The 142,471-nt window shown below is 48.2% G+C and overlaps 2 protein-coding genes across 5 annotated transcripts; one reads left to right on the forward strand and one right to left on the reverse strand.

Moving 5' to 3' along the window:
* The first annotated feature begins 3,477 nt into the window (after positions 1 to 3,477).
* Positions 3,478 to 82,122, forward strand: SLC44A3 (solute carrier family 44 member 3). Of its 4 annotated transcripts, none has more exons than XM_062191779.1 (15): positions 3,478 to 3,579; positions 4,024 to 4,131; positions 7,918 to 8,060; positions 10,130 to 10,266; positions 11,111 to 11,204; positions 22,292 to 22,452; positions 24,296 to 24,385; positions 25,507 to 25,631; positions 28,816 to 29,002; positions 41,459 to 41,624; positions 50,241 to 50,397; positions 53,005 to 53,091; positions 77,517 to 77,654; positions 80,589 to 80,825; positions 81,771 to 82,122. In XM_062191779.1, exons 1-15 carry the CDS (start codon positions 3,553 to 3,555, stop codon positions 81,873 to 81,875), a joined length of 1,962 nt encoding a protein of 653 aa, XP_062047763.1. In that variant the 5' UTR covers positions 3,478 to 3,552; the 3' UTR covers positions 81,876 to 82,122. The 4 variants fall into 4 exon arrangements, with proteins under 4 accessions (XP_062047763.1, XP_062047764.1, XP_062047767.1 ...); XM_062191780.1 differs by having other exon boundaries at positions 53,008 to 53,091; XM_062191782.1 differs by having other exon boundaries at positions 3,492 to 3,579; positions 10,161 to 10,266.
* Positions 82,123 to 84,234: 2,112 nt separating this feature from the next.
* CNN3 (calponin 3) lies at positions 84,235 to 117,615 on the reverse strand. The gene is made up of 7 exons (XM_062191784.1): positions 117,327 to 117,615; positions 91,356 to 91,477; positions 91,071 to 91,137; positions 89,485 to 89,622; positions 89,039 to 89,155; positions 87,321 to 87,467; positions 84,235 to 85,101 (listed from the first exon to the last, which is right to left on the reverse strand). Exons 1-7 carry the CDS (start codon positions 117,381 to 117,383, stop codon positions 84,760 to 84,762), a joined length of 990 nt encoding a protein of 329 aa, XP_062047768.1. The 5' UTR covers positions 117,384 to 117,615; the 3' UTR covers positions 84,235 to 84,759.
* Positions 117,616 to 142,471: the final 24,856 nt, after the last annotated feature.

Consider the following 142,471-nt stretch of genomic DNA (forward strand, 5'->3'; position numbering starts at 1 on the left):
ACGTCACATAATAATACATCTTTCTTTTCTCATTTTATGATCATTGTCATGAATCCCATATAGTGAGATATTAGTATCTCTGTTTTTTTAAATAGCATGTTCATATATAAAATATATGCATAAAGTGATGATGGCAAAATGTTAAAAATTATTAAACCTTTAAAAATAAATATAATTTTAAAATCAAAATTACTTGGGGCCGGTGCTGTGGCGCAGCGGGTTAAAGCCTTGGCCTGAAGCCCGGCATCCCATATGGGCACCAGTTTGAGACCCGGCTGCTCCACTTCCAATCCAGCTCTCTGCTATGGCCTGGGAAAGCAGTAGAAGATGGCCCAAGTCCTTGGGCCCCTGCCCTACATGGGAGACCTGGAAGAAGCTCCTGGTTCCTGGCTTTGGATTGGCCTAGCTCCAGCCATTGTGGCCAATTGGGGAGTGAACCAGTGAATGGAAGACCTCTCTCTTTATCTCTCTCTCTCTCTCTCTCTCTCTCTCTCTCTCTCTCTCTGCCTCGCCTCTCCCTGTGTAACTCTGACTTTCAAATAAGTAAATAAATCTTTAATAAAAAAATCAAAATTACTGTTGTTAAATATTCGTATATGTAAGTATAAGAATTTTGCTAGAGATAAAGGCTTTTTCAATCTAAGGTTTCTTTCTTTTGACTTTGAAATTTATTTCCATTGCACCTTCAAATATTTTCTCCACTGCATTTTTATACCACTCCCTCCTGTGCCAGCTCTATCCTCGATATACATTAGGAAAGTTAGAACTAAGCTATCTCCGCTTTTAAAACCAGCCCCCGTGCCTCTGAAGCGTGGCTGAATCTGCTCTCCCATCATGGTTCCCCTCCAGTGCACCTGCTCCACTGCTTTTCCCACATCCCTAACAAGTGGTGTCATACAGTTTCCCACGGTTTCACTGTCCATGGGTCCAGTTACTCATAGACAACTACAGTCCAAAATTATTGCACAGAAGATTCCAGAAAGAAACAATCCGTCACTTCTAAATCACTCTGTGCTCTGAGCAGCATGATGAGCGGTCGCACGGTCAGGCCATGTCCCACCTGAGGTGTGAATCTTCCCTCTACCCAGCACGTCCAGGCGGAGCCACACTTAGCAGTCTTCGCAGTGACCAGACCCACTGCCTTGCTATCCCAGGGCTGGTCCAGTAACCCTCATTTTACTTAACAGTGGCCCCAAAGCACAAGTGGTGACGCTGGCAAAGGGAAGCCATAAAGTGCTTCCCTTAAGTGGAAAAAAAATGAATGCTGTCAACTTAAGAGGAAAAAAATCCTATACTTAAAGCTGCTATGCTGTGCTGTATGGAAGCGTCTGAAGTTACGAAAGAGGAAGAAGAAGTTCTCCGCAGGTTGCTGTCAGGTCTCAAGCTGCAGAAGCGACAGGCACAGTGTGGGGTGAGTGCTGAGCCAGAAGGTAAAGGCATTCAGTCTGTGGACGGCAGGCATGGACAGAAGGTGTGCGGATGTTAGCCATGTCCTATTTTGTTACTAGTCATTGTTAGCATTTTACTGTTCCTAATTTATAAATTGAACTTTATCATAGGCATGTATATACGGGGGAAAAACATAGCATAGAGTTCAGGCATCCATGGGAATGGTGGACTGTATCTCCTGCAGAGACTAATATATTCATGTTATTTTTATGCCTAATATTTCCATTTGTTTTAGCTCCACATTTTGCCCTGATCCCATATTGCTAATATCATATTTCATCTTAAATATACAAATATTGGCCGGGGCCGCGACTCACTTGGCTAATCCTCTGCCTGCAGCACCAGCACACCGGGTTCTAGTCCCAGTCGGGGCGCTGGATTCTGTCCCGGTTGCTCCTCTTCCAGTCCAGCTCTCTGCTGTGGCCCGGGAAGGCAGTGGAGGATGGCCCAAGTCCTTGGGCCCTGCACCCACATGGGAGACCAGGAGAAGCACCTGGCTCCTGGCTTCGGATTGGCACAGCACGCTGGCCGTAGTGGCCATTTGGGGGGGTGAACCAACGGAAAAGGAAGACCTTTCTCTCTGCCTCTCTCTCACTGTCTAACTCTGCCTGTCAAAAAATATATACAAATATTTATCATACCTGTTTAAAAGTCTTGATCCATCTTCTCTCACAATTCCATTTCTAAGATGTGGCCTTTAAAAAAAAAACGATTTATTTATGTATTTGAAAGGCAGAGTTACAGAGAGGCATAGGCAGAGAAAGAGGAGAGGTCTTCCATCCACTGGTTCACTCTCCAAATGGCCACAACGGCCACAGAGCTGGGCCGATCTGAAGCCAGGAGCTTCTTCCGATCTCCCACACGGGTGCAGGGGCCCAAGGACTTGGGCCATCTTCCACTGCCTTCCCAGGCCATAGCAGAGAGCTGGATTGGAAGTGGAGAAGCCGGGACGCCAACGGGCGCCCATATGGGATGCTGGCACTGCACCAGCGGTGGCTTTACCCACGACGCCGCAGCGCCAGCCCCAGCTGTGGTCTTATAGTCGTTGCACCTGTTAGGCGCTCAGTTATTGGACCACCCTCTCGGATAAGCGCGCATCCGGGACCGCCGGGAGTTTGGGTGTGGGAGTGGAGGGGTGGCGATGAACCCGGAGTCCCTGGCTCCCGATAGCCACGTCTGTGCCTCGCGCTGTCTGAACTCTCACGGAAGCAGTAGCCCAGCAGCCCCGAGGGTGTGGGTGCGGGTGGGGAGCAGGCCCAGGTGCCCTCATTCCCACTAATTCCCCAGCCTGCAGCGCCCTGGGGCTGCTCCGATTGTTCCCGAAGACTGCCCCACGGCGGGAGCGTGCAGGGAGAGGTGACAGCACTCCAAAACGCTGTCTTGCCACCGCGTCCTACCCCAGTCTCCGGGCTGGGGGCTGCGGTTCCCAGACCACGCGGGAGGGAGGCAGCGGCCCCCATACAGCCGCCTCAGCGGACAGGGCAGCTCCGTGCCAGGCGCCGAAGAGCTTCGGAGAAGCCACTTGGGCCACACCCGGGCTAATTCCTGCTGTCCCGTGCCTCAGTTTCCCTCCTCCCTAGATGACGAGTCACAGCAGTTTCTGCCTTGCTGATTATTTAGGAACGCCCGAGACGCGGTGGGCACACGCTCAGGGCCACCTGTCAGCTGTGTGGAATGCACCTGTCTGAGTCCCCGCCCGCAGGAGCAATCCGCCGGGACTTTGTTCTTCCTGCTCCCGGTACAGGCGGATGACCCAGCCCGACTTAGCGAGGGCCCGCGCGGGGTCGTGGCGCGGCCGTCTCTGCCCGGGGCCTCGCCGTGCGGTCGCTGACATGGACGGTGGGTGAGGCTGGCGGCCAGGGAGGCGTCCGGCCACGCACTGCTGACCCCGCCTCCTGCAGGCCGGGTGGCCTCGGGCAAGACGCAGCGGCCTAGAGAGCTGCGTGCAGAGGCGGCCGCGGGGCGGCGCTGCGCCCGATCCGCCCCTCTCCCCGCCCGGCCCGGCCCGGCCCGGTCCAGCGTGCCGGCTGCGGGCGCTGAGTCTCCGCGCAGGGCAGGCGGTGCCGGCGGCTGCCAGTCCCCGGCCGAGCGGCCGCGCACGCCATGCAGTGCCTGGGTGCCGAGTACCGGGTAAGTGCCCGCAGCCGCGGCCCTCGGGGGGGACGGAAGCCGGGGGACAGGTCAGGTTCCCTCCCTCCTGCGCGCACCCCACCCAACCCCCGCTTCTGCTTCTCCCTCCGTCTTGCCCTGGAGACACCCGGCCGAAAACACCCGGGGTCCCACCCAGGGGCTGGGGCAGAGGAGAAGGGAGACGTTGGCCGCGGGACGTGAATTTAGGGCCGCCCTCAGGTGCACCTCCAGGTAAGGATTTGGTGGGTGGAGACTTGAAATCAGCGCTGCACGGAGGAGCAGGTGTTTCAAAGGGTCTGAAAGAGCTTCAGGTGGCCTCGTTAAAAAAAAATAATAATACATATAAAACTTTGAAAATGTTTCTAGCAGGTTTGGGCAGGTTCTCTTGTTGTGTCCACCTGGTTGTTTAACCTCTTTTTTCTCAACTCTTTCCTTTTCTGGAAGGTTTCTGCAGACAAAACTCCCAGGCAAAGAGAGTGGCGACCCCAGATTTATAGGAAATGCACGGATAAGACATGGCTATTCGTGTTCTTTCTGTTTTGGACTGGCTTGGTAAGTGTGAGGCTTTGCCGGGAAGAGGCATGCGCAGGAGGGGTCTCCGAGATAATTGCGCCCCACCTGTAAATCCCCGAGAGCGGTGCCTGCCATGAGCCCAGGAAAAAGCTAGCAAAGGTAGTTCTCCGGCATTCTTCCCAGGCATCTCCTCACCTCCTAGTCCCTGTGGAGAAGCTGCTGAGGGCGAGGCGCTAAAGGGTGGCCCATTGGGCAGTGGGAATCAGAGTTAGCAGTGGGATCGCTCTTGGTGAGGGGGTGTGCATGGAGCCTCCTCTTACAACCCGAGCTCACTTTACCTTCTACCGCACCTCTACATCAAATACTCGCCAAGCCTATGCTGTTCTCCCACGGAGGAAAAATCCAGGGCAAGCCAAGAAATGAATGGTTTTTACTTTAGCACTCTTCCTTTTTAAAGATTTATTTGAAAGGCAGAGTTAGAGAGAGTGTGTGTTAGTTTCCATCCTCTGGTTTACTCCCCAAATGGCTGCAATAGCCAGATCTGGAGCTAGGAGCTTCTTCCAGCTCTCCCACCTGGGTGCAGAGGCCCAAGGACTTGAGCCATCTTTTACTGCTTCCCCAGGTGCATTAGCAGGGAGCTGGATCAGAAGTGGAGCAGCTGGGACTCGAACCGGTGTCCACATGGGATGCTGGTGCTGCAGACGGCAGGTTAACGTGCTTTAGCACTCTTGGTTCACTGTGTTTAGCAGTTTGATTAAACCCCCTAGTTAAATAATGGCTGCTGTTTCCCACTCTGGCCTCCTGATAGGTGTGATTGTTGGTGGACCTCACCAGGCTGGGCCGCAACAGTCCTGGAGGAGTCTCTTAGAAGCTGAGCCTCGACCGTTTTGTATTTATTTTAGAGTTGGAGGCAATAGCAGGGAAAGGCTCATTAAACTTTTTCAAAGGCTGTGCGAATGAAATCAGCCCTGCCAGGTTGAGGCATGCTATTTGCTGCGTGGTAAATGATTAATTTCCAGAACCTGATAATAACCACCAGATTCTAATTACCTTTGTTGAAAAGAATTCCATTTGAATAGGCCCTAAAATACCGCATTTGTTCCTCTTCCCAAGTGAGAAAGGCATTTGTTCACATGTTGACTTTCCAGTCTGGTTTCACAGAGACAGACTTGGTTCCAGGCCCAGTGGAAGGTTGGATTCTAGAAGGGATACCCCATGTGTTTTTGTTGCTTAAGCTGTGGAACTTTCCTCTAGTAGTTGAAAATGACAGCGAGTACACCTGAAACACCTTCTGCTTCCGTTCCCCCACTGATGTCTGGTGTCTAACCTAGGTCTGCTGTTGTTTAACCACTAGGAGCCGGCTCCTGCCTTGAGCCTGATGGCTTGGACCTTGGGCTGTTAATGTTAGTGGGTGGTCTGCCCTAGCCACTCTACACTTCAAGCCTAGCACATCACCACTAAACTCTCAGCTCAGCAGCCAACTGGGGAAAGGATTTGTAGCTGGCCTATCACAAGCTGAAGAGTTACGAGCCAGCTGAGAGGTGGCACAGAGGTAGAAACAGCTTTAAAATCACATTTCCTTTGTAAAGTAAATCTGAAGGGTGCAGTAAGTCCAAGTTCTCTTTACTGCACTCAGTTTTAATCAGAGTCCTTCCTTAGCTGACTGGCTTCTAGAATATTCTGCAATACATTAGCCACAGATATGCATCTGAAACAGCAAGGAATGCTTTATCTGCATCTGCGGCTTAGCTTCCGGGTCATAGGCTGGACCTCCTGCCAGGGGATGTCCTGGACAGGATTACTGTTGACGGTATTCCCCTGAGTTAGGGCTGGACAAAGGAGGCTTGGGGGAAGGGTCCAGAATTAGCAAGCAGAGATGGTCTTGGCAAATCAAAAAAGTGCCAGTCTGTGTTTATATTTGCGCAAAAAGCAAAGTGTGTGTGTTGAAAAGCAAGTTTGAATGTCTCTGCCTCTGCTGCCTCTCCTGTGTCTTCTCCTACCCTGCCCTTTCCAGTTCCTCTTCCCAGACTCCACTTCCCTGACCGTCCCCTCCTTGGGGACCCCACCAGCCTGGCGTACACTCCTGTATCCCCTGTCATGTGGGGTTGCACATGCATGTTTGGAACTGGATCAAGGATGTGGTATAATATTCATGGCAGGGACTCAGGAATACCCAAATCTGACTCCAACACCACCCCTAGGAAACTTTTCATTTCTCCCCATAGGCTTTCCAAGGGATCTATCACATAAATACTGACAGTAAGTGGAAAACAGCACTTCATTGTTGGCTGGCTGGTGAGCTAGGCAGAAGTACAGGATCCCTCTCCCCACCTTAAGTCCAAGTGTAATCAGGACCTCACCACACTCCAACTTGGAGGGACAGCAGCCAAAAATGCCAAGGCTGGGTTGGCTTACCGTGCCAGCCTGTGGGGACATAGTGGGTCACACCCACAGCCTTACAGTAAACACTGAAGGTCCCTGTCCACCAGCCAAGGTGACCCGCTCATCCTGGAATCCAACCAGGTAGACTGAATTGGAGCTTAGGAAGTCAGGAGGAGCAGGGAGCTTCCTGCCCCATGAGGTTTGCTCACCCAGGCTGAGTTCCTAGGGGGTAGGCACTAGATCTTGTTCATCTTTGTGTCCCTGTGTTACTGGCACACACTGAGTACTTAAAGAAGCTTAGTAATGACTGCAGAGTATCTGGAACATATTTGACTTTGGGACAAAGTACCTTTGCAACATATGTGTCAGTACCATTGATTATTGAATGATGTAGTACATTGTCTTTCATGGAATAAGCTTGTCAGTATCAAGTGGTGTTGTATATATTGTAAATGGGGACACTTACAACACTAGAGTTGTGCAGTGGGGAGGTAGATTTTCAGTTTTGGTAGAGGGTTCACCAGTGCATAATAACAGAACAGTTTTTTGAAGTGAAATTTTACATATTCCACATTCACTATGAAATTGGATACAAATAATTATAGATTGCTAGATGTTCATGTCCAAAAAACTCTTGAAGTTTTTTATTGTGTTTTTAATCACTTATACCAAAGAACTGTGTTCAGTCTGGATGTGAACAGTATTTTGTGATATATCAACTGTTGCCTCTACAGAGTCCCCTAAAAGTAAGACAAAAGGGAAATCAGGGTGGACATTAAGACACCACTTAGGACAGCCCAGTCTCACGTTGGAGAGCCTGGGGGTGAGTCCGGGCTCCACTTCGATCCAGCTTCCTGCTGACGTGCACTCTGGCAGGCAGCAGGGGAGGGCTCAAGCGGTTGGCTCCTTACCAGCCATGTGGGAGACCTGGATGAGTTCCTGACTCTTAGCTTGGGTCTGACTCAGCACCAACTCTAGTGGGCACTTGGAAAGTGAGCCAGCAGATGGAAGATCTCTGTATCTCCCTTTCCCTCTCTGTCTCTCTGCCTTTCAAAACCTAATTTTTTAAAGACAGAAGGAAAATAGGGGGGGGGAAATATCAGCATACCCTTATGCAGTTAGATAAACCAAGAGCCCCAGGAAAAATAAATTGAGCTGTTTTGATGATGTTAGTTTAGAAAGGCAGGGTTTTGCAGAAGAGAGTAAGAGGCAGAGAGGTGAAGCTTTTCGCAAACTCTCCCTCCCTAGTCTGCTGGAACGCGGCCCTGCCATAGCAGGCCACAAGTGGTGCGAGCTGTGGATGGCGCTGGAGAGGGAGGGGCACTGGACCTGGAGAGACTCCTGTTTGCCTGGTTCCATCAGGCGGGTGGCAGCATCCACGGGCCCCTGGGGCTGTGTCCGCCCCGGTGGCCAGGCCCTCATGTGCCCCCTGGCTTTTGCTAGATGTTCCTCATGGGCTACTCGGTGGTGGCTGGCGCCGCTGGAAGGCTGCTCTTCGGCTACGACAGCTTTGGCAACGTGTGTGGCAAGAAAAACTCCCCAGTGGAAGGGGCTCCTCTCTCAGGGCGGGACATGACCCTGAAAAAGTAAGTGTGTGATCGCTCTGACCCTTCCAGGGGCAGCATGTCAGGACTGGGTGTAAATCAGTGGTTTAGGGGCTGGAAATGGTCTTGCCGTGCAAATCTCTGTCAGCCCATCTCATGAAAGGGGAGGCCGTGTGCAGTAGCAAAGAGGCAGGCCTTACCTTCAGATGGGTGTGGCCTCCGCTACTTTTCAGCTGTGTGACCCTGAGTAGAGGACTTAACCTCTCTGAGCCCAGTTTTCATCTTTTTAAACTGGTTGTTGTTACACCCAGCTCACAAGGTGGTCTTAAGGATCCAGGGAGACCCTGAATAGCAGGTGTTCACTGTCACCATGATTATCCAGTGTGCAGAACCCTGGCACCAGGGCATGTGTGAACCCTGCACCTTCCACAGCAGTGTTTCTGTGCGGATATACCCGACAGCCAACTGGGAATGCTGGCCGCCTGTGTCCCGTTGCTTCCTGGTTGCACCATCCATGGGGGCAGGCACTGTGCTGGCCTGTTCTTCCCCCACTGCAACTCCACAGAAACCCAGAGAGCAGAGGAGAGATGGGAATGCCTCGATGGGGAGCAACATCCCTGCCATCACTCCCGAGGGTGGGGACTGCCGTACAACAATGTTTGAGATGCTGTGATCGAAGCAGCCCCAAGGAGAGAAATCCCAAGGGTCTGAATAGGCTTGGAGTATAAAGCTGGAGACACCAGAAGCAATTCTCAGACCCTGCTGCTTATCCTCTTGACAGCGGCTTTGCCATATCTGGGCGTGGATTGTCGGGGGCTGCCTGGATGCACCTGTGCTCTATTTCCCGCTCCGTTCACAGTGCAGTGCTGACAAACAGCCATTCCTCTTTCATTAAGGGGGAAACACGTGGTCCAGTCATCTCAGTAGCCAAAAGGTAGAAGCCACCCAGGTGTCCATGGAGAGGCAAACAAGTGAACAAGATGTGGTGCGGCAAGACATTCTGCCACCTGTTACGACCTTGAAGGCCCTCTGCTGAGTGGAAGGCACCCGTCACCAACAGACAGATGTTGTGTAATTCCACTTACATGTGGTCTCCAAAGTCATCAAAGTCATAGGAACAGAAAGTAAAATGGTGGCCCCCGTGGCTGAAGGAAACAGGGACTTGGGGCTTAGGGTTCAATGGGTGCAGTTTCAGTTCTGCAAGACGGTTGAGTGGTCAGATGTGATGGTAGCACAGTGGGAATGTATTTAATGCTTGGAACTGGTCACTCAAATGATTAAAGATGATGAAGTTCATGTGTATCTTAACACAAGTTTAAACATCAAGTAAAGTGTGCATTTATCATACACGCAGGAAGTCTGTGCCCCCAGCTTCCACTGCCCTTTCTCCCATCTCGCGCCTGGGACCCCTCCTCAGGTCCCTCCATAGCGAGCAGCGTTCAGAGCTGCTCCTCCTGGGCCTTTTCCTGTGACCTCAGCAGCCTGCATGAGCACTGGGCAAGGGTCCAGGAGCCATCCCCACTCGCACACGACCCATCAGTGGCAACAACCAGCTGTGTTCTCGTGCCACGTTAGCCAGCGTGGCTGGGTGTCTACAGGGAGGGTCCCCTGAGTGACCTGGCTCTCGCACTGGGAGGAGGACCAGCCTTGGCCTTCTCAGCCTGGCCCCTGCTTGCTGATCACCGCTTCCAGTGTTCAGCTATTCTCTGATGTGGATTTGGACACCTTGGGCTCAGATATGCTTTGGAGGGATTCCGTTGAGTAGGACCTACACTGGGTTGGATCTAACGATCCATGGCAGTTTAATTAATCTCTACTGTTCCTCAGGGACTTCCGCAGGTGCATTCCTAGAGTTATCCTCCCAAAAATGCTGAATCTGGAGAAGGAAGTTCTGGTACCTGTGAGTGTGGTTTGTACACACAAGCTGTACGGTTCCCCAGATGAGCCCCTGTTGATATGAATGTTCAAGTTTGCTGCAGCACTTGGTTAGCAGAGTTCACCTTGATAATTCTGTCCTCTGATGGCGTGTGGGTATATTTTTAAGGCCCACAGTTAAACCCAATGAGAGGCAATGCTTTAAGATGCTCTCTGGGTTTCATCTGTCTCCTCAGACACGTGTTCTTTATGAATTCCTGCACCCAGGCAATCAGAGATGAAAGGCTCGGTCCCACTGCCCTCTGCGTATCCAGCTGTCCGGAGGAGCAGCTCGACACCCTGGAAGAAGTCCAGCTCTTCGCAAACACCAGTGGTAGGCACCAAGGGGCTGCCCACCCCCTCCCCCCTGAGCATAGGGGGACCTAGATGAGACACCCTACCCTGGCCCTGCTAATAACTCCTTGTTAAGGCACAAAAGGCTATAAACATTTTCTCTTGAGCTTGTTCTGTATCCTTCAGGTCCCTCAAGATTTATTCTGGGACCCAAGCTGCTCCAGATGAGCTCCCTGCCCATCACAAGGGACTGGCCTTCCACAGGCAGCCTGGAGTGCACAGCAGACATTTAGGGCCCAAAGTCAGGATTAGACAGAGGTCAGAGAGCTCTCTGCATTTGGCCACAACCGGTCCCCAAGAGGCCTGGTTGGATTGCTGGCAAGGGTGTTCTTTTATGAAACTATTGGGGCCACTGGCTACTTTTACTGACCAATGGGACAGTCCTATGTTGTATCAAAAACATTTATGTAACTCAGGTAGCTTACTCTGGGCCCAGTATTCAGATTTATGTTGTAAGAGTTAAATAAACAAAAGTGGGGGCGGGGGGAGAAGATGTTTGAGGAAGCCCACTGTGGATACCTGTCTGAGTAATGGTGTGCCAGAGTTTTAAAAATTATTTGCAAAGCTGGACTAAAAATGTCAAGTCTCTACAGCAAATAATCCTCACATCATTGTAGGATCAATTGTAGAACTTTTCATTTTGAATTTGGGGTTTTGGAGAGAAAGCAAGGGACGCCCTGACTCCACCTTGGTCCTGTCTCTCAATCTGGGGGCTATGTCTCCTTTCCCATTTGGTGAGATGGCTGAGGTTTCCTTTGCTGCTCCCCTGGAAAGGTGGGCGCCATACAGCAAGATGGTACAGTCTACGTGTCTTCCGTTTCCAGGCTCCTTCCTGTGCATCTACAGTCTGAATCCCTTCAATTATACCCAGAGTCCAAATGCAGACTCATTGTGCCCCACGCTGCCAGTTCCTCCAAGGTAACAGCCTCCATACTTTTTTCCTCGTTCATCAACAGAAGTTACTTGGTACTTGTTTTGCATCTGTTACTCTTCTAGGCGTTGTGGAAAGCATGAAGGAGATATTGGGTAGAGCGCCTGCCTGCAGGGAACATATAGCCTACAGGAAGCCAAGGATAAACAGAGAGAAACTACAATGTGCATAACAGACAATGGATGAGTAGGCAGGCTAAATAAGGAAAAAACGCAGCAATGGATAAAGATGAACATAGTCTTCAAATAATGATAAAGTTAGCAAAAAGTTACATATGGATTATCAGATGAGTGATTTTTTAAAGTAATTGATGTCTACTTTTTCGTCTCCAAGTATTTAATAAAAATAGATATTGTTTATTTTTTTGAAACCAGACACAGTTCATTTTTATGGCTCTGGATTTCTCTGTAAGAAACAGACCAAAGTGGGCAAGGCTGAGTGAGTACCACCCCTTTCTTCTCAAAGGAAACAAAGAGCACAGGTCCTTACCAAGAATTTACTTGGTAAACCTCTTGCAGGTTCTTGTGTATCTTTTTCAACTCTGTACAACTAGTGCATAGAAGGCACCTTATCCATACTTGTGGAGTGAAGTTGTGATGGTGAAGTAGTGATTGCCATGGCAAATGGCTCACGCTTGCGCCCTTGAGAAGGCTACGGGGAAGTACACAATAGATATTCATGGCCACCATTAGGATCTGAGCTGCAGTAAAGGAGGGCTTGGGTTGATTTCCCATTGTCATTCTTTTCAGAAATGTAAGACTGTTTACAAAAAGAAAGAGACATTTGTGAAAAGATCCCCTTATAGTAACAATAATTTAGGTAATGCAAAGTATTCTTTTTTTAAGATTTATTTATATATTTGAAAGTCAGAGTTACAGAGAGAAGGAGAGGCAGAGAGGAAGAGAGAGAGAGAGAGAGAGAGAGAGAGAGAGGTCTTCCATCCAGTGGTTCACTCCCTAATTGGCCACAATGGCCGGAGCAGCACCAATCTAAAGCCAGGAGCCAGGAGCTTCCTCTGGGTCCCCCACATGGATGCATGGGCCCAAGGACTTGGGCCATCCTCCACTGCTTTCCCAGGCCATAGCAGAGAGCTGGATTGAAAGTGGAGCATCTGAGACTCGAACCAGCGCCCATATGGGATGCTGGCACTGCCGGTGGTGGCTTTTCCTGCTTTGCCACAGCGCTGGCCCTGCAAGGTATTCTGCGAACCATCTAGTACAGTGTTGTGGAAAGCACAGTAAGAAGCTTATTACATCATAACCCCGGTACACGTGTACCTTCATACATACCTGCATCTATTAAACTGAAATGGAAACTCACAAAACAAGATTTCTCCTTAGTACGTGTGATGTGCACTAGTAGTTTATGTTGTTTCACTTTTTTTTTTTTTTTTAAAGATTTAGTTATTTATTTGAACAGCAGAGTTACAGAGAGAGAGGAGAGACAGAGTGAGATCTTCCATCCTCTGGTTCACTCCTCAAATGGCCACAATGGCTCGGGCTATGCCAGGCCAAACCTTGGAGCTAGGTGCTTCCTCCTGGTCTCCCACATGGCTATAGGAGTCCAAGCACTTGGGCCATCTTGTGTTGATTTCCAAGGTGGGTTAGCAGGAAACCGGATGGGAAGTGGAGCAGCCAGAACTCAAACCAGCACCCATATGGGATGCCAGTGCCTCAGGCAGAGGCTTTACCCGCCACGCCACAGTGCTTGCCCTCTGTTTCACTTTTTAAAAATAATTTGTTTCCTAATCATCTGGTTGCAAGTGCAGCTTGGAAAATGCCGATCAGGCAGATATTCAAAAAAGAACTTGAGTAGCTTTTAACTGCATAAGGGGCAGAATATAATTGGCCATCTTTGTGGAATTCTTTACTAAAATTCAATACTTGTGTTTCAGATAATTAAAGGAGAGAAGAATTGTTTGCAGGGAAGAGTACATTTTCTTTTTTTTATAATATTTTTAAAATTCTTATTGTCAGATATCACAGACATGTCTCAGTGACACATAGGGAGCCCAGGAAAAAGCTAGAACATTTTACAGGTTGAAGGAAAATTACTTAATGCTTGGAAGAGTTTCTTTTAAGAACCTTGTTTGTCACTACCTGCACATAGAGGTGAAAGGGAATGGAATTTTTAAGGTTGTCATTTAGCCAGAGTTGGATAAACTCTCCTCTTACTGTAATTAAGATGGCAACTGTAAGTCCATGGAAAGCTCCTGTCTCGCTACTGATGATGATAATAGCAAACGTTTACTGAGCCTTTGATCCTTGCCAGGTTCTTTTCCAAGCTCTTGGCATGTATTAACTCACTTGGGCCTCACAAGACCTCCTCTGTACTATAAGTATGTTTTCGTCTCTGTTTTACAACTGAGAAAACTGAATGAGAGAGAGGTTCAGGTCATACAACCAGCAAGTGGAAAAGCTGATACTGAAACCCAAGCACCATCCAGGTTATTTGTCCTAATCCAGTGTAAACAGTTTGAGGCTGGGTTGGTTTCATTGGGCCTGGCCAGCGGCCTCCCTTGGGCTCACGCTGCGTGGAGAACAGGGCTCTAAAGGCCCATCGCTGTGTGCTCAGGTCACCAGCTCTTCTACCTCCTAAGCCAGTGCTGGCCCTTCACGCCCTTCAAGGCAGAGCCTTCCAACACTAACTTGTCCAGTGGAGGCAAAGCTGCTGATTGACTGGCCTTTCTCAGACAAAAGGAGGAGCTATAAATAGCCGCGAGGGCTCCCTGTTTCCTTGGCCTACACAAGCAAGTGTTTGTTTAAGATGGAAATTATCATATTTATCATGGGCAAGCACTGCCAAGATTAAAAGACTGGAAAACATGAGAAGCGTGGCTACAGGGCCAAAGGACATTTTCTAAATACCTCTTTTTGACTGACCTGATTGTTTTCTTCTTCCTCCTGCTATCATGTGAGGTGTAACCTGCCCTTTGTGACCAATGGCTGACTACCAAGGACGTCTGTCCCTAGGTATGAGCTTTTAAGAGCAGTGCAAAAGCATTGCAGAAGATAACAGGCAAGCATATCTCTTTCCCTTTGATGGACAACATCATAATGCATTTTGAGTTCCTTTTTGACTTAAAATCAAAAGTCTTGAGTTTTTTCCCCCAGTAGACTCTAGGTCTGGCCTCCTGCATAGGTGCTCATGTGTATCACTGCCTTGTTTGCTCCCATGAATCCCATATACAGGGTCATCTAATATGCAGCCAGTTCTCCAGGCTACTCCCTGCACATTTGAATAGCTTTGCTAGTGGGAAGAAGAAAAGCAGAAGTAGGAGAGAAATCGCACACTGTGGCCTCAAGACGCACCTGTGTAGAGCTGGCGTTGTGGTAGAGCAGGTTAAGCCACTTACGACCCTGGCATCCCATATCAGAGTGCAGCTCTGAGTCCTGACTGCTCCGCTTCCAGTCCAGCTCCCTGCTAATGCATGGGCCTGGGAAAGCAGCAGAAGATGGCTCGAGCACTTGGGCCCCTGCCACCATGTGGGAGCCATGGATAGAATTCCTGGCTCCTGGCTTCAGCCTGGCCCAGCCCCAATCACTGTGGCCATTTGAGGAGTGAACCAGTGGATATAAGATTTTCTCTCTCTCCCTCTCTCTCTCCCCCCCTCCTCCCTCCCTCCCTTCTTCTCTCCCTTTCTCCCTCTCTTCCTCCCTCCCTGCATTTCAAATAAAAAAATAAATAAATAGCCAGCGCCGCGGCTCACTAGGCTAATCCTCCGCCTTGCGGCTCCAGCACACCGGGTTCTAGTCCCGGTCGGGGCACCGATCCTGTCCCAGTTGCCCCTCTTCCAGGCCAGCTCTCTGCTGTGGCCCGGGAGTGCAGTGGAGGATGGCCCAAGTGCTTGGGCCCTGCACCCCATGGGAGACCAGGAGAAGCACCTGGCTCCTGGCTTTGGATCAGCGTGGTGCGCCGGCCGCAGCGCGCTACCGCGGCGGCCATTGGAGGGTGAACCAATGGCAAAAGGAAGACCTTTCTCTCTGTCTCTCTTTCTCTCTCACTGTCCACTCTGCCTGTCAAAAATTAAAAAAAAAATAAGATAAATTAAATAAATAAATAAAAATGCTCCCATGCCCCAGTGAATGAAACACTCAGTGGGCAGGCAGGCAGCTACCTGACATGGGTGACCCAACCCTTACATGCTTTTCTGTGTCACCCTCCAGGATAAAAAGGGTCATTTTTCATCAGCACAGGGTTACTAAAAGCCTATAAAACACCATAGTTGACAACATGAAGGACTTATGGAGAATTGTGTTTGGGAAAAACAAATGAGTAAATCTCTATCTGATCTTATTTTTCATAAACACTGAAGAAAGTTCAAAAAACATTTGCTTTTAGGACAATTCAGATTTATTAGTATGAAGAAGCTGTTTAGTAGTAGAAAAGAAAAAACAGTAGAGGGTTTGGTAATTGGAAAGCAGGAGGGAGAATTCCTGCTCTGCTGATTCTCTCATTATAGAAGCTGAATGAACCGATGACAATAGGAATGAACTGAGAAACTCCCAGAACAGCGAGCTCAGGTGGCATGGAACAAGATTAGTACACTGGAATCTGTAGCATTTTTACATTTTTAAAAAGACTCCTTTTGCTGCTGCAAGAAAAAAAGAAATAAAAGTAACTAGAAATAAATTTAACAAGAATATATAAGAACCATCAGAAGAAAATCTTTATACTTGAAGTATAAGAAAATCAAGTTCAAAAGAAAGAAAAGGGCATACTGTGTTCTTAATAATAAAATTTAACTTTTTAAAGATGTCATTTCTCCCTTGGTTGATCTAAAATGTATCATGATTGCAATTAAGGAAGAAGAGAATCAAATCCAAATACTTACAGGAATTTAGTTCATAAACAGACAGCTCCAAATAAGTGACAAAAGCTGCATTCAACACATGACAACAGGACGACCAGAGCATCCAGAAAGGAGAGTTGGTTGCACACTTCATGCCCTGTGTGAATAAATTCCAAAGAGATTCAAGATTGGAATGTATGACATGAAAGCAAAGAGCGCTTAGAAGAAGCCATAGGGGAGTTCTCTTATAAACTATAAGCAAAGAACCCTTCTAGGCCGGCGCCGTGGCTCAGTAGGCTAATCTTCTGCCATGGCGCCGGCACAACGGGTTCTAGTCCCGGTCAGGTCGCTGGATTTTGTCCTGGTTGCCCCTCTTCCAGGCCAGCTCTCTGCTGTGGCCTGGGAGTGCAGTGGAGGATGGCCCAAGTCCTTGGGCCCTGCACCCGCATGGGAGACCAGGAGGAAGCACCTGGCTCCTGGCTTCAGATTAGTGCGGTGCACCGGCCATGGTGGCCATTGGAGGGTGAACTAACAGCAAAGGAAATATTTATTTTATTTATCTGAAGAGTTACAGAGATAGGTAGAGACGAGAGAGAGGTCTTCCATCCGCTGGTTCGCTCCCCAGATGGCCACAATAGCTGGAGCTGCGCCAATCCAAAGCCAGGATCCAGGAGCTTCCTCCAGGTCACCTTCTGCTATCCCAGATCATAGCAGAGAGTTGGATCGGAAGAGGAGCAGCTTGGATTCAAACCGGTGCCCATATGGGATGCCGGGCTTCAGGCCAGGGCTTTAACCCTCTGCGCCACAGCACCGGCCCCAAAAACAAACATTTCTGCGAGATGAAACTAAACTAAAAGCAAATGGGCACAATAAGTCACAATTCATATAAAAGATCAATTTCTCTACTTTTCAAAAGGTCTTACAAATCCACTTTTAAAATACTGACCTCTTAGTATAAAAATGGGATAAGAATATGAATAGATACCTCAAAGAAAAAGCATGATGTTTCTTGAGCATCCTAGCTGAGGCTGGACCTCCCTCACTACAGGGGAGATTCCATTTAAATCTCTGATGCCTTTGCCTGGTAGACGGCAACATGGGAAGGTTTGGCATCCTCTGTATTAGGGAGCGGGCAGAAAGCACGTGTGTGCACTGATGAGGCAGTGTCCTAAGGAAGACAGTTCCTCAGTGTCTGTCGGTTATTACTGTACATAGCTCTGAACAGCTGTCTCTAGAAATTTAATCCGCAGGTGTGCGTGTACAGTGTAAAGTGGCATCTCGGCAGTGTCATGCACTGCAGTATCTGTAATAGCAAAAGACTGGAAACAGGGGCCGGCGCTGTGGCACAGAGGATTAATGCCCTGGCCTGAAGCGCTGGCATCCCATATGGGTGCCAGTTTGAGTCCCAGCTGCTCCTCTTCTGATCCAGCTCTCTGCTGTGGCCTGGGAAAGCAGTAGAAGATGGCCCAAGCACTTGGACCACTGCACCCGTGTGGGAGCACCAAAGAAGCTCCTGGCTCCTGGCTCCTGGCTTCGGATCAGCACAGCTCTGGCCATTGCGGCCAATTGGGGAGTGAACCAGCGGATGGAAGACCTCTTTCTCTGCCTCTGCCTCTGCTCTCTCTGTGTAACTCTTTCAAATAAATAAATAAATCTTAAAAAAAAAAAAAAGACTGGAAACAACCTAAATGGCTGTCAAGAGAGCTACTTAAATAAATTACAGTCTGTCATTTCATATAATACTGTTTAGCTTTTTAAATTAACAAATTTATTTCCTCGAGAAGCAGAGTTAGAGAGGGAGAGACAGAGAAGTCTTCCATCAACTGGTTCATTCCCCAGATGGCCACAACGGCCAGAACTAGGCTGATCCAAAGCCAGGAGCCAGGAGCTTCTTCTGGGTCTCTGATATGGGTGCAGGGACCCAAGCACTTGGGCCATCTTCTGCTGCTTTCCTAGGACATAGCAGAGAGCTGGATCAGAAGTGGAACAGCCATGACTCCAACCGGTGCCCATATGGGATGCCAGCACTGCAGGTGGCGGTCTTACCTGCTATGCCACAGTGCTGGCCCCGGCCTCTTTTCTGTCTCACATGAAATAAAAATCCCTGAACAACCTTTCTAATGCAGTCAGGGGCTATGGGCTTATCTTTTTCTTAATTAAAAAAAAAAAAAAAACAGTACACTAGGTCTAGCTGAGAACTTCTTCAGTCTGCTAAGGGCATCTATGAAAAATCCACCATTAATATTATACCTTATGGTGAACTATTCAATGCTTTCCACCTAGGTTAGAAACAAGACAAGTGCTCTTACCACTTCTATTCAACTTCGTAGTAGAAGTCACAGTAGTTGCAATAAAGGAAAAGAAATAGAAAATAAGAAGTAAAACCATCTTTATTTACAGATGACCTGATTGTGTACATAGAAATATGCAAAGGATCCCTGTTAAATATAAGAGTGGGAAAAAGAGAGGGAGGAGATGTACAATTTGGGACATGCTCAATCGGACTTGCCCCAAATGGTGGAGTTAGAAACGTGCCACAGGATTCCAATACAATCCCATCAAGGTGGCATGTACCAATGCCATCTCACTAGTCCAAGTGATCAACTTCAGTTCACAATTGATCACATTGATAGGTCTAAGAGTCAAAGGGATCACACAAACAAGACTAGTGTCTGCAAATACTAACTGATAGAATCAAAAAGGGAGAGAACGATCCAACATGGGAAGCGGGAAACACAGCAGACTCATAGAATGGCAGATGTCCTAAATAACATTCTGGCCCCAGAATCAGCCCTTAAGGCATTCAGATCTGGCTGAAGAGCCCATGAGAGTATTTTAGGCATGGAAAGCCAAGTTTTGAATTGAAGACCATTCTGAGTAGCATGATGACATCTTTCATTACAGTATATTGCTAAAATTCTTCTATTTTGTCAATCTCTTCCTGGGCCAAATTTGTAAGTTAACTTTATCATGGGTAAATGTGGATTGGATAAAACGTAGTCTGCATAGGGTTTAGTACTTTCTTCAGCAGTTTCAGCCACCTACCAGGGTCCTTGGACCATATCCCCGTGGGGGAGGGGGATGCTGCACCCCAGTGCATCTCTGCTCTGGCTGGTCATTTGAGAGGTCTCCCTTACGCAGACACCTGTAGCCTCTGTTAAGGTCCCCATAACCTTCCATGCAACCGCCATAGGCCTGATCAACAGCACCCCACACTGGGACCATGCATATGTGACCAACATCTGGACCTTGGGAACTCTTCATTTATCCTTCGTCCTGACAAAAGCCACAGGGGCGGGCAGTCAACTCCCTAATTGCAGCTTTCCACTCTGCAGCCCAGCCACCCACCCTCCAGGTTGCTCAGGGCAACTCAGAACTTACCCCTGGGGTTCCTTAAACTCTCTGGGTTTCCCATGAAACCCCTCCCATCTGAGTTAGGAATAGTACCTCTCACCCAGTTCCCCTTAGGGACTGGGATAAAGTCACATGAGTTCTCTTAAAAAACAACTCTTCAGACTTGCTCTTCCACTTCAGCTGCACACTTCAACACTTAACAAAGTGAACCTTATGCAAATAAAAAAGATCCTGGGGAGAATAGACTGACAGAAGAATCTAACCATTTGAGTAATGTATAACCGCCTCCCTCGAGGGGGTAAAGAGAAGAGGAACTGAGTGACTTTGGAAACAGCTTTGTGACAGGGGATTGAGAGCTCAAAACAGAAAGAATTGTATGTAAACACTACTCTAGGTGTTATACTACTATAGGCCTGTATACTACAGGGGCACTGGTGAGCCATCTGGAAAGCACGGATTAGAGTTGATTGTAAAGAGGGCCTGGAATCAACTATTCCCCGGTGGCAATGAGCACACTCAGCAATATCTAATTACTCTTCCCAGAGGGTTCCCTGGAGAAATGGCTGAGCCTAGAGCTGGGATCAGGAAATGAGCAGCTAAGCCTAGCATTACTTTAGAAAGCCAGAAAGTAAAGAAAACGATGGCGCTTGTCAGAAAGACACAGCGAGAAGGTACGGGTGGCAGGTGAAAGACCACCTAGTGCCTAAAGCTGGAGCAATTTGAACAACAGAAAAATAATGATCATATATGATTTTAAACCAAAATAAAATAAAAATAAATACCCCCACTAACACAAATCAATGATTGAATAAATAAGGGAAAAGAGATACATGTTCCCTACAGGAGATTCCCAAATAATATAAACTTCCTGGAGGTAGGGCTGTATTTCCCTCCCCTGGAGAGTAGGCCCCAGACACCTTAACTCACCTCTAGAGAATATAGAAAGAAAACAGTCACTCCACAGGCACCCCCTTAACAAGTCATCCAGGTTAACCTCAGCAACAGTGTCACACTGCTATCACATTCCCTGATGTGAGGGCATTTCACCTCTGTGACAATTTTCTCAAAAATTTGTAACTGCAGTCTCAGGATGAGAAAACATGAGGGGCCTGCGCCATGGCTCAATAGGCTAATCCTCCACCTTGCAGCGCCGGCACACTGGGTTCTAGTCCCAGTTGGGGCACCGGATTCTGTCCCAGTTGCCCCTCTTCCAGGCCAGCTCTCTGCTATGGCCCGAGAGTGCAGTGGAGGATGGCCCAAGTGCTTGGGCCCTGCACCCCATGGGAGACCAGGAGAAGCACCTGGCTCCTGGCTTTGGATCAGCGCGGTGCGCCAGCCGCAGCGTGCCAGTCGCGGCGGCCATTGGAGGGTGAACCAATGGCAAAGGAAGACCTTTCTCTCTGTCTCTCTCTCACTGTCCACTCTGCCTGTCAAATAAATAAATAAATAAAGAGAAAACATGAGGGAAATTCTACAAATCGGGGGACAGTTTACAAAATACCTGCTCATGAATCTACAGAAATGTCAAGGTCATAAGAAACAAGAAGGTAAGAAACTCTCATGGAGAAAAGAGGAACTCTTGACAACTCAACGCAGTGTCGTATCCTGGGTTGGCTCCTGGAACAGGACAAAGTTGTTAGTGGGATGTGATGCAATGTGAACAAAGGCTATAGAGTTTAGTTAGTTGTAAGGTAATAATGTTGAATCTTAATCCTCAGTAATGTAACAGGGCTAAGATGTTAGAGGCCAGAGTTGTGGCATGGTGGGTAAAGCCTCTGCCTGCAATGCAGGTATCTCATATGGGCACTGGTTTGAGTCCCGGCTGCTCCACTTCCAATTCAGCTCCCTGCTAATGCACCTGGGAAAGCAGTGGAAGATAGCCCAAGAGCTTGGGCCCCTTCACCCACATGGGAGACCTGGAAGAAGCTTCGGCTCCTGGCTTCGGCCTGGCCTATTCCTGGTCATTGCAGCCATTTGTGAGGTAAACCAGCCAATGGAAGACCTCTCTCTCTCTCTCTCTCTCTGTCTCTCCCTCTCTAACTCTGACTTTCACATAAATAACTTTAAAAAAAAAAAAAAGAAGTTAACATTAGGAGTAAGAGTTCACAGCAACTCTCTTTACTATCTTTGCAATTTTTCTGTAACTCAAAATTCTTCAAAAATTAAAACCTTATTTTCTAAAAAGATTTATTTATTTGAAAGAAAGAGAGGGTCAGAGAGAATCTTCCATCCACTCATTCACTCCCTCTGCTGCCTTCCCAGGGACACTGGCAGGAAGCTGGATTGGAAATGCAGCAGCCGGGAATCTAACTAGTGCTCTGATATGGGACGCTGGCATCATAAGCAGTGGCTTAACCCACTCACAACACCACAGAAGGACAGATACTGCATGATCTCAGTTATATGTGGGACCTGAAAAAGTCCAATTCATGGAGACAGATGTTGGGGGCCAGGGGGATGGGAGGTGTTAATCAATTATGTGAGATGAATAAGCTCTAGAGATATGGTGTACAGCATGGTGATTATGGTTAACAATCTTCGCTGTTACTTGAAACTTGCTAAGAGAGCAGGCTTAAGTGTTCCCACTGTTTAAAAAAACGGTAACCATGTCAGGTGAGGTATTTGTTAATTAGCTTGACCGTGTTAATCATTTCACAAGGGACGTGTGTTTCAAAACAAAACTTAGTACATTTAAGTATATACAGTTTTTATTTTTTAAATGTGATCTCCAAAGTTTAGGTGACTGGTTTCTCTGGGGCCAGATAATCAGTTTCCTGTCCAGAGCATCAGCTAAGGGGCACTTTGCAAACAGGATGCTAAACCTCTGTTCATTACTACAGACCTTAGATTTTCTTGGTCGTGGGGAATTTTGAGGAACCATCTTTTTTTTGTTTTAAGATAAATGATGGCGCGCTCTCTCATTTTCAGCAAGCCTTTTCCCTTGCTCAGCCGCTGTGTCCCGCAAACACCTGAGTGCTATTCCCTGTTTGCGTCTGTTTTGATAAATGATGTCGACGCCCTCCAGCGCGTTCTGAGTGGAATCATGTCAGGAAGAGACACAATCCTCGGCCTGTGTATCCTCTCCTTAGGTAATTTTCAGTGACTCCTCTTTTAGTCCCTGTTTATGGAATGCCACAGTTTCTAATACTCATGTTGAACAGTGAAAATGAGCTTCTTGGCATAAATATAAAACTTCATATTTATTTTCTTTCTAGATATTTTCAGTGTTTCGGGATCAAGTGGGAGAGGGAGCAGTAGAAATGGGAGAAGATCAGCTGATTCTGTGCCAAGAAGCCTTGCTGGGTGGGGTACTGGGTGTGGTGCCTTAACACGCTGATCATGTTCCTGGGTCTGGCCCTCTGCTCTGCACAAGGGATGAACGTGCAAGTCGGATGGCCAGTTTATGAATTGTCCGTGAGAGGCACAACCATCAGGGAGACCAGGACCATGATTTTTCACTAGTTTGCGCTCTGCAGAAGGATGCTGATGATCAAGAGAAAGAGGAGGGTGTGTCCGTGATATGTCCAGCTCCTCTGAGGAGCACAGCTGCATTGCGTTGTAGGCAGGTCAAGGTCTTGAGCCAAGACCGGCCTCCTCTTGGCATTTCTGGGAGCAGCTACCCACCCTTGGCCCTTTGATGTCCCATTTTCTATGTTTGAATTTGCTGAGTCCTGTTAAAAGTCAGCTTTTACAGGTTAATATACTCTGCCAGTAATTTTAGACAATCGTAGTAGCCTTTCCTGTGGCAGCCCCTCAGCCATTAACATGTTTCTGCAACTTTACAAATTTAGTTTTATATAATTTCATTACCAAATGTAACTAACTCCCAAAAGCCTGAGGATGTTTAACTAGTCACAGTTATGTAACTTCATATAACTTACATAGGCTGCTTTGACTCCCAGATGCTGGCCAGGTGACCATCTGTAGGATCTTCAAAAAGTTCACCAAAAATGTATATCATGAAAACACTATGCATGGTTTTTTACAATCTTTTTTGTACCAAAATAAGCTTATCTTTAATTCAGTTTTCCCACAAACTTTCTGAAGTACCTTCATGCATGGATGAAACAATCCTGATACCATAAATGATAACCTAATGTACCCACAGCTACTGTGTACTTATTAGATTCATAATGGTATTAATAGCTATCGTGACTGAGCACATATCACGTTCCAGGTATTGTGCTTTTTCTTAACTCATTGAAATTTCATCAGAATCCTGTCCCCACTAGTAGGAGAAGAAACTGAGGCATAGAGATGGTAATGGACTTGACCAAGCTTCCATGTCTAGTGGAATAGGTGGCAGGGCAGAGCCTCAAACCGTCCTGTTTGATTCTAAAATCTATATTATTAGCCACTGCACTAAAATATTTATATGTAACCTTGATTTCTTGTTTAAAAACAAAACAATGTTTATAAATTGACTGAAATATTGAGAAAAGACTCAGAGGCCCAAATATTGGAAAATGAAATGAAGAACAGATAATTTACAATTAGAACTTAATATTTTTCATTTTAAAGGCATTAACCTTTCAGATTTAGTAAGAGTATTTGAGAACCTCTGAAGTTAGAACTTCATGTAAGCCCAGTGTGAAGTCAAAAGACGAAAGTATGGTGAAATTTTCAAATGTTTCACTTGGACTTTTAAGAGGGAAATTTTTTTTTAATATTTGGGAATAATACTTCAAATTTTTTAATTAAAAAGGAATGCTGACACTTCCAAAAGCTGGCTTACCATAGCTGACTGAACCTGTGTGTGCTTCAGAGTGGCCAGAGTGTATCTGGCTACTTGTGCCTGGCGTTTGGTAGATGGCCCAAGATATTTAAGACTGGATAAAACCGTCAGCCCTCTGGAGGGTCTGGTCATCGTCGTCTTGCCGTCTTCTTCCTGTCCTCTGGTGTGGGATTTATATGTTTTCCTTATTTTTTCAGCCTTATCTTTGGCCATGATGTTCACCTTTCGATTCATCACCACCCTTCTGGTTCATATCTTCATTTCCTTGGTTATTTTGGGAATGTTGTGTAAGTATTTCTTTTTGATTAACCCCTTTTTGATTGACTGAAAAGCCTTTCCATGAAGTATAGAACTTTGAATGTGGCCTTGAGCCATCTGGGGCCTTGGGGACTAGCATATCACATCTGAGAAAACTCGGGCTCTGACACAACAGCCAAGAGCAAAGCCAAGGCCTGGGCTGTTGTTCCTTCTGCCACTGTGTGCAGCCCTGAGATGAGCCTGCGAGTGGTCCTGGGATGGGATCCACAACAGTAAAAGAGAATTCCAGTGCCTGTTGGAAGCATTTTAGAGGATTTCTTCAGAGCTTGCACCTCCCCCATGGGCATGTGGTGCCCACAGTTGCAATGGAAAGAAAAGCCACAGGCCTGAGTGAGTTGGAGCCCTGCAGCTGGGTCTCGTATTTCCCTCCAGTTATTCAACTGTGGGTCTCACCAAGAGTTGTTGGGAAAGGAGGTCAGAGGGACAGGGACATGCAAGAGGCTCCAGGCCCGGTGTTTACCAACATTTTACTGTTATGGCCACAGTGGCTTAGTGCCTGGATCAGGCAGCTCTGCCCCGGGCAGCAGGGAGTCCTGGAGCCCCGTGTTGGAGGACGGGCAGGGCATCCTGTGAGGGATGTTTCTCCATCTGCGTAGGTAAAGACAGCTGTGACCTTCCCACAGTGACGAGGCCATGGCGTAGCAAGGGTATTGGCCCTGAATGCAGGGTGTTTATGGGCAGTGTCCTCAGGACGAGCCTCTGAGGCTGGGGACAGCCACCTGGCTGTGTAGGTAGAAGCCAGTATCCAGGTTCCCGCCACAAAGCTTATCTGAAAATCTTAGACTCTAGACTTCCCCATTGTTCCTCTCACCATGCTGTCCAGGTGGCTCCCCTCCTGCCCACAGAGACCCAAATGCTGGGCCGGGCACCCGCGGTCTGGGGTCACCTCCCAAAGACAGACAGCCGTCCCCAAAGTGGCAGGCCCCCGGCCGGGCTGCCCTGGCTCTGCCCAGCCCCTCCACAGAGGGCAGCCGACAACTCCTGTACAGCTCGGGACCCCTGGGCCCTGTTTGGACGGGGCTCCCAGGGCGGTCCCCGCCAGCCGGTGGCTCAGGGCCTGTGCTGAGCTCCTGGGCTGTTTGCTTTGCAGTCGTCTGCGGCGTCCTGTGGTGGCTTTATTACGACTACACGAACGGCCTCAGCATAGAGCTGGCCACCGAGAGGGAAAACATGAAGTGTGTGCTGGGGTTTGCCATTGTGTCCACGGTCCTCACGGTAAGGACGCCGCGCCAGCGCGGGCCCAGCAGCCGGCGCGCACGCCAACAGCCAAACCACCGCCTCTTCACCAGAATCGATTAGAATTTGGTTTTCGTTGCCCTCAGCATGTGCGCCCGCTCCGCAGGCCTTCTTTGCCTTCGAGATACCTACTCAGGAGTAAATCAAAACCTTCCCAATCAGAAGCGAATTCTCCCAGAATGCTCCCCAGGTCGTTTCTGCCATCGCGGAGGCTGCCTGGGGTCCGGGCTGGTGACTGCTGTCCCCCCAGCGCGGCAGGGTGGACCCCGAGCTGGAAGGGCGGGCTTGGGAGCTTCTGGTTTCCTGCTTGGGAGGCAGGTGCCCCTTCCCACCAATGGCCGCCCATGCCCTGGAGGGTGAGCCGCTTCCACCAACCTGGAGCACGAGGGGCCCATTGTTTCCACACCTGCTGCTCGTGGGGTTATTGTGATTTTCAGAGAACCTGCTATGAACCTACTTGTTGAAACAGGCGGACTGGGAACATGGAGGCGGCAGGAACTGGTTATTGGGGGAAAGTGGCTGGCAACGAAACCCAGCCAGCTCCCTCGCCAGGTCAGGGATGGGTTTCAGGTAACTGCTGGCCACCCCGGCTGGGGACCACTCTACAGAGGAGTGGCCCCTGGAGCGGGGGGTGAGGGGTGAGGGGTTGTCTCGAAGCAAAGGCAGCTGAAGCCCCCCCCCCTTTGGGGTGCAGACCCTCTCACGCTCCCCTTCCTCCCCACCGCAGGGGTTTGTGCACTTCACCAAGGTCGTGTTAGGGAGCAAGTAAAGCACCCCCCCCCCCCAGTCTGGGGCCAGACTTGCAGCTGAGGCTGGGAAAGAGAGCGCAGGCCTGGGGCTTTGGGAAGTGACGCTGGAGAGGGACCCTGGTTCCTTGCTGGACCCTCTCTGGGGCTCCCTTTTACCTTCACGCCTTGGAGCATCGTGGGCCACCAGATCCAGGCTTCACCACCCACTGGGTGAGCAGGGAGAGATGCCTTGGGCTCCTCACCTGTCAAATGACAATACTGATTCAGGGTTGTCTACAGGGGTGTGGCCTTCCCCAAAGGGTGTATCCACAGCTGAAGCTCAAAGTTCACCCAGAGTAGGGGGGAGGGGGTGAGGGAGGTCCTAATGCTACCCGAAGGGCAGTGATCCGGGCTCTGCTGGAGAACTGAGCCCAGAGGAAGCTGTGCTGGCTGTGCAGCTAGGGCGGGCCATGCCCAAGGAAGGCCCTGCCTGCCCTGTTTTGGATCCTGGCTAGCCAGCCCAGCCTCTGCCCCCACAGAGCTCTGCACAGGGCAGGCATATGGCCCGCCAGAAGAGAAAGCCAGGTGCTGTCACCCCAGTCCAGCACTGATCTCCAAGGGGAAGGAAGAGATCAGCGACCCTTCTCCCCTTCCTCACTCCCCTTTCCCAGAGCAAAGGAAGAAGGGGGAGAGGGAGAGGGCGGGTCACCTCCCTTGCAGCTCACCTCACTTGTGTCCTGCTCCCTGCCTCCCGTGTCCTCACCTAGCCTGGATCCCAGAGAGACCCCTGTCCACTGCCATTTCTACTTGGGCAGTGTTTATGTCTCCTGACTTCTCAGCAGCTGCCTCGCAAGCCAACTTGAGAACATTGTTCTGGAAGGTGAGGGCCACCTGTGAACACTACCTAAGTAGATTCAACACAGCCTCTAGCAACCATGGGTGAATTGGGGTGAGTCCCATTAAATACTCACCTCAGGGCATCAGCTCAGAGAACCGGTAGAAATTCAGCTGCCTAGAGCCCAGAGCCCAGAGGAATCAGAGTGTTGACCTCTGGGCAGTGAGTCAGCCCTGCTGCCGGCCCAGCCCAGCCCCAGGAGGTCACACTGATCGCTATCAAGGGTGGGGGAAGCAATGGAGTAGAGATTAACGGTCCCTTCTACTGGACATCCTTGCGTAGTTCTTATGAGTGTCAGGAGGGCATCAGTGTCAGTTGTGTCATCCATATAGACTATCTGTGCATGTGTTGATAGATGTACAGCATATATATATCACAAGTGGTAAAACACATTTGTTAGCATTCCATTGGGCACTGGAAGCCTGGTTTATTTGCTTAAAGGTATCCCTTTGCTTTGATAGACTTGTAAATAACAAACCAGGTTCCCCTTCCTGGTTGGTTGTGTTGGCAGTGAAAACAGAGACAGACGTTCTGCTCAACCATCTAGACCCCTGCTGAGTGTCTTGCTAGGAGGAGGAGGGGGCGCTCCTGGCCACAGGAGCAGGGCCACAGGGCCAGGAGGGGCTGCTCCCAGCACAAACTTCTGCGCTTTATCACACTGTTCTTGACTGTCCTTCCTCTGCTCAGCTGAGAGTAGAGTAGGCTGGAGAGTGGCCTGCGCAGGCCTCGGGTGCAGTGCTGGGAGGGGTCCATCAGGAAGGCCCTGAACTGCCATCTTCATGGGTTTCGCCTTTATCCAGAGGTGCCGGGGAACCCCTGATGGACTTTGAGCAGGGAGCTGACATCTTGGCTCTACCTTTTACCAAGGGAGATTGAGGAATGGAGGCAGGGTGAGGATTGAGTTGGGGGGACTCAGGGTACAAAGTTGTTGGGGTTGTTGTGGTCTGGATGCGAGGAGCTGCGGCACCCATGGGAGGATGAACCACTGGGTTCTGGGGGTTTGCGGGCTCTTGAAGACTGTGTGGGGCTGTAGGTGTGAGTGTACACAAGCCAAGAAGCTGGGCTCTGAGGAGAAGGAAAGAGATGGCAGTGGCTGGAGGGGGCTGTGGGGTGAAGGATGGCCTGTTCGGCCAACAGGAGAGATTTGTCCATAGCTATATAGCAGGGAGGGCAGCTGTGGGGCACCAGCACTGTCTTTTCCCTCTTTCAGTATCTTGGGTTGGGGCAGAGGGAATAAAACACAGCTCCCTGACCCTAAAGGACCCCATTCTCATGTTTCTCTTGCTCTCTAACAAAACCTCAAGGACTTTTAGGGAAGGACTGCATCTTGCTCACTGTTTTTACTGTAACTTGGAGCCCAGGGCCCAGCAACACAGTAGACGCTCAAGTAGAGGTTTGAGAATTTCCCTGTTCAGTGATAACAAAAGGAGTGAGTATCTTAGCAGAGCTGTGTACAGGGATGTAAAGCAGTAGGGTTTGTTTTTGTCTCTACCTGGTGCTCCGTTATTTTGAAACAATTTAACTAACCCTTTCTCACCAGGTAATCCTGCTCGCCCTGATTTTTGTGTTCAGGAAGAGAATCAAGTTGACGGTGGAGCTTTTCCAAGTCACAAATAAAGCCATCCGCAGCTTTCCATTCCTGCTATGCCAGCCGCTGTGGACATTTGCCATCCTCCTTTTCTTCTGGGTCCTCTGGGTGGCCGTGCTACTGAGCCTGGGAACTGCAGGTAAGAGCCTGGGTGGGTTCATTACCCTGGAGTTGTTTACAGAAGCCGGCACTGTTATGGAGCCGTGGGCCTGTTTCTGGGGGCACCACGGCTCCACTCCACCAGAGGTGTCTGATGACAGCAGTGATGGTGCTATGGCTTGGTCGGGGGACAGCGGGAAGCGCCTTTCCCTCTTTTGTGTGGGCTTAAAATAAAGAAGTTGGGCTTGTGTTTCATGAGAGAATAAATTCAGTAAGCACTGAAAGCTTTACGGACGACCATAATCCTCATATGAACAAAGGCCAAGAGAAAGAATATTATCAAACATCTCCAGGCTTAAATTTTCTCCAAGGTAATTTACCAGCCCCTCTCAAGTCAGTAGTTGATAAAGAGGAAGCCAAAAAATCTCAGGCTTAAAGTTTGTTGTGCCCAGCAGAGTCAGCTCAAGCTGAAATCAAGCGCAAAGTGGAAGTTCACATTGCTTTGGTCCTGAAAAGCAAGAAAAATACCATATCCTGCATCATCTTGTTATATCCAAACTGTGGTTCCCCACCGAAGGAATGCCTTGGAGTCACCTGTGGTGCCTTGTTACGATAGGCATCCCTGGGTCCTAGCCTCTTCTGAGATTCGGATTCATGTGGTTTGGGGTGAACCAGTTATATAGAGATAGAAATACAGGCAGATGTCTATGTCCAGGAACAAGGCAACTACATGTTACAGCAGTGCTTTTCAAGGTGCTGTCTGGAACCGGGTATGGAGCTCGATGCCGAAACATCCGTCACCCCATTGCTTCCTTCACTGAGAAAGTCCTGCTGTGGGGAACAAAGATGCAGCTGAACAAAGCGATAGGCTTAGCGGTGCAGTTGCTCTGCCTTCTGGCATGAGCTCCTTGTCTTAGTGCAGACTGGTGAAAAACAGTGTGGGGACACGTGGACTGGGAATAGCAAATAGCGTGAAGACAGGCAGCTGGAATGTGCGCTTCCCTTTGACGGCACTGTCCTGGATCTCAGCTCCTCTCCATGACTTGTCCAGGCCCAGATTCACACTCTGATGTGAGTGCAAAAGAGCAGGTTGCACTCTGACTTTGGCCAGGCAGACACAGCAGGTGTCAAATCTGCATGGTTAATAATGGGGCTCCTTGATGTTTAATCAAGTTTGTCTTGTCCCTTATTCACAACTGCTGTGAAGGTGATTCTTAGCCTGGTTCCCCCTCCTCTCCCCTGGAATAACTGAGGCCCCAGCGTCAAGATGGCCAGCAGGCTGCCATTGGAAGCCCTCCTTCCAAACGGCAGAGATGCCCTAGAGGCAGTCTCTTTTGCAGGGGAGTCTGGAAGCTTCCGGAAGACTTGCAGCGAACTTCTGCTTATTATCAAGGAAGGAAGCTTGACCAAACAGATACATCCTGTAATTAGTCCGAATGACGTTTTTCTGAGAGTGAAAGAAAACTCAAAAGAGCAGGGACTTAAACAAGGGAGGAGCTAATTTCCTGCTCAAGTAGATGAAGTCCACGAGGAGGAGAGCCATGCCCACATAGCCAAGGAGGCATGTACCTTCTTTCTTGTTCCATAACCTCCACCCCTTGCTTCAACCTTATAGTTAAAACAGGCACTTCTGCTCCAACCACCATCTCTCTCTTTTTTTTTTTTTTTTAAAGATTTTGTTTATTTGAGAGAGTTAGAGACAGAGAGAGGGAGAGACAAAGAGAGAGGTTTTTCATCTGCTGGTTCACTCTCCAAATGGTTGCAATGGCCAGAGCTGGTGTAATTGGAAGCCAGGAGCTTCTTCCTGGTCTCCCAAGCAATTGGGCCCTCTTCCACTGCTTTCCCGGCCCATAGCAGAGAGCTGGATCGGAAGAGGGGCAGCCAGGACACGCACCAGTTCCCATACTGGATGCCAGCACTGCAGGCAAAGGCTTAGCCCCCCCCCCCCCCCCCACTGTGTCTCTGTTAGGAAGGTGGCAGGAAGAAAGACAAGCGTGCCCTTCCCAGAGGTCACAGGCACACTCCCAGCTAACCCCACTGGCCACATCCTATCTGCACGGGAAGCCAGGAAACGTGATTCATCTGGGGCAGCCCTGCACAATTAAGAATGGCCCACGAGAGAAGAGGGGGACAGAGGTCTCCCCCAGAGCCGCACTGGACAGTTCCTGTGGCTTGCTCGCTTGCCTTGTGCTCAGTCCCAGTCAGAAAGGACAGTGGCCTTGGTGCATGAAGGGAGCAAGCACTTGATGAGGTCTTCCCAGATTCCAGCTGTGTACTAAGTGCTTATCGTGGTCTCCCCTTTTAGCAACACAGCCCCCTTGTGGTTTGTGTGAGGTTGCACTCGAGTTACCGGCAAGTCGTTTTGGTGCGGGTCACACAGCTACAGCCAAGAGTGCGGTGGCTCCCTGGCTCCACAGCTCTAGAATCGAGCCAAGCTCTTCTCACTGCCATACACCTGCCCTGTGTCTGGGAGGCAGAGCTAGGAAGTAGAAACCAGGTCTCCTCGGGTTTATCTGTTCAAGATGAAGCACTGTTGAGGGCTACAGCAACCACCTTCTCCGTGCAGGCATTGGCTGTGGCGTGGTGCCCGGGGCCTGCAGCTGCAGGGCAGCACGGCAGGCCCACAGGCTGACAGCCAGAGCCAGCTGGCCGTGAGGTACGGCAGGAGGTGTCCAGGGCCAGGACCCTGGGCGGTGGCTGTGAGGTACCAGAGCCATAGCCCCTAGAGAATTCCCCAGGGTTGGGTGATGTCTTGGGAAACAGGAGAGAGGGCCAGTGAAGGACCTGCTCTTTACAGCATGGGTGGCCCAACTCGCTGGCCGCTAGTAGCTGCTGAGTCTGGATAAAGTAGGCTGTGCCTGTGGCCAGAGCCCATTAGGTTTTGGAGCAGGGCGTGTTTGTCCTTCCTTTAATTCACAGGTATTTGGTGAGCACTGTGGGGATGAGGTGCTAGGCGAGGCTCTAGACAAAGGTGGGGAACAAGACCCAGCTGTCTCTGCTCACTTCAATTTGAGTGGGACAAACTGACCACTGCACTTGATCGCAATCAGGCCTGATGAACATGATGATAGGAAAAATATGGGAAGCCACTGGAGCAGAAGAACCAGGCCCTGGCCTACCGTCACCATCACGGCGGCTGTTCAGAGGATAAGCTCTCTAGTGGTCTGTTGTGCATTGCTATAGCAGCACCCTAGGCCGGGTAGTTTATAATGAAGACAGGTTTATTTAGCTCACAGCTTTGGGGGCAGAAAGTCCACAGCAGTCCTTGCTGGCTCCGGCAAGGACCTCGTGGCAGCTGGCGTCAGGGTGGGAGTGCACGTGCGAGGTGTCACCTGGGGAGACAGGAAGCCAGAGAGAGTGGGGAGGGGTCAGCTGATCTAAAACAGCCCACCTTCCAGAACTAACAGGGTCCCATGAGAACTATGTGCATCCCCCTAGAATGCAGCATCCCAATCCCCAGTCACCTCCAACTGGACTCCACTTCCTAAGGGGTCCACTGCCCCCCAACCTCGCCACACTGGGGACCAAGCTTCCGACACACCGGCCCTTATACGACAAGCCCCTTGGCAACAATAGCATGCTGGGAAGCAGCAAAAGGGGATTCAGCAGAAAGAGAGCTGGAGGTGAGGTCAGAGAGGGTGAACCTGGTGCCCATAGGTTCCCCTTGCTGGGGCCCAAGTTGAGCCCACGGCCTACAGAGCAGTGAGGCCGCCCAGCTGCCAAGATTGAGAGCAGGAGGGACAGGGAACCCAGGAGCCTGTACTTGGGGCCAGAAGGAAACATGCTGTTATGCAGCTGCCTTGTGGGATCTTGTGCAGAGCGGGCCATTCTCCATCAGCGGAAGGAGCAAGATGGCAAGGGTGAGAGGCAGAGGAGGCCACAAAGGGAACCAGGGCCCACCACCGGATGTCAACATCTACGTGGAACAGAGCCACCCCCTCCCTACCCCTCCCCGCTGGCCTTGGGCATCAGAGAAACTGGATCAGCCTGGCCTCTCAGGCCGCCTGACTCTCCTTCCACTCACCTGTCGGTTGACCCAGGTGCACAGAACGCCCTTTGTTTCCCAAAGCCTGTCCACCTGGTGCCAGAGCAGCCCACGGGCAGGTCAGCAGCCGCATCCCGCTTTGATCTTCAGGAGCTGCCCCAGCTGTACTTGCGAGAGGCCGTGAGCTGCTGTCTCATCTCCTGAATGCACCATGCACAGAGCCCGATTGTCTCTCTTCACGTCCCCTAGGCAGCTACAGTGAGGACAAGCTCTCTCTTCAGTCTAGGGCTTTTGTGGGAGGCTTTCCAAAGTAGGTGAGTGGTTGTGAGTTTCTTATGTGTCAGATGGTTGAATGAGTTCATGCTCATATTTTGTGTAAACAAAAAAAATACAGCAAAAGCTAGGAGTGGACATAGGTTGCTCGTGCTTGGCCAGGTGAGTATTTCTCTTGTGTCTGTCAACTCACTGATGCATTCTGGTTTGTTTGGGGCTTGTTTCAACACAGCAGAGCAAGGGCCCCAGTTGTGATCTTGTCTAGTCCACTGGGAGGCGTCTGCCACCAACAGTGTGACAGTGACTCTGAAAGTCCAATGGGGAAAATGAGAACTGCAGTTACCCTGGGTATCCAGCAGGTGCCGCTGTGGGTTGGAAAGAGCCTGACAATCTGCTCACCCCAAGTTGTCCTTAAGGTGCTCTGGAAGCCCTGCAGATGGTGCAGTGGAAGACACCCATGTAACAGAGAAGGAGAAATTTCCCCTTAGCTCCATGCTGCAGTTAGAAGAGGTGGTTGCAAGGATGTGTGGAGCAGGCACGGTGACCATGGGATAGGCAAAGGCCTGGGCTTGTTGAGCAGAGTAGGGTCAGAGGGCTTCCCACCAAAAGACCTGGAGTCCAGGCTGGCTCTGGCCACATGGATGTTAATCCTCCTTCTGCTACTTTTGCAGGGAAATGATGTGAGGACTCTCACACAGATGAACTAGTGCTGACTAAGGATGCTTGGTACCGGCTGCAGCTTGTGCTTGAGTCTCGGCTCTCTGCATGACATAGTTGAGAAGAGGATTTAAAAGGGCATTGTTGGGCTGGCACCGCGGCTCACTAGGCTAATCCTCCGCCTGCGGCACTGGCACACCGGGTTCTAGTCCCGGTTGGGGCGCCAGATTCTGTCCCGGTTGCCCCTCTTCCAGGCCAGCTCTCTGCTGTGGCCTGGGAAGGCAGTGGAGGATGGCCCAAGTGCTTGGGCCCTGCACCTGCATGGGAGACCTGGAGGAAGCACCTGGCTCCTGGCTTTGGATCAGCACAGCACACCGGCCACAGAACGCTGGCTGTGGCAGCCATTTGGGGGGTGAACCAATGGAAAAGGAAGACTTTTCTCTCTGTCTCTCTCTCTCTCACTGTCTAATTCTGCCTGTCAAAAAAAAAAAAAAAAGCATTGTCCATTTTTGTGGTTTTTTAAGTTATAGAAATAAAAGATAATTGAATTTATTTCACAAAACCTGCCAGTGGCCCAGCCCTGTCCCAGGAGGAGAGTGACAGGAGACTGTACAGGAGAGATTTGGAGCAGCTCCAGCTTTTTAGGAGGTTTAGGGTCCATGTGGCAGGTGCCAAGGTAGGCAGTGTCCACACATGTCTCTGTGCTGTTGCTCCTGCTGTGGTCTCCATCCAGAACCACCTTCCCAGCGCTCACCCAGGTCTCTGCCCCAAACTGCCTCAGAAGTTGTTCATTCTTCAAGACTTGTCTCAAGAAAATAACTAATAATAATTATTATAAATGTAATATCTATAATAAATATTTGAGAGGCAGAGAGAAACAGGACTCCCATCCACTGGCCTACTCTACAGGTGCCAGCTGCTCGATCCAGGTCTACCATGTGGTTAGCAGGGACCCAACGACATGAGCCATCACTGCTGCCTCCCCAGGTACACATCAGCAGGAACTTGGAATCCGGAGTGGGAGTCAGGCATCAAACCCAGGCATTCCACTATGGGACATGGGCATCCTAACCAGCAGTTCAATTGCTAGGTCAAATGCCTGCCCCTTGAATATGGTATTTGTTACAAAACGTTCTATACATTTCTGAGGCATACTTAGGTTTTTAAAAAGACTTTATTTATTTGAGAGGCATAAAGAAAGGTCTTCCATCTACTTGTTCACTCCCTAAATGGCCACAATGGCTGGAGCTGCTCTGATCTGAAGCCAGGAGCCAGGAGCTTCTTCCAGGTCTTCCACACGGGTGCAGGGACCCAAGCACTTGGGCCATCTTCTACTGCTCTCCCAGGCCATAGCAGAGAGCTAGATCAAGAGAGGAGCAGTGGGACACGAACCAGCACCCATATGGGATGCCGGCACCACAGACGGAGGTTTAGCCTGCTACACCACAGTGCTGGCCTTTGTACTTACGTATTTTTCCTTGTAATTTTTTTATGTACTTCATTCTGCCATGCCCGCTTTGTGTTGAGCCCTGTAATTGCACTGTAGGCTGCCAGGCGCCCTGGGTACATGAGATACAGCAGTGAGTACAACCAAGGCCCTGTGCTGCAGGCTGCTTACATTCTAGTGAGTGATGACAGAGGGGACGAGTAAATACATGTCCCTGATGACAAGTGCTGTGAAGAACAATAACGCAAGCAGTGTCCTCATCCCACAAGAGTAAGAGGCCCTGCAGGCGGGCGCCACGTCTTTTCCTTCCTGAGCCTGCTAGCTCAGTGTGTCACACCTGACGGGAGCAGTGCGTGCAGGCTCGGTGAGGGAGTTGACATCCACATCGTGAGGTGTGCAAGCTGTGAGTTCTCCGTCAGCAAGACTTTCCTCTTTGTCCCTAATCCTCATTCTGCCAGAGCAGGAGCTGAAGCCAGTGGGAGACACACACAATGTGGTCACAGCCTTGGGGGACGGGAGGCACAGGATCCTTGGACCCGTTTGCTGGAAGAGGCCCAAGGGAGTACACAGAATGTGCTAGAAAGCAGAGCCCTTTCAAGTTGGGCCTGCTTCCTTTGGGAAATTATCCCAACCAGCTGGCTGGCCTTTGATGGTCAGTGTTACATCTCCATAGCCTTTGCCGTGCTCTAAGGCTGGCCGACAATACGCAGAGCTCCAGCTGGTGTGTGGTGAATCCCCTCCAGGTGACCTGGGTGCTGTCTAGGGAGAGCTCTCCTAGGTTGTCTCCAAATCCCTGATAGGATATATTTCTTGAGGAAGATGCACCCAAGCACCCATTCGTTCAGGTAGTATTTATTGGACATTTACTGTGTGCCAGACCCCATTAGATGCAAGACACAAAGCTTTCTGTCCACGTAGGAAGATTGGCAGACATGGACATTAAATAGGATAGGGAATTTTATGGTTCTTTGAAAGTTGATAAGTGAAGAAAAAGAAGAGGACTGGGAAAGGCATGGGGGATGGGAGTATAGTTTTTAGTTGGGTGATGTGGCTGGTGCTGTGGTGTGGAGGGTTAAACTGCTGCCTGTGACGCCAGCATCCCATATGGGCACCAATTCTAGTCTCGGCTGCTCCACTTCCAATCCAGCTCTCTGCTAATGCACCTGGGAAGGCAGTGGAAAATGGCCAAAATGCTTGGGCCCCTGCATCCATGTGGGAGACCCAGAAGAAGCTCCTAGCTCCTGGCTTTAGCCTGGACCCGCCCTGGCGATGTGGCCATTTGGAGAGTGAACTAGCAAATGGAAAATCTTTTTGTCTCCCTGACTCTCTGTGTGACTCTGCCTTTCAAATAAATAATTTTTAAAAAAAAGTTGGGTTCTGGGGGCCACAATGATAAGGTGGTAGCTGAGCAAAGGTTGGAGGGGCCCTGAGGCTGGCGGTGGCAAGGGGAAATGTCCCAGGTGTAGGGACCAGCAAGGAAGCCCAGTGAGTCGACTGGAGTGGTTGTGGGAGGGCACAGGGTCAAGTTCCTGAGGCCTCGTTGGCCTGTATAGGAACTCTGGCATCCCATCGCTTGCGGGAAGTCTTGCCAGGATTTAAGTAGGATAGAAACATGACCTGACGGTGTGGTAGGGATGGTCTGGGAGGAGGAGGTGGCGCTGGAAGGGGCCTGACTGGCTGTGAAGCTGGGGCCTTGGGCTTTCCTGACATTTTAGGTGAGGGACGTGCAAGAAAGAGGAGGAAGTGACGACTCTGAGGTCAGTTATCCTGAGCACCTGGGAGATGAGATGACAGCAGACCGAGGTGGGGCAAGAGTTTTGGGAGCAGATCAGAACTTAATCTTTGATTGTGTTCATTGAGATATCTTGTAGACAGCTGGATAGAGATGTCCAGTGGGCAGTGAACTATGTCAGTCTGAAGTTGGGGGCAGGGATCCCAACTGCAGATTTATATTTGGGAATTTTAGAGCAGGTACACAGTATTCAAATCCATGAGATTAGAAAGAGTGCAGATAGTGAAGGGGAGAGCTCAGAGGACTCGGCTTTGAGGCACCCGAGTGCTAAATTGCCCTGGAGGTGAGGAGGAACTAGCAAAGGAGACTGAAAGGGAGTGGCCCGAGTAGGAGGAGAAAGAGCGAGGTGTCCTGGAATTCAGGGAAAGTGTCTGGAGGCATGCAGGCGGTCCAGTGTGGCGGGTGCTGCCAGGTCAGCACGATCCAGGGCTGGCCGCTGAACTCAGAAGAATGCAGATGCACCAGCATCGTTTGGAAGGAGAGGGAGGGATTCATGGTGGGAGCAGGTGAAGAGGAAGTGGGAGGGGAGCATTGGGAAGAGCAGATGCGGAGAGATGGGGGGAAGCTGGAGTCCAGGTGTCTTCAGGATGGGAGTCAGTCAGCAGGACTTGGGAGAGGGGAACATTTCAATGCACAGGGGGAGCACTGCCCTCGAGATGTCTTCAAGCAGGTGACAAAGGGTAGACTGGAGGGGAACAGTGGCCTTGGCATCAGGAAGATAATACTTACGCTGGGAGTAAATCAGCAGATGGGAAGGAAGCACAAGATCTTTTTAAAAATACAATAAAAGGCCCTGTAATTTGCCCGAGGTTGGCCAGTCATTAGGGGACAGTGCAGAGATGTGCATCTCAGTTATGTGACCCTCTAGGCCAGGCCTGCAGCCACTGCCCAGGGTCATTCTACCCACCTTAAATTTTCCATGGGGGAACTGTGGCCCAGATTGCTTGTCAAGCATGTCAGAACTGAGCCTGGAAGCAAGTTAAAAGACCCTTTGACCACCATTCCTGAAAGCCATCATACCTTGGGCTCTATCCATAGTCCGGTTCTCATTAACACCCCTTAACCGCCCTGAGTGGTAGCTGCAGCACCGTCCATGATAGCAAATCAACTGGTGGATCTTGCCTGCACTGACACAGCCGTCCAGGAGAGGGCAGTCGTGCACCCAAGCGGGTCTGCCCCACCCACGCACTGCTCTGCAACCCGCAGGCTCCAGGTTGTATCCTATTTCTGTTTCCAGGCTTCCCCCCTCAAGTCGGAGTGTCTGATTCTTTGTGACTGATTGGGTAAAGCAGTGGCTTTCAAATGGCGACTTTGCCCTGGGGGTGGTATCTGGCAGTACAGGAGACATGTAGGGGCCCTCATAAGTGGGGAGGGGAGGGAAGCTTCTGGCATCCAGAGGATAGAGGGGTGGCCGGTCAACACCGGCCCTGCACGGGACAGGCCCACTGCCATTAAAGAAGCCTCTGGGCTAAAATGTCAGTGGGTGCGCTGGGTTGAGAGATGCTGCCCTCAACAGAATTCTCATAACTGACCTGAACAGATAGAAAACTTTTTAAAATTTCATTTTATTCATTTGAAAGAAACACACAGAGGTCCCTCGTCCACTGTCTCATTTCCTCAAGAGCCCACAACAGCCATAGTGGGGCCAGGCCAAAGCCAGGAGCCTGGAACTCAATCTGGGTCTCCCATGTGGTGGTTGGGGCCTGATTTACTTGGGCCATCACCTACTGCCTCCTAGCCTACTCATTAATAGGACTGCAATTGGGAGGGGAGCCAGGACCCAAACTCAGGCACTCCAGTATGGGACGTGGGCATCCCAAAAGGCATCATAACTGCTGTTCCGAACACTGCCCCAGAGATGGCTTTGACAAAGACATTTGAAAGAAACTCTGATCAATCAAAAATAACAAGTTTTGTTCTTTGGGGAGAAGGGGTGGCAAAGATTTTAAGGCCTAGTTAGATCTTTTTTTTTCTTTTAAAGATTTATTTATTTGAAAGTAAGAGTTACACAGAAAGAGGAGAGGCAGAGAGAGAGGTCTTCCATCTGCTGGTTCACCCCCCAATTGGCCACAATGGCTGGAGCTGTGCCGATCCGAAGCCAGGAGCCAGGAGCGTCTTCCGGGTCTCCCACATGGGTGCAGGGGCCCAAGGACTTGGGCCATCTTCTACTGCTTTCCCAGGCTGTAGCAGAGAGCTGGATGGGAAGTGGCGCAGCTGGGACTCAAATCGGCACCCATATGGGATGCCAGCGCTTCAGGCCAGGGCTTTAACCCTCTGTGCCACAGCGCCGGCCCTGCCTATGTGGATCATGACTTAGCACTTCAGCTGCTCTGGGACGGGTGTGACTCCATGTTGTGGGCAGCACAGGGCATCAGCATGAGAGATGGTCCCTTCTTAATATCCAGGGCTGTTGTCCTTACCTTCGGACTTTCTGAAGAAAATAGTCCTTCTGCCCTGTGGAAATGTTCTCCACCCTCAAAACCCGTGTGACGCCGTGAACCTGTTCTTGCAAAGCCACAATGGGCTCTGGAGGGGGAGCAGTGTGTTCCTCAGCCCAGAGCACTTCTGCATTCCAGCACCGGCTTTGCAAAGCCCGCTGACCTGCGCCACCTCTAACTTGCATTCTGGTTGCCGGGGGCCACCTGGCTGCTTTGGGAATGCAGCAGGTCCATTCTGGGAAACCACAGCATTCACCCCTGCCTTACCGGAAGCAGAGATGGCCTGCAAGCCCACGTGAGCCCCGTGTCCAACAAATTGCTAGCTTCTCTATAAGTCAAGGTGTTCCACTGTTCCCTACAATGTGACTCTTGTTCAGCGGGGCAGGGTGCCTAAGGAATGAAGACCGGCCTCTGTCGGTGGGATCAGCTGCTCATAGCATAAGTAGCCTCCCCCACCCCTTTCCTTTGTGCACAGACCCTATTGTGCACATCTAGAGGCTCATGAATTATGAACCCAAAGACAATTTATAGCTACAACAGGAAACAGGAACCCACTCCTAACTGTTATTCAGGCTGTAGGTGTCACTAACTCCAAAGTGCCCATCGTCTTCCTTGCAGTAGTTTATTTAAAATGCACATGTGGGCATGTTGGGGCCTGGAGGGGAAGGCATTTGATGCGGTGGGCAAGACAGTATTTGGGACTCTCACATCCTATATTGGAGTATGTGGGTTCAGGTCCTACCTCCACTTCCAATTCCAGCTTCCTGCTAATGTGCACCCTGGGAGGCAGCAGGTGATCCTTTGGGTCACTGCCACTCACATGGGAGACCCCAGGTTGAATTCCAATCCCCTGACTTCAGCCTGCCCAGCCCTGACTGGTGCAGGCATTTAGAGAGTGACCCAGCAGATGGGAGATCCTTCTCCGTCTCTCTGCTTAAAGTGAAAATAAATAAAACCTTTAAAAACAATCACATTCATAGTGGGAGGACATCCAGAAATCAAATGCAGCTTGATTAACCAGTATCTGCAGAGCTGCTGCTTAAAATGAGGGAAAACAAAGAAGGATAAGGCCATGCAGATGGCTCAACACTGTTCGAGCTACTTTTCTTGCCACAGTTGAACGTAGAACTGTGCTCCAGAAGTTTATTCGTCATCATTATCACTTGCGGGGTGATGTGTTTATGCACCAGGCCCTTTTATCAAGCACTTTTCCAGTAATCTCATTCCAGTCTCAAACTACTACCAGGAAGTTGGCCCTCTAAATAATGATACTCCAGCTCCAAAAAGCCAAGTACCTGTCCCAGGAAGGGGTTAAGTGAGATTTGAAACTAGAAAGGTGGATGTTTTAAACATACTGGAAGAGTTTGCTTTTGAAATGAAAACTGAATCCCTTTGAGAAAATGAGCTTCCTTGTCTTTTTCATGAAGTCTAAACTTTTGGCAAAGTGGGTTCCCTAACACAGCCCTAATGGCTGTGTGTGGTTTCATCAACACAGTAAGTTCGGCATTACGAAATGATGCGGGGGTGGGGGTGAACACGGGGTTAGAGTCAGCTGCACCCTTCTGCGGTCAGGAGCAGTGCAACTACGAGAGTTCCCTGATGCTTCCAAACCTCAGTCTTCACATCTACAAAGTGGGGTGAGGACTGGATCATCTGTCAGAGGTCTTGCAAATTGATTACCAGTCAGTCAGTCACTGGATCGATTGCTGTAGATACGTTTTAAATGTGTGTTCTCGGTTTTGGGTTTTTGCTTTGGAGATCATAAAGTATGCTGGGTGCTTCAGCCTTTTCACATGTGGTTTCATGTAATGGTAAAGGCCAAGCGTGGAGAAACGTGGCCTGTTGAAGCATCTTCCATGCTTGGGAAAGCACTGATGGAAGCCTGCTTGTGTTTGAAACTGCAGGAACTGCCCAGGTGGCCGCAGGCGGCCGAGTGGACTATGAGCCTCTTTCGGGCATTCGCTATATGTGGTGGTACCACTTAGTCGGCCTCCTCTGGACTAGTGAATTCATTCTTGCGTGCCAGCAGATGACGGTAGCGGGAGCAGTGGTCACTTCTTACTTCAACAGGTAGGTCAGCCTTTCTACTGTTGGGTTGTCTTGTGTGGTAGCTCTAGGTGGGTGTGTTGACTTAATCCTTTAAACGAGTAAAAGACTAAGCTAAAAATTGGGCTGGGTACTCATCTGGTGGTGAGAAGAAATGCTACCCCTCCAGTCTGTCCCATTTCCGAGCTCTCTTGCTTTCAGAAAATTGAGAAAGAAGGTGGAGGAGGAAGTAATCACGTTGATTAGAATTAAAAGATACCTGAAAGAAAAGGCCGAATTTTTCGAGAAATATCCATTCTCTTCAGACTTCAGAGTTAAATATAGAATATACTTCAACAAGTTCTGTGACCCTTGTTTTGTCCAGTGTAAAATCAGGAGAACATTTGTTTGGAAAATAATTTTAAATCCTAAAGAAAATTCTGTGTTATAATAAAATATAATTTGTGTCCCTATAGCTAAGTAGTAGAGAATTAATTACTTCTGCGTTTATACTCTATTCCCTCGTGAAGGTGAGCACACGTGTGTATACACACACACACACACACACACACGAACCCTTGGCCTCTTTTGTGTGGGACTCTTCACAGGCATTGTGGAGACGGCAGAGGGGCAGGACCAGGACAATGACAGGGTTGGCCTTGGAACAGGAAGTTGACTCCCCCTAGAGCTGATTGGCCTGTCGGTCCCAATGAGTAGATAAACATGAATTTTCTGCCCGGGGTGGTTCATGCTGTGGAGCAGCTACCTCTTGCCCATAAAGAACATGGCAGGGTCTTCATATCGTGCTGTTGTGTGGAAGCCAAGTCATTAGAGACCCTGGAGGATCCTGAAAGCAACTCGCCCTTGGCATTGAGACCTCTGGGCAGCTGGAGGTGGGAGGAGGGCGTTGCTTGTTCCTGAGCAGGGGAGGAAAGATTACACTCATCGAATTGGCCGGCAGGCAGCATCTGACAGCACAGTGTGGTTATTTTCTCAGAATCCCAAAACCGAAGCATTTTCAATGAGGACTTTTGATTTGGAGTTCCAGTGAATCCTACGCATTTTTCTCCTAATCCCTTCTGCTGTCGGTAACCCACTCTCCACCCCACCCCCCCACCCCCAAAGAAAAATTCACAAACGGGGCGGGGGGGGGGGGGGCGCACGAAGGCAGGAGGGAGGGTGTCTGACTCCGGGCTGCTGCTCTGCCGAAGGCTGGGAGACCCGTCTGTGAGTTGGCTGTGTGCAGAGGCGCAAGTAAGGGGCAGGGTGAACTGAGACACTGAATGCCAAGAAGGCCCACAAGTTCAAGTATAAAATGTACTTCCAAAGATGAACTGAGCGTTCGCCCCTCCTCCGTGGCTACAGAAGATGGAACTCTGCCCTCTCGAAGGGGGTCTGGACGCAAGGTGCGTGACACGGCTGGGGCAGGGCCAGGCAGTGTGCCGAGAGCAGGGGCAGTGAGGGAAAATTTAAATGCTGAATCCCGAGGACCCCACCACCAGCAGGCCATATTGCACAGCTCAGTCCCACACTGCGGGCAGCCAAGGTGATAACCTGTAGCAGGAGACTAGAGGATTCCCCTCTAGAGAAACCATCTGATCCAAGCGAAGACCTGGAGGTAGTGCGCTGCAGAGACCTCCCCGACCCCGACCAGTGAAATGGACTCACTGACTCCTAACCAAGCAGCGAGGCTCAGCAAGCAACGAGCCACTCCCCTCACACACAGCTTCTGAGCCACTCGTTAATTTGAACTGGAAGCCATTGATTGGTAACCATGGAAGGAAGAGCGCTGGTGAAAGGAAGAAATCAAAATGAGTAAATCAAACAGAAGAAATTGGGAGAAGAGACGCATGCAGACTACAGAACAAACCCACATACACACTCTCTACAATACTGGAGAGAATAAAGAAAAATTACATGTAAGAAATATTACATCTAAACTAAGACTCTCCTCATGAAAAATGAATCATGTGAGAACAAAAAAGACCTCAATAATTAAAATAAGACTATGGGACTGAAATTTACTCTTGAATGAACTTTAAAATATAAATTTGAACTTTTCTGGAAGATAGGACAAAAAGATATTTTTAAAAATAGAAGAGAGGGGCTGATGCTGTGGTGTAGTGGGTAAAGCCGCCACCTGCAGTACCAGCATCCCATATGGGTGCCGGTTCAAGTCCCCGGCTGCTCCAGTACCCATCCAGATCTATGCTATGGCCTGGGAAAGCAGTAGAAGATGGCCCAAGTCCTTGGGCTTCTGCACCTGCATGGGAAACCTGGAGAAAGCTCCTGGCTCCTGGCTTCAGATTGGGTCAACTCCAGCCATTGTAGCCATCTGGGAAGGAAACCAACGGATAGAAGACCTCTTTCCTCCCTCCCTCCCTCTCCCTCCCTCCCTCCTTCCTCTCCCTCTCCCTCCTTCCCTCCCTCCTTCCTCTCCCTCTCCCTCCTCCCTCTCCCTCTCCCTCTGCCTCTGCCTCTCTGTGACTCTGCCTTTCAAATAAAATAAATAAATCTTTAGTAAATAAATAAATAATAATAGAAGAGAAAGGATAAAAAGTTAGAGGATAAATTTAGGAAATCCAACATCTGACCAGCATAAGTTCCAGAAATAGCAGGAAAGTTTTGCTGTTGTTGTTCTTAAAGAAAGGAAATTATCAAAGAATGTTCCCCAAGGCTGTAGGACAGGAATAAAGAGAAGATTCCAGAAGCTTCTTGGGGGAGAGGGAGACAAAAACAAGATTCCATGTAAAGGATCAAGAACCAGAATGGGATCTGACCTTGAACAGCAGTCCATCTGAAGCAAGAATACAGTAGAGGGGCTGGCGCTATGGTGTAGCAGGTTAACACCCTGGCCTGAAGTGCTGGCATCCCATATGGGCGCTGGTTCTAGTTCCAGCTGCTCCTCTTCCAATCCAGCTCTCTGCTATGGCCTGGGAAAGCAGTAGAAGATGGCCCAGGTCCTTGGGCCCCTGCACCCGTCTGGGAGACCTGTAAGAAGCTCCTGGCTCCTGGCTTCAGATTGGCATAGCTCTGGCTGTTAATGTCCATCTGGGGAGTGAACCAACAGATAGAAGACCCCCACCACCACCTCTCCTCTCTCTGTGTATCTCTGACTTTCAAATAAATGAAATCTTTTTTTAAAAAGAAGAAGAAGACAGTAGAGCAAGGTTGGCACAGTTCTGCTGAAAGACTGTCTCCAACCTGGAATTCTATAACTGTTTGTAATATCAGTCAAGGAGAAATGAGAATAAAGTCATGCTCACACACACAAAGTCCCAAAAGACTTCACGCTCTGCATCCTCTCTAAGAAGAATGTTGTCCCACTGAAACTCATGAGCAAGCCAGGGAGGAACAGCTGGGTTTCAGAAAGTGGGTTCCAACCAGGGAAGATGAGAAGGGAATCCCCAGGGAGGTGGCCATGCAGCAGGTGGAGAAGTGCGGTGGCCATGCAGCAGGAGGCCGTGTGCTCCAGGAGCAAGGTCCCCATGAAAAGACACTGCAACAGAGAGGAGACCAGCTGGGCTTGCACATGTTGAGAAGAGATCTCAACTTCAGAGAAGCATTTAATGATGCCCATGGAAAACCAGTGAATAATAAGTGTGAAACAGGCCAGCGCTGTGGTGTAGTAGGCTAAGCCTCCTCCTATGGCGCTGGCATCCCATGTGGGCACCGGTTCGTGACCTGGCTGTTCCTCTTCCAATCCAGCTCTCTACTATGTCCTGGAAAAGCAGTAGGAGATGGTCCAAGTGCTTGGGCCCCTGTGCTAGTGTTGAAGACCCGGAAGAAAGTCCTGGCTCCTTGCTTTGGATTGGCCCAGTTCTGGCCATTGAGATCATTTAGGCAGTGAACCAGCAGATGGAAGACCTCTCTCTCTGTCACTTCCTCTCTCTGTAACTCTTACTCTCAAATAAATATTTTTTAAAAGTATGACAATTATTAGTGCCAGGAAAAAAGTTGTACAGGAAAGGAAAAAGCTACTTGGATCAGTTGTGGATGTTATTCACTACATGCATTACTTACTGAGAATGTAAACACTAAGCGTGAACTATAATCTTCACTATCATTACATTGGGAAGGAGGGGGATGGGCCAAGGAGTGTGGAGGAGGTAGAGGGTTAAGGTTGTGTAAGAAGAGGAAACCAGAATCTTCCATAGTGAGGAGTCAGTAGACACTATCTTAAACTTAAAAATCAAGACATAGCAGTAAGAACATGTAATTTTGAAGTGTGCAGTAAGTTCCAGAAGAAACAGTTTAAGTAGGCCCTACAGGGAGAGAGAATTAGGGATGGAGAAAAAAAACTGCTGTTTTTTCCTATTGTCTTTTTTTTTTAAAGATATATTAATTTATTTGAAAGAGTTACAGAGAGCAGAGGCTGGGGCGATGCTGTGGCACAGTAGGTTAATCCTCTGCCTGCAGTGCCAGCATCCCATACATATACTGGTTCTAGTCCTGGCTGCTCCTCTTCCCATCCAGCTCTCTGCTATGGCCTGGGAAAGCAGTGGAAGATGGCCCAAGTGCTTGGGCCCCTGCACCCGCGTGGGAGACCTGAAAGAAGCTCCTGGCTCCTGGCTTCGGATTGGTGCAGCTCTGGCCTTTGCGGCCATTTGGGGAGTGAACCAGAAAGGAAGACCTTTCTCTCTGTCTCTCACTGTCTGTAATTCTAATGAAATAAGTAAATAAAAAATATTTTAAAAAAACAAAAAGAGCAGAGGCAGAGAGACGGGCAGGCAGAGAGAGAGGTCTTCCATCTGCTGGTTCACTCTCCAGATGGTAGCACTGGCCAGAGCTATGCTGATCTGAAGCCAGGAGCTTTTTCTGGGTCTCCCATGCGGGTGAAGGGCCCAAGAACTTGGACCATCTTCCACTGTTTTCCCAGGCCATAGCAGGGAGCAGGATCAGAAGTGGAGCAGCAGGGAGTCGCACCCATATGGGATGTCAGTACTGCAGGTGGTAGCTTTACCTGCTATGCCACAGTGCCAGCCTCAATTAAGTCTATTTTTAAAAAGAAAAAAAAATTCTTTTTCTTTGAAAGGTAGAGTTGGAGGGAGGGAGAGAGCAGGCTTCCCTTCGCTGGTTCACTCCCCAGATGGCCACAATAGCCAGTACTAGGCCAGGCTGAAGCTAAGAGCCAGGAACTTCATCTGGTCTCCCACGTGGGTTAAGCCTGGCTTTTTGAGGTACTTTGCCTATTACTTTGATTTTTAAAATAAACCAATTAATTTAAAATAAAACACATGATTTATTTTTAGCACTACTATTTCTTTTTTTTATCGAATTCTGCTTTCTTTTTGGCTTCCTGTCTAAATTTGAAACCTCAAGGTTTTTTCTTATCTCAAAGTTCACAATTCTTTAATACCACGTCCTGGCCAGCACACAGGGTGAGGATTAAGTACAGCCAGAACGCATTCATCTTTGTCATTCTCGTAAGCTCTAAGAGGGCTGAAGAGCTTGTTTACAGGCCATCAAGTGCCAGGATATGGGCAGCCTGCAAAATTCACCTTTTAGAACCGTTTGCTTGAAGAGCAGTCAACTGAGAAACATCAAGGTGCTGCTAGGCGTGTGATGGGAAGGAACTAGAAGCATTTAAGTCGGAGAAGGGACACTTGAGGCATGACTTCATCATCATTTTCAAATATACAAAAGATGGATTCCAGCTGTTCTGGATCTGCTAAGGAAGAAGGGAGGAAGCAGATTCATAGCAAAGCCTCAGTAAGGGATTTGGATGGAGACGAATGCGTTTCTCAGCCTTAACAAAAGTTTCCCAGATAGCGAAAGAACCCTGTTCTTTATAATAAAGACAATTTTCATTTTCTGCAGGATTGGAAAAGATGAGCCTGGCGGCTTCCTCAGAGCTTTGCTGACCCCATCTTGCAGTGATTTTTGCTGAAAGCAATATCAGGAATGGACCACGGAGTGCTCCTTAACTCACTCCCAGTTGTACATTGGAGGCCACCAGCCCATGCAGCACACGCTTTGTCCAGAATCCTCGCAAAAAAAAAAAAAAGAATTCTTTATAATGTGGGGAGAGTTGTTTAGTGAGCACTAGGCTGGATCTAACTGGAGCTAAAACTTGTTCCTCAACCCTGAAATGGTTTGCTCCACGTTATGCTGTGTCATCCCAGGAGGCTGGAAGTTGCAAAATAGAACCTATGTACCATGACCCAAAGGTATTAGAAAACCTGTATAGGTGGACCATTAACCCCTTGCCCAATGACTTAGGCTGGTGTGGCTGGTGTTCCAAGGATCTGCATGGTGCCAGGCATGCAGGTGCCATAGCATTCAGGTGGCCACGAGTCTCAGAAAACAAGGAAGCTGGGCTGCACGCGCACATCCTGGAGAGAGCATAGCCTCTAACAGTGCCCGAGTCTTCCTTCCTGCTACAACCCAGCAGAGCAGGGTGGTTGTGGCCCAATTGGAATGAGTTCTATGCACATTACTCCCTGGATACCCTTGTATACGTCTGACGGAAGGTCTCGTCCTCCCTAGCCTTTGGATTGGCTCGATGTGCTCAACGCCACCATGCCAACTCCAGGCCAAATCTCAAAATATGGTTACATCTAGAGATAGGTAGAATTTTACGCTTCACTGGGTGCAACCCTTTTCCTCCAGGCAGGTGTTGCTGTTGGCTAGGGGGACAGAGCAGAGGGCACCAGTTGCTTTGCAGCAGGAGATGGATAACGGGGTGATGCTACCTAGGAATGTGGAAAAGTGCTAAGATGGGTGCCTGAAGGACACTGCGCTTACTTAGCTTTGGCTTGGGTTGAAAGCGCCTTCGCTTTAAGTTCTCTTACTCACCCAGCTTCTAGAAGCTTGGCATCTTCTTCCAGCCAAGCCCTGCTGAGCCCAGAGTCATAACCAGCGTGTGTTACGCACCAGAGAAGTCGAGGCAGCACACACACTCCTCTGCCTGAAGCCATCCATCCTGTTGCAGTGCAACTATCTCAGAAAGTTGATGCCTCCGCCAGTCTCAGTACCTGGAGGACAAAACCCCGAGGCTACATCCTCAGTGGCCATGAGTCATTGATTCCCCTACCAGATGGAAAACAAGCACTAGCCCCTTCCCCCTGCACGCCCTCTTGAGCACCGTAAGAGGTTCTATGGCACATAAATCTCCACAGTGGAAAAACTGACAACTTTTTATTTCTTAAAAAAAAATGGGAAAGGGAAAACTGAATCTGATTTTCCTGGCCTACACTGCCATATAGCTGACCAGGTTAAAATGAATCCCCGTCCGCCCTGGCCTCCCTGGCCTTCCAATTTTGAACACACTTGATAATGGGCTGAAACACGTGCCACCCTTTCTTGGGATAGCAGGGCTGCAGTTCTTTGGCTCCCGACAGCACTTCCATGTTCTCGGCTTCCTCCGAGCTGATTTCAGGAACAGTGAGACGCAGCCATTGCCAACTCGTGAAACATTTCTGGCCGCGTTCCCTTTCCTCTCTTAAAACCTAGGTTGTTGTCAGAACCTTGACTCAGAGTGGCTTATTAGCAACCCGAGCAAGCGGTAGAAAAATCCATTATGCAGAATCCAAGCCTCACTTGGAATCCTTGAAGTCCCTTCTGGGAAAGGGCCTCATTGTCCAGGATTGGCATCAGCGGAAGTCAGAGGGTCACCAAAGGGTTGCATCAACCCTCCTCGCTCCCCGCCCCGCCCCGCCCCGCCCCGCTTTATCCTGCGTAGGGCAAAGGCTGTGCCCATTCCATCCCTTTCACTTTTTTCCCTGCCTGTGAAACTGACACATTCTTGGGAGCTGTGTCATGACACGTCCCGTAAATGATTCACGCTGAAGTGACCTTTAAAAGAGAGCGGAGAAATCAGCTGGATTTCAGGAGCCTGGAGCTGTGCAGAAGCCAAACACACGGGGCTCTGTGTGCCTGAGCTCACTGTTACCTCTCTGGCCGCTGAGCCTGGACATGTGATTTGGTGATGATGTTACTCACCGAGCTAACGCCAGCAATGTTTACGCTTGCTCCTGCGTAACCTAAACCTTGGAGATTGTGATCTAATTCAATTTCTGAAAATGAAAATGAGATTAAGGGTTGGTGGAAGGTGTTGTAAAGAGAGAAATTTGTTTATAACTCATTAGTGTATATTTTTACAATTTTCTGTCCTACATCTGTTCACATCCTTGAAAACTACCAAACAGAATTAAATTATTCCAAGAAATAATTTAACCTTAGCCACAAAGGAATATAAAACTCTTTGCCAAATGTGTCACTGCTTTGTAAATTGCTAGTAAATTATGGTATTAGCAAGTTACTAGTGGGATGGCACAAAAGACACCACTTGGGATGCCCTTGCCCCATGTCAGGGTGCCTGCTTAAATTCCTGCGGCTCTTCTTCTAATCCAGCTTCCTGCTAAAGTGCACCCGGGAGGCAGCAGACAATGCCACAAGTGACTGGGTCCCTGCTACCATGTGGGAGACCTGGAGTTCTGGGCTGCTGGCTTTGGCCTGACCCAGCCTGGGTTGTTCTAGGCATTTGGAGAGAGAACCAGTGGATGGAAGATCTCTCCCTGTCCATCTCTCTCTCTGCCTTTCAAATAAAATAAAAATTAATAAAAATCTTAAAAATGGATGTCAATAGTTTGAAACAGATTTTTGGTTGCTTTTTGTAATAGTGGTTTTGATTCAATGCCTTTTTATTCCGATTCCCAGAAATAAAAATGATCCTCCAGATAATCCGATCCTGTCATCTCTCTCCATTCTCTTCTGTTACCACCAAGGAACAGTTGTGAAAGGGTCATTTTTAATCACTGTGCTAAGGATTCCAAGAACCATCGTCATGTACATTTCCAGCACTCTGAAAGAGAAGGTAAGGCAGTGTCTTAACATCAGTCCCAATGGGTGTTTGGGTGGCAGAAAAGTTATGGGAAAATTACAGCAGGTACCAGGGCAGGAAGGTGACCTGTGGTGGTGGTCTTTCAGAAGGCTCCTGTGCCCCTGAGGTCCCACTCCTTGCCCCAGCAAAGCTCCCCCCCTCCCCCCCGTTTTGTTAGGTTGCCTGCTATGCGGTGGTGGAGGTGGGGTGGATAGAGAGTAGCTCTGAGTTATCTGGTTTTCCTGCTTATTTAAACACACAGAAAATGGCATGGATCCTTACAGTGAAATTAAACAAGGTTCTGTAGACATTTATGTTGTTTTTTTTTTTTTTAAGTCAGAAAATACATGAAAGTAGCACTTTGTTTGCTTCTGTTTCAATGGTGAAATAGTCCCTTCCTTTTGTGTTTCCCAGAGGGTACGACAGGAAGTTCCTGGTGTGGATGAGGAAGAAGGGAGGAGAGAGGGTGTGAGTGTGTGCGGTGTGGGTGTGCATTGCACACTCATGCTTGCGAGTGAGAAACGGGCAAGCTGACCTACATCCCAGCTTGAAGGACAGAAAACTGTAGGGCTTTTGTGCTCCAGGGTTTTCTCCTCCTTGGTTTTTATTTCCATGCACATTTGGTTATGAATGCCAGTGGAAACCAGAACACCAGGAAAACAGCTGTTCTCATGGTATTTCTGGCCTGCCAAACCAGGGGAGATTGGACTTCATCCAGCTTTCCTGTTCTCACACACTCTTCACTCTCCCTCATCCCCACCTCCAGGTTTTGTGACTCGGTCACTTTCACAAACCTACCTGATTCCAACTTTGGGGGTACAGTTCTGGGTCCTTAAGTAATTTGGAGAAAATACACAGGCTCATGTTATATTTTTTAATTATTTTTGTTGGGTCACTTTAAGCAGAAATCTGAATTCTTGATCTTTTTAAATCCATAATCAAAATCTAAGGTTTGTATGTCAGTTGGGACCAAGTGATTGAATGTCACGTAAAATTATCTGGCTTCCATATGCTGAAATGCATTCCATGCCACTGCTTGTGGATCATAGAATAGTTTCCTGTATTCCCACAGACATCTTGCCTGGTTACAGTTTGGTGGCTTGAAGAGACATTTCCACAGCCAGGGCAAATCTAGCTACTTCTGGACCTCGCATTTTGAAATTGACCCTTCAATCTTAGGAAACCTGAAGAAGGATTTCTTGAGGAAGACAATAGTTTTCTATTTTAAATATATAAGTGTGTATGTGTGTGTGAGTGTGTGTGAGAGAGAGAGACAGAGAAAGACAAGGGCACTTAAAAAATTGGTATAAATAGATCTAACAGCTATGTTTACTTTTACAAACCCATTTTTGAAATCCATGCATGGGTTTTTCATGATCTATATTTTCCTTGAACTTTCTGAAGTCCCATGAAATACATACATAAGCACTAGAGAATCATAAACTACCGAGCCAGCTGGGAGCTTGCTGCCCCTCCTGGAGCTAGGGACTATAACCTCTTTGGGAAAACAGCCTTCCATAAATCTGAAAGAGAAGTCGGGGAGAAACCCAGGGTCCCTCTGACTGAGGTCTGTAAAGTTATTTATCACTCCCCAGATGCAGCCAGGACGAGAGGCGAAGCCCCCTTCCAGTGATGTAACTGCTGGAGAAATGTGTCCTTAGGTTAGCGAGAACCGTCTTCCTCAGCACCCTTGCAGCCCAGGGCCATGCCTACGGTTTAAACATTTCACACAGCCACTGCCCTGTAATCTTTCCTACATTAAAGAGGCTCATTCAGAACCACTGCAGTGCTGACAAGTCTCCAGATCAAGTTTCATCCAATTGAATTAACACTGGGACAAGAAAATGTCCATATAAGGCTGTGTTATTCCTGGGGTCCTCATCCTAAGCTATTTTAGGATTGTTTGGAGGGATTTTTTTTTTTTTACTCTGGGCCTTGGGTAGGACATGGTCCTTCACCCCTCCCCCCAGCATTTTCTTTAACTGCTCATTCCTGAGTTATGCACAAATCAAGTTATATTTCAAAGGACCGATTTATCCCTTGAAATTGAGTCCTGAAAGTCTCACTATAGGATTTATTTTTCCAAAAGTTAGGCTTGATTATTTATGTGAGCATATAACCAGGAACCACAATGTATTATTTGTTTGGGGTTTTGAGTTTTGTTTCGTTTTGTTTTCTACCTCTGGGATGTGGATTTTTCTTGAATATAAACTTTGGGTTGAGAAAGTAAAGTATGCCATTTAAGCCACTTGAGGGCAATGAAGAGAGGGGTCTTTTTTTTGGAAAACTAGAACCAGAGGCCTATTTTGCCTTTGCCATTGACTATGAGCTAGTCCTGTGGCCTTTCTGCTGAGGTTCACAGCTGCCACACAGGTAAGCTTGCAGGAGGGGCTGTTTGGTGGTCAGTAGCAGTAATAATACTTAGCAGTCCTGTGAGCAAAGTAGAGGCTCTTCCACGTGGAATGAGAATTGCCCCCATGTCCCCAGGTGTGTAATTCAGTGTGGGGAGCAAAGGGTCTCCAGAAACTGCTGCTGCTCACGCCTTCTCTTGCTCTCTCTCTCGTGTTTCACGCTGTTCCTGTGGTTGGAACCTGGTCCCAGCAGCACAGCCTATGCGCAAGGCGCACATTCAAATGTGGCCACTGCTGTTTCCAGTACCTCGACAAGCACCTGTGCCATCTCAACCAGGTATGTTTCCTGCCATGTGCCCCAGTAACACACAGAGGGATCCGACTGGCAGGTTCTTCTGTAAAAGGCCAAATCGTGTAACTATGTTAGGCTTTCAGGCCGTCCGGTGTCTGTCAGGATTGCTCACTTCTGCCATCAAACCACAAAAGCAGCCTGAGACAAAATGTAAACCGGTGAGCGTGGCTGTGTTCATGGATGCTGACATTTGAGTTTCATAGGACTTTCAGATGTCAAGAAATAGTCTTTGTCTTTGGATGAATTTTCCAACCATCTTAAAGTCATAAAAACCATTCATAGCCACAGTCGGTGGAAAGCAGGTGGCTGGGCAGATCTGGCCCCCATGCCGAAGTTTGCAGGCATATACCCTAGGCTGTGAAAGCTATTCCTCAGATTCTCAAAGGGAAGTGTCTCTCCTTTCAGAAATAAAGAGGGGAAGGAGTCTTTCAAAGTCCTAGCACAGTGAATATATATCAACCAAGAGCTAATTTTCAGTGTCTTCTCCAAGAGCTATAATTTTCTTGAGCTAGGGAAAGAATTGCCTCCCTAATTTTTATATATTTCACCAGGCTTTCCCTTTCAAGCTATAAATATTCCTTTAAAATGATTAAAATTATATATTACAATTGTTTGAATTTCAGATGGTTTTTGTTCTCTCCTGAGTCTTTCAAATTGATGGAACTTTAAGTATATGTTTTATTTTTTTGTAGATCATTTAGGAAATTTTAATAGCCCTTGGCCAAATTTATACCAAACAGTATTTTTGTAAGTCAACAGATTGTTTCATAATTTAAATGTTCACAGAAACCTCACTTCTTATTGTTTCCCCTCTTCCTAATAAATGTACCACTGCAAGTAAAGGGAGTAATTACACCATCAGCGCTCAGTGTCTTATAAGTGGTATTTAGAATGCCTTTCATTATTCACAGAAAAGGGTGGCCTTTTATAGCAAAACTTTTTTTAAGGCTCTTCTTCAGAATCTCAGAGTGCCTTTTAGAACATATTTCTTGATCATTTGGATTGTTACAAGTAGGGACATATAAAACACAGGAAAATACCATAGCACTTTTCATAGTATCGGACCATGTAATAAGTCGAGCCAAACTCGATGAATGTACTTGTCATGGGATAAGATAAGTGCCTCTCTCTTTAGAGCTGTGTGCATGTATACCAGCTTACTTCTTAAGCATTTTGAGATACATCACATAACTGTGTTAACTGTGACAAATTATAGGGATACACGTGGACTAGAAAGTCAAATTCTGTTTTTTCTGTGTTCCTCTTTCACTCCAGTTTTCAACCTGCCCTATGGAAGCCTGTAGGCCCCTTGTGGTTGCTGCAGGAGTGGAGAGATGGGTGAAGAGGAGGAGGAGGTTGGGGCTGGCTCTGCCTTGCCTTTCCACCAGAGCAGCTGCTCTCTGATGGGCAGTAGGGGTGGGAAGCCATGAATGTTTCCTCTGAAGCCAGGACTCCACTGCTGAGATACATTTGAAAATCACTCTCTCTCATCATTCTCGTGTTGGTTTTCTCTGCCCTATTGCTAAAGGACATACTCTCTACCATCTGCAATTCCAAAGCCTTATAGTAACCAGTCCTTTTCCCTTGCGAGTTAGAAATGGTTCCAGGATCATAAGTGGTATAGTGGTGAATCCTTATGACAGATATACAAGGGGAGTAATTGTTCTTGAATCACAAAAAGGCTAACCTAGCCTTGACCCAGGCAGTGGTGCACGCAGGAATAGGTCTTTGGGATTCCAATCAGGAGGCCTGACCACTAGAGTGTGGCCTGAACAGCTGTCATGGAGTTTTGACCTTGGGGTGACCCCCATACAACTGGGCAACACCAGCTGATGTGGGCACTGCTGGGAGGCCTGAGTTTTAGGAAACTGAGAAAGAAAGGAAGAAGAATGAAAAAATAGTTTTAAAAAGGACTGATAGGAACACTGATGGAGATGGCAAGGTCACTTCTCTGGTCTAAATCCACCCCGGGAAAGCAGGTGAAGCTTTTGAGAATAAGGATGATGACTGGATAGTGGTGATCACAGCTCTCGTTGATCTCATTTGGCAGTGGACAAAGGAAAGTGAGCTTGAAGTGAGAAAAAGAAATTCAGTTAGCTTTCAGAGACATTTCTGGGCATCGGAATGAGTTACTAGGGAGACCTTTGGCATCACCGTCTCCAGGAATCAGATTTTAAAGGTCTGGGGCCTATTTTGTTTAACTTGTTTTGTGGAATAGGAGCTGAGAAAAGCTACAAGGGAATGAGATCCATTTGTTACCATCAAAAACCCAGATGCACTTCTGCATTCAACATCAAGAAGCCCGTTGTGTTTTACCAGTGCTTGTTAAAGCTTCACTGAGTTCCGGGGGAGGGGAGGCAGGTGGCATTTGCTGAACCTTGTAGACAGCCTACGGCTGTCTGATGATTCAGTGGCAGATTTTGGGGGTAAAACTCCAAATCTCATCATTTCTCATTTATTTGTCCCTCTGTATCATAAATACTAAGTGTATGTGTGTCTGAAAAAATTGTATATGTTCACCTTCACATTCATTTATCAAAGAATCTTTTTTTTTTTAGCTGTATGTAAACCATTTGAACCTAACCATAACTGGGGAGGGGCCATGATGACCCAGAGTCAGTATGAGCATAATTCAGGCCTGCAGACATCAACAAACTAGTCTGGGGGCATGGGGTGGGGCAGCAAGAGGCATGTGCATGAGACATTTACATGTGCTACATTCACATGGTGCTACATTTCATTTCATTTCATTTCATTTATTTCATGTCATTTCTATGGGCAACATTTGGAGTCTTGGCTGCTCCACTTCTGATCTAGCTCCCTGTAATGCACCTGGGGAAGCAGGGAAGGATAGCTCAAGTGCTTGGGCCCCTGCACCCACGTGGGAGACCTGGAAGAGGCCCTGGGCTTTGGCCAGGCACAGCCCAGCCATTGCAGCCATATGGGGAGTAAGCCAGTGGATGGAAGGTCTCTCTCTCTCTCTCTCTCTCTCTCTCTGTGTGTGTGTGTGTGTGTGTGTGTGTCTCCATCTCTGTGACTCTGCCTTTCAAATAAATAAAAAATAAATCTTAAAAGAAAAATGCATGATTGTGTGCTGGAATGAAGGCTGTGGAAGTCCTTAAGCGGAATATTTGTAATTGGGGGAGGTCATTTGCCTTGGTAGTTAGAGGAAATTTCATAGACGCAGTCTAACCTGAATATGGGGCCCCTACTGGCATTCACCAGCTAATCACAGCAACAACAGCAATCGCTGTGGGCGATTGGCACTTCACCACATTGCCACTTGTATGCTAAGCATTTTTCCTGCATTCCGCCAACTGTTAGTCTTTGAGGCCCTTTAGGATAGCATCTCTGGTTTACAGATAAGGTAGCTGAGTGGGTAGAGAAGGCACACCCTTAGTGGCAGAGCTAGGCTTTGAATCCAGGTCTGTTTGGCCTCTGGGTGCGTTTTTTTAAATAGCCACAGAGGGATTCGTGACCACTGTCTAGGATTGTTCAAGGCCTTGCCAAGCCAGGGTCCAGACTAGTGAGTTTGCTGGCAGAACAAGTCTGGTTATGTGGCAGGTTTTTGTGGGAGAGGACAAGAAAGGTGTAGAGTCACTGGGGGTGGTGAGCTGTGAATCATGCAATTATAGATCAAGAAGGGCTGCGTCAGGGAGGCCTGGCCCTGCCCGGCTCACAGGCAAGTCAGTGGTTGAAGCTTCTAGGAGTCTTGGCTGAGCTCAGAGATCTGCAGGCAAGGAGACGGCGGCATCTCCACTCCCTCTCGGTACTTGCCAGGGCCCGGGCTGAGAAGCCCCTGTGGAAGTGCTGGCACGCCTCATGTTGTTTTGTGTGTGTCCACACGCAGCTCCTTGTGGGAGTGTCCCCCTAAGTGCACATCTCTTGTCCCTGGTGGACACACATACAGGTCGCAGTTGGTTTTAGATCAGTGTTCCCCAAGGAGTGAAGCCCATGGGTGGACCACGGCACTTGTCCTGACAGCTCCAAACTGATCTGAACATTCCAGAAAACTCTTTTTGATTTTTACTGGCAGAATTCCATAGGTTTTAATGTTTGAGTACCATGGGAGGCTCTTTACCAATCAGTAGATAGTGGGTTATTAAAGCTCACAAAAATGTGTGCGTTTTCAACCAAAGTTGGTGTTTTTGCTTAGTTTCCTGAAGACTCAAATCCATTAGTCCATTCAGGCCAGGCCTGGCCACCTGCAAAGTTTGGCTGTGTCCCTGTGCAGAGGTGGGAGATGCCTGTGTTGTCAGTTGTCTTAATGAACATTTTACTTCTGTTCACCCTTTGGGTCCTGTTCAGTTGGCTGTGTGTATCACTTTAACCATTGCCTTCCCCTGCAGTCTTCTTCCAGCCGAAGTGGGAGTAGGTATAGGAAGTGAGCTGAGGGCTGATGTCAAAGGAGTTTGACAACTATGATTTCTATTCCAGTCTCGTGGGAGAAGCCCCTGGGCAAAGGAGACTCCTGAGTCTGGTGTGGCAACAGCTTGCCTCTGCCTCTTCCCTCACTGGGTAACTTGAGTGAGTCACCTAACCTCTGTGAGCTTCTGCAAAGTGAGCAATTGGGTTAAAATGACCCCTAAGGCGACTGTGCAGCTTTCTGAAACATGGAGTGTCCAGACCAGGGCTGGAGCATGCGGGTGCCCCCTTGCCCCCTTGCATGGGACATGGGGGTGAGAATGGGAAAAACACGGACTGGTTTCCAAAAGGAAAGCGTCATTTTATTTCACGTTGTGCTTGGCCAGGACTTAACCTGTAATCACAGAGGCACACAAGGTTTCATGCTGCCCTGATCCTGAGCCCCCAGAATCTTGTAGCATAGCTTAAGAATGTGAGTGGACCAGGAAGAGCCATGGTTATGTGTGATCCCCGTGTTTCAGTGATACCCCGTTGTGCTGCTGGGTAGTGAGAAATGCAGCAGCTGGCAGTACAGTCTGGTAAGGCCCAAGCACCTGATCATTCCCTTTTTTGCCAGGTAGTGATCAGCTGGTGAGTCTGGGCCAACTGTCCTTGAGGGGACAGGGGATTCTGGGGTACGTGATGTGGTCGGGAGAGTGTGGTACAGCCAACTTTCCCTACGTCCTGCTGCCCTCACTCTTGGCATCTGTCTAGATACGTCCTGCAGTGTTAAATGCACGTGTCTCTGCCTCTTTACATTTGCCCAGCAATGCCAGCGGCTTCCTGATCAGAAAGGTCCCAGCCAACCTGGTGGAGTGTGGTGCACAGAAAACCTCAGTGTCTTGGGAAACAGACTCCCCTCCCCTCTGTCACTCCTAGTGCTCCCTCTCCAACCTGCCCTGCCTGCCAGTACTTCTTTTCTGTGAATATAATGTTGGTCTCTGTACTCTAGGCCTTTGTGGCAGACTCAACTTTATAATATCTCTTTCTCCCTCTCCTTGCAGTGAGCTCTGTTTTGCTGATTCTCTTTCTCACAGTCCATCAATAGCAAAAGCACACGGTGACTTCCATGGCAGGTTCTGGTTCATCCCAAGCCAATTGGCAAATCTCCAGTGACTCTTCCTCCCTCTCCCCAGAGGCCAAGTCCTGAATATTGTACAATTTCTCCCTAACTTACATTTTTAAAATGATGTTGAGGACCATAAGAAGCAACTTTTCTTTTGTATCTGACGTAGCTATAAGGGGTGGTGTCATCACAGAGCATGCAGACAGCCGTTCTTCTCACCACTGCAGTGGTTCTGAATCCTCCCACCCACACCAGTTGGTTTAGAGTTATTCCCGGGCAGCCAGCTGATGGTGGGGGCTCTCAAGAGCTGCCCCAGGGGTGCGTTTTTACGAAGAAACTCACAAGTGTGTCAGTATGATAGTTTGCATTAAGGCTCCTGTATAGACAATGATAATCCTCACACCCAGCTGTTCCGTGGCAAATGCTACAACCCTGGCTTTAAATAGAAAGGAATGGAGGCACCTATTTTTTGGAGGCCCCAGACTGTCTGGGAGAAAACAAACTGAATTTTCTTGTGTCTTGGTGCCTGGCACAGAAGCTGCTGGGCATATGGCCATGGCTTTGTCTGGCTCTCCTGTGCACAGCGTCTCTGGAGCCCAGCTTCCAACTGCTGTGAGCATGTTGTAAGGGTCAGGGCCCAGGAGGGTGAGGCCCTGCAGCCCCCTCCAAGTGGGGCTGAGCCTCCTCTAAGTCCCTTTGGGGCAAGGCCCAGGGAGCAGCTGCCATCTTATATTAGACTGAAGTCCAATGACTTGGAATTCTACCTTCTTAGAGAGGCAAAGTAGCATTTGCTGAATCAATGATAGCATCAGCGTAGGAAAGAAAATTTAGCAAGGGCACTGGGAACGGCAGGAAACTCTCCATGAAGGCAGCTGAGTATTCAGCATTAATCGCTTGACTTTCTCTAAAGTGTGCAGCTCCTAAAGACAGGAATAGCTGCCTATTTATTGGGTACTTACTGTGTGCCAGCTGCTGGGCTTTTGTGCATTAACCACCAGCAGCCTCACAAATCCCCTCTTCCTTGTCCAAGTTCTGAATGATTGAGAGATGCAAGATCAAGCAGGTGAAGATTAAAAATAACACCTTGAAACCGAATCAGCTGAGTGGAAAATGCACCACAGGAACAGTTGTAGGCAACAATCTGGTTAATGTTTCACCCCTGAACCTGAAAGACTAACCCAGGCCCAGCCAACAAGGTCAACCTCCTCCACGAGCTGAGAAGCTGTGTTCTGGGTGACAGGTGGACTCCAAAAGAGAGTGAGGAAGGGGCTGAGCCAGGCTGTGTTCTGCTTCTCCTTTAACTTCACCCAGTCCCCAAAGTCTGCCTTCTCCCCTGAGAGCAAACGAGGAGCTCCCTGGCTTTGGAAATACAAAGCCAGGGGACTCAAGATCACCCCCACACTGTGACTCAAACCGCTCCTCCCCAGTCCACCGGGGTGCTCCTCCCACAAGGTAGGGACTCAGAACCCCAGGTCGGCAGAGACCACAGAACACCTGCCCTCACTAAAGCAGAATCTGGCATCCAGCGGCTTGAATGCCTCAACCAGGATTGCTCTTTCTGGTTCCCTCTTCTCCATCTTGTGTCTTCTCTTCCCTGCCCTGAGCATGTTGAGACAGATACATATGTCACATCACATGGTGTGTTGCCATGAGGTGCTCTGGCCTACCTTTTGAGCTGAACTACATATAGATCTCCACCCCCCACCCCATCCCTTGAGAAACGTGGAAGACAGGACCACACTCACAGGGGCAGAGGGCAAGGAACATTTGGGTCCTGGAAGATCAAGGTCGCACCTTTTATTCATGGCACCAAATCCTCAGCTTTCCCCTGCGCCCCACCAGCCTCCTCACAGTCCAGCCCTTCCTTTCTTCCAGAAGATAGTAGCCACATCTCCTGAGAGCTGCTTCTTCCTTCCTTCTTGCCCTCTTTGGATCAGGGTCCACATATCCATTTTCCAAAAAGTATGATTGAGTGAGAAGAATGAAAACCTTGAGGCAGACAGACCTGGGTTTGAATCATAGCTCCTCGACTTACTCTGTGACCTGAGACGTTACATCACCGCCGTTGGCCTCTCCCTTCTTGACCTCAAAAAGCTCATAGAGAAATATAATCAAGTTTATTTTGGTGCAAAAAAAATTGAAATCCATGTTAGAGCTATTTCATAATACACATTTCCCACAAATACTTTGAAGACCCCTTATGTAAAGCAAAATTCTTAATACCTACCTCACAAGCAGTTGGGAAAGCCAAAAAAGCTAATATATATAATCATTAAATCATGGTACCGGGCTCTTACTTCATGCTCCATAAATGTTGGTTTCTTTTGAAGAGAAGGATTGGGTTTCATTACTATAATTTACTCATTCATTCACCAAATACTGGAAGTCTAAACTGGGTATAAAAGTGTCTCTTTCCCAGGGTTATGATAAATAATTATAGTGAGAATATTTGCAAAGGTCTCAGTTTTGTGCCTGGCGGATCAGAGTACTCATTGAATCAACGGAAGTTGTCCTTATTATCAGCCCACTAAGTGTAGGAGCTCCTGGTTGGAGCCTGGGACACTTGGGACACAGTGGAGTTCATTTGATGACTCAGCAAACTTGCTCAGGTAGGGATGTGTTAACATCATCGCGTAGGCAGGGAACTTCTCTTCCAAGTACATCTTTCTCTTCCCCATCCCACCTCCAGCCAGAACCACTGCAGTTCTTTTTAGGGGAGCTGGATGGTTAAGAACTGTCCTTCTGGTCCTTGCAATCCAGAAAAATGCCCGAGTTTTCCCCAACAGAAAGGTTCATGGTGCAAGAAAATCTGGCATTCAAATCCAAACCCAGGACCAGGAGACAGAGAACGGGTGTGACCTGAAGACCGAGAAATCCTGCCCCCCCCCCCCCCCAATTCCCAGAAGGTGGGCTTCAGAGCCTGTTTCTTATGCGTCCAGCCCTTGTTTCCTTTCTCTCCACTCCTGTTTATCAGCACTCAAGAGCCTGCCACCGCCTAGGAAGGGCACCGGGACTGTTTCCAACAACAAGGGTTTAAAAAGTCACTAGATCCAAGGAACTGCCGTTGGCCTAATGTGAGACTCTTCACGAGCCTCAGCTCCGTGCTGCGTGGGAACCAGCGCCTTCTTGTTCTTTGTAACTTCTTGTCATGACAAGTCCCAGGTACACCAGAAAAACACTGAGGGAGACTGCCTGTGTTGTTAGCTTTGATCTCTGAAAAACACCTTTGGAGTCAGCCAAACAACTTTCATAAATAAGGAAGCAGGTGAGATGTGCAAACCTTGCTCTGAAAGAGGGCATTTGGGTGTGACCATCTGATAGCCCCTCTCAATATTCTTCCTGTTTGCAGGCTGGTGTCTGCGGTGGGCTCCATTCTTGCCTGGTAACTGAGGCTGGGCCAGGCTACCATCTGTGATCACATGGGCTGGGGTTGGGTGTGGGAGGCTGTTCGGAATGGAAGAGGGAACGTTCACAATCCAAGTTATCAACATAACCCCAAGTGCTTAAGGAATGTAAAGATTATAGATGAGTTTCATCATTCTCCAAATTCATTTAGTGTAGGAAATGAAATTAAGCCATGAAGTAGCTCCTACCACAAATCGAATTTTCCTGTTGATGGAGAACATGTTTTGTTCATGTTATTTCTCTGATTCTTCTGGAACAGAGGTCTTGTCAGAAAGTTCTGCCTGCCCACTTTGAAACCCGTGTTCACCCTACCTCCCTTCCACATCTTCCTTTCTTTCCTTTTTTTTTTTTTTTGGACAGAGTTAGACAGTGAGAGAGAGACAGAGACAAAGGTCTTCCTTCCATTGATTCACCACCTAAATGCTTGCTACGGCCGGCGCACTGCGCCAATCCGAAGCCAGGAGCCAGGTGCTTCCTCCTGGTCTCCCGTGCGGGTGCAGGGCCCAAGGACTTGGGCCATCCTCCACTGCACTCCCAGGCCACAGCAGAGAGCTGGCCTGGAAGAGGGGCAACCAGGACAGAATCTGTCATCCCAACCAGGACTAGAACCCGGGGTGCCGGTGCTGCAGGCGGAGGATTGGCCAAGTGAGCTGCGGCGACGGCCATCTTATGTTTTTTTAAATCTAAGTCTTTACTAGTTTTCCTGAGGGATTTTTTTTTTTTAAAGATAAGGTAGAGTTTACAGAGAGAGAAGGAGAGACAGAGATCTTCCATCTGCTGGTTCACTCTTCAAATGGCCACAATGACCAGGGCTGGGCCAGGTTGAAGCTAGGAGCCAGGAACTTCTTCCAGGTCTCCCACATGGGTGCAGGGGCCGAAGCACTTGGGCCATCCTCTGATGCTTTCCCAGGTATGTTAGCAGGGAGCTAGATTGGAAGTAGAGCAGCCAAGACTTGAAGCAGTGCCCATATGGAATGCCAGCACTGCAGACAGTAGACTTACCCTTATACCACAACACCTGACCACACCTTTCTAAGCAAGGCACTGTCTGTGGGTACATTCCTCAGCTGTCATTCTCCAGTAGTCTTTGTCCTAGACGTTGAGACTTGTTGGGAGAAGGAAATGATCGTCAGCAAGAGACTAGAAAATGTATTCATGAAAAGAAAAAGAAGGATATGTGAGTCATGGCAATTGCGGGAGTAATAAGCCACTTCAGTTTAGTGCTTGCTAATTCTTGTTCTGGTACAAGTTGGAATCTGATGGTGCTCTAGACTACCATTACCTGCATCTCTTCTTTGAATGTCTTCCTCATGGGTGTGGATCTACCACAAACTCAGATGTGCAAGAAGTACTATATTATGTTTCTCAAACTAATTTTTAAATTTGAGCTCCATTCTACTGCACTGACACAAAACTTAATCTCCTATCCTTGGGCTCTCATCTCGTGGAGCTATATGAGGTGTCTGGTGTCCCAGGCATTAGTAGAGAGAGGTTGCCCTTGAGACATTCCCATCATCAAGGGTTCTTCGGGGCTTCTTGGGAAGCAGGAATCTTTTGCAAGGCCACCTATGTTCCTGTCTGCCTGGATGTGCTAGTGGTAGGTGATGAACTGCCCTGGTCACCTACAAGCTCCGTGTCTGTGGAACCCCCTCACTCCTGGGCAGACAGGACCTTGTGAGTGGCTGTGGAAGAGCCTTGCCACTTCTCCATGATCTGCTACAAATAGCAGACGTCAGTCCTCCCTTCATTCCTGTGCCACCCAGTGCTAATGTAGAAAGAAGACCTACACTCCAAGAACTTTGTCTTATATTGGAGTCCCCTCCTTTCACCGTTTCACCTGGAAGCGAAGGCCTTAAAGAAATAAAGTTTTGGGCCGGTGCCGTGGCTCAACAGGCTAATCCTCCGCCTTGCGGCGCCGGCACACCGGGTTCTAGTCCCGGTCGGGGCACCGATCCTGTCCCGGTTGCCCCTCTTCCAGGCCAGCTCTCTGCTCTCTTCCAGGCCAGGGAGTGCAGTGGAGGATAGCCCAAGTGTTTGGGCTCTGCACCCCATGGGAGACCAGGATAAGCACCTGGCTCCTGCCATCGGAACAGTGCGGTGCGCCGGCCGCAGCGCGCTACCGCGGCGGCCATTGGAGGGTGAACCAACGGCAAAAGGAAGACCTTTCTCTCTGTCTCTCTCTCACTGTCCACTCTGCCTGTCAAAAATTAAAAAAAAAAAAAAAAGAAATAAAGTTTTGGAAGACAAAGCCTGTAGTAAGAGTTGCAGACTAGATGCCTTCTTGCCCCCTTCCCCACCTGGCACCCTAACCTCACCTAGGGGGATGAACGTATAGCCTGAGTCTTGCTCGAATGGGGAATACACAGAGGAGAGAAAGGAGAAAATCCTCAGGAGAGCATAAAGTAACCCATTGAGCGTATATTAGGGAGAGCGGTGCAGTCTCCCTTCAATTTAGTCTCATCTCCCTAGACACTTGAGAGACAGAGTCCATGAAAAGTAGGAGAGGAAGCAATGGAGAGAATTTTGGTTCAGTTGGCTTTCTTATGTAGGTGGGGCTAAAAAGTTCCTAAAAGTTTTGGCAAGTAGATCCAGGCTTAGACAACCCGCCAGGTGGTTTCATCTGCTCCCTCCTCCTGCCTGTACAGAATGCTTCAGTTGGCACAGGGGTGGGGTAAAGAGCATTTGCCAGACTTGCATTCATCCAAGGAATGAGACAGCTGAGACTGAGTGACTTCATCAGGATGCATCTCAGCGGGGGTGGAGAAGGGCTCTCTGGGTGTGTTTGTCATGCCTCCATCTTGCCTCCATCAAAGCAACAACAAAGAAACTTGGTGAAGTCCAAAAAACATAAAGCTACAGAGCTGACTTTTCTCATTGGAGCCATCCTAACCACACCTTGAACTGACTACAAAGGAAACTGCTCTCTGAGCAGAAGTACCAGTGGAGAGGGGAGGCTCAAATGGGAGAGCCAGTCGTCAGTCTTGGGAGGTTCAGACAGAAAACATTTGTCACACTAAAGGCACAGTAATTAAGACAGTGATACTGAATAAACACAGTATATGCTAGATAGACATATAGACCACTGGAACAGGGAAGAGAGCCCAGAAATAAACCTTTGCAATTATGGCCATATGATTTTCTTTCTTTCTTTTTTTAAGATTTACTTATTTGAAAGGCAGAATTAGAGAAAGAAGAGAGAAAATTAAAAATAGGCAAAGGAGACTTTGTCAAACTTCAAAACTTCTACATATCAAAGGAAACAATCAGGGTGAAAAGTCATCCCCTGGAATGGGAGAAAATAATTGCAAATCGCATTTGGTAAGAGGTTAATATCCAGACTATATAAAGAACTTGTATAACTCAACAACAGAAAAAAACTCCAAATGACCCAGCTAAAAGATGAGTAAAGAACTTAACAGAAATTTCTCCAGAGGAGCTATAGAGATGGCCAATGAGCACTTAAAAAGATACTTGGCATCATAAAGCTTTAGGGAAATGTAAATAAAAACAAACCAAAAAAACACCTCATTCCCATTGGGATGTCCATTATAAAAGAATAGAACATAACAAGTGTTGGTAGGGAGGTGGATAAGTTGGAACCCTTGGGCATCACTGTTAATGGAAACGTAATTTGGTTTAGTATGGTAGTCACTCAAAAAATTAGAAATTAAATTACCAAATAATTTAGCAACCCCATCCCTGGTGTGTAGCCAGAGTTAAAAGCACGATCTCAAAAGAGATATTTGTACACTTAGGTTCATCATAGCATTATTCACCATAGCAAAGAAGTAGATGCAACCCGAACTCTCCATTGGTATGTTGATGGCTAAAGGAGATGTGGCGCTTACATCCAGTGGAATAGACAGCCTTTAAAATAGAAGGGAGTGCTGCCTTACACTACCATGTGTATGAACCTCAAGGATGGGATGCTAAATTAAGCAGTCACAAAAGGACAAACACTGTGTGATCCCACTCACAAAACATCCAAAGTATTCAAAAATGATAGAAACAGACAGTAGAAAAGTGGCTACCAACAGCTGGGGACCAGGGGAGGGGGAAGTCATTTTCAGTGAGTTCAGAGTTTCCGCGTTGCGAGGTCAAAGAGCTGAGGAGAACTGTCACACCACAGTAGGAATACACGTAACACCCCAACTAAGCTCTACCCAGAAAATGGGTAAGATGCTAAGCTTAATGTTTTATGCTTTTTAACCACAATTAAAAAAAAAAAAAGAAAAAGAGAGTAATTTATTACAGTGAACGCCTTTTAAGCAATGTGTTTTTCTCCTAAGAGTTTTCCATTGCATGGTGGACCAAGCGATGGTACAGCTTGTATATGTATTCCCGGCAAGCAGCACCCTGTTAGTTTATTGCCAGGCTGCTGTCACTAGGCCTTTCTCATCTGGCCTGATGGGTCAGCTTTGGCCACGGCAGCCCCACACCACCAGCAATGTGTTTGTGGAGGGACAGACCCACAACTCAAGATAATTCCCCAAAATGTGCAACTCAGGAAAAGTGCATCAACATTCCCATTTCTGCTCTCCATCTCCCACTTGCAACTTCCTCAGTTTGGAGCTTCAGATCAGAAATGTTTGATGTGCTTGGAAGCAAACCAACCTTTAAAATAGATAAATGTCAGTCATTTATGATTGTGTCTGTACAGTATACCAGGTACCCAGCGAGAGTTTTGCATATGCCGTCTGTGTATCCTCTCGAGCAGGCAAGTGTCTAGTAGGCAGTGTCTTAGTTCGTCTTCTGTTGCTGTAACAAAATACCTGACACTGGTATTTTTTTTTTAAAGATTTCTTTGTTTATTTGAATGTCAGAGTTACACAGAGAGAGAAGGAAAAGCAGAGAGAGATAGAGAGAGGTCTTCCATCCGCTGATTCACTCCCCAATTGGCCACAACGGCCGGAGCTGCACCAGTCCGAAGCCAGAAGCCAGGAGATTCCTCCAGGTCTTCCCATGCAGGTGCAGGGATCCAAGGACTTGGGCCATCTTCTACTGCTTTCCCAGGCCATACCGGAGAGCTGGATGGGAAGTGGAGCAGCCGGGACTTGAACTGGCACTTGAACTATCTAGGGATAGTTTTACCAGTAGGGTGGGAGAGAGTGGTAAATGGAAATGCCGGCAAGGCAAGTTACTAGCAGGGGAGGGGTTGGAAGGCCAGTCTAGAGCCGTTGTGTCCTAAGAAAGCAGGGATTTAAAAAGATACGGTCAGACCCACTGTTAAAGCATAAGACAAGGAACTTTCAGGGTAGGAATGGAGAGATAAAACAGGAGGTTTTTAAGTTTGCAGTTTCAGAGGAAACCCAGTTAAGGGGGAGTCCCAGCTGCCATCACCATGATAGCAGTAGGTATAACACCATTGCACAGATAAGGAAACTGAAACCCAGAGACTGAAGAGCTTGCTGGGATGACTACACTGAAACCATGTGGTCATCTCTGTGACTCCAGAAGCCACAGACTCACCAGTTTCAGTGAGTGCTCACATCAGTTTCAGTGGTGCTCACTAACCAGGGACAGGCCCATCTGTTTAATCTTTCTAACGAAGCTGAAGTCAGTACCGGTGCAAGCCTTACTCATCCTCTGCATTTCCCATTTCCCAGGTCCACAGCCTAATCTGGCCATACAGAAGAGCAGGCCTGCCTCTGGCTCGCTCATTTCCTGCACTGATTATGCGTAGGTCCAGTGAGATAAATGGACATGACAGTGCTCTGTAGCTGGGAAAGAGCTTATTGGCCAGAGGCAGCACTTCCCCTTCCCCACGGCCCTCGATCCTGGACCTGCCTGATCATAAGAACCTGACGGTGGCTGTGCTGCGTTTTCATTGCAGGGTGTGGAGCTCTGCTGGCAGATCGAGGGAAGGTCATGTTCAGCAAGATGCAGAGACCTACTGGGGCTTTTTCTAGATCTGTTCAAGAACAGGGCCCCTCGCACAAAGAGCACTGCCAGTGAATCCCTGATTCACGTTCAGCATCATCACCTCCCCTTGGTCACGTAGCCTTCTGAGAGACCATTTCCTCCTTGTTAAAATGAATGGTTCTCCTAGGGGATAGCTGGGCTGTCTTTTACTGAAGGAACAAATGAATCAATCAACTGCAAGATTTTTATGAAGAAATCATCCTTGGTTTACCTCTCCCTTTGTTCAACAAACACTAGCCCATCAGAGAGGGTGGGGGTCAAGAAGGGCATCTCGGCAGAGGAGACAGCCTCTGCAAGCAGAGGGACTGCATGACTGACATGCAGGTGACATGGAGCATGCTTGTAAGGTGGCAGGCGGGTGGTGGGCTGGTAGTGGGCAACGTGGCAGGCCTGGGTACCCCTTACCGAGGAACCAGGCCCACTCCAATGGGGAGGCTGTCTTTGTTGAAGGGGCTGCAACTCTTCAAATCCCTGACAAAGTCAGAATAACGCACTACAATCAGGAGGCAGGAGGAAGCGCGAAAGGACTCATCATTAATGCTGCTTAAACTCAGAATGCAGTGTAAAAAACTAAGTATTCTAACCTCTTAATGGTTTTCATAAGGTTTTAGCAAGAACTTTTAGAAGGCTCCGTCTTTCGTGTGAAGGTCCGGTGTGCAGTTCAAATATTCCTTCAGTTTCAGTTTCAGTTTCTTTGTGGAAGTCACATTAGCAGTTGGGCCTGTTTTTAAGATACTACATCAGTTCCATCTCTCTATCCACCCTGCGTCCTTCTGTCTGTGATATGTGTACAGGAACGTTGGGGTGAGCTCCTGGGGATGCTATTTAGCAATGGTTTTTTCAGAGGGGTGGGATCAGACTGAGTTTCTTGTTTCTTTTTTATCTTTCTGTGTTACTTTGTTATTTTTTATGATGAGCATGAAATTAATAAAGCCTTGATTCTAAAAGTTAGGCAAAAATCCATCCCATTTTAAAAGAGCAGAGGCGACTGCCCAGCCTCCTCCCTCTCCTGCTCACCTTCCTCCCGCCTGGTCAGACCCCGAGGGGACTGGCTCGCTTCCCTACTGGCTAACTCCCTGGACTTTTGTTGGTAACCTGGCGACCAGTGGATTCCTGATGGGATCTGAACAGTGAACACTGGGCCCTGGGAGGCCCAGAGGCTGTTTGTGTTTGTGATAAAAACAGAGCTCTGGATGGAACTGGCTTGGGGCGGTTGCTCCAAGCTGGCCCCCAGGTCCCAGGCAGGGCCCTTGGTTGAATGGCACTCGGGTGTCTCCGGACTCAGATTTCAGGATTTCACCGTGTTTCTTTGCATCCTGAGGCAGATCTGAATGCCGGTGTGATTTGTTCATCATTCAGTTTCTCAAGTTTGTTTTACTGGTTCTTGCTTTATTTTGAGTTAATAAATATCAGAGCTCTGTTAAGACACATTCCTGAAATAAAGCAGGCTATTCATGGCAAGGTTTTTGGCAAATACCTTCCTCCTCTATGGAGAGAAACTGTTTATTTTTTGAAGAGTCAACAGAGACTCAGATTCACCGTTCCGCCAGCAGAAGCAGAACCCCTGCTGCTGAGCGAGGGGACCGAGGGCCACGCTTCACGCGTGGGGACAGAGGGTAGAACTGTGCAGGCGTGGGGTTGGGCTTCAGGAGCCAAAAACCGCTCTCGCTCTGTAAGAGCTGTGATTAACATTCTTGGATCACTCTCAAAGTAAGTGAAAGAGGCGCACTAGCTTTGCTGTTAGCTGAAAGTTCCCTCGAATCGCTTTCATTTTACCATAGTAATTAGAATTTTCTGTAAAACGGGAGTATTAATACCCACGGTGATTCCTTCACCAAGCAGCTGTGAGACAGCGAGGTGATGAAATAAGAGGATGAAGGGGGTGTGGCAGGGGGTGCTTGGTCCACTGCGACGCCCACCACCCACATGGCTGCTTTAGCAGAGAGCTCCAGAGCCAGCAGACACCCTTCCCAAGCAGGGCACCAGGCACCTGGGGTGGGATGTCGCCTAGGAGGCCCCTCAGCCAGGCTGTGGCGGCGAGCTGAGTGGAGCCCAGCTCTGCCCACCGAGCCATCCTGCCGCGTCCTTGTCTCTTCGGGATGGCGCAGCTCTGGACAGAGCCGCTTTATGACTTTGAACCTTCAGGCAGGAAAAGCAGAAAGTGCAGTTCAAAGTAAATGTTTTCCTGCAGATGGGTTGAGTGAGTCAGAGGCCCATTTCACGGCAGGGTGACGCAACACGGCTCGCCCGCGTCTGACCCGGGCCTGCCGCCCAGCCTCGCTGCCCTGCCACACCAGGTTGAGGTTGTTGGGAGGACGGTGTGAGTGAGTGGTCCAGGGAGGACGGTGTGGAGCCTGGTGTGCAGTATGCGCGCAGGCCGCCTTTGCCACTGTTATTTATCGGCATTGCACGCCTGCAGGAGGTACACGCCTGCCTGAAGTGAAAAGGCTACAGATAGATACGAATCGTGAGGCTGCTGTGCCTGGCCACTTGGGTCCTGTCCTAAGGCATCTCCTGAGGAGCGGGGAAAGGAGCCAGAGCAGCTGAGAAGAGCTGCAATTCCTAGAACTTGTATTTCCTCCTCAGAGAAGAGCTCATTGTCCTGGGGCCTGGTCCCTGGCCTGTGACTGTGCCTGGGGTCAGTGTGTGCAGTGGCCACACAGCACTTAAGCCCCACCTCCAGCACAACGCTGTGGACATCATGGAGCTACTTGGGGGCACCCCAAAGCTTGGGTGGGACAGAGCCTTGGGCAGTGCAGAGCTTGCGGCTCAGCAGAGGATGGTGATGAGGGGCATACACCCAGAACTTCGCCTGCAGTCTGGGAGAGCTTCCGGAAGCTCAGGCCGAAGAGCAGGGTGTCCTCCCCACCTTCCTGTCACTCCCCTGTCCCGGGCTCCACAGCGAGGCAGTTCAGCCCCACCAGGCAAGGTCTGGCTCAGGACTCCTGCAGACCCGTATCTGCCCCACTCCTCTGCTGGGTCCCCCACTCCAGGGTCTGCACAAGTGACAGCTCAAATCCCAGCTCCACAAAGTCTACCCTATTCACTGCCTGGCTGTATGCCCTCCTCTGCTGCACTGCAGCTTGTTGCTCTTGTGCTCGTGTTCTGGTTCGTGGTTCGGCCACGCAGGACTGCCAGTGATGTCCCTCCCCAACACTCCAAAACTTGGGACAGTCCCCAGTAGATGATGGTCTGAGAAAGCTTGAAACCAGTCAACCTGTGCCTAGCAGGAGTCTTTTTTTTTTTTTAAATAAGATCTATTTTTATTTATTTGATAGGCAAAGTTAGAGAGAGAGAGGGAAATTCAGAGAGAGAGGTCTTCCATCTACTGGTTCACTCTCCAAATGGCTGCAACAGCTGGAGCTGGGCTGATCTGAAGCCAGGAGGCAGGAGCTTCCTCCGGGTCTCCCATGTGGGTACAGGAGCCAAAGCACTTGGGCCATCTTCCACTGCCTTCTCAGGTGCATTAGGAGGGAGCTGGATCAGAAGTAGAGCATCTGGGACTTCAACTGGAGCCCATATGGGATGCTGGCATTGCAGGCAGCAGCTTTACCCACTACACCACAATGCTGGCCCCTGGAGTCCTTTTATTTAAAAAAAAAGAAAAAGATTTATTTCATTCATTTGAAAGGCAGAGTTAGAGGGAGAGACAGAAATAGAGATTTTTCATCTGCTGGTTCAATCCCCAAATGGCCACAACAGCTGAGTCTAGGCCAGGCTGAAGCAAGGAACCTGGAACTTTATCCAGGTCTCTCACTTGAGTGGCACGGATACAGGCCCAGGCACTTGGGCCATTACCTGTTGATTTCCTAGGTGCATTAGCAGAGAGCTGGATCAGAAGTGGAGCAGCCTGGACTAGAACCAGCTGTTTAATATGGTATCCTGGTGTCATGGGTGGAGACCTAAATCCCTGTGCCACAACTCCAGCCCATAACAGGAGTCTTTAATCTTAACCAAGAAAGGGGATGAGAATTGGCACCAAGGGTTGAAAGCCTACCATGGCCAAGTTGGGGATCTTTTGCATTTTTGTAACTTCAATTTCTTTCTTTTTAAGTTTTTTTTATTTTTTAAGGAATATAAATTTCATAAGTACAATTTTAGGAATATAGTTATTTTTCCCACCATACCACCCTCCCACCCAAACTCCCACCCCTCCTTCTTCCTCTCCCCTTCCTAGTTCCACTCTCCATTAAGATTCATTTTCAATTAACTTTGTACACAGAAGACCAACTGTATACTGAGTAAAGATTTCAACAATTTGCGCGCACACACACACACACACACTTAAAATTAGTTTTATAGTTAACTCTCATAATACAACTCATAGAGGACAGAGGTCCTGCATGGGGAATTAATGCACAGTGACTCCTGTTGTTATTTTAACAATTAACACTCTTATGTATAATGTCAGTGGCCACCTGAGGCTCTTAACATGAGCTGCCTAGGCTATGGAAGCCTTTTGAATCCACAATCTCCATCAGCATTTAGATAAGGCCATAAGCAAAGTGGAAGTTCTCCCTTTAGAGAGTACATCTTTCTTTGATGGGCACTTCACTTTGATGGGTCTTACAGAGATCCTTCATGTAGAACATTTTTTGCCACAGTATCTTGGCTTTCCATGCCTGAAATTCTCTCACGGGCTTTTCAGCCAGACCAGGATGCCTTAAGGGCTGATTCTGAGGTCAGAGTGTTACTTAAAGTGATTGTCATTCTGTGAATCTACTGTGTGGACTGCTTCCCATGTTGGAACAGTCTCTCTTTTTTAATTCTATCTATTATTATTACTAGACACTTGATCCTAATTATGTGATTACTTTAACACTTAATCCTATCTATATGTTCACTTTAACACTTAATATGATCACTTTAACAATTAAGATGGCATTTTTACCACCAACTTAATGGGATTTGGAATCCCATGACAAGTTTTTTTTTTTTAATTAATTTATTTGAAAGAGTTACACAAAGAGAGGAGAGACGGGGGGGAGGGGGGTCTCCCATCCGCTGGTTCACTCTCCAGATGGCCGCAACTGCCAGAGCTGTGCCAATCCAAAGCCAGGAGCTAGGAGCTTCCTTTGAGTCCTCCATGTGGGTGCAAGGACCTAAGGACTTGGGCCATTTTCCACTGCTTTCCGAGGCCATAGCAGAGAGCTAGATCAGAAATGGAGCAGCTGGGTCTTGAACTGGCACCCATATGGGATTGTCAGCACTGCAGGTGGCGGCTTTAAACCCTACACCACAGCACCAGCCCCCCATAATAAGTTTAGGAGTAAGTCCATAGGAATATATGCAGAACTATACAGCTTTCCAGTTACAAACTTGTAACTTCAATTTCAGGACACAGGGATATCCATTTATTTTGTGACACTAAAGAAACGCACACCCTGAATTTTGTCTGGCAGTAAATTAAAGCTACCTCTTGATTGCTTGCTTAAAGAGTAGCCTTGAGGGTGTCCTGACTCACTTTTGCAACCAACACACAGAGAGAACATGCTTCCTAATCCTTATTAGAGGCTTTTTTCTGCAGAATACACTCGCGTGGTAACCCTAAGTTCGGTCAGCTTGGGAAGATACACATGTTCCGTGGAAGGAATTGTGGTCTTGAAAAATTAGCCCAGTCCATCTTCCAGCTGCTTGAAAGGATGCAGCTTCTACTTGGGATGAGTATAAATTGGCTAATGCTGAAACTGCAGAAATGTTCACTCCCCATCCTGCCCCTCCAGTGATCCTTCCCTCCTCCACCTATTCATTCAGACATTAATTCTAGGTCTCTGTTGCACTCAGGGTTGAATCTCATGGTAGAATGTTGCTGCATAGTAGCTGCTGGAAGGCACATGTAATTTCCCTGTCACAGTGTTTTTGATGCCCTCTTCCAGTGGGCATGAAACATTAAAGAAGAGATAAATGGTTACGGGCCCCCAAATCTGTGGAGTCAGCACATGCATGAGAAAGTCCCCTTTTAACCTTTAATCATCCTAGCCAAGGAGCAAAATGGATTTTTATTGCTTATGCGCAAGGGTGCTACATTGATTATGAGGCAGTGAGCTTCCGGAAAAAGAAGTGCACATAAAAACTGTATGCCCCTTCCCGAACCCTGCATGTGACTCAGAAATAACCTCAGAATCTTGGTTCAGACCTGGAGACAGAGCCCGAATGCAAAGAGAATGAGTGTCACGTGGCGGAGCCGGCTCTATGAAGCAGGCCTCCCTGCAGCCTGGGATGGCGGAGAGGCAGGCTCCACTCTCTCTGGACCCCTGGGAGAGTGATTAAGGCCCACGGACAAAGGAGCCCTGGTCCTCTCCATCCACACCCCCCCACGCACTTGCAGAGCGGCTTCTGTGTTCCCAGTTGTAAACGATATCGTCGGTGAGGTCTGGCTGGTAACAACCGCCCTTTATGGCACCAAGTCCGTGTGCCTGGTGCTTTGCTAAATGCTTTATGGAGAGTGTGTTCTTTAATCCTCCCCGCAGCCCTTTGCAGCAGATGCTACAGCTCACTTTATAGATGAGAAAATTGAGGTCTTAGGTTAAGTTGTTTACCCAAGACCCACAGCTCGTCACCTGCAGAACAGGGATTTGAACTCAGTCTGGCTACAGAGCCTGTGCTTCCTGTGACCACGATGCTTTCAAATAGCAGTTGTCCTCCTGGAAATTCGCAGTGTTCTGCCTCCCTGACTCACCAGGGCACCTACACGATGCTTTTGATCTTGGTTTCCAGTTCGTGAAAGGACAATCCCGATTCCTCACTCGCCCACCCTACAGATGTGTTTTGAGGATTAATGAACTGGTCTGTGGGGGCTCTGAGAACCTTAGATGATTGAAGATGCTTAGTTAAGTAAAATGAGCAAATGTGTTTCTACAACCCTACCCAAGGCGCAAATCCACACAGTGAAGCAGCTGGTTTGGGGTTTGAAAGCAGATTTCACGTGTATTCTATGTAAGTCAGAAACCCAATAGTCCGTGTGCACTACCACAGAGGCAGTTTCACAGGGACTTAATCTGCCATGCGAGTGAAAAATCCCCTCTGAGCAAGCGTGGCGCCTGTTAGGCAGGATGGCCCCTGGCCTTCTTGAGACCAAACAGTCCTCTCCGGTCGGCCTGGGTGAGGAGAGACTCGGCAAGTTGGGTCAGTCCGTTCTGCGCCCTTAATCCCAGACTTGCTACTCTTGACCTCTTCTTCCTCTCGCTCTGACTAGGACCTGCATTGTGGGGGGTCAACAGTCCAGTAGAACCCAAACTAGTCTCCTCGTGGCATTTCTGAAGGGTTAATTTGTATATCATGGGATGAAAAATTCAATGCTTTTCCAAGCCAAAATAAATGACAACCCAAGCAAGTAGTATTCCTGTGCATTTTGATGGTTATAAATTCTCTTTGAAAGCTGAAGTGCAAATTACATTTTTTTAAAAAGATTTATTTATTTATTTGAAAGGCAGAGGTAGAGAGATGGAGAGACAGAGAGAGAGGTCTTTCATCCTCTAGTCCATTCCTCAGATAGCCACAATAGCCAGGGCTGGGCCAGACCAAAGGCAGAAGCCAGGAGCTTCAGCTGGTCTCCAACCTGGGTAGCAGGGGTCCAAATACTTGGGCCATCCTCTGCTGCTTTACCCAGGCCACTAGCAGGGAGCCGGATAGGACATGGAACCCACACCCATATGGAATGCCAGTGTCACAGGCAGCAGCTTTACCCACTATACCACAACACTGGCATTTTAAAGATTGCAAGAGAAATAGGAGAAATAGATGGCCTTGAAATGATGTAATCCTAAGAAGAAGGTATTTTAGACAAATATTCTCATGTTGTGGCTGATGCTGTGGTGTAGCAGGTAAAGCTGATACCTGTAGTTCTGGCATCCCATATGGGCGCTGCTTTGAGTCCTTGGCTGCTCCACTTTCAGTCTAGCTCTCTGCAATGGCATGGGAAAGCAGTGGGAGATGGCGCAAATGCTTGGGCCCCTGCACCCGCGTGGGAGAGCCAGAAGAATCTCCTGGCTTCAGATCGGCTCAGCTCTGGCTGTTGCAGCCATTTGGGGAGTGAACCAGTGGATGGAAGACCTCTCTCTCTGCCTCTGCCTCTCTGTAATTCTGCCTTTCAAATAAATAAATCTTTTTAAAAAAATTCTCATCTGAACATAAACACACACACATATATATTTGTTCTCTCTGGCTTAATGTTATTTCTGGAAATTTATCCTTAAATTATTCCAAATCAGGAAACTAAGATATTAGTTGCAAATATTATAATATTTAGAAACATTATAATATCAAAATACTTGGAATTAATATGTCCCCCACACCTCCCTGACAGATGTGTATTAGTTTAAAACATGATAGGCTGGCACTGCGGCTCACTTGGCTAATCCTCTGCCTGCGGCACCGGCACCCCGGGTTCTAGTCCCGGTTGGGATGCCAGATTCTGTCCCAGTTGCTCCTCTTCTAGGCCAGCTCTCTGCTGTGACCCGGAAGGGCAGTGGAGGATGGCCCAAGTGCTTGGGCCCCTGCATCCGCATGGGAGACTGGGAGGAAGCACCTGGCTCCTGGCTTCGGATCAGTGCAGCGTCGGCCATAGCAGCCATTTGGGTAGTTAACCAATGGAAGGAAGACCTTTCTCTCTGTCTCTCTCTCACTGTCTATAACTCTCTCTCTGTGTCTCTCTCTCTCTCACTGTCTAACTCTGCCTGTCAAAAAAATTTAAAAAACATTACAAAAGCTACATAGCAACATGACAATCCATACTGTATAAAGGAAAGAGATGTGCAGTCGTGACGCTGCACCATTTACGTTGTCCATTTCTCATTTCCAGAATTTCTGTTCAGTTTGTTTTCTACCCAGCACCTTCCTTTTTCATGCCGTCTTGTGAATGCCTTACAGCCCCTGTCACTTCCCTTAGCTCCTTGGCACCACACCGTGCTTCCCCAGACTGCTGCCCCGCTGGTTGTCAAGGCACAGATTGCCCTATTTCCTGTGCTGTTCATCTCCTTGGAGCGCCTGCCAGTCATTCCCACCTTATGGAGGGTTATTGTCTGTTGGACCCCACCATTCCCTGGGCTCAGAGATGCCCTGGTAATGTCAGTGGTCCCGGGTAGTGCATTTCCTCACCGCTTTCATGGGATGGTTGGCTGATTTTGAGATGGGTACGAATACGGAGTTTGTGCCCAGAGCCGTTCCCTCCTAAGAGCCTGAGCATTGCCCTTATCCCTGAAGGGTTAAATCCCAGCGCCTAAAGCCTCACTCACCACATGCCTAGTGCACCTTTGGGTTCAGCTCTCACAAATCACCAGGGGCTGCTTTCTTTCTGGCACCCAAACTTCCTTTCCTGCCCTCAAACTCTGCTGTGCATTAAAGAGTAATTTATGCTTTAGTCATCATTTCCATATGTTTGAGGTGGGGTGTTCAAACCACCATGCTGATGAGACGTATTTATCTTTTCCATCTACTGTAACTATATGAAAATATATGTGACTAAAACCAGAGATTGGAAAGACTTGGAAAAGAAAATGATTTGTTATGGGTAGAGAGAGTGAGTTTATACCAACTGTCTTTCTCTATTTTGTGATTGCACTGTATTGTCTTTAAGATCATTATAAGAATCATCTTTTAAACTCTTTTGTTGCAGAATGCATATACCACAACTGCCATTAATGGAACAGATTTTTGTACGTCAGCAAGAGATGCACTCAAAATCTTGTCCAAGAATTCAAGTCATTTAACATCTGTTAACTGCTTTGGGAACTTCATAATTTTTCTAGGAAAGGTGAGATGTCTTAATTGAATAAATAAAGGGACCTGGGATTCAAACAATTTAAGCTGTGCAGTGATCAGTTTGAAAGGGAACTGATGTGTCTTGTGCACTTCCGCAATAGATGCTGTGCCTCATAACTCATTTAGTCTTCAGTCCCATGAGCTAGCCCTGGTTTGCAGATGATGAAACTAAAGCTGACTTGCCTAGGATCCCACCATAGGTAGAACCAGTTTGTTAATCCTAGTTTATTCCCATTACCTATGGTGTATTTTCTCTACTATTCAGATTCCCACTTTTTCATGTCTTAAGTGAAAATAGAATATCACAAAATGAGTTTTGTGGGTTTTTCTTTTAGGTCATAAAAATAGATGGCAACAGAGGCTGGCATTATGGTGCAGCAGATTATGCCGGTGGCTGCAAGTGTGAGCACTGGTTCAAATTCCAGCTGCTCCACTTCCAGTCCAGCTCCCTGATAATGTGCCTGGGAAAGCAGTGGAAAATGGCCCAAGTGCTGGGGGCCCTGCACCCATGTGGGAGACCCGGATCGAGTTCCTGGTTCCTGGCTTCAGCCTGGCCCAGCCCCTGCTGTTGTGGCCATGTTGGGAAACACTGTCTTTCTGTAAATCTGCCTTTGAAATGAATATATCTTTTAAAATGTATGGAAATAGTATTGAAACTTGATGAGATTTGTACATAAATGGGCATTAAGTCTATAAATAAGAGAATTGATTGATGTCCTAAATGGAGCCAAAGTTACATTTCTGCTGTGATTTGAGTAAGTTTTTTGAAGGAATTGCATGGTCCTATGAAGTAAGAGAGTATCTTGGAGCTCCAGCAACATCTCAAGGGATAAAGGACACAGCCCTGAACTTGAAGTCTTTCACCACCATTCTGATTCACACTTTTGAAACTTCAGGTTGTTTTTTTTTTTTTTTTGTAAAAAAGATTTATTTATTTATTATTTTGAAGTCAGAAAGAGGAGAGACAGAGAAAGAGAGAGATCTTCCATCTGCTGGTTCATTCCCGATGGCTGCAATGGCCAGTGTTGGGCCAGGCTGAAGCCAGGAACCAGGAGCTTCTTCCAGGTCTCCCATGTGGGTGGCAGCAGTCCAAGCACTTGGGCCATCCTCTGCTGCCTTTCCCCAGGCCATTAGCATGGGGCTAGATAAGAAGTGAAGCATCTGGGACACAGACTGGCACCCAGGTGGCAGCTTTACCTGCTACACTACAACACCGCCCCCAAACTTCAGATTTCTTACCTATAAAGATACTATGTCCTAACCAGGTTTAAGGAAGAGTAACTGAAACATTGATGGAAGTGGTGCACCAGCACCTACCTGATTGTGCTTCAAGTTAGAAGGTTCTTGATACCATGTCCCAGTATGCATAATTCTCACAGCCTAATTCTGTACATCTGTTTGCCTAACCCCACTTCCACCTGACGTCCCTTGAGACTCTTGGCCACACACACCGTGACCTTCCCACCTTGTCCTCTCTATTCCAAGCTAAGCACCCATGCTTCTTTCAGCCATTCTACCACATCTGACATGAGTGCCCAACCTTTGGTAGTACCCAGAAGTGAACATAGTTAACAGCCGGTGTCGAATATGGGCACTCTGCTTCTCATTCAGCACGTGGTGTTTCTATGGTATTTGGCATACGTGTCTGGTACAGTACTGTAGTAGTCATGTTTGATTTCATAGATTTAAGGTTCAACTGGGCCCCAAAGGTGTTTCATGTGACAGTAGCCATCAAAACACAAAATAGTCATGCCTTTCAAAACAGCCAGAATACTGTTAAGTTGTAGTTGTATTTAAACAGGTAGCAGGTACAGGCAATTCGTGTGGTGATTAAGATACTGGTGGGACGCCTGCATCCCATATCCGAGCCCCTGAGTTGAAGTCCCAGCTCCAGTTCCTGACTCCAGCTTCCTGTTACGGCTGACTCAGAGGGAGCAGTGATGACTCAGGTTGTTGGGTTCCTGCCACCCACGTGGCAGACCAGGATTGAGTTTCCAGCTCCCAGCTTTGGCTGCCCAGCCCCAGCTGTTATGGACATTTAGGGAGCGAACTAGCAGAGAACAGCTCTCTAACTCTGTCCCTGCCTCTCAAATAAATAATAAATGAAAGTCTCACTGGATAGTATTGTTTACACTAAGTAGCTTTGTAGGATTGTAGGTGACATTTTCTGGTAACTGCTTTCAAAAATTTTTGGAATGACATTTTATCTTTACAATAGGCTTATCTTTTATTTAGTAATTCACTTTCTGGTATTTCCCTTAGGGAACATTTAATAGCTAATGAGCTTTTGATGACAATGCATTAACCAGTGAATCTTTGATTTCTTGAATGAAACAGAACTGAGACTTCCCTCTCTATCCTGTGGACATTCAGGGGCAATGTGAACCTCAGGTGGGCTCCATTCCATCTCTTAGAAAATTAGGTACCTCGTGGCCTGCACCCATGGGGCTGGGGATGTAAGAAACCCAGACAGCAGCAAAAATCTATAGTAGATCCTACTGTTTACCCACACCAGCCCTGGAAAGCCCCTCCACTTTAACCCCCATCACTTATTCATCTATATTAAACCCACTCAGTGGACAGTTGCAGTATTAAATACTGGCATTTATTAACAAAATTTTAAAGTAAAAAAATGCTTCTTGTACTGTGAAGTGAAAAATGGAATAGTTCTTGAGTTATTATTCCATCGATGCAAATACAAAAACTAGGGATAGAATGAAAGGACAGGCACTCTCTCCACCTCACAAGGTGGCGGTTCTTTGACATGGATTTTCATTTCTCTTTTACTTTCTTTTGCCAACATTGCTGACAAGCATGCTTTAGGACAGGGCACACACTGTCTCAGACCCACGCACACACAGGAGAACGTCGCAACTAACAAAATGTCTTTGCTAAGCTATTGCCAACCAACGATTGTTGTGGACAGGTGCTGGTGGTGTGCTTCACCGTCTTCGGAGGGCTGATGGCCTTTAACTACAACCGTGCGCTCCAGGTGTGGGCAATCCCTCTGTTACTGGTAGCGTTTTTTGCCTACTTAGTAGCCCACAGTTTTTTATCTGTGTTTGACGCCGTGCTGGACGCACTTTTCCTCTGTTTTACTGTTGACCTGGAGACAAATGATGGATCATCAGAAAAGCCCTACTTCATGGACCAAGAGTTCTGGGTAAGTTAACATGGCATTTCCTTTGCAATCTGCCCTGCAATCTTAGTGTGGAGGAATTGCAGAGGCAGCTCGTACCCAGGTCTTTCAGAAGGCTCTGTGGGCTTCTATTGCCACACAGCCTCAATGTCCCGAGACAGGTAGAGGTGCAACTTCCCCAGCTGTGAACAGATGGGTTCCTCAGTATGAGCAGTGCCAGTGACTTGGGGTGGGGGAAGGTGTTCTGGACACAGAAGCCCAAATCCCTTTAGTCTTAATGGTTTGCTCTGGCCTTCTGGGTGGTCCAGAAGTCTCTAGAGCATCACCACATCCCCAAACGTGTCACATGCAGTGTATTTTAGGGGGAGCACACATGCCAGGCTGCACCAGCATCCAGGGATCTGCAGTGCTCCGGCCCTTGATTCAACACTGTGGGGAGAGCCCCACCCTCCGCAGAGTCCCCACATGCTTCTATCTGCAAATAGCAGGCAGCTGTTTCCAACAGTCGCGCCTGTGCGCCTTATCCTGTGTACACAGGGGCATTTTAACAGCGCTCGGTTCTCGGTCACGTTGACATTTTAATTCTGTTGCCCTAAAATGTAGGTAGTAAAGCCCTTTGAGCTTGAAATAGAGCACTCTGCAGTTCGGCAGGCACTGAAGTTTAACCAGCACTTCTTTTGTTGAAATGCTCATCCTTCCGCCTGTCAAACACGGAAGCACCAAGTTTACTTTTGCGTCTATTTTGACTTATTTGTATGTAGTCTGGAGAAACGTGTTTGAGGGTGGGCCAATTCACACTTTTCCAGATAAAAATCCATTCAGAATTCTAACCCCCTCCCCACAACACACGTGAGGCCAAGCGGAGACTCCTACTTGAGGATTCAGTTCCCAGAACCCAGTGTGGCCAAATCAGTGCGTAACCAGCAAGGCAGATTCCTCATGCTGGTCACACTCACTCTTGTTTTTCAGAATTTCGTACAAAAGACCAACAAATTGCACGGTACAAGGGCAGAGGGAGACAAGAGCTCGCTAAGGAATGAAGGGGGAACAGAACTCCAGCCCATTGTGAGATAAGTGCCTGATAATGTGTCCCAAGAGCTGATTGTAGATGGCCAGGCCTGGTGGACCCTGTTCTTTTATTGTCTTTGTTGTCATTCTTTGACTTTCTTACATTAGTAGAACCATGAAGTGTAGAGCTTTTTTGGACCAACTGGGATGGATAAACTCTTTCAAAACCTTGTTTATATGCATCAATTTAAAAAGCATATATGTAAAAACTGTTTCTGAGGGCAAACAATAAACCTTGGATTTTTTCAAGTAATTCTTAAAACTTTTTTTTTTTAATTTACTTATTTAAAAGTAGAGATGCAGAGTGAGGAGACACAGATCTTCCAACTACTGGTTCATTCCTCAAATGGCTACAATGGCTGGAGCTGGGCCAGGAGCTTCTTCTGGGTCTCATTCATGGGTACAGGGACCCAAGCACCTGGGCCATCTTCCACTGACTTCCCAGGTGCAATAGCAGGGAGCTAGATTGCAAGTGGAGCAGCCGGAACTAAAACCAGCACCCATATGGGATGATGGTGTCACAGTTGGCAGCTTAACCTGCTACATCACAATACCAGTCCCTAAAACCTTTGTTTTTAAAGAATCTGAACAGAAATCCCTAAACTATTACTTTCATACAGGGCAGAAATTCTCTCTACTCATGCAATCCTGGAAATATACTAAATATTTCAGCTTATTAAAGTACAATTCTTAGTTTGCATAAAGATAAAAACCAAAAGTTTAAACTCAAACTGGAACCACTACCAGAACTGGGCACAAGGAGGATAAAGGCAGTTCAGCCAGAGCAGACTTAGCTGGTTAAGCAGGGGACAGCACTGTGGCACAGTGGCTTAAACCAATGCCTGAGAGTGCCAGTCCAAGTCTTGGCTGCCCCACTTCCAATCCAACTTCCTGCTAATGTGCCTGGGAAAGCAGCAACAAATGGCCTGAATGCTTGGGCCCCTGCCATCCACGTGGGAGACCTGATGGAGTCCCTGGCTCATGACTTCAGCCTGGCTCAGCTCTGGCCACTGTATCCATTTGAGGAGTAAACCAGTGGATGGAAGCACTCTCTGCTTTTCAAACAAATCTTTAGAAAGCTAGAGGCACTCTTAGCAAGCAAGACATTCTGCACAAATGGATTCCAAACAGCCCCATGTGAAAACCCCCGGGAATATTTTTGAAAATACTTACGCCAAGACATCATTTCTAAAGACTTAGAAGCGGGGGTGGGGGGTGGGGGTGGGGTGGCTTTTTAAAGCAGGAGCATTTTCCACGCCGATTGGCAGCCTCATCTGTTGGATGGGCAGGTAGAATGATTTGCCAAACAGGAGGACCAGCCTGGCTTCTTAGGCAGGGCGGGTAGTGTGAAACAAGGCTCGCTTCTCCTCAAATACCTCTTCAAAGATGACAGGAAGCAGCCGACAGCTCAGGTCCACCTTCAGTGCAGCCGAGTTTCTTTCGACAGCACCACTTTCCGAGTTAGCCGCGCAGCCCCAGGCTCCCTTTCTCAGAAGCAGTAAACCGGTCATGTGGAGTGACGGGCAAGGACACCTGGCTTCTGTAGGCTCGTCAAGCCATGCCTGCACTTTGTCTGCCTTAGCAAAGCAGGCACATCTCCACCCAAGTCCACACAGCCCATCCTATCAGAAGAACCGCTAGGCTGAGACAGGGTCGGGTAGCTGCGAGTAAAAGTGACTGTTTCTGTCACCACCTGCCTCGAGGTTTAGGTTTTACTATAAACCCTAGCATATTACAAAACAGTAATCCTATTCCTGATCCGGTCTGTTTCTTATTCAATACTGACCCTAGGATAGGAACACAAAATCCCCCCTACCCACCCATATTCCTGAAGATGATTTGAAGATTTTCCAAGTTGAATTTAAGATGAATCTGGGGCAGCCAAGTCACAGAGAAATAAAAGCAGGAGCCAGATAATGGCTCGGGTCCTGGCTGGCATTTACCGGGCAGGGCTTTCATTTATCTCCTCAGCTACCTCAAGCAGGGAGTGCAGTTTTGTGTGGATAAAATAAAATAATGCTAAAGTATCTTGAAACAATACCTGGGAAAGAATACTCAAAAAAATTCTACCTGTGTGGAAGCTAGCCAGAAAATAACCAGTCTGTGGTTCATATGAATGTTCAAAAAAAAATATTTATTTATAAAAAATACAATGGGATAAGTTTATGCTGAGAAATGCAGCAATAAATACAGCTGAAGAAAACAGAGCAACTCTACATTGATACATTGGCACAAACAGGAAGGCACGCACCACCAAAGGCCCGGAAGGCTCAGGCCGCTTCTGTGCACGCTCCTTCAGCAACACCGCTCTGAAAAGATCTTGTCAGCTTGGGTAAGAGAATGAGTACACATATAATCACAGGTGCACACTGATCAGGACTTTATTTAAAAATTAGCAAACAATACTGTAGAAACATTGATATGTAAATTTCTAAAATGCTGCATATCTTAGATTTAGTTGGCAAAAACCACAATTAGCAAGAAGCATGAGTTTAGTCTTCCATGTAGAAACCAGATACACTGAACTGTAAAAAAAAAAAAAAAAAAAAGAGTTCCTACTGTTTGAAAATACCGATTTAAGATTGTAAAAATGCATAGATCTTTAATAAAAGAGTTGGCTGTACAAGAGTACTCCCCTTTCACAGTATTCCTTTTTACTTCATGTGCGAGTTACTGGTTATGCTGTAGGATTTAACTGTTACAGCACTAAAAGGCAACTATTGAGGGAAGAGGCAGAGAAAGGAAAAAGGAATGTATGTAAGGCAATTTCTTTTTTAGGTATAATAAGCATAATAGTGTTTTAGGAAGACGAGATAAAAATTACTCAAGGCTAGCTTGGTTCTCACTGAACAGGAGCGATGGACTGGATCCCGGGCTCCTCTGGGTGTGTCTAGTAATCAATGCCCTGGTCACCATACTGGTAATCCCTGCGGTAGTCATCCTGGTACTCGCCATGATACTCATCTGGGTATTCTGCCTGGGAATCGCTATCACTGATTTCCGACCCATTTGTCCCTGTCCCTTGGCTTCCATTGTGAATGGCAGGCTCTGTCGGGGCGGCACAGTATTTGGGATCATACACCTGCCGCCCAAGCCCGTACACACTCATTCCTTTCTGGGAAGCAACTTTGTTGGTTCCCATCTGTAGAGAGATCGTTGAGTTGTCCACTGGCTGTAATGTTAGCTTCTGATCGTAGATGTCTCTTCTGGTACCCGGTGCCAACATCCCTGCCTGGCATCAGAACATAATACTGAAGTTAAAACAGCAGCTGCAGACATATTCTTGTAACTCTTTTATAAATTATGAAACCCACTTTGAAATGTGAATATAATACAGTAACCTCCAGTTGGCTCAGGAGTTGTAAAGCTAGCTTACCAAAATATCCAGACACTGAGTCATTTTTATGAAGCAATATTCACTGATTTCCAGATGGGTCAGATCTCCCTTTCAACCCTTGCTCTGCTGTCAGACTGCTCTATGGCCCCCAGTAAGGTAACTGACTTTTTTTTTTTTTTTTGGATAGGCAGAGTTAGACAGTGAAGGTGCTTCCTCCTGGTCTCCCATGCGGCTGCAGGGCCCAAGGACTTGGGCCATCCTCCACTGCACTCCCGGGCCACAGCAGAGAGCTGGCCTGGAAGAGGGGCAACCGGGACAGAATCCGGCACCCCAACTGGGACTAGAACCCAGGGTGCTGGTGCCGCAGGCAGAGGATTAGCCAAGTGAGCCATGGTGCTGGCGGGTAACTGACTTTTAGTTTTAGGTTTCCCACATACAAAATGGAGACAATACTACCTCCTTTGGATCTAGGAGAAGATAGCATATAAAGAATGTAAAAACAGGGGTAGGCGTTGGGGCACCGGGGGTTAAGGTCCCATTTGTGATGCCTGCACCCCAAGTCACATTCCACACATGCATTCCACACCAGTGCTGGTTACAGTCCTTACAATCCAGCTTCCTGCTGATGCACCCTAGGAGGCAGCACATGATGGCTCAAGTGCATGGGCCCCAGCCAACCACTTGGGAGACCCAGACAGAATTTCTGGTTCCTGACTGTCGTGAGCATTTGGGGAGTGAGCTAGCAGATGGAAGGCACCTCTGCCCTTCAAATAGATGAGAATAACTTTTTTTTTTTAAAGAACATAAAAAAGCGCAATGCAGGCACACCTGAAAGCTACGTCTGAATGGCTATTATGACTATACACACTACCTAGATCACCTGTTTCAAAAGCTTGGAATACTACGTTCAACAAACACCATGCTGAGCAGACCTTGGGGACCTGAGCCTCCTCTCAGGGCTCTGAGACACGGAAGAGCCGCGGCTGCAGACAGGCTGGTCCATGAGCAGGGCTCAGGTCCTCATTCCTTCTCCACTCAGCCCTGGGACACACGTCCAGAGTTAAAGTGGTAGAAATGCAAACCGAGCGGCAGCTGTGGGAGACACTGCCACGTGTGGCAGGGTGCATTCCACAAGGCAAACATGAAACCTCAACCCCCTGCCCCCATCCTGCTGCATGGAGACCTGTGTGCTCTCAAACGGCTACGGGAGCCTCCCACTGCCAGTGTCCCATCCATATGTAACCAGGACACACTCCTGTCTTATGTGTATTAACAGCATGGGCATGTTTACCACATTGCGTTTTCCATCTCCTGCTTAAGAACTTCTATTATTTTAAGAACAACTCAACTAGCATTTAATAGGAATTAGTTCCTATTAGTTTCTATTACACCAATTCCTATTAAATGCAAATTAATAGTTCTTTGCAGAATACTGGATTCTTTTTGTTTTACCTACCTATTAACTTAAAAAGGGCTCCTTTTAGGAGCCAGCATTGTGGCATAGTGGGCTAAGGCTCCACCTGTGGCACCAGCATCCCATATGGGCACCAGTTTGAGTCCCAGCTGCTCCTCTTCTGATCCAGCTCCCTACTAAGGCCTGGGAAAGCAGTAGAAGGTGGCCCAAGTGCTTGGGCCCCTGCACATGTGTGGGAGACCTGGGAGAAGCTCCTGGCTTCAGATCAGTCCAGCAGATGGAAGTCCTCTTTGTCTCTCCCCCTCCCTCTTTCTATAACTCTGCCTCTCAAATAAATACATAAAATCTTAAAAAGGTGTGTGTGTGTGGGGGCTCCTTTTAAACCAAGACTCCAAAAAAGCCAGCACTTAAATGTGTAATCTTTGGATTTTGGAGCAAGAACACAACAAGCTATGTCTCTACTTTCTGGTTAGGTAGGAAAGCCAGCTGTTCCAACTGCTGACAAAAACCAAGAGCCACTGGAGAAAAAGTACTTTAAATCTTCTTTCTCTAGCAAAACCTCCATTCCTGAAGGGATAGACTGTAAATATATTATACAAAAAATTTCTATTTACAATTTGTAAGTTAATAGTAAGGTAAGTGCTAACTTAAAATAGCTCTTTTATACTCTGGGCTGCAACTATTAAAAGCCATCACTTACCTGGCTGGCTCCTTTGTTGGTGCCCATCTGCAGACTAATTGTGGTCTGATCAAAAGGTTTGTCAGTTTGCATTTTGGGATCATAAAGATGCCTCCTGGTTCCATAGGCTGTCATTCCTGCCTGGCTGGCACACTTATTGGTTCCCATCTTTTAAGTTAAAAAAATAAAATAAGCATTAATCATCAGAAGTCAACAACATATATAATACAAACAAAACAAATGGAAGGAGTGCAACTGACAAGTTCCTAAGCTAAGGTTCAAGTCAACCAGGCACAAAACTTTTCTCTCTGCTTTTAAAGATTTGAGATTTCAAGCGCTAACTGTAAAATTTTCCAAAACTTTACTGTTTATAAAGCCTGATCGCTAATTCACATGAACACAGAAGCTATGGCAGTGGCAGAACTGTGAGTAATCTCCCTGCTGCTCTGCCCCTGCTCGATCTCTCAGCTTACGCAGGGGCACCTGCTTCAGTCATTTGTAGTGCGGAGGCAACCTCGGGCCAGGCAGTATGCCTTTCTACTCCAGATCTGTTTTACATGAATGTAAAAGCAATGCCACAGATTGTCTCTGGAAGCTTAATAGGAACTTCTTAGTTTCAAAATCACCATATTTCCATGGGGAGAAGAACCATATTTTATTCTCCCAAATCTCACATCATTGGACAGGCCAAAGTGAGAGGCAGAGGGAAGATTCTGAACCCAACCGAGGTCAGAGGAACAATGATTAACTTTTCTGCACCAAGAAAAGCGGCTTCAGGACCAACTGGTACAGTATTCACTGCTGGTCTCTTTTCCTTAAAAATGAGATCTGTTATAGAAAACTTTTACTACTGAAAGTAAAACCTCTTCACTGAAGATTCAGAAAATACACATGAACAAAAAGAAAAGGGAAGAGATCATTCTAATGCCACCATGCAGACACTGGATGTGGGTCAACACCTGTGCATATTCCCCTCCTTTTCTCACCTTGTGTATGTATCAACAGCTACAGACATATAAACAAACATGTACAGCCAAAAATACCCATGTGCATTGTTAAAAATCACACCCGCCACAGTATTGTGACTTGATTTTCTTTCTTTAATCTGTTTCGAACTCCAGGGTATCATGTTACAAGATCCTTCTAAGGGGTTATAATTTAACTGACTGACTACTGTTTGGATACAATTCTGTGCCATTAGAAAATAAGCCCACTTCACACTGAACTAGTCAAGCAAGGGCAAGGAATCAAGCAGGTATGAGAGTGCAGCCCATGGCACTGAGGGCACTCAGCAGTGATGTTCTTGCTACACTCTCAAAGGGAACAATGTGAAAAGGAAAAAAAAAAATCTAAATTATTTCCCAAGAATTAAACTGACAAATTCTGGCAGGGTTTGCAAGCCACATCATGCTTTCCAAGGTAAATAAATGACCTTGGGATTAAGGTTCTGCAAAACTGCTTATATTGTCAGCAACATTTAGGAAGCCATAAAGTGCATTTTCTTAAACAAAAGATACTGTGATTAGAAAAAAAAAAGTTCATTTCCTGGACAACCAACTTTCAAGTGGGGTTTCTTCCAAAATCCATCAGTCTCCTAGGCTTTAAACCATATAACCATTCCCAGAGCCAATGTGACAGTTCTTTAATGTTGTCTTTACATACAAAGACTTAACAGTGTGCATGGCAAGAATTAATGTGATTGAATACGGGACCACGTAAGCTAACACCACATCACTTACCTGCAAACCAATCACACTCTGGCCAGCTTTGAGTTTTCCTTCATCAAAACGTCTTGTTTGTTTTTCTGCATACTTTACTCCAATGTCAATGGTTGTATGGAACCCTTTTGTCTTAGCCTGGGTGGAAACATACACACTAACTGAAAAGGGACACTTAATAGACACACTAAGAAGAGCTGTACAGCAGGTACAACAAAGAAAGCATCTGTTTATAGAGGAGGGTTTCATGAGGTAGACCCCAAAAGAATGCAAGGCTGCTCACGGACGCAATGCCCCCTCTGCAATGTGAGCGTTCTACTTAAGCTTCCTATTGCAACTCAGCAGCCTTTCCACAAGGCTAACACAAGACAGGCCCCACCCACCAGGTCTGAGTTCCCAGGGCAGAGCAATGATGTAATTCACCATCGGGGAATTCTTTTCATCAGCCATGAAAGACATGCACGTACCAGCCCTGCCAGAGCCACCAATGTAGTCTGAACCTGGGTCATATTGCCATTCTCAAAAAGATCGTTTGCTTCGAATATGTCATGTGGCTTCATCCCGTAAGCCTGGATAGCTTTTATAAAGTTGCCAATATTCTCCAACTACAAAGAAAAAGGTTCACACAGCATTGAGGGATAAATGGTGACTGTTGCAATATCTAAGAATTCTAAGTTTTCGTGACTAGTTTATAAGATGCTGGACAGAAAGCTACTTGGCAAGGATTTGTACCCTAAGCACAGCTCTCTGGTGAGGAAAGATTAGAGAGAGTGTATCTCTCACTGGGGGTCACACAATGGCCTCAACACTTTTATGCAGTTGGGTGTTTTCAGCTCTTTCAGGGCAAGATTTTCCTTATAAATATTTAAGAATTCTACACCAGAGCTATCCAGTCCTGGAATTTTTCTGTTTGTTTACTTGTAAGAGAAAAAGAGATAGTGAGAGTTCCTATCCGCTGGTTTGCAGTCCAAATGCCCACAATGGCCAGGGCCAGGGCCAAGGCCAAGGCCAGGGTCAGGTGCTGAGAACTCAATCCCGTGGGTGGTAGGAAGCCAATTATTTAGCCATCACTGCTGTCTCCCAGGGTGCACTTTGCAGGAAGCTTAGGTCAGAAACTAGAGCCAGGAATCAATTGCTAGGCTAACCACGGACCCCAGTTACAGAATTTTCTTTGTCAAACTACATTATTAATTCTAATTTAAGAATAAATTCGTGTGGGATGGGCATTTTGCATAGTGGGTAGGGTTCTACTTGGGATGCCCCCATCCCATGTAGGACTGCCTAGATTTGAGTCCTGGCTTTGCTTCTAATTCCAGCTTCCTGCTAATGTGCACCCTAGGAGACACCAGGTGATGCATCAAGTAGTTGGGTCCCTGACACCCACATGGGAGACTCAGACTGAGTTCCTGGCTGCCGGTTTTTGCCTGGCCCAGATCTACCTGCTCTGGGCATTTGGAAAGTGAGCAGACAGGAGATCTGTTTTTCTCTTTCTGCCTTTCAAATACATAAAATAAACCTCAAAAAATTGTGGTTACTAAATGCTTATTTTTGCATATCTTAAAACACTTGGTCAAAACCAAATAACTGTCTAATTTTACTTAATCATATATTTGTGAACTAAGATTATTTCTGATATAGTGTTCTATAATCAACCATTAGTTGTTAGATTAAATACCTTTACTTTTTTCTCTTGTTGATCCTTATGATTTAGGTAATATTACTCTTTGTAAGCTGTGTAAACTCCCTTCTAAAAGTAGGTAGACTAAATATAGGAAAACTGGAGTGAGTGTTTGACCTAGTGGTTAAGACATTTGTGTCTTCTATCTCTCAAATCAATCAATCAAAGTAAAGCTTCCGAGCTAAATAGGTAATGATTATAAAGACGTTCAATATGAGTAATTATGGAAACAAACACTGGCAAAAACTATAGTGATGCACACAAATTCCTGCCAAAACCTGTTTTACAAACTAATCAAAAAAGCAAAAAACTGAAATCAAGCTTCCACTCTATAAAAACAAAGCAGCCAGAGCTGGAGGCTGGACCGGCTGTTACCTGAGGCCAGTTTAACGAGGACTCGTTGACCTTCTTCACTGAGCCTGGCTGCAGCTTGTTGATGAGTCTGAAAAGAAAAACAAACAAGAAGCTTCATTTAGCAGTCACACAACAACAAGGATTTGGAATACAAAGCTGGTTCCTTTTTCATCAGTAAAAGAAAGCATCCCCCACACATCCAGAACCTCCAGGCTTGGCACCCTGGCTGGGGACGGCAGGCTAGACAGAGGCTGGGGGGGGGGGGGGGGGAGGACTGGCGACACAGACCCTGGAGCCTCCACTCACTCGCAGAGGATGATGCCGTCCTTTAGGCCCAGCTGGAAGTTGGTGCCGATGCTCATGCCCGTCACCTCTTCAATCCAGTTGCGAAGGTCTTCTTCTGCCTGATGGTCATACTTGGACGCAATCTGAAACACAAGCCAACCAACTTGAACATCGCTGCCGCGCAACCGACTCTAACTGTGCTCATTCTCCATGAAGCCCACAGAGTTCCCGGCAAACTCAACCATCCCAGCTCCGGTAACCAGTAACCGGTGAAGGTGGTGTCCCAAAGGGTTTTCAACAGCACACGGAGATAAGCTGGCTCTAAGATACCAGTCAAGCGCAGACAGATTCCCACTCATGACACACAGGAAGTGACAAGGACTGAAGAGTCTCTTACAGCTGGCATCAGCCGTGACTTAAAAATTTTCACCATCTCCATAGTCCAGACAAAGATGGGGAGAGGATTCTGGCACAGGCAACCATTTTCCAAGTATTTCATCTAGCCAAGACCTAACATCCCAATCTTTTTGTTGCCTGGAAGGTTTTGGTGTATGCCTTCTATGCTTCCAAACACACACTACATATTGCCCACATACACACTTCCCTCTGAACTGGACTCACAGTACAATGCTGCAATTCCATGCATGTCGTTTCCATCCCATGACTTCCCTCACAGGAAGGAAACACATTTTATTCACTTTGGGACTCTTAGTACCTAGCATTCTACCTGATATCCCATTAACAAAACTGAATTTAATAATAAAGGCAACTTAACACAAACGCCATGCTATCATACATGCTGAAACAGGTTCTGAAAGACCCCTTCATAGTAAGACCACGGACCTCAGTTTTGAAAAATAACATTTGAACAAAATATGGTTTTAAAAAAAACACATGCTCTGGACTGGCCTTTTGTCACAGGGGGTTGAGCTGCTGCCTGCCGTGGCAGCATCCCATGAATGCCAGTTGGAGTCCTGGCTGCTCCACTTTTGGTCCAGCTCCCTGCTACTGCACCTGGGAAGGCAGTGGATGATGGCCCAAGTGCTTGGGTCCCTGCACCCACAGGGGCAACCTGGATGGAGTTCCAGACTCCTGGCTTCGGTCTGGCCCAGCCCCAACCATTGTGGCTATTTGGGGAGTGTCCCAGTGGATAACAGATCTTTCTATCTCTCCTCTCTCTGTAAATAAAATAAATAAATCTAAATAGCTGGGCCTAGGCCAGGCTGAAGCCAGGAGCCAAGAGCTTCTTCTGGGTCTCCCACGTGGGTGCAGGGTCCAGGTACTTGGGCCATCTTCTGCTGCTTTCCCAGGAGCATCTGTAGAGAGTTGACTGGAAGTGGAGCAGCCGGGACTCGAACCAGTTCCCATATGGGATGTTAACGCTGCAGGCAAGGCTGAGCCTTCTACATCACAGCGCTAGCCCCACATACTCAATTTCTTAAGCTCTTCCTAGTCGTCCTGTCCTTTTTTTAGCGTATGTGCTGCCGAAGCGAGCATAGTCCTCCTGTCCTTAAGGAGCTGGTCCATTCTCAAGAAGAGCAGAGCCAGGAAGAAGTGAGGCCATGTATCATCTGCCTTCTCACACAGCGCAGGTGAAAGCGATACAGACCACGGTGTGGGAGTCAACTGAGGCGTTGCTGGAAATGAAAATGAACAGTGTCTGTCTGCTGTGGGGCCGGTGGTTAGCATCCTTACTTCCAATCCAGCTCCCTACTAATGGCCTGGGAAAAGCAGCAGGAGATGGCCAAATGTCTGGGGCCTGCCACCCACGCAGGAGACCCGGAAAAAGCTCCTGGCTTCAGCCTGGCCATTGCAGCCATCCATAGAGTGAACCAGCGGAGAGAAGACCTCTCTCTCTGTACCTCTGCCTTTCAAATAAATAATCTTTGTAAAATATTTTAAATAAATACATCTTTTTAAAAAAATGTTTGCTGTCCATGAGACATAATTAGCCTTTTTTTTTTCTTTTTTTACTTTTTGACAGGCAGAGTGGCTAGTGAGAGAGAGAGGCAGAGAGAAAGGTCTTCCTTTTGCCATTGGTTCACCCTCCAATGGCCGCCGCGGCTGGTGCGCTGCGGCCAGCGCACCGCGCTGTTCCGATGGCAGGAGCCAGGTGCTTCTCCTGGTCTCCCATGGGGTGCAGGACCCAAGCACTTGGGCCATCCTCCACTGCACTCCTGGGCCACAGCAGAGAGCTGGCCTGGAAGAGGGGCAACCGGGACAGAATCCGGCGCCCCAACCAGGACTAGAACCCGGTGTGCCAGCGCCACTAGGCGGAGGATTAGCCTGTTGAGCCACGGCGCCGGCTTAATTAGGTTTAATTAGTGAAAAGAATGAAATGGCAACATCACACCTGAGTCATGAGGCGGTTCATTGGGTCCCAGTCCAGACCAGTCACAGGCAAGCAAGCTCAGTGGTGCAAAACGCCCTCGGTTCTGGTGCCAGAACACAGGGCTGTGGGCTGCATTCATGCCCTTGGCAAGAGACAGCCTGAGTCAGCAGGACCGGGACAGCCATGTGAGAGGTTGGCCTGCTTACCTTTAAGTCCCCTGACAGCAAAAACCAGCTCTGTCCCACTTGACTCTGGCTCCTTTTTTTTTTTTTTTTTTTTTTTGACAGGCAGAGTGGACAGTGAGAGAGAGAGAGACAGAGAGAAAGGTCTTCCTTTTGCTGTTGGTTCACCCTCCAATGGCCGCCACGGAGCCAGGTGCTTCTCCTGGTCTCCCATGTGGGTACAGGGCCCAAGCACCTGGGCCATCCTCCACTGCACTCCCGGGCCACAGCAGAGAGCTGGACTCTGGCTCCTTTTCACGTCTGTCCATAGCCATGACAGCCTGTTCTACCATCCAAGGTGGGGAAAAAGATTCCCATTTCCCAGGCAGGAGGTGGCAAAGTCACACATTTACAGGCTCTCTACCACTGGCACCTCCACATACCCCATGGAACACAGTGAGACCACTCCTGAATCTCCCCCCGGCCCACACAGAGGGCGAGGCTTCTGTTCTGACACAGCGTATTTGATGTCTATATCATGTGGAGAGATGACAGATCTCAATCCTCTCCTCCACGAGAGAGAAATGACTCCACACCTTCAACAGAAGAGAATTCAAGCTGTAGATGTACTTAACTGGGAAATCCAACCAGTTAGCATTTTCATGTTACAATGACTAACACTGCAATATTTCATAACCAACGTTAGGCACAAGGTAAAGCTACCTAGTGTGTGATGATTCTTGCCCCTTATATCCCTGCTCTCTGGAAGACACAAGTCTATTTCTATTTCCTGCCAGCTGGGGTCCTACGGGCTGCAGAATGGGGAAGGGAGAAATGGTGGTGCTAGAAGATTCTGCCACAGGGACACACCTTGCCCCTGGTGAGCAGAAGCACCTGCTCATCCCAACACCTGCAATGAATGTTCCTAGGTAGTGTCGTCTCCTCCAACATAGCAAACATGTCTGTTTCTATATGGCTCCTAAGCTGGTGTACTAACTTTTTTTTTAAAGGATTTATTTATTTATTTGAAAGGCAGAGTGGGGAAAAGGAGGGAGAGGGGGAGGGAGATGTGGGGAAGGAGGAGGAGGGAGGGAGAGGAGGAGGGAGAGGAGGAGGGAGAGGAGAAGAGGAGGGAAGAAGAAGAGGAGGGAAGGAGAAGAGGAGGGAAGGAGAGGGGGAGGAGGGAGAGGGGGAGGAGGGAGAGGGGAGGAGGAAGAGGAGAAGGAAGATGGGGAGGGGGAAGGGGAGGAGGGAGATGGGGAGGAGGGAGGATGGGGAGGAGGGAAGAAGGAGGGAGAGGGGGAGGGGGAAGGAAGTGGGAGAGGAAAAAAGTCTTCCATCTGTTGGTTCACTCCCCAAATGGCCGCAATGGCTGGAACTGGGCAAATCTGAAGCCAGGAGCTTCTTCCTGGTCTCCCACATGGGTGCAGGGGCCCAAGGACTTGGGCCATCTTCTACTATGCCTTCCCAGGCCATAGCAGAGAGCTGGATTGGAAGTGGAGCAGCTGGGACTGGAACAGGCACCCATATGGGATGCCGGCACTACAGGCAGCGGTTTTACTTGCTACACCACAGTGCTGGCCCCTGGACTAACTCGAGTCTTGATTACGTTTTCACGGTGGAATCCTGTGGTTAGGCAGCTAGAAAGAGAAACCCTATGTCAACTGGAGATGCAGGAGTGCAGGGAGCACATGGAGAAGAAAAGTGCAGAATGGTGCTGCGAGCAAGCATCAGCCACGAGAGCGCACTGTAGCTGTGGGTTGGAATGTGTTTTAAAAGTGAAGGGATTCTCAACTGGAAGATACATTTCAATAAATCTGAAAAAACACATAATATGTTAGGATGAGGCAAGTTCTGTCTTAGCTCCAAGTCAGGCTCAACCCATCTTTGCTGTGAGCCCTTGGAGACTTCCTCTAACGTCTTCTGATCCAACAATTTCTGCTTGTACAATAAGAAGGCTGATCTGAAGAATGCGAGTCCCTTCCTACTCTGCCCTGTATATACAATTTGGTCAAGCATGAAACTTGGCAAGAAATATTTTCTCTTTGTTTCTTCAAATGTAGAGGTGGAGGGGTAGGGAATTTTTTCAGGATGATGGTGGTATTCTTACACCAAATGAGAACAGCTATTGTTTAACCTGAAAAGTATAGAATGTGTCCGATAGACTCAGTGCTGTGCCCCAAACCACAAAGCGATTACAGCCTAACTCAAAATATCCTGGATCCCAGGGAGGAATGTTCATCTGTGTTGACAGTTCTCCCCAAAGGATGGGGGAGATAGAAAAATCAAGCGCTGCAGTCAGACGCACGTGGGTTCAAGTCTCTGCCCTACCAACAATTGCTGTGGGTTCCTCTGAGACTTAACTGTACCAGCAGGTGCACAGGAGCAATTCACAAGCACTTATGTGCCCAACTCAAGGCCCCATTTGATAAACGACAATTTAAAAGTAGCCATGCAACCACATCTTACAACTGTTGCTTTTGACTTAGGGTGTTCCCTTAACTACGGGAACGGAACGGCAAGGATTTTTCTGCCTAAATACTGTTAATATTTGTCTTAATAAGTGAACCTTCTGCAGTCCAGTCGGCTGCACAGGACTGTTTTAAAATCAAGGCACGTGAAAGCAATTAACAAGTCAGCGTTGGTTGGCCAGTAAAACTGATCGACTATTTTCATCAGAAAGCTTCACTCTCTGAACATGAGATGGAAAAAGCTGACCCTTTCCTTCCTCACAACAAAAGAAAGTGAGCTTAAGAAAAGGACTTGATCTTATGGATGCCTTGGGGGAACTTCACTGGACCCTGCTCAACAATCACTCCTTTGAGTTGTTTATGAATTTTCTTTGCTCTACTTCAAATGTTGCTTGACCTTCCCAGATTCATTTCATAGATGTTCTACCTGCTCGAACCCACCGCCCTATGCTTCTTTACACACTTGTCTTCCCCCTCCTGCCACCTTTCTCCTGGGCCGGGGTGCACCTGCTGGGGACTCCTTTCTGAAGCACCAACATCCTTTCCAAATACAGCCAAAGGACAAAGGAAACAGAAAAGCCTCCTAGGGTCCCAAGTGCAGGCGACCATCCTCCCTGCCATCCAGCTCGTGCCTTGTTCTGCTCTCACTCCCCAGCCAGCTTCCATTGCTGCACTTCTCCCTGTGCAGGGGGAGCCAGATCAAGTCTGGGGGCTCAGCCATCAGCCCTCTGAGCTAAGGAAGAGTGCATGCCTGCATTCGCACTTCACTTCAAATCCTGACCAGTGCTGTCCAGCTCTGTGGACTTTCTTTACTCCTTACTTTGTTTTAGATTCCTAAAATAATGTTGTTAAAAAACCAAAAATTAAATGGTATAGATGCATGCGGAGTCTGCATTCTAAAAGACATGACACTGCCCCCAAAATGGGGGGTTAGCAGGTTCCGGTGATAGACAGTGGAAAAATAAAAACCCCAGATACTGCAAAGCCTGACAACTCTCCAAGCTCAACCCTAGCCAACAGTCTTGTTCCTTTGTGCTCAATCTGGTGGGGGCAAGGAGGCAATTAGAAAAAAATGTCTAAAATGACTCTTGCGGAAAGCAGTAGTAAAGCGAGGTTGAGAAACACTGAGATAAAGTGAAATGTGCACTCTCTCTTCACCCATCTCCCCCAGACCACATTCCTCCTGGAGGTTGGAGCCTCTGTCCTTCAGCCAATTCTCCTTCGCTGGGTGTCATGGTTAACCATACATGAGACAGACCCACTAAGATCCCCTTCAAAACAGCCCCGGGGCCTGACTTCCTCACTGGGAAAGGGAGACACTAGATCAGATAAAAAAACAAAAACAAACAAAAAAACCCTCTGGGTTGCCAAACGCTGCCGAGGCCTGAGAAGTTTCCCTCTCAGGATCCTCAGACTGGGAGAGTGGCTTCAAAACCCGCTCAACAGCTGACCCTGCAAGCCCAGGCGCAATTCCAGAACAAGGCAGGGTGCACCCGGCAGGAGGCAGAGTGAGGATCTTTACCTACAAGGACCATCTAATGGGGGCAGGCGTTTGGCACAGCAGTTCAGATGCCTGCAACCCGGATCAGAGTGCCTGGGTTCAAGTCCCCGCGAAGCTGCAGATTCCAGCTTCCTGCTGATGTGGGAGGCAGCAGATGATGGCTCAAGTACTTGAGTCCCTGCCACCCATGTAGGAAACCTGGAATGAGTTCCTAACACCCGCTTTCAGCGGGGCCCAGCCCTGGCTGTTGTGTGCATTTGGGGGAGTGAACCAGCAGATGGAAGACCTCTTTCTCTGGCTGCCTTTCAAATAAAATTAAAATGATTTTTTTTTTTTTTTAAAGAATTGTCTGATGATGGCCCTGCTACACCCAAGCATATTTTAGAATCTACTAAAAGAATGAAGACTATTTGTTTTCCACATACCTTCCTCTTCACAGCCTGCCTGCTCTTATCACAGATCTAGAAGCAGACAATTCCAGGTAATTGTCTCTGGTGGTTACAACAGAACCTACTCCCAAACCTCAGTCCTGTCTCAACTCATGAGGCTTCCCCACCTGGAGCCGCAAGGGTAATCCAGCATCGCCCAACTCTAGGCACAGCCTCTGCTTCAGGTGTTTTCCTGTGGTTCTACTTTCCACTTCTCCTTCTTTCATTCAAATGGCCTATACAAAGCCAGCACAGTTCAAAGGCAAAGTTCCTGCCCTAAAAGCTGGCATTCTGGCAGAAAGTGACAAACATTAAATAAGGTGTGAGAAAAATGGGGAAAGAAAAAAAAAATACATATATTATATATGAAGCAGAGTGTTTAAAATAAAGGGAGAAGAGAATGATGGAGGCTAGCACAGTTTCAAAACGGAAACCGAAGGCATTTCCATCTCAAATACCAAGAAGTCTCTTCCTGTTCATTGTCACTTGTCATTCCCGATTCCTCACACAGGCACAGGACACAGCTTTAACACATCCTATAAAATGTAAAAAATACCTTTGCAAATTTCTTAAGGATTCTTGGTAGGGACACAACAGACTGAAGAGCACATGTTTTGATGTTGATTTTCAAGAAACAGTTCCCTGTTGTGGCACAGTGGGTTAAGCCACCACCTGCGATGCCAGCATCCTCTATGGGCACCAGTTTGTGTGCTGGCTGCTCCACTTCTGATCCAGCTCCCTGCTGATGGCCTGGGAAAAGTAACTCAAGTGTGTGGACTCCTGCAATCCATGTGGGAGACCCAGAAGAAGCTCTTGACTCCTGGCTTCAGCCTGGCCCAGTCCTGGCCATTGCAGCCATCTGGGGAGTGAACCAGAGGATGGCAGATCGCTCTCTAACTCTGACTTTTAAATAAATAAATCTTAAAAACAAAACAAAACAAAAACCCTGTTCCCCCAACTCCCATGGGTAACCTTGATAAGCGACAGGACCCTTGCCACCCCATTTCTTGTGGGGCGTCTCCTTCTTTCCAGGACCCCTGGGGGGATAAAGTTCATTCCATAGGTAAAAGTTCACAGCTAGACCTGATACCTGTCAGAATTAACATCCTCTGTTGTATCAGCCCCAGCACAGAGGCATAAGGCTTTCTAGCAGCCAAAGCTCACTGCAATCTGTTCACTTCACTGTCTCCCCTGCAGACAGACTCCGCTTGGGCGCTGGCCCTCACCACAGTCACTCTCATCACCGCCCATCTCGATGCTCAACACCTCTCTGCCTCTCCGACTCTCTCTCTTATTTATTTGACTGGGAAAGAAAGAAAAGAAATAGAAAAGAAAAGAGAAAAGAAAAGAAGGCCAGCCCTCTCAGAGACATAGCCTGATCTTGAAATCAAGGTATCAGCATGTGGCACCAGCACGATGTTTTCCTTTCAAATACGTACAGTCAGAAATACAAAGACACTACAACTCAACGTACAGATACTGTGGAAATGGCAAGAAACAAGGTGAGGGGCTGGCACTGTGGCGTAGCACATAAAGCCACTGCCTGCAGTGCCAGCATCCTACATGGGTGACGGCTGGGGTCCTGGCTGCTCTACTTCTGATCCAGCTCTCTGCTAATATGCCTGGGAAAGCAGTGGAAGATGGCCCAAGTCCTTGGGCCTCTGCACCCACATGGAGACCAGGAAGAAGCTCCTGGTCCTGGCTTCAGATAGGCCCAGCTCCAGCCATTGCGGTCATTTGGGGAGTGGGCCAGCAGATGGAAAATCTCTCTCTCTGCCTCTGTCTGTCCCTCTCTATAACTCTGCCTTTCAAATAAATAAATAAATCTTAAAACAACAACAACAACAAACAAGGCTTTAGAAACACCTAAAGAGTCATTCCAGGGCCTAAAGTAAATAGTATTACAAATGCCAGGGTAAATTCAGAAAAAACAGAATGTCACTTTTGTCTTCTCTGTCTAGAAAATGACAGACATTCAGACTATAAAGTTTAGAACACAGATAGTTAAATGTGGGTTCTGAAAGGTCAAATTTAAATAAGGAGGGAATTAAATATAGAGGCTGGATTCCCAGAAGAATTAGACTCAGAAATAACAATTAACCACAGCTCAGTGTCAGAGAAATCTCAGTAAACAGTAGTAACATGAACCTAATGCTAGGCCCACTCCCTCCCCACCCCCACCTCCCAAGCTAGGGTCTCTCCAATACTGGCTGAAGAGCCTGTGGTCTTCCCAGGGTGGACTGCTGGAGAGGATGTGCCAGCCTTGGGGGTGGGGGTGGGGCAGCTACCTCCAGTGGTCAGCAGACATACAGCAAGGCATGAGCAAGAACTCTGTCCTGTCCCCTCTTTGTCCATCCCCACACCCCCAGAGCCTAAGCCTGGTGCATAAGGAGACTCTTTCACCCACGGATAGTATTATCAGTCTGGGGAAATGCTTCAGATTTGTACCCACAGGGACATCTGCATTTGAATGCTGCTGGTTTTCAGGGGGGTCACAGCTCCTTGATCTGCCACTCTAGTAATCATAGATGGATCACCAGGGACAGACTTGCTTTACTCTCTGATAAGAGGCTCTTATGTCTCTGGCACCCTCTCCCTCCAATCTGGTAACCCTAGTCCAGTCTGGTAACCCTAGCAGTCAGGGCCCAGTCAGGAGGAGCACCAGGCCACCATGCTGATCCATGGGCAATGATGTGCAGTTCGACAAAGTTTGACAAAGATCTGTTCTCTTCTGTTTGTGTACCTAATGATTGGGAAACTTGAACCAGGGTACTTATTAAACTCAAAGAAACTGGGAATCAGAAAGATCTCACTTAGCTTAATAAATTATTCATGGCATATATAAAACCTTGCTGCAAGCTTCTAGACCTAGTAATGCTTTCTCAGTAAGTTGGGTAAATTAAATTTTAAAAATTCCTACCTAAAAAAGTTAATGCTATCTTGGTTCACACAGCTGCATGATGCATTTCTAATGTTATCTCCCCCGCCCCTTTTTAAGACTTTATTTCCTTGAGAGGTAGAGTTTAACACACACACACACACACACAGTTGGGTGTGTGGGGGGGGTCTTCCATCCACTGGTTCATTCCCCCAGTGGTCACCAACTTCTGGAGCTGAGCTGATCCAAAGCCAGGAGCTTCTTCAAGCTTCTACAAAGGTGTAGAGGCCCAAGCACTTGGGCCATCTTCCACTGCTTTTCCAGGCCATAAGCAGAGAGCGGGTTCAGAAGAGGAGTAGCCAGGACAGGAACCAGCACCCACGTGGGATGCTAGTGCCACAGGCAGAGGCTTAACCTACTATGCCACAGTGCCAGCCCCCAGAATCTTTATACATGGAGGTATCTTGTCCACATCATTGGATCATTCTGCTGCTCAAAAGAACTAAGTTGGGGCTGGCGCTGTGGTATAGCAAGTAAAGCCACTGTCTAGAGCACTGGTAACCAATACGGGCACTGGTTTGATTCCTGGCTGCTCCACTTCTGATCCAGCTCCTTGCTAACGTGCCTGGGAAAGCAGTGGAAAGTGGCCAAGTGCTTGGGCCCCTGTACCCATGTGGTAGACCCGGATGAAGCTCCTGGCTTCAGTCTGGCTTGGCCCTGGCCATTGTAGTCATTTGTGGAGTAAGCCAGCAGATGGAAGCCCTTTATCTCTGTTTTTCTCCTCTAACTCTGCCTTTCAAATACAGAAAATAGGGGTCTGTGTTGTGGCACAGTGGGCAAAGCTGCCGCCTGTGACACCGACATCCCACATGGTGTAGGTTAGAAACACAGCTGGCTCCACTTCTGATCCAGCTCCCTGCTAATGCACCTGGAAAAGCCGCAGAAGATGGCTCAAGTACTTGGGCCCCTGCACTCAAGCGGGAGACCCAGAAGAAACTCCTGACTACTGGCTTCACCCCTGCACACACTTGGGAGACCCAGAAGCTGCTCCTGGCTTTGGCCTCGCTGTTGTGGCCATTTGGTGAGTGAACCAGTGGGTGGAAGATCTTGTTCTCTATCTCTTCCTATCTTCTCTATCTCCTCTCTCTGTAACACTGACTTTTAAATAAATAAATAAATCTTAAAAACCTTCAACAGCCTACTCTGAGAAGCTGGCTAGCCAGAAGTGGCTATGTGTGAGCTAGAAGGGACTCTGAGGATTTAGGAGAAATAGGCTGGCTAGCAGCTACATATTAAGATGGAAGTCACAAGGCAGAGGGAGACAATAACTGAACGAGATCAGAGCTGTGACGTAGTGGGCTAAGCCTGTGCCTGCGGCACCGGCATTCCATGTGGGTGCTGATTCGTGTCCTGGCTGCTCCTCTTCTGATCCAGCTCTCTGCTAATGGCCTGGGAAGGCAGTGGAGGATGGCCCAGTCCTTGGGCCCCTGTACCCATGTGGGAGATCCAGAAGAAACCCCAGGCTCCTGGCTTCAGATCGAATGAACCAGGAGATGGAAGACCTTCTTCTCTGTCTCTCCCTCTCTCTGTAACTCTACCTCTTGAATAAGTAAACAAAAAAATCTTAAAAAAAAAATGCATAAATTACAGGGGGATGGGCTTTGCTTTTAAGCAAACTGAAATGGAAAACTACCATGGGACAGCCAACAAAACACAGGCGTGAAGATGACCCATAAGAATGCCTGCTGGAGAACATTCTGTCACTGGGAGAGGCCTGCCGTGTCGAGATTTTAGAGATCTATAGAGATTTTACTCAAAGAGGATCTTAACTGAAATCCCACAGGAAAAAACAGATAACAGAGCTGTTCTACATGCGCTGGTTTTCTTTGTCTCACCACCAGCACACTTCAGAGCTCGCCACGCCCCTTGCTGTGCTCGCTGGTCCCTGCTCCTAGCTGCTGTCGAGTTAGGCGCTCATCTCTGGCATGGCTCCCTGTGCCTACAAAACCACCTCGGCGCGGGGCAGCACCGAGAGCTGTCTTCTCTCAATCTGCACGGCGTCACAGCAGTGGGTTTTCTGCAGCTTGAGAACACACACCAGTGAGTGAACCCCCGACTACCTCTTCAGTCAGTCCCCTTCACAAAGCCAAGGTCACCATGCTCAAAGTCCTGCTCTGGGGAGGAACTCGCCTCTCCCAGGGCGGGATGGCCCCTCGCTCCCACATCACTGACCCCACTCATCCTGGCGCTCCTACCTGCCAACTTTGAAACTGCATCAAGACAACAGGCTATTCCCTTGCCATGCCACAGGTTCTTGATGGGACACTGCGGGAGGGGGCAAGAAGAAATGGAATCCCGGCATTTCTGGTGACCCTGGGGAATACCTGGACCTCCACAGGGGGGATCCAGAGAAAGATCTCATGCATCCTATAGTAGGGTCACACACGTGAGAACAGAGCTTTTGCCAACCAGCTACCAAACAAGTGGAGCACCTACTTTTAAATGTGGAGTAGAAGCTGGCTAGTGAGATGCCACTCAAGTCTTGCAGATACACTAACTGTGCAAGACAGCATCACCTTTCTCCCCCAGTGAGAATCAGAGGATGTGAAGTGCCTATTAAAGAGGACAGAATCTCCATGTCCTTTTTTTTCAAGGTTTATTTATTTGAGGCCTTGTTTGGAAGTTCTAGCAGGGGACTGACTGAGACCGGTCCTCTTCTAGCGGGGAAGGTCATCTTCAACTAAGTGCACAGCTTCGGGAGGGAAGCACATGGAGCGGGGAGGGAGGAAGGGGCACCCTTGAATCAACCAGGGAGATCAATGGGGTGACAGATAGCACAGCCAGATCGCCTTCACATCCTATCTGTAAGGCAGAATTACAGAGAGAGAGAAAGGAACACACACACACACACACACAATCTTCCATATGCTGATTCACTCCCCAAATGGCCAAAACAGCCAGGGCTGGGCCAGGCCAAAGCCAAGAGCTTCTTCCATGTCTCCCACGTGGGTGCAGGGGTCCAAACACTTGGGCCGTCTTTCCCTGCTTTCCCAGGCCACTAGCAGGGAGCTGGATGGGAAGTGGAACAGTTGGGATATGAACCAGTGCCCATATGGGATGCCGGTGCTACAGGCAGGAGCTTATTAACCTGCCAAGCTTCTTATGCACCAAAACAAAGAAGGAAATAACCAGTTATAAAACTCAAGAGTCTCTCTTAAAAAAAGTCAATGGGGTTTTCTTTGCATTCCTGAAGCCACCTCAGAGGACCTTGGGATTAGGTCATTGGGCACCGGCTCCATAGACAGTAAAGGCAACCCCACATTTCCTACAGTTGTGATGTGATCTGAGCTCAAGAGGGAGCGAGCAGTACGTTCCTGTGGAAGCACTATAGCTCCCACCAGAGTGCTGCACCCAACACAAATGTCTCCAGGTGACCACGTCGTGAAGGCACAAACCAAAGAAACCCACCTCCTAGGCTATCCCAGATCCAGGGTCAAGGGCAAGCGGAGCGAGTAAGGGTCCAGCTGCAAAGAGGCCTCAACAGGACTCAGCAAGAAGTAGCAGCATCAACAGTGCATTCCACACACAGGCCGAGGCTGCACCTATTCCCATCCTGCAGTCCACAAGTCAGATGTCAGTGGCTCCAGGATGACGAGACGAGGAGCAATTTCACGTGAGAAGAGAAACAGCAGCAAGGGAAAGGGAGATGGCTTGTGCACATCAGCGGTGTTCTCACCGTGCACTTCCTTCTGCTTTCCCGGCTTGGCCGTTTGTGACGGCCGACCTTTTCCCTCTGCTCTTAGCTCCCCTGTCTAGCTGGATGGACTGGCCCAGCCATGCTACCCCACCTTGTCTGAAACAAGCAAACCTTTGATTGAAACTGCTACCAGCCTCAAACACTGTCCTGTTTCTCTTTTATGTCGTGCCAAGCCTCTCCATTTCTCTACATTTAGTACTCCCTCCTAACCCCCTGGGACCTTGCTCTACTGAAGAGCATCTCTGAAAGGTCAGCAGTGACCTCGCAGCAGCCAGGCCCAGTGGCCTGTTCCCGGCCCTCCTCCGGCCCCCCCACTTCCTAGCAAAGCACACTCTCCCGGACCTCCTCATTCTGGCCTGCCTGCTCCAGGCTCAGCCCCTCCCCATCTTTCCCCTGAAAGAGGCCGACTCTCCCTGGGCTACGGCCTCAGCTCAACATGGCCAAAGTGTGGGCTCTGGCCACTGAAGGAGTGGGTGGGAGTCTGCTGTCCACCTTGCAACCAGTGTCCTCTGCTGTAAATCAGAGGCCGTTCGCAGCACTCACCTGGTGTGCTGAGTCACACACACTGTGTGGAGCTAATAAATGCCAACCCCTCCTTCCAGCTGTGCTCTACTGGCCATTCCTATCCACGCACAGAAAGACCTCCTCCTCTGAATGCGGTGTATCACAAAAACAAGTTACATGATCTAACAGCCATTGTGATAAGAGATCATTGTAATGCTAGCGAGCTTTCTATTTAAAAGCACTGCCGATGTTAGCAAATAATTTATGAAAGAGATGCCCTCCCTCACTCTATGCTCAACTGACAACTCCCACCGAGGTCTGTGGGGGCCACAGATGGGACAGGGTTCACAGACGGCAGTAGCCTATGATTTGCTAATAAAGAACTAAGTAAATGACTTGAAGAGGCCATTGTGACCAATTTTGGCTTTTATTTTTATTTTAACTTCAGTACAAGTCTTTGGGGCCAGCACTGTGGCTCAGCGGGTTAGACCGCTGTTTTTGACACTAGCATCCCCTACGGTTACTGGTTCGAATCCCAGCTGTTCCACTTTTAATCTAGCTCCCTGCTAATACTCCTAGAAAAGCAGCAGATGGTGATCCAAGTGCTTAGGCCCCTGACACCACGTGGGTGACCAAGATGGAGTTCTAGGCTGCTGGCTTCAGCCTGGCCCAGCCCTGGCCATTGCAACCAGTTGGGGAACAAACTAGTGGATGGAAAATCTCTAAATCTGTATTTCAAACAAATAAATAAATTAAAAAAAAAAAAACAACAGATCTTTCATACCACTGAGAAGAAGTATTGCAATTGGCAATACCTAATTCACACTTAAGTGTTAGATCAGTTATGTACTTTTCCATAAAAGTACTTAAGAAAATATCCACAGAGCCAGCACTGTGGCACAGAAAGTTAAAGCTACCACCTGCAGTGCCGGCATCCCATATGGTGCCGGCTGCAGTCCCAGCTGCTCCACTTCCAATCCAGCTCTCTGCTAATGTGCCTGGGAAAGCAGAGGGAGATGACCCAAGTGCTTGTGCCCCTGCACCCATGTGGGAGACTCAAAAGAAACTCCTAGCTCCTGGCTCCTGGCTTCAGATCGGCCAGGCTCTGGCAGTTGCAGCCATGTGGGGAGTAAACCAGCAGATGGAAGATCATTTCTTTTTCTCTTCCTCCCCCTCTGCCTGTATCTCTGCCTTTCAAATAAATAAACCTTAATAGAAGACTAGTAAATAGTGAAAATCCACATAATAGACGATTATCCTGTTTCTAAAATGGTTGAGCTATATTCCAAGTTATACAAGGTCTTAATAACAAGGATTTCATTCATGAAGAAAAAAAGTTGACAGACAGAGGAGGGAGCAGGCATTTGGTCTAGCTGTTAAGATGTGTGGAACACAGGTTGGAATGCCTGGGTTCACTGCCCAGCTCTGGCTCTGGATTCCAGCTTCCAGCCAAGGCAGACCCTGGGAGTCAACAGGTGATTGCTCAAATAATTGAGTTCCTGCCACCCAATTATGTGCCACATCAGAGATGTGGACTGAGTTTTGGCTCCCTGCTTCATAACCCTAGCACTACAGGCATTTGGGGACTGAACCAGCAGGTGGAAAATCTGTCTCTGTTTCTCAAAGATTTTTTTTAAAAGATTTTATTTATTTATTTGAGAGGCAGAGTTACAGAGAAAGGCAGCAACAGAGAGAAGTCTTCCAACTGCTGGTTCAGTCCCCAAATGGCCACAATGGCCAGAGCTAGGCCGATGTGAATTCAGGAGCTTCTTCCAGGTCTCTCACATGGGCGCAGGGGCCCAACGACTTGGGCCATCTTCCACTGCTTTCCCAGGCCATCAGCAGGGAGCTGGATCAGAAGTGGAGCAGCTGGGACTCGAACCAGTGCCCATATAGGATGCTGGTGCCACAGGCAGATGCTTAACCTACTATGCCACAGCACTGGCTCCTCGAATAAATCTTTAAAAAGAGAGAAAGAGAGAGAGAGAGAGAGAAGGTTTTCTTGAGCAAGGAAGATAGTAGAGATGACTTGTCCAAAGGTTGTGGGCTCAGCTGGGGTCTGGAGCCAGATGTGGCTCCCACGTGGAAGTCCTTTCCACCCCTGGATGTCCTCTGCCCCCCGCCGTGCTGAGACAGGAACTCTGTCTACTGCACACAGTCCACAGCACAGGCAACCCTTCCACCTGCCAGAAGAGGGTTAAGAACTGCAGACCCGGTGGGGGCTTGGGCTGTGGCTCAGGACAAAGCCCTCTCACTTCATGGTGATGCAAGACACATGCACGAGGAGCCACTGCCACGTCCCTGTGTGGTGCTGATGGGCACCCACACTACCGCATCGAGGCAAACCACCCCACGGGAACCTACACTCTCAAACGGGAGTGGCCAGCAGGGTTCAAAAGTTCATAACAAGACATCTGGCAGGGATGGCTCAGGCTACAGTCTTGCACTGGCCCCTGCAAAACGGCACCCCAGCCGCAAACAGGTTTTGGAAGGTGCTGCAAGAAATGCTGTCCACAGCAGCTCTGTCCCTGGATGAAAGGAAGAACATCAGAAACCTGGCTGGCCACGTCCACGCCTGTAGGTGTGGCCCCTGTGAGGTGGGGGATGCAGGGCTCGTATTAAATGCAGCATCCAGGTCTCTGAAGAAAGGGCAGGAGAACCCAGGAACAAATGCCTCCCAGTGTTTAGCACGGAGGACAGCCACTCGGGTGAAGGCCTCTAGCCCCACCAGGGCTCTGAGGAGTACCCAAGCCTTCCAGCTCAGCGGCTCTGCTAGGGCCAGGGACTGCGACAGACTCACACTGTGCAGCTGCATGTCCGTGTAACTTCTCTACTCGATTAGAAGGATAATATGATTGCTGTTGCTATTTTTGCATTCAAAGTAGAATCACATGTAGGAATTAGCCAACAGTATGAGAGAGGTTAGCTACACATGGCATTGATTATTTTCGCTCTTATTTCCTCCCACGTGAAAGGAGGAGAGAGGGAAAAGTGCAATAATAAAGCATGGTCTCATTTGCAGGGCCTGTGTAACACTAAGGAGGGTCTAGAAGCTGGGCATGGGAACAAAGATTGGTGTCCAAATACAGGGGAGGGAGAGAGGTGAGAGAGATGCTAAAATCCCAGTCTGCCCCGTTCAGCTGCCCCACGGTTTGGATCGCCTGGGAAATTCTTGGTGAGAGAAGGAAATAACCAAGAAGAATGCTTCCAAGCACAAAGGGCCTGCTCTCTTCTCTGCACTCAGATCCCCGGCTTTCCCACTGCCAATGTCCCGCCCAAAAGTCACACCCACACCCTGAGGTTTCCTGCTCCCCTCCCGGGGTGGGGGTGGGGCAGAGGAGAGATGCTGTGGAAGCGCCCTCCCTACCTCCTGTGAGAGCGCTAGGAATTTGTCCACTCAGCTCACGGGCTTCACACAGAAGTGAAGCTTCGGACAACACCCGTGGCTGTCAGGACTCAAACACTCGCAGGTCTACATTTTACCAGCTGAGTGTGGAGGAGCGAAAGCCCCATCTGAAACCCGGGAACAGAAGATGTTTCTTGTTGAAGAGAAACTAGGAGAAAAAGAATACTCTCACACCCAGAAAACCAGATCTGTCGCTCTACAGAGCCGTCCTCAGCCACGAGGGTGGTGCGGACAGAGTGAGCAAGGACAGAGACCCGGATTTCACTGAGAAATTGTACTGTGGGCCACCACATGGCAGTTTCTTGGGTGAGGACTCCAGGGGTGGATCGCGCTCCTGATGCAGATGTGTAGGGGCCGCTTGGTGTCATGTCTGCTTGAAGCCTCATTGTGTTGAGATTTTGGGCAACTTCTGGAAGACAAAGCTCAAAACACAGGAACAAACCTAACCATCAGAGAGCCAGCCAGCAAAACGGAACAGCAGCCAATACTTACATAATGTGTACTTTGGTTCCAGGCACCATCCTAAATACTTTTCCTGGATTATTTTGTCTTACTTGTTTCTCCCAGCAGCCACATAAGGGTAATTATTATCATATTCTCATTTTACAGATGAGACACTGATGGTTTAAGTCTCCTGCTTGAAGCTTAGAGTAAGGTGAATAATCAGGGTTCCGAGCTGGTCTCCACGTCCTTAACCACTAAGTTCTACGTTCTCATGGACAAGAACCTTACATGAGAGCTACTGGGACATTCCCAAGTCCACAAGGGTTCACTTGGTCAGGTTTCTATGAAGCTTGCAAGATATTGTGTATTTCTCATGGGACCTCAACAGCTGTATAAACTTCAGTCCCTGGGCTCCAGAAGTCCTTAACAAAAACCTGAGGGTACGAGAATACACAAATAAGGGTGCAGAGTCTGTGTACGGCAGGGAGTTCACCAAGGCACATGGCACATGCTCGAGGAGGCCAATGCCTGGAAAAATCTGGAACTTGCCAATAAAATCCAAGGAAGAGCTTCTTCCTGCCACCGCCTGTACACAATGCAAAAGAGACAATGCATGTCCTCACTCTCCTGACACAATGGTAGTAACAGGTGGAAAAACCAAAACCATCCCATGGTGCTTTTTAAAGGTCGCAGTTAATACTCACTGTGGCTCATGATATGCTGTGAAGTGTGGAGGAAGGGAAAAACACTCACTATCCCTCACATTCCACCTGGACATGAAACAGGCAAAGGGAAAAAGAAAAGGTATATACCTCTGGTTGACGGCAATATTGCCAGTGACTTCACTGTCAATTTTCACAGAAAAAAGAGAGGAAAAAGCTGAGGCCACAGGATAGCAAACTCGATATGACACGATCTGATCCATATTCAAACTCCAGAGTAAGTCCAAGCATTTCCAAAACAGAAACACGGGGGCCAGTGCTGTGGCGCAGTGGGTTAAAGCCTCGGCCTGCAGTGCTGGCATCCCATATGGGCTCCGGTTTGAGTCCCGGCTGCTCCACTTCTGATCCAGCTCCCTATCAATGTGCCTGGGAAAGCAGCAGAAGATGGCCCAGGTTCTTGGGTCCTTGCACCCACATAGGAGACCCGGGAGAAGCTCCTGGTTTTGGATCAGCTAAGCTCCTGCCATTGTGGCCATTTGGGGAGTGAACAAGTGGATGGCAGACTTCCCTCTCTGCTTCTACCTCTCCCTGTAACTCTGTCTTTCAAATAAATAAAATAAATCTTTAAAAAAAAAAAAAAAAACCAGAAGCATGGTACTTCTGCTCATTTCAGCAAAGGATATCTTGTTCATCAGTTTTAGTCAAGAATGGGAATTGGGTGATGTGGACAAATACAATGGCTGGGGCCGGCACTGTGGCGCAGTAGGTTAATTCTCCACCTGTGGTGCTGGCATCTCATATGGGGGCCGGTTCGAGTCCTGGCTGCTCCTCTTCCAATCCAGCTCTCTACTATGGCCTGGAAGAGCAGTAGAAGATGGCCCAAATCCCTGGGCCCTTTACCTTCATGGGAGACCTGGAAAAAGCTCCTGGCTCCTGGCTTCGGATCGGTGCAGCTCCAGCCGTTACAGCCATTTGGAGAGTGAACCAGCGGAGGGAAGACCTGTCTCTCCCTCTATCTGTAACTCTACCTCTCAAATAAGTAAATAAAATCTTTTTAAAAAATCACAATGGCTAGTCCTCCCAAGAGCAAAGATTCTAGCATGGCCAAACACACATCTCTCTAGCTGTCTCCTGGGAGATGTTAGCATTGGCCAAGGCTCTGCAGAGGGGACCTTGGTCATTTCTTCCTAATTTGGAACTCCAAAAGGAACTAGCCAATATGTTTCATAAGAGATAACCACAAAATCAGCAGCAATAGGGAATTATCTTAATGATAAGTTTTCAGTGTAATTTTAACTCATAAACTGCTTAAGAAAAACAAGCTCTAAAAATCACCATAACCTTCAAAAACACACTTACACTACAGAATTCCCTTAGGTTGACTACTCTAATAAGGTCATATTCAATTTCTAAAGATAACAAAACTTATTCCTGATGGGTAAATTCATTAAATCAACAAACATTTATTAAGCATCAACTGTGTCCTAAATCATATTCTAAAATATACCGGGGCCTGCATTGTGGCACAGCAGGTTAAGCTGCAGCTTACAATGCTGGCATCCCATATGAGCACCGGTTTGAGTCCCAGCAGCTCCACTTCCAGTCCAGCTCCCTGCTAATGCATCTGGGAAAAGCAGCAGAAGACAGCCCAAGTACTTGGGCTCCTGTCACCTAGATGGGAGCCCTGGCCATTGTGGCCATCTTGTGAGTGAACCAGCAGGTAAAAGATCTTTCCCTCTCTCCAACTTTCTCTTTTGAATCAATCAATCAATCTTTAGGAAATAGGATATTGATCATTGGGGCAGGTGTTTGTTAAGTGGTTAAGAAACCAGGATTGGGGCTGGTGTTGTGGTGCAGCAGTTAAGCCACTGCCTGTGATGCCGGCACCCAATATGAGCGCAGGGTTCAGTACCAGGATTCCAATCCAGCTCCCTGCTGATGTGCCTGGAAAGGCAATGGAAGATGGCCCAAGTGCTTGCACCCCAGCACCCACGTGGGAGACCCAGATGGAATTCCAGGCTCCTGCTTCAGCCTGGCTCAGCCCCTGTCATTGTGGCCATTTGGGGGGTGAACTAGCAGATGGAAGATCTCTATCTCCCTCTCCCTCTCTTTCTAACTCTGCTTTTCAAATAAATAAATAAATAAATCTTAAAAAAAAAAAAAAAAGAAATTGGGCTGCCTATGTCCCACAGTGGAATACCTGGGTTTGATGCCCAGCTCTGGTTCCTGACTTGTTTGCTGCGAATGCGGATCCTGGGAAGCAGGAGTGATGCCTCAAAACCTAGGTTCCTGCCACCCACACAGGAGACCTGGATTGTGCTGCAGGCAGCTGGGGAATCAATCAGCAGGTTTCAGTTCTCTTTACTTTTCTCTCTTCCCCAAATAACAGAAAGTTAAAAAATACATAAACCATGAGCTATATGGGTAAATAATAGAATTCCTTATCTCTGGTGAAGAGAGATGATAAAGTTGTTAACTAAAAACCTAGTTCTAAACTTTAATGTTAAAAAACAAACAAAAGCTAGAGCCATCTACACCTTTTTACCAAGACTCTAGAGCTGCAGCAGCAGACATGCAGACCACCAAGAGGCAGAATTCGGAGCTGGAGCCACCCTGAGTTACTCTGATCAGGGCACCTTAGAGCAGCTGCTTGTCCACAGGGCGCTGGGCAGACTGGCTGGGAGGACCCCCAGGTCCCTTCTAAGGTGGTTTAGTTTACTCTTCAGTGACTTAGATTTGAGCAGTAAGTCTTCTAAAACGGTTTTCAGCTGTTGAAGAATACTATTTTACAGGCAAGGAAGCTCTGAGAAGCTACTTTACCCAAATTAGACATGTCATGGCAACAGAAGGCTGCAAGAATGTACGTTCTCATCTTTTCACTATTTCAATTAGCCTCCTCTTCAAAACCATACTGAGGCTAGATGATCATGCTAGCTCCCCTGTCACACACCCCCTACCCCCAGTGTATTTCCTCCACACCCCCCAGTTTATTTCCTTTATACTCCCCCAGACCTGTAAGCAAAGTTCCCGGAGCGGGCAAACATTGTAGTGCAGCAGGTTACAATGGCACCCCATACTGCAGTCCCAGTTTGAGTCCTGGCTGCTCCTCTTCCAATCCAGCTTCCTGCTAATGCACCTGGGAAGGCTACAGGAGATGGCTCACCCATGTAGGAGACCTGGATGGAGTTCAGGCTCCTGGACTCAGCCTGGCCCAGTGCCAGCAGTTGTGGCTATTTAGGGAGTGAACCAGCCAATGGAAGATACCTCTCTCTCTGTTTCTATCCCTTTCAGGTAAGTAAGTAAATCTAGCAAGGAAAAAGGAAAGGAAGGAAGGAATGAGCAAAGGAGGAAAGGGGGAGGAGAAGGGGGTGGGGGGGATCTCCCTGCAGCGTTGGCTCCAGGCCCGCTGAGGGCGCGCTTCATCGCATCCTCATCATTATCAGAAACTACCCTGACTCCAACATGGAGCGCAGAGCCCAGTGTCAGGAAACGCCCTGCTTCCCTGGGGGACCTGTTGTTTTTTCATGGCTTATGAGGCACAGAGCTGCTTCCTCTTTCACTTCAGCCTACGAGATGCGTTCAGAGGCTGGTTTAACCTGTGTGAGACAGGTCAGACCCCAGCACTCCACGTGTTTGCAACCTCCACTGATTCATCGCCAGCAGCTCCTCCTTTTTCCCTGGCCCTGTTATGGTTCTTTGTAGATGGCAAGTTATTGATCCTTTTGTTCTTATTAAGAAAGACTGCTGATATTCCAGGATCAAGGAGTCTTTTTTTTTTTTTGGCTGATTTCAAACACCTTCCTGCCTATTAAAAGCAAAAAAACACCTGTCTGATCTGCCATGTATTATCTCACCAAACAAGTATCTTAAGGATTTTTTTTCCTAGAATTTTACTGGCTATAAACACTTAAGATCAAAGACTTTCTAAATCCATTGATGAATGACTTCCGCAGACAAAGTAAAAAAAAAAAAAAAAGACTAAATGTTTATTAAAACAAACTGAATACTTAAAGAGGCAGGGACATACAAATCTAATAAGTATAATGCCAATATGTATTTTCTTTTTTTTAAAGGCAGAAGCAGAGAGCGAGGTCTTCCAGCCACTGGTTCACTCCCCAAATAGCTACAACCACCAGAGCTGGGCCGATCCGAAGCCAGGAGCAGGGAGCTTCTTTTGGGTCTCCCATGAGGGGGTAGGGGTCCAAGGACTTGGGCCATCCTCTACTGCTTTCCTAGGCCATAGCAGAGAGCTGGATTACAAGTAGAGTGGTCAGGCCTTGAACTACGCCACAGCACCAGCCCCTCAATATGTATTTTCTACTATTAGAAGCTAATAGGCACTAGGTACTTAAGTCAGATGCATCTCAGCAATGAAGTTTTACAGAAGATGGGGATGAGTAACTGTTATTTCTCCACATGACAGTTTAGGAAAGGACAGAGGTGGCAAGCCCAACATCATACTGGTAGACAGCCCATGGAGGAGTGGGCACTAAAAGCAATGTGTGCCTGACTCAGAGTTCATGCCTCGCTGCCTCCCCAGGATTTTTTTTTTTTTTTGACAGGCAGAGTGGACAGTGAGAAAGGTCTTCCTTTTGCCGTTGGTTCACCCTCCAATGGCCGCCGCGGTAGGCGCGCTGCGGCAGGCGCACCGCGCTGATCCGAAGGCAGGAGCCAGGTGCTTCTCCTGGTCTCCCATGGGGTGCAGGGCCCAAGCACTTGGGCCATCCTCCACTGCACTCCCGGGCCACAGCAGAGAGCTGGCCTGGAAAAGGGGCAACCGGGACAGGATCGGTGCCCTGACCGGGACTAGAACCCGGTGTGCCGGCGCTGCAAGGCGGAGGATCAGCCTAGTGAGCAGCGGCGCCGGCCGCCTCCCCAGGATGTTAATACTTGTTTTCACTCTGTTAAAAAAGGATTAAGGAAAAAAAAAAAACACCCTAACATTTAATCAAGGTATCAATTACACAGTTCCTAAAGAAAAAGTAGGGAGGACTCAAACCCCACAAAGTCTAAGTTCACATTTCCATCCACTCATCCTCCTCATCTATCAGTCCTGGGCCCTCCGTCCAAAGGCAGCCTCACACAGAGGCCCGACAGACACTGACGTCTGAACTCCAAGTCCAGAACAGATGAGAAACAGCATTACATGAATAATCACAATGTCAGGAAGTGACAGGTGGATAGCAAAAATGCAACAGCGAATTCTCCGAAGGCACTGTTGAAATTCTGAGGATGAGCCAACCTCCTCTGTGACCGTAGGCAGATCACACTCTGAGCCTCAGCACCCCCATCTGCAGATGAGGCTGGATAATCCCAGCCACCCTTCCCCCCCTCACAGGGTAGCTCTGCTCTGAAGATCAAAAGCTTTGCTAGGAAAGAATACTGTATGAAAAGAACACGTAACCAAAAAAGGGGCGACTAAAAACCAGACTAGGTGCTTCCAGGGACAAGCCCACAGGCTTTGTAACTAACTTTTCAAAGGCTGAGGCTTTACTGTCTTGCTGCGGTGAGCTGGCCTCAGTCTATGCACCTCCTTGTGTCTGCTCAGTTCAGTAGGAAAAGGACAGAAGCTGCTCCACACATTAGTCAGCAAAAAGAAAATTAGCATGGATCTTGTCATCTAAGGAAAGTCAGTCTCTTGAAGGGCTGCCAAGGTTATCGGTGTCTCATTTACAATGCAAAAGGTAGAGAGACTCAAGGGATGCCAGCCAGGAGTCACGGGGCGTTTCTCCATGAACGCCCAGAAGCCAGGACAGGGTTTTTAGGACGCGCTCATTCCTCACAAACGCCTCCAGGGTTCACAAACCTAAGCCGCAGAAGGGATGGAACTGCGCTTTGCAAAGTTGTCAGGTGGTGAGGCTTGGATTTCAACCTCACACACAAACCACTTTTCTTTTCTTTAAAAAGGTGCTCCGGGGGACGGCCCATGTGCTTGGGCCCTGCACCCGCATGGGAGACCAGGAAGAAGCTCCTGACTCCTGGCTTCGGATCGACGCAGCGCCGGCCGTGGCGGCCACTTGAGGAGTGAACCAACGGAAGGAAGACCTTTCTCTCTGTCTCTCTCTCACTGTCTGTAACTCTGCCTGTCAAATAAAATTCAAAAAAAAGTGCTCCGGAAACTATTTTCTAACTCGGGTACCACATTTGGAAAGGGAGAGGACTTGAACCTTTCCATTTTAGCTGTGCAGACTGAAATCAACCCCTTGCTTCAAAGGCTGTAGGGTGATGGCCACATCTCTGCCCCACGGCACTGCAGGACCTCCACGCCTCTCACTTCGCACCGCGCCCCCGCAGCCCCGGGATGTGCCGGCTCCGACCCGGCCAGCGGGCCGGTGCGGTAGCGATCCCGGCGGGCCATGGCTCCCGGGAGGTTAATGGGAATGAAGTCGCCGCAGCCTCCTTTGTGGCGCTCGGGCCGGAACGGCAGAGAGGAGACAATGAGCGGTCTGTGCGCAGTTCCGCGCCGATTGGCTGGTCTCTCCCCCCAGAAACCCCTGATGTCATGGGCTTGGAATGCAGGGAGGGAGGAAGGAAGGAGAGGATTTGGGGAGGGGGACGCCTCTCATCTCTTTCCCAGGCCAAGAGTCCCAAAGATAAACCCAACGCATTCTTAACGTTCGATGGCAAAGCTGAGCGTCCCCAAATGTCTACCGCTCTCCAAACTGCCACTCAGCAAACAAGCCCTAAACAAAAGCGGCCCACGGCTATCTTGAGAATCTAATGGGCTGCGAACTCCCCGGCACGTTGCTTAAGTCTCCGAGGGTCCCCAGCGCTATCGCTCCCAACGCGGCGCGCTCGGGCTTTGTCTGGGACCCCCGCACCGCAGCAGCGGCTGCCTGCGGGCGCCGACCACCGGACGCTGCCTGGGGTCTCAGGGGTCGGTAGAGCCCTCGGCGGTCCCCCTCCCAGGGAGGCGGCGAAGAACAATAAGGAACCCCGGTGTGGCCACGTAACTGCCTAACGGCTCCCCGCGCAGTGCAGCAGGGGGAGAAAGCGCGCCGGCGGCCCGGAGCCCAGCCCGGGCGGACGGCGGGGGCTGCCCTGGGACCCGCGGGACACCGGCGCGCGGGCCAGCCCCGCCTAGGGAGCGAATGTCCAGACAGGAGCGCCCCCTTCCCCGAGGGGCGCGTCCTGCAGCCCGAGAGGCCGGCGCTGCGGGACTCCGGGCGCCCGGGAACGCACCGCCCGCCGCTAGTCCCGGCCCTCAGCCCGGGAACAAAGCCAGGAGAGCGATCGGGAGCCGGCGCCCCGGGGCCCGGGGAGGCGGCGCGCAGAGGACGCCCAGCCACCCGCGAGCCGCCCCGACGCCTCCTCCTCTCCGCCGGACCATGGAGCCAGGGCGCGCGGGAGCGAAGCACGGCCCAATGCCGACTGCGCCCGGCGGGGGCCTGGGCTGCGTCTCTCACCCCTGGCCCAAGAGTCCCCGGCCCACCCGGGCCCGGGCGTACCTTGTTCTTGACCTCGGCCGACAGCCCGTAGGAAGGGCCCTTGTTGAAGTGGGTCATGGTGGCTTGGGAGGCGAAAAGGGGCTGCGCTGGGGTCCCGGAGTCAGTCGCACTCGGCTTCCCCCTCCTGGCCCCGAGGAGTGGCCGCCGCGGGGGATGCTCGGAGCTCGCTCCTGGGGCGGCGCGAGAGACGCCCTTGACGCGACGGCGGGGCGCAGGCGGTGCCCGGGCGACTCGGTGCGACTCGGTCCGGCTCGGTCCGACTGGGTCCGCAGAGCGTCGCGGTGCGCTCCGGAGCCCCGCTGGCCGCTTCGCTCGCTGCCCGCACCGCGGATCGCACGCACTGCCCCCACCGCCTCCCCGGGGCTTTCAGGGATTGGCCGACGCGCCCGGCCAATGGAGGGCCGCCCTCTCCCGCCTCTCCGGCGAGGGGGCGGTGCTCCTCCCCGCGCGGGTCCCGGGCTCCCGCCCCCGCCTCACGCCACCCGGACCCGCGGCGCGGCGGCCACTCCCCTAGACCCGGCCGGAGCCCTGGGCGTCGGCCTGCAGCCGGCGTTTGGGGGCTTCCCGGCCTCGGGAGCCTCGCGTCCGCCTCCAGGCGCTCTCCGCGCGTCTGGACTCAGCGGGCAGAGGAAGCCCACCAGGGCTGACCTGCCGCCTTCTTCCCTGCCGGGGGCGCCCGGACGCAGGGTGGGGCCTCCCCACCCGCTGCTGGAGTCCGCCGTGAGGGACCTCCACCGACACCTGCTCCTCCCTGCCTCACACACCTTGCACACCTGTCGAGCTCACCTCCACCCCGCCGCCGCCGCGGGAGCAGCCAAGGCTTTGGGCCAAATTCGAGCTCACTCAGCCTCAGCCTCTAAATGGTGTGCGGAAGAAACTGGGGAGTGTCCCATGGCAAAGCCTGGGACCCCTCAAGTCCGTTTCTGGATTCGCAGCCCTTTCTGTGCAAACGACGCGAATCCGAAACTCTGCTGGTCCAAAACCCCAGGCGGCTGTCGCTCTTTTCATTTTGAAACTGGAGCCCTTTGTGCGGAGATGAGCATTTCAGACCAGAGGTGGGTTTCATCTTCTGGTTTCTCACCGCCCCTGCGGTCATCTGATAGGAGCCGAGAACAGACACTGTCACCTGCCTGTGCTCCTGCCGCTGGACCAGCCTAGCCGTCCACCAAACGTTGCGTCATGTACTCGCCCGGAAAACGACTATCAGGTAGACCCCCTGTCCGTTTCAGAGGTGAAAAAGCTCAGAGACTTAAGCATCTTGTCCAGGGGTGGGCTGCCTCCACAGCCTCACCTCTTGCCATCACTTTGGGGTCCACTTTCAGGACAAGTTTCAATCCCTGAGAGCCCAGTGTGAGAGCTTTGCTTGCCAAACACCAGCCACCTGCTCCGTGGGCCAACCGGCTTGAGAAGAGGAACCAAAAACCAAAAAAATCTCATCATAGTTGAACCACCCTGGCATGAAATAAATAAGGCAATATAGGCAAGACATACACAAAAGCTACTCATTTTGTGAAGATTTCCCAGTGACAAGGGGGGATGGCATTTAGGAGGAGAGTGAGATTTATAAAGGATTTGCTAACTTACTCTGCAGGTGATATGACAATGAGGTCATTCTTCCTACACAAAGATGACACAATCGACCCACTCTTGGTGTGGCAAGCAGCTTGGGCTGTTTTTCCAGTAGGGTGGCAGCGGCAGTGTCTCATGCACAAGACTTCACCCACTTTTCTTTAGTGTGAGAGGCAGCCCAACCTTGGAGCTTTCCTGCGGCCATCTACACCCGACTGCCTCCGTTGCACCACAGCCAGAGGAGAAATAGACAAAATCATCTGAAGTTGCTGCTTTGGCGTGAACAAGATGTAGGTGTGAACTCATGCAGTTAATGGGACTAAGAGAGTGGAGACTCCATCCAATAATGGTGTCTAGGAGGTGGCCCTGGTGGGCGGTCCTTAGCCTTGGGGGCTTGCCTGAAGGTAGTTCTAGAAGAGGACTGGTTATAAAAGCAGAGCCGGGCCTAGTCACTCTTTCGGCTTCCCAGCTTGCTGTGTGTTCCTTCCCCCCCCACACACTCCGGCACTGCCATCTGCCAAACCGTTGGGGCTGGCCTGGTCGTGGGCTATAGGCATGAAGAACCATGAGAGCCCAAATCAACCTCTTTGTTTTGTAAGTAGCCTGTGCTAAGTGTTTAGTTTTAGTAAAGAAAGCTACTACATCTGCCCAGAGGTCATTGCTTATAGAATGTTCAAGAGTTGTATTCAGTTTGTCATGGAAATGTGAATTGTATCGTTTAATGCGAGTTATTTAAGAAGTCCAGTTTCACTTTGAGATGATGGAAGTGTTCTGAAGATGGACAGCAGCAACAGTAGCTCAGCAACGAACTGTACTGCCGTACTGGGAACTCTTTCTGACGTCGCCACTGGAATTTACTGTTTGAAGTACCGTTGGTCCTATTGGATTCCATTGGTACTCTAGAGACTGCCTTCATTTCTAATTTAACTCACTGTTTAGGAATAAGTAATAAGGAAAACCTGCAGAATTTGTGCTATTTTGGGGGGCAGGTGATTAGCCTTGTAGTTAAGGTGCCAATTAGAGTGCCAACATCTCAATTCATAGTACCTGGGTTTGAGACCCAGCCCAGATTACAACCTCCTGCCATTGCAGGCCCTGGGAGGCAGCACTGATGGGTCAAGCATGTGGAAGACCTGGGTTGAGTTCCCAGCTGCTAACTTTTGCCTGGTTCAGCCCCTGCTATTGCAGGCATTTGGGGAATGAACTGGCTGATAGGAAAGCTCTCTCTCTCTCTTTCCCTCCTTGACTCTCAACTATATAAAAATAAAAGTTAAAAAGGAGGATAATTTTATTTATTTATTTGACAGGTAGAGTTATAGACAGTGAGAGAGAGAGAGAGAGAAAGGTCTTTCTTCTGTTAGTTCACTCCCCAAATGGCTGCTACGGTGGGCGCTGTGCTGATCCGAAGCCAGGAACCAGGTGCTTCTCCTGGTCTCCCATGTGGGTGCAGGGCCCAAGCACTTGGGCCATCCTCCACTGCACTCCCGGGCCACAGCAGAGAGCTGGACTGGAAGAGAGGCAACCGGGACTAGAACCTGGCGCCCATATGGGATGCCAGCGCTACAGGCTGAGGATTAACCAAGTGAGCCATGGTGCTGGCCCAAAGGGGGATAATTTTTAACAACTTTATGTAAATATAATTGATATACCACGAACTATACATAAAGAGCATTGTTTGATACAGGCATACACACATTCATATACCCATAAAACCCACCAGCACAACCAGACAATGGACATGCCCATCACCTCCAAAATTTTCCTCATGTAACCCCTTCATCCCCTCCTTCCTTGCCTGCTACCTTACCAGGCAACTACTAATGTGCTTTATATCACAATACATTTGTATTTCCTAAAATTTTATATAAATGGACTCACACATTATATACTATATTTTATCTGACTTCTTTCACTCAGCAAAATTACTTTGAGATGCACTGATATCATAGCTTATGTCATTAGTTCATTCCTTTTTATTACTTTAGCATGGTATTTCTTTGTAGGGATTCACCATAGTGGTTTTATGCTTAACCTTGATTGGTTGCAGCTTGGGGCTATTACACATACACTGTGACCCTGTAACTCTGGTGTTATGTTCCAATAAACCATCAGAAAGCAGGCAATATCATAAGTCAAAAGTGCATTTAATACATCTACCTACCAAACACCATAGCAACACAGTACGCTGCTGAGTATCAGACCTGGGGCTGACTGGGAACTGTGGGTCACTGGTACCTCCTGTATCATAAGAGAGTATTACACTGCATATTACTACTCTGGAAAAATAGAAAATTCAGAATGTTATTCACGCCACCATAAAGTCAGGGAATCACAAGTTATGCCTTCATAAGACAAAGACCATCTATAAAACTGTGAACGTTCATGTACAGTCTATATCAAGGTATACTTTCTTTTGGATAAATACCTACAAAAGGAATGGCTGGATGATGTCAGAGGTGTGTCTAACTCTAGAAAATTGCCAGGGCCGGCGCTGTGACACAGTGAGTTAACACCCTAGTCTGAAGCGCCAGCATCCCATGTGGGCGCCGGTTTGAGACCCGGCTGCTCCACTTCCAGTCCAGCTCTCTGCTATGGCCTGGGAAAGCAGTGGAGGATGGCCCAGGTCCTTGAGCCCCTGCACCCACGTGGGAGACCTAGAGGAAGCTCCTGGCTTCGGATCAGCGCAGCTGTGGCTGTTGTGGCCAATTGGGGAGTGAACCATCGGATGGAAGAACTCTCTCTCTCTCTTTCTCTCTGTCTCTCCTCTCTCTGTGTAACTCTGACTTTCAAATAAATAAATAAATCTTAAAAAAAAAAAAGAAAATTACCAAACTTTTCCCAAAATGGTTGTACTATTTTACATTCCCACCTTCTACGGGAGTTCCTGTTCTTGTACTTCTTTGCCAACAATTGGTATAATCAACCTTTTTACATTTAGCCATTCTTGTAGGTGTGAAGTGGTTTCTCATTAGGGTTTTAATTTGAATTTTCACAATAAATAATGATGCTAGGCTTCTTTTCATGTGCTTCTTGTCTTCTGTATATGTTTTGTGTGAATGGAAAATGCTTGTTCAAATCATAGGCCTTTTTTTTTAAACTGGATTGTGTTTCCTCATTATATATCTTTCACTTGTTTGTTTCAGAACAAATTTTGAAAATACTAACCAAGTTTTAACAGTCAAATGCATCAGCAAATGCTCAAGTTTAAGTAAACTGTCATAAAGTAACTGCCATGATGTGACCTAACAGTCTTATCTTTTCCACTTTAATATACAGAAGACTTTTAGTTGAAATAATTGTTTTTTAAGAGGTCAATTCTACTTTTCCAAATGCCAGTTGATTAAAAGCAGTTGTCAGAGGGTTGTTAGAAGGTTCTTGCACAGATGTGAAATCCATGGATCAGATCATCACATCTCTTGCCACCAGAGTAACAGTAACACTTCTTTGGACAATGTGCCCTGTGTCTTAATCCATTTTCTGTGGCTGGAACAAAACACCTGAGACCAACAGTTCATACAGAATAGATTGTGTTTTTAGCTCTCAGTACTGAGGGTGGGAAGTCCAAAAGCATGGCTCTGGCATCTGGTTATGGCCTTCATATTGCATCATAAGACGGGGTGGGTGGGGATGTCACATAGTGAGACAAAGCCAGTGTGCTAGCTTGAATTTCTCTTACTCTTATTAGAAAACCAGTAATGCCCTCTTAGGAGCCCCATCCTCACGACCCCATCTAGTCCTAATTACCTCTCAAAGGCCCACTTTCAGATACCATTCATTCACATGTCAATTCAGAAATTCACTTCCCAACACAGGAGGTTTTGTAGGACACAGTCAGCCCCCACAATGCCTGATACTTACAAAGAACAACAAAGGAGATCAGCATATTAAAGTAGAAAGCTCAGAAACTAAGAATTTTAAAACTTAGCATGTGCTACACATTGTTACATACGTTATAGACAGTGAGCTCATGTAATTTATCATCCGTATAGGAACACTTTTGAGCATGGAAAGAGCACTGCTGGGGCTTGCTTTGTGGCGCAGCAAGTTAAGCTGCTGCCTGTGACACTGACATCCTATATAGGCGGCGGTTCAAGACCCGGCTGCTCCATTTCCAATCCAGCTCCCTGCTAATGGCCTGGGAAAGCAGTAGAAGATGGGCCAAGTGCTTGGGCCCCTGCTACCCACGTGGGAAACCCCGGTGAAGCTCCAAGCTCCTGGCTTTGGCCTGGCACAGCCCCAGCCAGGGCAATTTGGGGAGCCCAGAACTCAATCCAAGTCTACCACATGAGTGGTAGAGACCCAATTATTAAAACCATCACCTGCTGCCTCTCAGGGTGTGGATTCACAGGAAGCTGAAATCAAGAGTGGAGCTAGACTCAAATCCAGTAGTCCCTACAGGGTATGTGTGCATCCCAAGCAGTGCTAACAACTGCAAAGAGTGTCTGCCCAGGAGCACTATAAATGCTATGTTATTTTAAAATCACAGGCAGACCTGATAGAGTTCCCTAATATTACACTCACTTTCACCATCAAAAATTTCCTTCCCTGTAGAGATGACAAATTGCATTTACCCCACATAGAGGAGTCGGTCACAACAGCCCTGTGTTGATGAACGTTATCTAGCCCATTTTGTAATCAGAAACTAAGATTTTGTGAGGAAGGATACCTAACTTGGCCAAAGTCAGACTTGGGATTCAAAACCAGGCCTGGTTTAGAATTTCTCAAGCCCAGCTTCCCAGATCCCTGAGGAATCCCAAGTCACTCTTTTGGAGGTGTTACGGAATTTATTGTAAAAACCTTATCCTCCTTGTCTTTTTCCTTATAATAACAGCGTTGTATGGGGTTTGATCATGATCCTTTGCTGTTCTGCTTTATCCTGTAAAAATCAGTTTTCTTGGAAGGTAGTCAGCCAGATGGAAGGGAGGCATAGGTGAGGTGTGAGAGAAAAGGAACAGAAAAGGGGCCTGTCCCAAGTGCCACCCTCCTCAGCCCCCTGAGATCATTCTCGTTAATGCCCAACTGCTCCATTCTCCAATGTGGCGTCACTTTGTTTTTTAAGATTGATTTTGAAAGAGTTACACACACACACACAGAGGTCTTCCATCCACTGGTTCCACTCCCCAGATGGCCGCAATGACCAGGGCCAGGCCAAGCTGAAGCCAAGATCTTCATTTGGGTCTTCCATGTAGGTGCAGGGGCCCAACACTTGGGCCATCTTCTGCTTTTCCAGGTGCATTAGGAGGGAGCTGGATCAGAAGGGGAGCAGCCAGGTCTCATACTGGTACCCATGTGGGATGCTGATGTCACAGGTGGTAGCTTTACCTGCTATGCCACAGAGCCAGCCCTGTCAATTCCTCCTTTTGAAGAATGCACCCTGTTCACTTACCCACTTACCTGTGGTCCACTTACCCACGGGGACCAGGCTCCAAGACCCCTGGTGGATCCTGAAGCCACAGACAGCACTGAACCCTATAGATACTCTGCTTTTTTCTATGCATACATGCCTATGATAAAGCTTAATATATAAATTAGGCACAGTAGAGATGGACAATGGCCAATAATAAAAGAGAACAGTTGAAACAATATACTGCAGTAAAAGTTACCTGGATATTGTCTCTGTTTCTCTCAAGATATCTCATTTTGTTGTACTCACCTTTCTTCTTGTGATGATATGAGATGGTATTGAAAGAAGGGCTTTGGGGTGGATGTTGTGCCATAGCAGGTGAGTCCTCAGCTTGGGATGCCCACATCCCATACTGGACTGCGTGGGGTCAAGTCCTGCCTCTGCTTCCAGTCCAGCTTGCTGCTGATGCACCAGAGGATGGGAGGAGGCAGCAGATGATGGTTCAACTGCTTGGGCCCCTGCCACACACATGGGAGACCTGGGTGGAGTTCCTGCCCCTGGCTTTGCCTTGGCCCAGCCTTGGCAGTTGCAGGCAATTGGGGAATGACCCAGCAGGTGGAAAAACAATCTCTGCCTCTCCTTCCATCGCTATCACTCTCTTTAAAAATAATAATAAAGGAAGCACTTTACAGCTTTTCTTCGGCATATCTGAGTTGCTAACATCACTACTCCTGCACTTTGGAGCTGTAAATAAAACAAAGTTTACCTGCACACAAATCCTGTGCTACCACAGCAGTCAATCTGAGAACCAGAATGGCCACTTTGAGACAAACAGACATGCGCAGTGTGGATCCCCTGGACAAAGGCATGCTCCACCTCCCAGGTGGAAAGAACAGGACCACTCAAAATTTCATTATGCTGTTCAGACAGCATGAAGTTTAAAACCTATGAATTATTTCTGGAATTTTTCATTTACTATTGATGGCCCTGGGTTGACTGCAAGTAACTGAAACTGCTGACAGCAGAACCACAGATAAGGGGAGACCAGTGTATGCCCCATTTACCATCAGAGGCGGGCTTGGGGCAGACTTGTCAAAGTGATTACTGTAATCCCACTAGGCCCAGTTATGGGGTCCAAGGAGGTCTGTTGACCCTAGCCATGCATGTTAGGGTTTTTTATTTTTAAATATGTATATATATATATTTATTTTTAACTGACATGTGATAACTGTACATGCTGGTAGGGTACAGCGTGGTGTTTCTGTACATGTCAACAGAGTGTAACATTCAGATCAGGGTAACTGGTATATCTGTCATCTCAGACGCTGATCATTTCTTTGTGCAGGGAACATTCCAAATCCTCTTTATTCCATCAGAGTCCTTCATGATGAACGACACAGAATGACATGGAGGCAGAGTATTGTGGTGGTGGCAGACAGAAAACAAAGTCAAACGGACTTGGACAAAAGGTGCCCTTAACTGGTTCCCGAGGCTGGGAGACTTCGCTTTCCTGGCTGGGTTCAGGAACCCAGACAAAGGCATCACAGGGTGTGTGCCTCCCTTCACCTCTTTCCCTCTGTGACTCCCTCAGCCCCTCCACCTTGGTGTGAAATTCACCCCCAAGAGGTCACGTGTGCCCGTGACCCTCTCAGCAGAACCATGGAAAAGAGGATGGCTTCCTGACAGTTCCAACCAAAACCCCGGAATCAAGTCTGCCTGGCTTGGTTTGGGTCACCTCCCAACTGCCACACCCCCCACCGAGGCCATGGGGAGGAGAGCTGTGGGGCAGGTAGGCGCTGAGGAGCCCACAGGAGGGGAGGGGCAGTGCTGCCAGCACCACAGGAGCCAAGAGAGGGAGGAGCCCCAGCACCAAAGGAAAACTAGAGGGGAATCACAAAAGGCGTTTTCACACCTATGTCCACAGCAGCAAGTGTTCACAATCGCCAAAAGATAGGAGGAACCTGCACTGGGCCATGGGTAGACACCAGGCGGCATGTGCATGCAATGAGACTCATTCAGCCTTCAATAGAACAGAAGTTCTGACTCATGCCCTAGCATGAATGAGCTTTGAGGACATTACATTAACAGAAACCAGCCACAAAACAATTCATTATTCCACTATACTATCCTACGTGATATTCCAAATACTATAGGATTCAGACGGAGGCTAAAAGGGAGGGCCAGTAGGGAGTGATTCTTTAATGGATACAGAGTTTCAATTTTATGAAGTGAAGAGTTCCATGAATGGGTGCTGGTGATGGCAGCACAAGAATGTGGCGAAGTAGGGTAAGCCACCACATGCAAAGGCAGCATCCCATATCAGAATGCTGTTTGAGTCCCTGACGCTCCACTTCTGATCCAGCTCCCTGCTAATGCACCTGGGAAAGCAGCAGAGGATGGCCCAAGTGCTTGAGTCTCTGCACCTGAGTGGGAGACCCAGATGGAGTTCCAGGCTATTGGCTTCCCCTGACCCAGCCTCAGCTGCTACAGCCCTTCGGGGCAAGATTCCTTCTTTATCTCTCTCTTCCCCTCCCCCTGCCACTGTGCCTTTATAAATCCTTTTTTTTTAAATCATGTGAATGTAGTTAATACATACTTCAAAATGGTTAAGATGATAAATTTCATGTTGTGTGTATTTTACCATAATTTAAAAAAACCTGATGCCTTAATAGGTTTTCTAAATACACATGTGATTATGGGATCCACCCTACTCAGAAGTCTAGTGGCCACAGGGCTTAGCCCAAGCTCTTTAGCTCAGGAGGACTGTCATAATGAGGATTTTACAAGCCACATATGCAAAGTGCGTTATTACGCAGCAGTGCCTGACAGAGGATACTCGCTTAATAATTGGTTGTTATTATATTCTTATTACTAAGAGTCTTGTCTGGCTGCTCCCTCTCTCACCATTCTTCTGCCACTTCCAACCTTGACTTTCATTTTCGAAACAGCCCTGACTAGTCACACTTAGGCTTCTATGTAGATTGTTTTCTCTGTTGTTATTTGTTAACTGTTATCTTTCAAAATCGAACTCAAGGGGCAGGCATTGTGTCCTAGCAGGTTTAGCTTTCACATGAGACACTCCTAGTCCATATCAGAGTGTGGGTTTCTTCCTCCAAGACCTGGCTGCTCATAGAGGGTGAACCCGAGGATCGGAGACCTCTCTCTGAATATGTCTCTCTCTCTCTGTAACTCCAACTTTCAATTAAAATAAATCTTAAAAAAAAAAAGCCAGGAAGAGGGGTAGGGCGAGGAGAATCCGTGGGGTGGTAGAAGAAAGGGCAGCAGAGCTGGAGGTGGGACTGGGGGGCCCCAGGAGCCAGTGGGAGATGAGAAGGGGGGGCTCACTCTGGATATCTGGGGGAGGATGGACAGCCACATGCATCAGCCAGCTCCTGCCGCTGTCAGTCTCCCTCTGCTCTCTTTCCTCTCTCTGCATGCCAGAGGACCAGAGCACTTTGTGCCTCTGTGAGAAAATTTTGGATGCAAGACAAGAGAGTAGCGGTAAGCAAGGTAGCAGAGTTTAATGAGGCAGTGCTTCTGACAGGCCGGACGGTCAACCCTCCGGAAAGAACTGAGAGGAGCTCTTATTGTATAGAAGGTAAAGCCGCCACCAAAGGCGTTAGTTTGAGTCCCAGCTGCTCCACTTCTGATCCAGCTCCCTGCTAATGTGCCTGGGAAAGCAGCGGAGGATGGTCCAAGTGTTTCAGCCCCTGCACCCATGTTGGAGACTCGGAAGAAGCTCCTGGCTTCAGCCTTACCCAGCCCTGGCCGTTGCGGCTATTTGGGAGTGAACCAGCAGGTGGACTATCTCTCCCTCGTTCTCTGTAACTCTGCCTTTCAAATAAATAAACTAAATCTTAAAAAAAAAAAAAAAAAAAAAGGAAGTGCTGAGAGCATCCAGTCTACATTCAGATTGGGATTTATATGAGTATGGGGTCTATTTCTTCCTGCTGTTTCTCCTTCCCCTTCTCTCTTTTTCTGGAATATTGCTGGACAAAAGGATTTCCAGATATAAAATTCATGAAATGCCTACATAAGTTTTTTTTTAAAGATTTATTTATATAATTTGAAAGAGTTACAGAGGCAGAGGCAGAGAGAGAGAAAGGTCTTCCATCCGATGGTTCACTCCCTAAAATGCCCATGATGGCCAGGGCTGGGCCAGGCTAAAGCCAGGAGCCAGGAGCTTCTTCCAGGTCTCCCACAAAGGTGCAGGGGATCAAGGACTTGAACCATCTTCTACTGCTTTCCTAGGCCACAGCAGAGAGCTGGATCGGAAGTGGAGCAGCCAGAACTCAAACCGGCACCCATATGGGATGCCGGTATTGCAGGCATCAGCTTTACCCGTTAAGCCACAGTACCAGCCCCCCTCCCAAATTTTTATTACCCAATGCTATCAGATTGAATGTTCCAAAAATAGCCCCCATGTGCAAGGCCAGGAAGATTCTCCTTTGACATCTCCAGGGGGTAAGGCTGGGGCCACCTTCAAAGTTACCACCACACAGCCAAGACTTGGATGGACATACGCTGGGCTGCTTCCATGGCTGCTTGCCACACAAATTTCTTGTCTTTTCCCTTGGCTAATTTCATACACAGAGGCTCATGTCCATCTATCTACTGAACATCTTCATTCCCATATCCGTTCATCCCTTTTTTCTTTCTTTTTCTTTTTTTTTTTTTTTTTTGACAGGCAGAGTAGACAGTGAGAGAGAGACAGAGAGAAAGGTCTTCCGTTGCCGTTGGTTCACCCTCCAATGGCCGCTGCGGTAGGCGCGCTGCGGCCGGTGCACCGCGCTGATCCGATGGCAGGAGCCAGGTGCTTCTCCTGGTCTCCCATGGGGTGCAGGGCCCAAGCACTTGGGCCATCCTCCACTGCACTCCCTGGCCACAGCAGAGAGCTGGCCTGGAAGAGGGGCAACCGGGACAGGATCGGTGCCCCGACCGGGACTAGAACCCGGTGTGCCGCGCCGCAAGGCGGAGGATTAGCCTAGTGAGCAGCGGCGCCGGCCTTTTTTTTCTTTTTTGACAGGCAGAGTGGATAGTGAGAGAGACAGAGAGAAAGGTCTTCTTTTATCGTTGGTTCACCCTCCAATAGCTGCTGTGGCCAGTGTGTTGCAGCCGGGACAGAATCCGGCGCCCGGACCAGAACCCGGAACTAGAACCTGGTGTGCTGGCACCACAGGCGGAGGATTAGCCTATTGAGTCGCAGCGTCCGGCCTCATCCCTTTCTTATGCTTTCCTTCTCCCCTTCTCCCTCTCTCCCTCACTCTTCTCTCTTCCGCTCTCCTTTTATATTTATTCATATTTCTGCCTGGAGCAGTAATACCACAATTAGTAATTTTACCTATTGTCATTCAGGATCAACAAAATCACTAACCATCTAGGTTTGGTGTTCAAAGTAAAACGTGATGCTTCATCAGCTGCTGTGGGTTTGGCAGTCTGGAGGGAACAGAGGGAGGGGCATGAGGCCTGGGGAAGTGCTACCTTGTCTGTGGTTCATCACCTTCATGAGACTGATATGCAGTGATTGTGTGTACGTGTGTGTGCACATGTATGTATGCATCCGTGTGTGTGTGTGTGTGTTCATGTGCATTTTGGGGAAGAGGATTTGGCTGCTGTCACTGATTCTCAAAAGGAAGGGGCATTGAAAAGTTTCTGGATCCCACTGCTGTTGATCTCTACCAATGTCATTGTTCAATTGAAGCTTCCTTATAATAATTTATGTTCTTGACTTTGATAAGGATATAGCGTCAAGCCTTTGTTTGTGAAGGGTAAGGTTAACATCAAGAGTCTCAGTTAAGCAATCTCTTTGAAGTACAAAGTGACTCAGATTCCACTGTCACATTCCAGCCTTCTTTGTTGCTCATCAAAAGCCTTCAATAATTTAACATGGTATCAAAACACTAATGCAGGCTAATTCCTTTGTAAACTTGTTTACCCTGAGATGTAAAGGCCAGAGTTCCCTCCTGAAACCCATCACTTTAGCACTGTTCTGGTGAAGGAGAGTAGTTCTAGATTATACTGAAAGTCTCTTAGCACCTGATTCCTAAAGCAAATGTGTTTACCTTTTGATAATGAAGAGGCTTGAAAGATACACATTTAGTTCAACAGTATCCAAAAAGGTTGACATGAATCACATCAGTATTGATTGCTTTAATGGCTATAAGGTTGCTGATTGATTGGTTTTGTTAACCTGTTGGGCTGGGGGGCAGATATATGGTTTAGCACTTAAGACACTGACTGGGATGTCCACATCCTATATTGAAGTGCTTGGGTTCAAGTCCCAGCTTAGTCCCTGATTCAAGCTTCCTGCTAAAACACATCCAGCAGCTAGCAGGTGATGGCTCAAGTTGTTGGGTCCCTGCCACCCCCATGGGAGGCCTGGATTAAGTTCCTGACTTCGGTCTTTGCCTGGCCCACCCCCAAGGTGTTGTGGGTTGTGAGTATTGAGGGAGTGAACTGCTGGATGGGCTCTCGTGCTCTGTATCTCTCTTTCCCTCTGCCTCTCAAATAAATAAAATAATAATAATAATTAACTGGGAGTTCATTAAAAACCCAACTCAATGTAAGCAATAAAATGAAACTTGAGCTTAACCCATCAAAAACCACCACCTAACCTCTAACTAGGGACTTTCCACTTCAGCCACTCAAATATTTTCTTTGTCTTGCTTTCTTGAGCACCTTATAAAAGTTTCTTCTCCCCACATTGGCAGAGTGCTGAGCTGCTTGTGGGCTGGTGCTTGTCCATCCCTGATCCCCTGTCTGGTCAAATAAATTCTCTAAAATGTTACTGTGCCTAAGTTTATCCTGTAACAGCCTAATAAGTGAGTATAAAATAACAAACCGATGACAGAGGCAGGTCACAGAGAGCGTCATGAGAGACACTTGATTTGGCCGACTTAATCTCACCAATTCACTAATGAACTATTTACTGCCAACCCTAACTGGGGAGCTCTTCTAGGCCTTGGGAATGCAAGAGTAAATGGGATCAGCCAGATCCTTCTTCAGGAGATTTCAGGCTAGTGCAGGTAGGGGCACAGACCATCATTAAGCAGAGGCAGCTGTGAAGATTAGCCCAGGCATCCAGAGTGCCACCAAGTCAATACACTGATGTTGTATGGGGCAGGGGTGGGGGCAGCCTGGGTATGGGCACGTCCTGCTGAGCACGAACGTTGAGAAGACAGGGGAGGCTGCTTTTCAGGCAGAAGAAGTTGTCAGGGCAAATGTACTGCCATGGTGAAGAATGAGCTTGAAAGAGTTAGACACAGAAGCGGCTGCAGGCCGGGAGCAGGGGAGGAGGGTGAACTGGGAGAGACAGGAAGAGGACAGGCCCCTTGAGCTTGGAATGCCATGAGGAATTTGGCCTGGAAGGAGTTAACAGTGGGGAAACTGAGCTCCTGAAAACCCTGCTGGTGCTCCTTTTCTGAATGAAAGACCAAAGACTGCCCAAATTAGTTCAGTGTCAAGGTGATTTTAAAACACCAAGTCTTGAGTGGTGCATCTGGTAACTCATCCAAACAACAAAAAGAGGTAGGTGTGCCCATTTTCCAGCCATCTTGGATAAATAAGCACCTATTACAATACTTGTTCAACTGAAAGCTTATGATTTCAGGGAAGAATGTGGTCAACATAATAGGAAAGAATTTTTCCACTCCTTTTTGTGTGTTTGGAATAGGCCACTCTACTAGTTTCCATTTCTTTCTCCAACTTTGCATTTTAAATTGCTTGGATCATGATCACGGATTTTTTTTAAAAAATATATTTTGGCCTCACCTAAATGTTGTTTTTTCCCCAAAAAAAGTTTTCAAGGAAACTTCTTTGTGAAGTGATTTGGATACTTCTTACTTCCAGCTCTCAGCTAGAAGAGGGTATGGGTAAGATTCATAGGCATTATTCCAATGCAAAAAAAAAAAAAAAATCCATTTTGGCTGTTAAAATTTGCCTTCCAATTGCCCCATCTTGTTACTGCCTTACCTGACTGTGTCTCCTAGAATCTACGCTGAAACTGATTCTCCAGTGGCATAGTATTCAGAGGCGGGGACTTTGGGAGGTGGTTAAGCCACAAAGGCTCCTCCCTGGGTAATGGGGAGCTCACAGGAGTTCAGCCTCTTTTGCTCTTTTCCATCTGAAGCTGGGAGAGCAGCCCTCACCAGATGCCAAACCCTCTGGTTTGGCCTTGATTGTGGGCTTCACAGCCTCCAGAGCTGGGAGAAAGAAACCTCAGCTGTTCATTAATTACCCCATCTCAAGTATTTTGTTACAGCAGGACCAATAGAGAAAGATGGGGGCTGGAGGAGCGGGAGAGTGGACCCTTCCAGAAGCTAGCTTCTAGATTGGATTCTTGTAGGAAAGAATAGTGTTTTTATCTATACATATGGTGGGTCTCCTCTGGACATCATGTTTTCTAGAAAAGAGTCTTAATGAAAGTTTTAAGCTACATAAATAGGGTGGCAGGTAAGAGAGCAGCCCCGAGCTGGTCTGAGTTGGAAGCACCTGGCTGTGTGCCCATGTGCCTGTCACTCATCTGGTCTTTTGCATGCTTCATTCAGGTCTCTCTTCTGTCAGATAAGAACACTTCCCTCCCATGGTGGTGCGATATTTCACTGATAATGGATTATTACTTCTAAGTACATGTTCCCAAGGCAAAATTATACTTGCTTTATGAAAACTAACTTTCAATGGTTTATTTTATATCCATTTACTCCTGTGTTCTTTTTTAAAAAAGATTTATTTTATTTATTTGAAAGTCAGTTACAGAGAGAGGCAGAGACAGAGAGAGAGGTCTTCCATCCCACTGGTTCACTCCCCAATTGGCTGCAATGGCCAGAGCTGTGCCGATCTGAAGCCAGGAGCCAAGAGCTTCTTCTGGGTCTCCCACATGGGTGTAGGGACCCAAGGACTTGGGCCATCTTCCACTGCTTTCCAAGGCATTGCAGAGAGCTGGATCAGAAGAGGAGCAGCTGGGACTAGACCCAGTGCCCATATGGGATGCTGGAGCTTCAGGCCAGGGCTTTAACCCACTGTGCCACAGCGCCGGCCCCTACTCCTGTGTTCTTATCTTGGCATGTACAAGTTAATTCAGCATTAGCCTTTATCCTATGATTAACCTTGGTGATGTCCAGATTTCTTTTGTAAAGATGCTGGTCCCATCTTATTGCTCCTGGCTCCTGGCTTTGAATAGGCACAGCTCTGGCTGTTGTGGCCATCTGGGGAGTGAATCAGTGGATGGAAGCGCTCTCTCTCTCTCTGCCTCTCTGTAACTCTGCCTTTCAAATAAATAAATAAATCTTTTAAATAATAAATAAATAAATAAATAAATAAATGATAAAGAACAAGTGGGCATCAGTTTTGCACTCAGTTAGGAACCAGTAAGGAACACATCTCAAACACAACCCATCTCCCACGCTCTCTCCTGCGTGGCCTGGCTCACTCTCACTGAGCTCATCAGTCATCCTCTCTGGGGAACCTTCCTTGTTCTCCCAATCTGCTTAAACGCCCTCATCAGGGTTCCATGGCTCTTAATTTTTCAACTTTATCATAGAACTTAATGCACTATATTATAGCTGTCTAACTTGTCTTTTTGCTAGACTGTGTGCCCCTAAATTTAGAAATGAATTCTTGGCCGGCGCCGTGGCTTTACAGGCTAATTCTCCGCCTTGCGGCGCCGGCACACGGGGTTCTAGTCCTGGTTGGGGCGCCGGATTCTATCCTGGTTGCCCCTCTTCCAGGCCAGCTCTCTGCTATGGCCCGGGAAGGCAGTGGAGGATGGCCCAAGTCCTTGGGCCCGCACCTGCATGGGAGACCAGGAGAAGCACCTGGCTCCTGGCTTCGGATCAGCGCGATGCGCCTGCTGCAGCGGCCATTGGAGGGTGAACTAACGGCAAAAGGAAGACCTTTCTCTCTGTCTCTCTCTCTCACTATCCACTCTGCCTGTAGAAAAAAAAAAAAAAAAAGAAATGAATTCTTTTGCATCTGTGATGACCATGCTTAAAAAAAGAAAGAAAAAGAAAAAAAAAAAAAAAAAAAAAAGGACAGAGGAGAGGATGTGTAGTGAAATTGATAAGAATTCTCTCCAGAGTCACTTACTTGGCCCAAACCAATTGTGAGTTATGAGACCCTGGGCAAGACCCTTTTGCAAATCAGCTGGGGCTAATTAAGCAATGATTTAATTAAAGAATATTAGTTAATTTTAGAGGCTTAATTAGTAATGACAGCTAATACACGAGTACATACCACTTACTTTGCACCAGGCATCATTTTTGAGTGCTTGCCTTGTATCACCTCCCTTAATCCTACCATACCCTGGAAAGTGGGTAACACATTATCTCCCCTCTACAGGTGAAAATGAAGCAATTGCAGCCCAGAGAGGGTGACCTGCCCAGGTTCCTGAAGGAGGCTCCACAGTCCATGCACGTAACTATCCGACTTTATTGCTTATTGCTGGTTCCAGGAGAGAATGTGGAAGAGAAACACAGATGAGCACAAAGGATCCCCTGCCTTCATCAAGAAAAACCTTCCTCGCTATTGCTAGTCATTTCCTGGGGACGGCCCCACCGATTATCCCGAAGGTGCTGATCTTCAGTCTGACAATCTTCCTGTTGTGGACTCAGTGTTTGTGCCCCCTACCCCCTGCCCAAATTCATGTTGGAATTTATTCCCAAGGCAACGGTATTCAGAGGTGGGATCTTTGGGAGGAGATAAGGTCGTGAGTGTGGGTGCAGTCCTCACAAGTGAGATTAGGGCCCTCATAAGAAGAGGCAAGAGAGCTAGCTTGTTCTGTCTGCACCACGTGAGGATACGTGAAGGTGGCAGTCCAATATCAGAAAAAGAGGCTCGGTGGACAGTACACCTGTCAGCACCTTGACCTCGGGCTCCCAAGCCTCAGAGCTGTGAAAAATCAACATCATGTGAGCCTCCCAGCTTGTGGTGTTTTGTTATCACACACTGTGCTGAGACAGAAATTGGTACCGAGAAGTGGCATGATGCTATAATAAACAGGTGGAAACTGGGAAGCAGCTTTGTAATTGGGTAAGGAGCAGAGGCTGGATGACATTGTCTCAGAAGCCAAGATTGTCACAAGGAGACATCAAAGCCAGTTCTGATGAGGGCTCATAAAGGAAAGGAAAGAGCTGTAATGAAAGTATCTGTCTTCTTTTTTTTTTTTAAGATTTATTTATTTAAATTTTTTTATTTTTTTATTTTTGGACAGGCAGAGTGGATAGTGAGAGAGACAGAGAGAAAGGTCTTCCTTTTTGCTGTTGGTTCACCCTCCAATGGCCACTGTGGCTGGCGCATCGCGCTGATCCGAAGCCAGGAGCCAGGTGCTTCTCCTGGTCTCCCATGCAGGTGCAGGGCCCAAAGACTTGGGCCATCCTCCACTGACTTCCCGGGCCATAGCAGAGAGCTGGCCTGGAAGAGGGGCAACCGGGATAGAATCCGGCGCCCCGACTGGGACTAGAACCTGGTGTGCCAGCGCCACAAGGCAGAGGATTAGCCTATTGAGCCACGGCGCTGGCCAAGATTTATTTATTTACTTTTAAAGGCAGAGTTACACAAAGAGAAGGAGAGGCAGAGAGAGAGAAAGAGAGAGAGAGAGTGAGGTCTTTCATTCACTGATTTTACTTTCCAATTGGCCGCAATGGCCGGAGCTGCACGGGTCCAAAGCCAGGAGCCAGGAGCTTCTTCCAGGTCTCCCACACGGGTGCAGGAGCCCAAGGACTTGGGCCATCTTCTACTGCTTTCCCAGGCTATAGCAGAGAGCTGGATTGGAAGTAGAGCAGCCAGGTCTCAAACCGGTGCCCATATGGGATGCTGGCACTGCAGGCGACGACGGCTTTATCCACTAGGCCATAGTGCCAGCCCCCTTCTTTGAAATTAAATAATCATATTTGGAATGTAGGTAGAATATGAATGGTGAAAGCCGTTCTGACGAGGTTTTGAACAGAAATGAAGAATGTGTTATTGGATGATGGAGAAAGGAGGATTCTGATACAAAGTGGTAAAGAATTTGACTGAGCTGTGTTTGTGTTCTAGTGTTTTGCAGGAGGTTAGGAATTGTGACCAGTGAGGTTGGATATTTAGCTTAGGAGTTTTGCTTTTTTTTAAAAGATTTGTTGATTTATTTTAGAGGCAGAATTACAAAGAAAGGGAAAGAGAAAGGTCTTCCAACCACTGGTTCACTCCCCTAACGGCCGCAATTGCCAGAGCTAGGCCAATATGAAGCCAGGAGCCAGGAGCTTACACGGGTGCAGGGGCCCAAGCCTTTGGGCCATCTTCCACTGCTTTCCCAGGCCATTAGAAGGGAGCTGGATTGGAAGAGGAGCAGCTGGGACACAAACCAGCACCCTTATGGGATGCCAGCACTGTAGGTGGTGTCTTAACCTATTTCTAAGCAAAGTGTTGAGGAAACAGCTTGGTTCCTCCAAACTACTAATTCTAAAGAGTGGGAAGAAAAAAATGACTTGAAGATGAAATTATTAAGCAAATGGAACTAGAACTTACAAGATCTGGAAAACTTTTAGCCTATGCATATTAGAAAAAAAACAGAGCAAGAAAGAGAAAGAGAAAACATGTTTGGAAGAGGACACTCAGGGTATGCTGAGCAACCATTCAATAAGGAGATTAGGATAGGTGTGAACCATAGATTTAGTCAGCTTCGCAGTGAAAAACTACCAGTTAGAACTGAAGGGAAGAGTTGGGGGGCTGGTATGGTGGTGCAGTGGGTGAACTTGTTACCTACAATGCTGGCATCCCATATGGGTGCCAATTGTGTTGCAGCTGCTCTACTTTGGATCCAGCTCTCTGCTCATGTGCCTGAGAAGCAGCAGAAGTTGGCCCATGTGTTTGGGGCCCAGCCACCAATGTGGGAGGCCCAGGAAAAGCTCCTGGCTCCTGGCTTCAGCATGGCCCAGGCCTGGATGTTGCAGTCATTTGGGAGTGAACCAGCAGATGGAAGATTTCTCTCTGTCTCTCTCTTTTTTTCTGTAACTCTGCCTTTCAAATAAATAAAGAACTGAAGGGGGAGGAGAGGGAAGGAAGGGAGGAGGTTAGTTAAGTTAGTTAGTTAAGGTTGGTTGTCAGACTCTGGATTTCCCAGGATGGGCCCATAGTGCTATTCGGCTGTGAAATCACACTCTTCTTCAAGACGAGGGGAAAATGACACTGAAGGTGACTCAGAAGTTGTCAGGCTATGTCCTCAATGTCAAAAATGAAGGCCCATCATCTTGCTCTGAACAGGCCACATGATCTCTGTCCAGAGCTGTTGGGCCTTGAGTCCTATCTCAACGCCTAAGAGCTTTGTGGAAGACAGTCAACCTGATTATACCAAGGTACTTCAAAACATTCATGGAAAAAATGGATTAAAAGGTAAATTTGGGGCAGGTATTTGGCCTGGTGGTTAAGACACCTGCATCCCGTATCAGTGCACCAGGGTTGGAAACCCAGCTCTGGCTCCTGACTCCAGATTCCTGCTAATGTAAACCTGGGGAGACAGCGGATGATGGCCTGAAATAACTGTATCTCTCTCGCCCACATGGGAGACCCAAATTAAGTTCCCTGCTTAATTTGGCCTGGCCCAGCCCCACCCAGTCTTTGCACACATTTGGGGAGAGTGAACCTGTCTGCCTCTCAAAAAAAAAAAAAAAAAAAGTTTGCTTTGATGCGAAAACAACCACTAGCGTTTTCATGGTATGTATTTTTCATGAATTCTTTGAAGACCCCTCATGTGTTCCAGGAGAGTCAGGGCCACATTTTGCTTTTGTAGTCCTCTCCAGGGTTTATGCAGCACTGGTGCAGATAAACACTGCTTTGGATTAATGTATTGCTTCCTTTTGCAGCTGGGTTCACTGACTATCTGTCTCCATCATTGTTGCCAGTTATATAATTCTGGCTTCCAAATTGCCCCAAAAATGGAAAGGGTGGAGTCACAAGGAGATCAGAGAGTGTCTCAGTTTGAAACCTGAGGAGGAAAATGACAGTTCCCTGAAATCAGTGGGCACCCAGAGGGAAGGGCCCTCATCAGCAGCGATGACGCCACAGCAGGGTTCACTGTGCTGCTGCGCAAACCAGGAGGGCGACAGGGTTCGCGGTCCTCTTGGGATTGGGCACGTGCTTGCAGGTGAGGGTGTTAAATACCAAGGCAATCAGCTCACCTGCAAATGAAAGCTCTCTAGCTCAGCCTTGAAGGGTCTTGTATGAAACTTCTTTTCTTCAGTGTTTTAAATTTAACCAGCTGGAAAGAAGTATCATTTTATTATACCTTTTTGTTTTTTAAGGAAAGATTTGCTTTTAAAATGGAGAGTCTGCATTCCATCCAAGGGATGGAAAACAATATTCTTGAATGTTTAATTTGATACAAAGCTCAATATAACAACACTACTCACCTCCATGGTTTGTTGATCATCTTCAACAGAAAATATAGTATGAGAAGAGGCTGGCCTCACAAGGATTTTTTTAAAAGATTTATTTATTTACTTGAAAGGCAAAGTTACACACAGAGATAGAAGCAGAGACAGAGAGACATCTTCTATTTGCTGATTCACTCCTTAGATGGCTGCAATGGCTGCAGGCCTGGGCCAACCTGAAGCTAGGAGATTCATCTGGGTTCCCCACATGTGTGAGGGGCCTGAGCACTTGGGCAATCTTCCATGTCTTTCCCAGGCACATTAGTAGGGAGCTGGATTGGAAAAAGAGCAGCTGGGACTTGAATTGGTGTGCATATGGGATGCCAGTGCTGGTGGTGGCTTAACCTGATACAACACAGTGCCAGCTCTATAACAAGGAATTTTTTCAAAAAGATTTATTTATTTATTTGAAAGTCAGAGTTATAGAGCGAGAGAGAGAGAGAGCTTCTATCTGTTGAGTTACTCCCCAAATTGTTGCTTGGGCCAGGGTTGAGGCAGGTAGAAGTGAGGAGCCAGAAGCTTCTTCCAGGTCTCCCACATGGGTGGGAGGGGCTCAAGAACTTGGGCCATGTTCTGCTGCTTTCCCAGGCACATTAGCAGGGAGCTGGATTGGAAGTGAAGTAGCTGGGATTCAAACTGGTGCCCATATGAGATGCCGGTGTCACAGGCAGCGGCTTTACCCACTATGCCGCAGCACTGGCCCCCTTACAAAGATTTCTAAAGCTACATTCTGCAGTTCTCATAATAAAAGCTCCAGAACATATGAAACCAAAGAATTTTATGCTACTGCCTAGCATGTAGAAGGTATCCAATTAATTTTTTTTACCCTAATTAATTCTGATTGACTAGAGTATGTTTCAAACTGATGCTAAATGAACGTTTAGACACATTTCTGTTTAACTCTCAAAACATACAGGTTTTGTGAGTGAACATCCAAATTTGCTTCCCTTACGCTGGAAAGGAAATCAAGTCTACTGGGGGAACATTAGTGGAGGGGGGCCCGGGGGTTGCAGGGAGCTTTACAAGTGCAGTGACCTAAGCCTTGTAAATTACAGCCTTGCTACATTGTGCTGGCTGCAGCCCCACAGCGCACTTTCTAGGTCCTGAACATTCCTACTGTCCCTCTAGTCTTAGAGAAGGGTCACTGAGGACAGGCTGCTGCTTGGCAGCATTTTTATCCTTTATTAAGAACATTTTTTTTTTAGCTCTTGTGTTTCTTTTTATGAAACTGTGTTCCTTGGAGGCCAGCGTTGTGGCACAGTGGGTTGAGGCTGGTTTTCAATGCTGGAGTTCCATATCTGCTTCGGAGACATCACCTTGAACACCATGGATTCCTACTGGTTTCTTTTAAGACATGAGTCACCAGCAGCTCTAGGAAGCCACCTTTGAAAATTTAGCCAGCGTTCTCACCCTCACCACGCATCTGCTGGAACCAGCATGGGTGGATACAGAAAAATGGCCTCCATTGGGCCGTCCATGTGTGAAGGACATAGGCTTCATTGAATTGGACTAAGCAGTCTTCCTTGAATGGATTATCTAAGACATCTACCCAGTTCAAGAAATCATGCTAGCTCTTCGTACATAAAAGTTTTGAATACTTCAAAAAATAAAACTAAGAGGATGAGCAATTGAAAGTGGTTGGGCCAGCACCATGGCTCAACAGGCTAATCCTCCGCCAGCACACGGGGTTCTAGTCCTGGTCGGGGCGCTGGATTCTGTCCCGGTTGCCCCTCTTCCAGGCCAGCTCTCTGCTATGGCCCAGGAGTGCAGTGGAGGATGGCCCAAGTGCTTGGGCCCTGCCACCCGCATGGGAGACCAGGAGGAAGCACCTGGCTCCTGGCTTCGGATCAGCGCAGTGTGCCGGCTACAGCAGCCATTGGAGGGTGAACCAATGGCAAAGGAAGACCTTTCTCTCTGTCTCTCTCTCTCTCCCACTGTCCACTCTGCCTGTCAAAAATAATAATAAAAAAAAAAAAAAAAGAAAGTGGTTGGGGCCGGTCTGCCCAGTGTTCCCCAGTTCCCTTTGGAGCTCAACTTCTGCTCAGGTGGGGCCAGACACTGCTGTCATCCGGCAGGCACAGCCAAACCTGTGGATCTGGTTCATCAGAGAGTTAAGCAGGGCACTCCAGTGCCTTTTCAAGGGCATCTCCTGCTCCAGAGACCTTGCAAAGGGCACTGATGACCATGCATCTGGTTCTGAAGCTGGCAATACCCTCAAAGCAGACAGGAAAGCACATTTTGACAAAGCCGAGTCAGGAAGCAGGACGCCACCAGGAAAGTGGAGACCCCAGGAAGCAGGAAGTTTAGGGGATGATGGTGATCGCCTGCTTCTTTGCATCTGATTCTTTCGGGGCTCTATGCAACTGTGATAACAATACCTCACTTGTACAATGCTTTAATGGCTTTGTTTTTTAATTTTCCAAAATGTTGTCAGTTGTATCATATTGTGCCCTCACCATAGCAGCCCAGAAGGGAGGCCACTTCTGTATTATTATGCCTATTTTATTTTATTTATTTTGACAGGCAGAGTGGATAGTGAGAGAAAGAGACAGAGAGAAAGGTCTTCCTTTTTGCCGTTGGTTCACCCTCCAATGGCCGCTGTGGCCGGCGCATCGTGCTGATCCGAAGCCAGGAGCCAGGTGCTTCTCCTGGTCTCCCATGCGGGTGCAGGGCCCAAGCACTTGGGCCATCCTCCACTGCCTTCCCGGGCCATAGCAGAGAGCTGGACTGGAAGAGGAGCAACCGGGATAGAATCCGGCGCCCCAACCGGGACTAGAACCCGGTGTGCCGGCGCCGCAAGGTGGAGGATTAGCCTGTTAAGCCACAGCACTGGCCATATTATGCCTATTTTATAGATGAGGCTTAGGCACAAGGATAAGGTGACTTTCCCAATATTTCAGGATTTGTGACTTAGGGCCTTTATAAGCTTGGACAGAGTTTCTCAATCTTTCACGTGAAGATAATCCACCTGGGAATCGGTAGTTTTAGCAGTGGGTGGGGTGGGGTGTTCAAGATTTCTTCATTTCTAAAGGTTTCCAGTGATACTATAGGAAATTGGAATATAGAGTGCATTACTTTTAAATTATTTTTTTTTTTGACAGGCAGAGTGGACAGTGAGAGAGAGAGACAGAGAGAAAGGTCTTCCTTTGCCATTGGTTCACACCCCCCCCCTCCCCCCGCAAATGGCTACTATGGCCAGCACGCTGCGCCAATCTGAAGCCAGGAGCCAGGTACTTCTCCTGGTCTCCCATGCGGGTGTAGGGCCCAAGCTTTGTGCCATCCTCCACTGCACTCCTGGGCCACAGCAGAGAGCTGGCCTGGAAGAGGGGCAACTGGGACAGAATCCGGTGCCCCGACCGGGACTAGGACACAGTGTGCCGGCACCGCAGGCGGAGGATTAGCCTATTGAGCCATGGCGCCAGCCTTAAATTATTTTTTATTATAAAATGAAGCTTACATTCACAAAGAGCATAAAAATCCCATGAATATTCTTAAAAGTTATTATAGGGCAAATACTGTGTGGCTCCTCCATCTGGGTGAGAATTAAAACCCTACCCATGGATTCTCCCTAATGTTCCATGGCTTCCCTATGCCCTATGCTCTTCCCTCTTTGTTAACCTTTTCCCTTCTCTGCAAGAAAGCACCATGTTGACTTTTTTTTTTTTTAAGAAACCTAATTTTTGGAAAAGATGATTTGTATTATTCTGGTTCCTAAAACTTGGAGTCATCTGTATTTCATACATGACAAAGGTATGCAGGCCAAAATGGCAGATCTTATCTTTTAAAATCTCTCTCTCTCTTTTTTTTTTTTTTTTAAAGATTTATTCATTTAC

Source organism: Lepus europaeus, chromosome 5 (assembly GCF_033115175.1).
Source record: "Lepus europaeus isolate LE1 chromosome 5, mLepTim1.pri, whole genome shotgun sequence".
NCBI classification, from domain to species: Eukaryota; Metazoa; Chordata; class Mammalia; order Lagomorpha; family Leporidae; genus Lepus; species Lepus europaeus.

What these genes read in the sequence shown, in the direction of transcription:
- CNN3 (XM_062191784.1), bottom strand. Translation starts at nt 117,383, where the DNA reads ATGACCCACTTCAACAAGGGCCCTTCCTACGGGCTGTCGGCCGAGGTC. An exon ending in CCTCGTTAAACTGGCCTCAG is followed by an intron (nt 89,623 to 91,070) that starts GTAACAGCCGGT and finishes TTTTCTTTGTAG; the next exon opens with TTGGAGAATATTGGCAACTT. An exon ending in AGAGTGTGATTGGTTTGCAG is followed by an intron (nt 87,468 to 89,038) that starts GTAAGTGATGTG and finishes TTAACTTAAAAG; the next exon opens with ATGGGAACCAATAAGTGTGC.
- SLC44A3 (XM_062191779.1), top strand. Translation starts at nt 3,553, where the DNA reads ATGCAGTGCCTGGGTGCCGAGTACCGG. An exon ending in CGGGACATGACCCTGAAAAA is followed by an intron (nt 8,061 to 10,129) that starts GTAAGTGTGTGA and finishes CTGTCTCCTCAG; the next exon opens with ACACGTGTTCTTTATGAATT. An exon ending in ACTGAGCCTGGGAACTGCAG is followed by an intron (nt 29,003 to 41,458) that starts GTAAGAGCCTGG and finishes TTGAAACTGCAG; the next exon opens with GAACTGCCCAGGTGGCCGCA.